The sequence below is a fragment of the Cinclus cinclus genome, chromosome Z (assembly GCF_963662255.1).
Source record: "Cinclus cinclus chromosome Z, bCinCin1.1, whole genome shotgun sequence".
Taxonomy (NCBI): Eukaryota; Metazoa; Chordata; class Aves; order Passeriformes; family Cinclidae; genus Cinclus; species Cinclus cinclus.
Window position 1 is genome coordinate 4071023 of NC_085084.1, and position 136841 is coordinate 4207863.

The window sequence follows — 136841 nt, forward strand, 5'->3', positions numbered from 1 at the left end:
CCCTTCCCGCACACCAGAACTGCTGGTGAGAGACTGGAGGGCTCGGGAGGGCACCAAGAATGGCTGATCCTGCGGCTGGACGCGTTGGAGCTGCCGCCACAACCTCCCCATGGGTGGGGGCCTGCGGATGTGGGAGATGGGCGGGCTGGGAGGTCATTGGGACACCCTGACTGCAAGCCTGGAATGCACTGGGAGGTGGATGGAGCTTGGGTACGGGATCCATCCCTGCCTGGGGGTGGAAAGCAGCTGACAGGACTTGTCCCCTTCACCATCTCCTCTGCTTCTCCCCCAAGTCCCCCCAGCTGGTGCTCTGGCAGAGCGATGCCACCATGTGCCAGGGGATGGAGAAGGCGCTGACCACGCCAGTGATGAAGAAGGAGGAGGCAAAGCTGGTATGTGGCAGCCTTTGGCATAGGATGGAGCCCCACAGTCCCCTCTCGGGGTCTCCAAAGGGGCCCAAGGTCCCTGAGGTGGGGGCTGGTTGGTGAGCAGCACCAGCCCTGCTGCTGGGGGCTCCCAACACCCCAGGCAGCAGCACGGGCTCTCCCCACAGCGTGCGGGGAAGCGCAGCCAGTGCCGGCAGCTCTTCCGCTCGTCCTGGCTGCCCGGCAGTGTCCCCAGGCCCGTCCTGAAGCGGGGACGGCCCTCGCACAGGGGCACCCCTGTCAAGGCTAAGAAGCAGAAGAGGGTGTCTGGCAGTCCTGACCAGGAGGCGTCGGTGCAGTTGGTGGGTGATGGGGAAGGGGAGGAGTGGGACCAGCCTGTCCAGCAGCACTGGGCCACGTCCCTGCTGTTCCAGAGCCTCTGATGTCATCTGGGGCTGTGTGTGTCTCCACAGGGAGTGGGGCTGGAGCCTTCCAGATCCGCCCAGCTTGAGGAGATGGAGAAAGTGCTGGCCAGCGATGAGCAGGAGCTCATTGGGGACTTCTCCATGGTAGAGCCACGAGGATGGGGCAGGGCTGCATTATTGGGAACAGGGACCATCACTGGAGCCCTGCAAGAGCCCAAAGCCAGCTGGTGGCCCTTGGCTGGGGACACAGGGCTGTGACTTCCCCGCATGCAGTCCCTGCACTGGATAAAGAGCCCCATCACTGCTCCTCTGGGTCCATGCCAATGCCACGGCCACATGTATCTGCCCTTTCCCCTCCTGCGGGTGCAGAACTGACCACTGGGAGCTCCTGGGCTGGGGGGACAGGTGCCACCCCCAGGACGTGTCCCTAGGACAGGGATGACCCCGCATCCTCTCTCCTCCAGCCTCACCTCCTGCCGACGGTGGAAGGGAAGGACCCAAGCCTGAAGTACATCTCCCCTGGCACGGTAAGGGGACAGTGACCCTTTGCCAGGCCCCCCAAGGGGCTGCCTGCCTATTCCACCCCCCACCTGCCCCCGTGTGTCCCCCCTTGGTGACTTGTGTCCCCCGCAGCTGGTGGCAGTGCTGACGGGGCACTTCAGCAGCTTCCTCGAGAGCAGCATCGTGGTGGACTGCCGGTACCCCTACGAATACGAGGGGGGCCACATCACGGTCAGAACTCCACGCTCCCCCCGCCCTCTGTGCTCCTGGGACTGGGAGGAACGGGAGGAACCGCCACGAGGGGTTGAGCATAACGCCAGCAAGGGGTTCAGGATCCCCCGGGATTTGTTGAGTACCCGCTGAGAGATGAAGCAAAGATATAGAGCTCCCAGAGAGGAGTAAAGTAGCCTCACCAGAGGTACTCTGAGCCTCCAGAGAGCTTGAGCAGCCCCTCAGGAAGGGTACAGAGCTGCCCAGAGGGACAGAGCAGCCCCAAGGGGAGTGTCAAGACACTCCCTAAAAGGTTGATTCCCAGCTGGAAAGAGGAGTATGACAGTGGGGGAGGCTGTGGGGCAGCGTCCGTGGGTCCCTGCAGAAAATGAAATGGGAGGCAGAGTGGAGAAAGGTGCCTCGTGTGTCCGTCCCCAGGGTGCTGTCAACCTGCCGCTGCAGCGGGATGTGGAGGAATTCCTGCTGGAGCAGCCCAGTGTGGCGCTGGACAGCAGCAAGAGGGTGATCGTCATCTTCCACTGCGAGTTCTCTGTTGAAAGGGGCCCCAAAATGTGAGCGATGCCTCGGTGGGGGGAGGGCACTTTGGGGTCTGCCCGTCCCCCAGGCACGCCTGGATCCCCGCACGGGGCTGATCCCGTGGCCTTTCCCTGAGTCACAGGTGCAAGTTCCTGCGGGAGAGGGATCGGTCCTGCCACGAGTACCCGCAGCTGCAGTACCCTGAGCTCTACGTCTTGAACGGGGGGTACCGCGAGTTCTTCTTCCAGTTCCCGGTGAGTCCCCTCCCGGTGTCCCCTCGCTGGCAGGAGCTGAGGGGGGCGCACGGCAGTGGGGAGGGGCAGTTCTGGCTCTGAGCCCCTTCCCTGCAATGGGGCTGACGGAGCCGTGCGTTGCAGAGCCACTGCGAGCCCCGGGACTATCGGCCCATGGCGCACCCGGCGTTCAAGGAGGAGCTGCGCAAATTCCGCGGGCAGAGCCGGCGCGGCCGGCGGGAGCTCTTGGTCCGCGGGCGGGACCTGTGACCATCCATCCATCCATCCATCCATCCATCCATCCATCCATCCATCCATCCTTCCATCCATCCATGCATCCCACCGGGGAACAACTGTAGGAAGAGTTCCCTTGGCCAGGGATGCGCCTCGGCTTGCTCGTTTGTTAGGATGTGTTTGGGAAGGTATTTAGAGTTAAGATTGGTTTTGCGTTTGTTTATTGTTACAAATGGTTTTGTTTTGTTTTTTGCTATAAGTATTTTTTATTTATGGTCTTCCATATCTTTTGTTTATTGTAAATACTTTATTGTTATTAATATTTTTGTGTTTGTCTGTTGCTAGGATCGTTTGTTAATTACAATGTCTGTTAATAAACTCCTATTGTAGGAGAACAAACCTGGCTCCTGAGCTGTCCCTGCCCACACCAGGGCTCTGCAATAGGAACGGAGGGGTGGGGGGACGGGCAGGCTGGGATGGAGGACTCTGGGGCTCTGGGGACAGGGACAGCTGCTGGCAGAGGACAGGGATAGGGTTTCCCTGGGCTGTGGTGGCTTCCCCGCAGACAAGGTGGGTGGGGAAGAGGCAAGTGTTGGCCCCTTGACTGCTGCTCCTGCAGGGTGGGGCGGCAGCAGTATGGCCCTGGACCCGCATGGGACCTTCTTTCCTGGACATGCTGGGCTTGGCAGGACCCCTGGGAAACTTGGGGCTGCTGTGGGACCCCCGCAACCAGGACACTCTCTTTTCTCAGGAGGTCCCCTGAACTTTGCAGCATTCCCCTCTGAGCTGGGACACTCATTCCTCCCAGCAGGACTCCCAGAAAGTGTGGCAGCCCCCATTTGGGGGTTAGGGTTCATCAAGACACTCAGGAGCATTAATCCCTCATGTTCTGAGACCCTCCTGTAGTGATTAAGCCCCCTGTCCATGGGATCCCCAAGGTATTGACGCCCCTTGTGAGTGTGGCTGTGCTCATCAGGACCCCCAGGCCAGTAACACCTCATCCCTCTGCCTGGGACCCCCAAAGCCATGTCACCCTCATGAGAGGGGGGCGCTTCTGGTCTTTGCAGGACCCCCAGGGCTGTGGCAATAATTTTCTGGGGGACAGAGCTCTGTGGGATCCCCATGGCTGTGGGGTCTGGAAGGGGTGGGTGTCCTTAACACAAGGGTCCCCCATTCTGACCCTGGCAAGTGGCCACCCAGTGCCAAGTGCTTCAGTCATCCTTCCATCCTCCCCTCCACCTTCCCACATTCCTGATCCGCTCCCTAGAGGGGCTTTTCTATGCGCCCCCTTCCCCAGCCAGGTGACAGTGGCCTGGATATTTGTGTTGGGCCTTGCCTTTGCTTTGGTTTGGCCCCGCGAGAGAACCCAAAAAATATCCCCCAAATCCTCCTGGCTCCCCGTTTGTGCCTCCTGGTCCCCACACCCGTGTCCTGCTCCCTCCCAAGCTGCCCATCAATAATCCTATTTTCAAGCTGTTGGAAGGGGCATCTGCACACACACATGGGCCAAGAGGTGTGCCCTCAATTAAAGAAAAGGTTGTGGAGGTCAGCAATAAAGGGGCTGTGGCATACAAGGAAGGCCACTTAACCTGCCCCAAAACTGAGCAGATAAAGCAGAAAACAGCAATGCAAATCACCACTCAGAAGAGCAGAAGAAATGACTCCACAAAATGGCTAAACTGAGGATCTTTGCTAAAATCATCTGCAACTTCATTCTGTGTCAAATCCCCTTTCAGCTCTTCAAATGTTTTAAGGCAGCAGTTGACAATACTTGAACAGCATAAAATGTCACTAGAGTGGCACAGAGCTTTCTCAGAATTCCTGTTCTATATATAAATGTGTGTATATATATATATATATATATATATATATATATACACACAGATAAAAATACATAGAATTTGCTGTTAGCAGGAGGAACTGGTGCTTTTTGCAGGGCTGTGTCAGAGCTGCTGGCTCTCAGCAGTGGAACAGCGCCTTCCAAACACCCGTGAAGTTTGGACTCCAAACACCCGTGGGGCTGGGCTCCTTCGGCACGTTTGATCTCCAAGTGGGAGAAAAGCGAGATTAGTTCCAGACTGTGATTTCCGCCCCCCCCGCCCCCCCCACCCAGGTCTCTACTTAGCTCTCTTAAAATTCCAACACTTCTGGCGCATCCATGAGGAAACTGAGGCAGGCTGGAAGCACAGGGGAAATAAACACTAGGGACTCAAGGGCGTGCTTGCAAGAGCAAAGGAATCAAGCAGCTTTAAGCACAATTAACTGATTTTGGTTACGTTTAATACAGAAATAAGAGTTTTCTGGCTGGTACACAGAGCAGGCCATTCAGCGCCGCCTTTAAAAAAAGAAAGTCCGCTATTAAGAAGGTCCAAGATTTCAAGCTTGCGTTCTTGTGGCTGCATGTGGCAGTCGGGGTTGTGAGGGTGGCATTAGGGCACAAGTTTGTCGCGCTGCAGGAGACACGGGAGGGACCGAGTGTCCCCTGCACTGACAGGGCGCGGCCCCGCCCGTCGTGAGGGCAGCGCTGGCCACGCCCTATTTCTGCTGGACACGCCCCCTTCCGCCTCTGAAACCGCCCCCTCGTCTGCGGCTCCGCCCCCAAGCGCCTCGCGCGCCTCTCTTTGGCCCTCGCGCCCACTGCGACCTCCCATTGGCTGGGGGAGTCGCCTCGTGCGCGCCGCGGCCTCCCATTGGCTGCGGCTGCCGCTGGTGTTGTTATTCCTGTTACTGCTCTAAGCGGGAGCGGCGCGGGTGGCACCTGTCACCTCTGCTCGCCTCCTGTCGCCTCCGGCCACCTTTTATCACTTTTTGTCACCTTTTATCACCTCTTACCGCCTTTTATCAACTCCCGCCTCTCACTGCCATCTCTTTGCACCTCTTACTTCTTGCCGTCTCTTGTCCCCCGTCCCCGGTTACTTGCCGGAGCTCGCTCTCTCGGTCCCTGCCCGGGCCATGTCACTGCGCGGTGGCCGCGGGCTGGCGGCCATCTCCCCTCTGCCCTCCCCGGGCACAGCCGCGCTCACGCCGCTGTCACTGGATAGGGCTGACCCGGCGGTCCCGGACAGGTGACGGGGGTGGCCGGGGTGCCTTTGTCCGGGGCTCGTGCCAAAGGACGCTTTTTGGGATCCCTCCTTCAGCTCCTGCCCCCGCCTCGCCGGGCCAAGAAGGGGCACCCGGGCCACGGACACTGCCCCGTGTCACCGACACTTGTCCGCCCGCAGGTACCAGGACACCCCTCAGAGGGGACGCGGGGCGCTGCCCCTCCCGCGGCTGTGGCACACGCTGTCCCCGGAGCCGCTGGCCTCGGACTGCCCCGGGGACTCGGTGTCCTCGCAGCCCACGGATACAGGTGAGGGACTGCGGCTGCTCCGCCCCACAGCCGTCCCCAACCGCTGCTGGCTCTGGGGTCGTGCCGAAGGTGTGGGAGGGGGGTCCGAGGGGCTCGAGGCTTTTTGGGGAGTGATGGGCAGGAGCCCGTGCCTGCGGTCCCTGGGGCTCGGCCAGGAGCCGCTCCGCTGGGGACCCTGCTCGGGGTGACGCGCAGCATTCCATGCGGGACCGCTGCTCCCGACGGCGCTGCCACCCGCCTGCTGGGGGCCTCCCTGCACGGACCCATCCTGCCCGGTGTCCTGGGCTGCGGCCAGCTCCCCGATCCCCACACCGCGGCTATCCCTGTCCCTTGTTCCCGCAGCACTGGCACCGGACTCCCCCACACAGCAGAGCTCCGCAGCCGTGAGGGAAAAGTGAGTGGCCCCATCCCCGTGTCCCCCGGGGACACCTCCTGGCCCTGGCCCTGGCCCTGGCCCTGCCTCTCCCGAGCAGCAGGGCTCGGTCTAAGCCCGGCTGTGTCCCCCAGTCTGTGTCTGGGAGGTGACAACCTGGGCTGCTTGGGCAGGGATGCGGATGCCATCCCCCCATAAAGCTCATCTCTGCTCTCCCCACAGCTTCCAGAAAATGATCCCGAACTCTGGGAGACGTCTCAAAGAGTAAGTGGAGGGGCTGTGTCCTTGCGGCAGGACACGAATGCTAGGCTGTCCCCGTGCTCAGGCTGTCCCTGTCCCAGACCCAAGAGCCAGGCTGTCCCCGTGCCCCTGCTGGGGTCCCACCCACTCAGGCCATTGGTGTTCGTTCAGTACCTGCCCCAGGTTCCTTTGGGGAGCTGTGGCTGCCCCGGGGAGCTGTTACCCCACCCTGAGGACGTAGAGGACAGAGGTGACAGTGGCAGAGGGCTGGGACACAGCGCTTTCATTCCACCCTTTCCTTTCCCTCCTCTTGCAGCAGGAAGCTCCTTGGCCCGAGGATGCACTCCTTGCCGGTAGGTGCTGGAGGCTGTGCAGGATCCTGCCGAGTCCCGGGACGAGCAGGGACGAGGAAGATGGAGCCAGCAGCGGGGGCAGGGATCCCCCACCTGTGCAGCACCTCTCACCCCCTGGCTGTCCCACAGAAGTGTCAGCTGGAAGCCAGACCGGTCCTGAAGGACATCTCCCAGCTCCAGGTGCGCAGGGACAGAGTGCAGCAGCGCCAGACGGAGCCCGAGGATGAGGGGGCAGCGGGACCTGGGGGTCAGGGAGGGGGCAGAGGGGTGCTGATCCCGTGTCTTCCCCCGCTGCAGGAGGGCTTTGGCCCCAAAAAGCTGCAGAGGCCGGGCCAGCGGGACCGGCTGCCCGCCGGCCATGGGGCTGCCAGGAGGAACCTTCTTGCCAAGAGCCCTTCCCGCACACCAGAACTGCTGGTGAGAGACTGGAGGGCTCGGGAGGGCACCAAGAATGGCTGATCCTGCGGCTGGACGCGTTGGAGCTGCCGCCACAACCTCCCCATGGGTGGGGGCCTGCGGATGTGGGAGATGGGCGGGCTGGGAGGTCATTGGGACACCCTGACTGCAAGCCTGGAATGCACTGGGAGGTGGATGGAGCTTGGGTACGGGATCCATCCCTGCCTGGGGGTGGAAAGCAGCTGACAGGACTTGTCCCCTTCACCATCTCCTCTGCTTCTCCCCCAAGTCCCCCCAGCTGGTGCTCTGGCAGAGCGATGCCACCATGTGCCAGGGGATGGAGAAGGCGCTGACCACGCCAGTGATGAAGAAGGAGGAGGCAAAGCTGGTATGTGGCAGCCTTTGGCATAGGATGGAGCCCCACAGTCCCCTCTCGGGGTCTCCAAAGGGGCCCAAGGTCCCTGAGGTGGGGGCTGGTTGGTGAGCAGCACCAGCCCTGCTGCTGGGGGCTCCCAACACCCCAGGCAGCAGCACGGGCTCTCCCCACAGCGTGCGGGGAAGCGCAGCCAGTGCCGGCAGCTCTTCCGCTCGTCCTGGCTGCCCGGCAGTGTCCCCAGGCCCGTCCTGAAGCGGGGACAGCCCTCGCACAGGGGCACCCCTGTCAAGGCTAAGAAGCAGAAGAGGGTGTCTGGCAGTCCTGACCAGGAGGCGTCGGTGCAGTTGGTGGGTGATGGGGAAGGGGAGGAGTGGGACCAGCCTGTCCAGCAGCACTGGGCCACGTCCCTGCTGTTCCAGAGCCTCTGATGTCATCTGGGGCTGTGTGTGTCTCCACAGGGAGTGGGGCTGGAGCCTTCCAGATCCGCCCAGCTTGAGGAGATGGAGAAAGTGCTGGCCAGCGATGAGCAGGAGCTCATTGGGGACTTCTCCATGGTAGAGCCACGAGGATGGGGCAGGGCTGCATTATTGGGAACAGGGACCATCACTGGAGCCCTGCAAGAGCCCAAAGCTAGCTGGTGGCCCTTGGCTGGGGACACAGGGCTGTGACTGCCCAGCATGCAGTCCCTGCACTGGATAAAGAGCCCCATCACTGCTCCTCTGGGTCCATGCCAATGCCACGGCCACATGTATCTGCCCTTTCCCCTCCTGCGGGTGCAGAACTGACCACTGGGAGCTCCTGGGCTGGGGGGACAGGTGCCACCCCCAGGACGTGTCCCTAGGACAGGGATGACCCCGCATCCTCTCTCCTCCAGCCTCACCTCCTGCCGACGGTGGAAGGGAAGGACCCAAGCCTGAAGTACATCTCCCCTGGCACGGTAAGGGGACAGTGACCCTTTGCCAGGCCCCCCAAGGGGCTGCCTGCCTATTCCACCCCCCACCTGCCCCCGTGTGTCCCCCCTTGGTGACTTGTGTCCCCCGCAGCTGGTGGCAGTGCTGACGGGGCACTTCAGCAGCTTCCTCGAGAGCAGCATCGTGGTGGACTGCCGGTACCCCTACGAATACGAGGGGGGCCACATCACGGTCAGAACTCCACGCTCCCCCCGCCCTCTGTGCTCCTGGGACTGGGAGGAACGGGAGGAACCGCCACGAGGGGTTGAGCATAACGCCAGCAAGGGGTTCAGGATCCCCCGGGATTTGTTGAGTACCCGCTGAGAGATGAAGCAAAGATATAGAGCTCCCAGAGAGGAGTAAAGTAGCCTCACCAGAGGTACTCTGAGCCTCCAGAGAGCTTGAGCAGCCCCTCAGGAAGGGTACAGAGCTGCCCAGAGGGACAGAGCAGCCCCAAGGGGAGTGTCAAGACACTCCCTAAAAGGTTGATTCCCAGCTGGAAAGAGGAGTATGACAGTGGGGGAGGCTGTGGGGCAGCGTCCGTGGGTCCCTGCAGAAAATGAAATGGGAGGCAGAGTGGAGAAAGGTGCCTCGTGTGTCCGTCCCCAGGGTGCTGTCAACCTGCCGCTGCAGCGGGATGTGGAGGAATTCCTGCTGGAGCAGCCCAGTGTGGCGCTGGACAGCAGCAAGAGGGTGATCGTCATCTTCCACTGCGAGTTCTCTGTTGAAAGGGGCCCCAAAATGTGAGCGATGCCTCGGTGGGGGGAGGGCACTTTGGGGTCTGCCCGTCCCCCAGGCACGCCTGGATCCCCGCACGGGGCTGATCCCGTGGCCTTTCCCTGAGTCACAGGTGCAAGTTCCTGCGGGAGAGGGATCGGTCCTGCCACGAGTACCCGCAGCTGCAGTACCCTGAGCTCTACGTCTTGAACGGGGGGTACCGCGAGTTCTTCTTCCAGTTCCCGGTGAGTCCCCTCCCGGTGTCCCCTCGCTGGCAGGAGCTGAGGGGGGCGCACGGCAGTGGGGAGGGGCAGTTCTGGCTCTGAGCCCCTTCCCTGCAATGGGGCTGACGGAGCCGTGCGTTGCAGAGCCACTGCGAGCCCCGGGACTATCGGCCCATGGCGCACCCGGCGTTCAAGGAGGAGCTGCGCAAATTCCGCGGGCAGAGCCGGCGCGGCCGGCGGGAGCTCTTGGTCCGCGGGCGGGACCTGTGACCATCCATCCATCCATCCATCCATCCATCCATCCATCCATCCATCCATCCATCCATCCTTCCATCCATCCATGCATCCCACCGGGGAACAACTGTAGGAAGAGTTCCCTTGGCCAGGGATGCGCCTCGGCTTGCTCGTTTGTTAGGATGTGTTTGGGAAGGTATTTAGAGTTAAGATTGGTTTTGCGTTTGTTTATTGTTACAAATGGTTTTGTTTTGTTTTTTGCTATAAGTATTTTTTATTTATGGTCTTCCATATCTTTTGTTTATTGTAAATACTTTATTGTTATTAATATTTTTGTGTTTGTCTGTTGCTAGGATCGTTTGTTAATTACAATGTCTGTTAATAAACTCCTATTGTAGGAGAACAAACCTGGCTCCTGAGCTGTCCCTGCCCACACCAGGGCTCTGCAATAGGAACGGAGGGGTGGGGGGACGGGCAGGCTGGGATGGAGGACTCTGGGGCTCTGGGGACAGGGACAGCTGCTGGCAGAGGACAGGGATAGGGTTTCCCTGGGCTGTGGTGGCTTCCCCGCAGACAAGGTGGGTGGGGAAGGGGCAAGTGTTGGCCCCTTGGCTGCTGCTCCTGCAGGGTGGGGCGGCAGCAGTATGGCCCTGGACCCGCATGGGACCCTCTTTCCTGGACATGCTGGGCTTGGCAGGACCCCTGGGAAACTTGGGGCTGCTGTGGGACCCCCGCAGCCAGGACACTCTCTTTTCTCAGGAGGTCCCCTGAACTTTGCAGCATTCCCCTCTGAGCTGGGACACTCATTCCTCCCAGCAGGACTCCCAGAAAGTGTGGCAGCCCCCATTTGGGGGTTAGGGTTCATCAAGACACTCAGGAGCATTAATCCCTCATGTTCTGAGACCCTCCTGTAGTGATTAAGCCCCCTGTCCATGGGATCCCCAAGGTATTGACGCCCCTTGTGAGTGTGGCTGTGCTCATCAGGACCCCCAGGCCAGTAACACCTCATCCCTCTGCCTGGGACCCCCAAAGCCATGTCACCCTCATGAGAGGGGGGCGCTTCTGGTCTTTGCAGGACCCCCAGGGCTGTGGCAATAATTTTCTGGGGGACAGAGCTCTGTGGGATCCCCATGGCTGTGGGGTCTGGAAGGGGTGGGTGTCCTTAACACAAGGGTCCCCCATTCTGACCCTGGCAAGTGGCCACCCAGTGCCAAGTGCTTCAGTCATCCTTCCATCCTCCCCTCCACCTTCCCACATTCCTGATCCGCTCCCTAGAGGGGCTTTTCTATGCGCCCCCTTCCCCAGCCAGGTGACAGTGGCCTGGATATTTGTGTTGGGCCTTGCCTTTGCTTTGGTTTGGCCCCGCGAGAGAACCCAAAAAATATCCCCCAAATCCTCCTGGCTCCCCGTTTGTGCCTCCTGGTCCCCACACCCGTGTCCTGCTCCCTCCCAAGCTGCCCATCAATAATCCTATTTTCAAGCTCTTGGAAGGGGCATCTGCACACACACATGGGCCAAGAGGTGTGCCCTCAATTAAAGAAAAGGTTGTGGAGGTCAGCAATAAAGGGGCTGTGGCATACAAGGAAGGCCACTTAACCTGCCCCAAAACTGAGCAGATAAAGCAGAAAACAGCAATGCAAATCACCACTCAGAAGAGCAGAAGAAATGACTACACAAAATGGCTAAACTGAGGATCTTTGCTAAAATCATCTGCAACTTCATTCTGTGTCAAATCCCCTTTCAGCTCTTCAAATGTTTTAAGGCAGCAGTTGACAATACTTGAACAGCATAAAATGTCACTAGAGTGGCACAGAGCTTTCTCAGAATTCCTGTTCTATATATAAATGTGTGTATATATATATATATATACACACACGTAAAAATACATAGAATTTGCTGTTAGCAGGAGGAACTGGTGCTTTTTGCAGGGCTGTGTCAGAGCTGCTGGCTGTCAGCAGTGGAACAGCGCCTTCCAAACACCCGTGAAGTTTGGACTCCAAACACCCGTGGGGCTGGGCTCCTTCGGCACGTTTGATCTCCAAGTGGGAGAAAAGCGAGATTAGTTCCAGACTGTGATTTCCGCCCCCCCCCCCCCACCCAGGTCTCTACTTAGCTCTCTTAAAATTCCAACACTTCTGGCGCATCCATGAGGAAACTGAGGCAGGCTGGAAGCACAGGGGAAATAAACACTAGGGACTCAAGGGCGTGCTTGCAAGAGCAAAGGAATCAGGCAGCCTTAAGCACAATTAACTGATTTTGGTTACGTTTAATACAGAAATAAGAGTTTTCTGGCTGGTACACAGAGCAGGCCATTCACAGCCGCCTTTAAAAAAAGAAAGTCCGCTATTAAGAAGGTCCAAGATTTCAAGCTTGCGTTCTTGTGGCTGCATGTGGCAGTCGGGGTTGTGAGGGTGGCATTAGGGCACAAGTTTGTCGCGCTGCAGGAGACACGGGAGGGACCGAGTGTCCCCTGCACTGACAGGGCGCGGCCCCGCCCGTCGTGAGGGCAGCGCTGGCCACGCCCTATTCCTGCTGGACACGCCCTTTTTCTGCTGGACACGCCCCCTTCCGCCTCTGAAACCGCCCCCTCGTCTGCGGCTCCGCCCCCAAGCGCCTCGCGCGCCTCTCATTGGCCCTCGCGCCCACTGCGACCTCCCATTGGCTGGGGGAGTCGCCTCGTGCGCGCCGCGGCCTCCCATTGGCTGCGGCTGCCGCTGGTGTTGTTATTCCTGTTACTGCTCTAAGCGGGAGCGGCGCGGGTGGCACCTGTCACCTCTGCTCGCCTCCTGTCGCCTCCGGCCACCTTTTATCACTTTTTGTCACCTTTTATCACCTCTTACCGCCTTTTATCAACTCCCGCCTCTCACTGCCATCTCTTTGCACCTCTTACTTCTTGCCGTCTCTTGTCCCCCGTCCCCGGTTACTTGCCGGAGCTCGCTCTCTCGGTCCCTGCCCGGGCCATGTCACTGCGCGGTGGCCGCGGGCTGGCGGCCATCTCCCCTCTGCCCTCCCCGGGCACAGCCGCGCTCACGCCGCTGTCACTGGATAGGGCTGACCCGGCGGTCCCGGACAGGTGACGGGGGTGGCCGGGGTGCCTTTGTCCGGGGCTCGTGCCAAAGGACGCTTTTTGGGATCCCTCCTTCAGCTCCTGCCCCCGCCTCGCCGGGCCAAGAAGGGGCACCCGGGCCACGGACACTGCCCCGTGTCACCGACACTTGTCCGCCCGCAGGTACCAGGACACCCCTCAGAGGGGACGCGGGGCGCTGCCCCTCCCGCGGCTGTGGCACACGCTGTCCCCGGAGCCGCTGGCCTCGGACTGCCCCGGGGACTCGGTGTCCTCGCAGCCCACGGATACAGGTGAGGGACTGCGGCTGCTCCGCCCCACAGCCGTCCCCAACCGCTGCTGGCTCTGGGGTCGTGCCGAAGGTGTGGGAGGGGGGTCCGAGGGGCTCGAGGCTTTTTGGGGAGTGATGGGCAGGAGCCCGTGCCTGCGGTCCCTGGGGCTCGGCCAGGAGCCGCTCCGCTGGGGACCCTGCTCGGGGTGACGCGCAGCATTCCATGCGGGACCGCTGCTCCCGACGGCGCTGCCACCCGCCTGCTGGGGGCCTCCCTGCCCGGACCCATCCTGCCCGCTGTCCTGGGCTGCGGCCAGCTCCCCGATCCCCACACCGCGGCTATCCCTGTCCCTTGTTCCCGCAGCACTGGCACCGGACTCCCCCACACAGCAGAGCTCCGCAGCCGTGAGGGAAAAGTGAGTGGCCCCATCCCCGTGTCCCCCGGGGACACCTCCTGGCCCTGGCCCTGGCCCTGGCCCTGCCTCTCCTGAGCAGCAGGGCTCGGTCTAAGCCCGGCTGTGTCCCCCAGTCTGTGTCTGGGAGGTGACAACCTGGGCTGCTTGGGCAGGGATGCGGATGCCATCCCCCCATAAAGCTCATCTCTGCTCTCCCCACAGCTTCCAGAAAATGATGCCGAACTCTGGGAGACGTCTCAAAGAGTAAGTGGAGGGGCTGTGTCCTTGCGGCAGGACACGAATGCTAGGCTGTCCCCGTGCTCAGGCTGTCCCTGTCCCAGACCCAAGAGCCAGGCTGTCCCCGTGCCCCTGCTGGGGTCCCACCCACTCAGGCCATTGGTGTTCGTTCAGTACCTGCCCCAGGTTCCTTTGGGGAGCTGTGGCTGCCCCGGGGAGCTGTTACCCCACCCTGAGGACGTAGAGGACAGAGGTGACAGTGGCAGAGGGCTGGGACACAGCGCTTTCATTCCACCCTTTCCTTTCCCTCCTCTTGCAGCAGGAAGCTCCTTGGCCCGAGGATGCACTCCTTGCCGGTAGGTGCTGGAGGCTGTGCAGGATCCTGCCGAGTCCCGGGACGAGCAGGGACGAGGAAGATGGAGCCAGCAGCGGGGGCAGGGATCCCCCACCTGTGCAGCACCTCTCACCCCCTGGCTGTCCCACAGAAGTGTCAGCTGGAAGCCAGACCGGTCCTGAAGGACATCTCCCAGCTCCAGGTGCGCAGGGACAGAGTGCAGCAGCGCCAGACGGAGCCCGAGGATGAGGGGGCAGCGGGACCTGGGGGTCAGGGAGGGGGCAGAGGGGTGCTGATCCCGTGTCTTCCCCCGCTGCAGGAGGGCTTTGGCCCCAAAAAGCTGCAGAGGCCAGGCCAGCGGGACCGGCTGCCCGCCGGCCATGGGGCTGCCAGGAGCAACCTTCTTGCCAAGAGCCCTTCCCGCACACCAGAACTGCTGGTGAGAGACTGGAGGGCTCGGGAGGGCACCAAGAATGGCTGATCCTGCGGCTGGACGCGTTGGAGCTGCCGCCACAACCTCCCCATGGGTGGGGGCCTGCGGATGTGGGAGATGGGCGGGCTGGGAGGTCATTGGGACACCCTGACTGCAAGCCTGGAATGCACTGGGAGGTGGATGGAGCTTGGGTACGGGATCCATCCCTGCGTGGGGGTGGAAAGCAGCTGACAGGACTTGTCCCCTTCACCATCTCCTCTGCTTCTCCCCCAAGTCCCCCCAGCTGGTGCTCTGGCAGAGCGATGCCACCATGTGCCAGGGGATGGAGAAGGCGCTGACCACGCCAGTGATGAAGAAGGAGGAGGCAAAGCTGGTATGTGGCAGCCTTTGGCATAGGATGGAGCCCCACAGTCCCCTCTCGGGGTCTCCAAAGGGGCCCAAGGTCCCTGAGGTGGGGGCTGGTTGGTGAGCAGCACCAGCCCTGCTGCTGGGGGCTCCCAACACCCCAGGCAGCAGCACGGGCTCTCCCCACAGCGTGCGGGGAAGCGCAGCCAGTGCCGGCAGCTCTTCCGCTCGTCCTGGCTGCCCGGCAGTGTCCCCAGGCCCGTCCTGAAGCGGGGACGGCCCTCGCACAGGGGCACCCCTGTCAAGGCTAAGAAGCAGAAGAGGGTGTCTGGCAGTCCTGACCAGGAGGCGTCGGTGCAGTTGGTGGGTGATGGGGAAGGGGAGGAGTGGGACCAGCCTGTCCAGCAGCACTGGGCCACGTCCCTGCTGTTCCAGAGCCTCTGATGTCATCTGGGGCTGTGTGTGTCTCCACAGGGAGTGGGGCTGGAGCCTTCCAGATCCGCCCAGCTTGAGGAGATGGAGAAAGTGCTGGCCAGCGATGAGCAGGAGCTCATTGGGGACTTCTCCATGGTAGAGCCACGAGGATGGGGCAGGGCTGCATTATTGGGAACAGGGACCATCACTGGAGCCCTGCAAGAGCCCAAAGCCAGCTGGTGGCCCTTGGCTGGGGACACAGGGCTGTGACTTCCCCGCATGCAGTCCCTGCACTGGATAAAGAGCCCCATCACTGCTCCTCTGGGTCCATGCCAATGCCACGGCCACATGTATCTGCCCTTTCCCCTCCTGCGGGTGCAGAACTGACCACTGGGAGCTCCTGGGCTGGGGGGACAGGTGCCACCCCCAGGACGTGTCCCTAGGACAGGGATGACCCCGCATCCTCTCTCCTCCAGCCTCACCTCCTGCCGACGGTGGAAGGGAAGGACCCAAGCCTGAAGTACATCTCCCCTGGCACGGTAAGGGGACAGTGACCCTTTGCCAGGCCCCCCAAGGGGCTGCCTGCCTATTCCACCCCCCACCTGCCCCCGTGTGTCCCCCCTTGGTGACTTGTGTCCCCCGCAGCTGGTGGCAGTGCTGACGGGGCACTTCAGCAGCTTCCTCGAGAGCAGCATCGTGGTGGACTGCCGGTACCCCTACGAATACGAGGGGGGCCACATCACGGTCAGAACTCCACGCTCCCCCCGCCCTCTGTGCTCCTGGGACTGGGAGGAACGGGAGGAACCGCCACGAGGGGTTGAGCATAACGCCAGCAAGGGGTTCAGGATCCCCCGGGATTTGTTGAGTACCCGCTGAGAGATGAAGCAAAGATATAGAGCTCCCAGAGAGGAGTAAAGTAGCCTCACCAGAGGTACTCTGAGCCTCCAGAGAGCTTGAGCAGCCCCTCAGGAAGGGTACAGAGCTGCCCAGAGGGACAGAGCAGCCCCAAGGGGAGTGTCAAGACACTCCCTAAAAGGTTGATTCCCAGCTGGAAAGAGGAGTATGACAGTGGGGGAGGCTGTGGGGCAGCGTCCGTGGGTCCCTGCAGAAAATGAAATGGGAGGCAGAGTGGAGAAAGGTGCCTCGTGTGTCCGTCCCCAGGGTGCTGTCAACCTGCCGCTGCAGCGGGATGTGGAGGAATTCCTGCTGGAGCAGCCCAGTGTGGCGCTGGACAGCAGCAAGAGGGTGATCGTCATCTTCCACTGCGAGTTCTCTGTTGAAAGGGGCCCCAAAATGTGAGCGATGCCTCGGTGGGGGGAGGGCACTTTGGGGTCTGCCCGTCCCCCAGGCACGCCTGGATCCCCGCACGGGGCTGATCCCGTGGCCTTTCCCTGAGTCACAGGTGCAAGTTCCTGCGGGAGAGGGATCGGTCCTGCCACGAGTACCCGCAGCTGCAGTACCCTGAGCTCTACGTCTTGAACGGGGGGTACCGCGAGTTCTTCTTCCAGTTCCCGGTGAGTCCCCTCCCGGTGTCCCCTCGCTGGCAGGAGCTGAGGGGGGCGCACGGCAGTGGGGAGGGGCAGTTCTGGCTCTGAGCCCCTTCCCTGCAATGGGGCTGACGGAGCCGTGCGTTGCAGAGCCACTGCGAGCCCCGGGACTATCGGCCCATGGCGCACCCGGCGTTCAAGGAGGAGCTGCGCAAATTCCGCGGGCAGAGCCGGCGCGGCCGGCGGGAGCTCTTGGTCCGCGGGCGGGACCTGTGACCATCCATCCATCCATCCATCCATCCATCCATCCATCCATCCATCCATCCTTCCATCCATCCATGCATCCCACCGGGGAACAACTGTAGGAAGAGTTCCCTTGGCCAGGGATGCGCCTCGGCTTGCTCGTTTGTTAGGATGTGTTTGGGAAGGTATTTAGAGTTAAGATTGGTTTTGCGTTTGTTTATTGTTACAAATGGTTTTGTTTTGTTTTTTGCTATAAGTATTTTTTATTTATGGTCTTCCATATCTTTTGTTTATTGTAAATACTTTATTGTTATTAATATTTTTGTGTTTGTCTGTTGCTAGGATCGTTTGTTAATTACAATGTCTGTTAATAAACTCCTATTGTAGGAGAACAAACCTGGCTCCTGAGCTGTCCCTGCCCACACCAGGGCTCTGCAATAGGAACGGAGGGGTGGGGGGACGGGCAGGCTGGGATGGAGGACTCTGGGGCTCTGGGGACAGGGACAGCTGCTGGCAGAGGACAGGGATAGGGTTTCCCTGGGCTGTGGTGGCTTCCCCGCAGACAAGGTGGGTGGGGAAGAGGCAAGTGTTGGCCCCTTGACTGCTGCTCCTGCAGGGTGGGGCGGCAGCAGTATGGCCCTGGACCCGCATGGGACCTTCTTTCCTGGACATGCTGGGCTTGGCAGGACCCCTGGGAAACTTGGGGCTGCTGTGGGACCCCCGCAACCAGGACACTCTCTTTTCTCAGGAGGTCCCCTGAACTTTGCAGCATTCCCCTCTGAGCTGGGACACTCATTCCTCCCAGCAGGACTCCCAGAAAGTGTGGCAGCCCCCATTTGGGGGTTAGGGTTCATCAAGACACTCAGGAGCATTAATCCCTCATGTTCTGAGACCCTCCTGTAGTGATTAAGCCCCCTGTCCATGGGATCCCCAAGGTATTGACGCCCCTTGTGAGTGTGGCTGTGCTCATCAGGACCCCCAGGCCAGTAACACCTCATCCCTCTGCCTGGGACCCCCAAAGCCATGTCACCCTCATGAGAGGGGGGCGCTTCTGGTCTTTGCAGGACCCCCAGGGCTGTGGCAATAATTTTCTGGGGGACAGAGCTCTGTGGGATCCCCATGGCTGTGGGGTCTGGAAGGGGTGGGTGTCCTTAACACAAGGGTCCCCCATTCTGACCCTGGCAAGTGGCCACCCAGTGCCAAGTGCTTCAGTCATCCTTCCATCCTCCCCTCCACCTTCCCACATTCCTGATCCGCTCCCTAGAGGGGCTTTTCTATGCGCCCCCTTCCCCAGCCAGGTGACAGTGGCCTGGATATTTGTGTTGGGCCTTGCCTTTGCTTTGGTTTGGCCCCGCGAGAGAACCCAAAAAATATCCCCCAAATCCTCCTGGCTCCCCGTTTGTGCCTCCTGGTCCCCACACCCGTGTCCTGCTCCCTCCCAAGCTGCCCATCAATAATCCTATTTTCAAGCTGTTGGAAGGGGCATCTGCACACACACATGGGCCAAGAGGTGTGCCCTCAATTAAAGAAAAGGTTGTGGAGGTCAGCAATAAAGGGGCTGTGGCATACAAGGAAGGCCACTTAACCTGCCCCAAAACTGAGCAGATAAAGCAGAAAACAGCAATGCAAATCACCACTCAGAAGAGCAGAAGAAATGACTCCACAAAATGGCTAAACTGAGGATCTTTGCTAAAATCATCTGCAACTTCATTCTGTGTCAAATCCCCTTTCAGCTCTTCAAATGCTTTAAGGCAGCAGTTGACAATACTTGAACAGCATAAAATGTCACTAGAGTGGCACAGAGCTTTCTCAGAATTCCTGTTCTATATATAAATGTGTGTATATATATATATATATATATATATATATATATACACACAGATAAAAATACATAGAATTTGCTGTTAGCAGGAGGAACTGGTGCTTTTTGCAGGGCTGTGTCAGAGCTGCTGGCTCTCAGCAGTGGAACAGCGCCTTCCAAACACCCGTGAAGTTTGGACTCCAAACACCCGTGGGGCTGGGCTCCTTCGGCACGTTTGATCTCCAAGTGGGAGAAAAGCGAGATTAGTTCCAGACTGTGATTTCCGCCCCCCCCGCCCCCCCCACCCAGGTCTCTACTTAGCTCTCTTAAAATTCCAACACTTCTGGCGCATCCATGAGGAAACTGAGGCAGGCTGGAAGCACAGGGGAAATAAACACTAGGGACTCAAGGGCGTGCTTGCAAGAGCAAAGGAATCAAGCAGCTTTAAGCACAATTAACTGATTTTGGTTACGTTTAATACAGAAATAAGAGTTTTCTGGCTGGTACACAGAGCAGGCCATTCAGCGCCGCCTTTAAAAAAAGAAAGTCCGCTATTAAGAAGGTCCAAGATTTCAAGCTTGCGTTCTTGTGGCTGCATGTGGCAGTCGGGGTTGTGAGGGTGGCATTAGGGCACAAGTTTGTCGCGCTGCAGGAGACACGGGAGGGACCGAGTGTCCCCTGCACTGACAGGGCGCGGCCCCGCCCGTCGTGAGGGCAGCGCTGGCCACGCCCTATTTCTGCTGGACACGCCCCCTTCCGCCTCTGAAACCGCCCCCTCGTCTGCGGCTCCGCCCCCAAGCGCCTCGCGCGCCTCTCTTTGGCCCTCGCGCCCACTGCGACCTCCCATTGGCTGGGGGAGTCGCCTCGTGCGCGCCGCGGCCTCCCATTGGCTGCGGCTGCCGCTGGTGTTGTTATTCCTGTTACTGCTCTAAGCGGGAGCGGCGCGGGTGGCACCTGTCACCTCTGCTCGCCTCCTGTCGCCTCCGGCCACCTTTTATCACTTTTTGTCACCTTTTATCACCTCTTACCGCCTTTTATCAACTCCCGCCTCTCACTGCCATCTCTTTGCACCTCTTACTTCTTGCCGTCTCTTGTCCCCCGTCCCCGGTTACTTGCCGGAGCTCGCTCTCTCGGTCCCTGCCCGGGCCATGTCACTGCGCGGTGGCCGCGGGCTGGCGGCCATCTCCCCTCTGCCCTCCCCGGGCACAGCCGCGCTCACGCCGCTGTCACTGGATAGGGCTGACCCGGCGGTCCCGGACAGGTGACGGGGGTGGCCGGGGTGCCTTTGTCCGGGGCTCGTGCCAAAGGACGCTTTTTGGGATCCCTCCTTCAGCTCCTGCCCCCGCCTCGCCGGGCCAAGAAGGGGCACCCGGGCCACGGACACTGCCCCGTGTCACCGACACTTGTCCGCCCGCAGGTACCAGGACACCCCTCAGAGGGGACGCGGGGCGCTGCCCCTCCCGCGGCTGTGGCACACGCTGTCCCCGGAGCCGCTGGCCTCGGACTGCCCCGGGGACTCGGTGTCCTCGCAGCCCACGGATACAGGTGAGGGACTGCGGCTGCTCCGCCCCACAGCCGTCCCCAACCGCTGCTGGCTCTGGGGTCGTGCCGAAGGTGTGGGAGGGGGGTCCGAGGGGCTCGAGGCTTTTTGGGGAGTGATGGGCAGGAGCCCGTGCCTGCGGTCCCTGGGGCTCGGCCAGGAGCCGCTCCGCTGGGGACCCTGCTCGGGGTGACGCGCAGCATTCCATGCGGGACCGCTGCTCCCGACGGCGCTGCCACCCGCCTGCTGGGGGCCTCCCTGCACGGACCCATCCTGCCCGGTGTCCTGGGCTGCGGCCAGCTCCCCGATCCCCACACCGCGGCTATCCCTGTCCCTTGTTCCCGCAGCACTGGCACCGGACTCCCCCACACAGCAGAGCTCCGCAGCCGTGAGGGAAAAGTGAGTGGCCCCATCCCCGTGTCCCCCGGGGACACCTCCTGGCCCTGGCCCTGGCCCTGGCCCTGCCTCTCCCGAGCAGCAGGGCTCGGTCTAAGCCCGGCTGTGTCCCCCAGTCTGTGTCTGGGAGGTGACAACCTGGGCTGCTTGGGCAGGGATGCGGATGCCATCCCCCCATAAAGCTCATCTCTGCTCTCCCCACAGCTTCCAGAAAATGATCCCGAACTCTGGGAGACGTCTCAAAGAGTAAGTGGAGGGGCTGTGTCCTTGCGGCAGGACACGAATGCTAGGCTGTCCCCGTGCTCAGGCTGTCCCTGTCCCAGACCCAAGAGCCAGGCTGTCCCCGTGCCCCTGCTGGGGTCCCACCCACTCAGGCCATTGGTGTTCGTTCAGTACCTGCCCCAGGTTCCTTTGGGGAGCTGTGGCTTCCCCGGGGAGCTGTTACCCCACCCTGAGGACGTAGAGGACAGAGGTGACAGTGGCAGAGGGCTGGGACACAGCGCTTTCATTCCACCCTTTCCTTTCCCTCCTCTTGCAGCAGGAAGCTCCTTGGCCCGAGGATGCACTCCTTGCCGGTAGGTGCTGGAGGCTGTGCAGGATCCTGCCGAGTCCCGGGACGAGCAGGGACGAGGAAGATGGAGCCAGCAGCGGGGGCAGGGATCCCCCACCTGTGCAGCACCTCTCACCCCCTGGCTGTCCCACAGAAGTGTCAGCTGGAAGCCAGACCGGTCCTGAAGGACATCTCCCAGCTCCAGGTGCGCAGGGACAGAGTGCAGCAGCGCCAGACGGAGCCCGAGGATGAGGGGGCAGCGGGACCTGGGGGTCAGGGAGGGGGCAGAGGGGTGCTGATCCCGTGTCTTCCCCCGCTGCAGGAGGGCTTTGGCCCCAAAAAGCTGCAGAGGCCGGGCCAGCGGGACCGGCTGCCCGCCGGCCATGGGGCTGCCAGGAGGAACCTTCTTGCCAAGAGCCCTTCCCGCACACCAGAACTGCTGGTGAGAGACTGGAGGGCTCGGGAGGGCACCAAGAATGGCTGATCCTGCGGCTGGACGCGTTGGAGCTGCCGCCACAACCTCCCCATGGGTGGGGGCCTGCGGATGTGGGAGATGGGCGGGCTGGGAGGTCATTGGGACACCCTGACTGCAAGCCTGGAATGCACTGGGAGGTGGATGGAGCTTGGGTACGGGATCCATCCCTGCCTGGGGGTGGAAAGCAGCTGACAGGACTTGTCCCCTTCACCATCTCCTCTGCTTCTCCCCCAAGTCCCCCCAGCTGGTGCTCTGGCAGAGCGATGCCACCATGTGCCAGGGGATGGAGAAGGCGCTGACCACGCCAGTGATGAAGAAGGAGGAGGCAAAGCTGGTATGTGGCAGCCTTTGGCATAGGATGGAGCCCCACAGTCCCCTCTCGGGGTCTCCAAAGGGGCCCAAGGTCCCTGAGGTGGGGGCTGGTTGGTGAGCAGCACCAGCCCTGCTGCTGGGGGCTCCCAACACCCCAGGCAGCAGCACGGGCTCTCCCCACAGCGTGCGGGGAAGCGCAGCCAGTGCCGGCAGCTCTTCCGCTCGTCCTGGCTGCCCGGCAGTGTCCCCAGGCCCGTCCTGAAGCGGGGACAGCCCTCGCACAGGGGCACCCCTGTCAAGGCTAAGAAGCAGAAGAGGGTGTCTGGCAGTCCTGACCAGGAGGCGTCGGTGCAGTTGGTGGGTGATGGGGAAGGGGAGGAGTGGGACCAGCCTGTCCAGCAGCACTGGGCCACGTCCCTGCTGTTCCAGAGCCTCTGATGTCATCTGGGGCTGTGTGTGTCTCCACAGGGAGTGGGGCTGGAGCCTTCCAGATCCGCCCAGCTTGAGGAGATGGAGAAAGTGCTGGCCAGCGATGAGCAGGAGCTCATTGGGGACTTCTCCATGGTAGAGCCACGAGGATGGGGCAGGGCTGCATTATTGGGAACAGGGACCATCACTGGAGCCCTGCAAGAGCCCAAAGCTAGCTGGTGGCCCTTGGCTGGGGACACAGGGCTGTGACTGCCCAGCATGCAGTCCCTGCACTGGATAAAGAGCCCCATCACTGCTCCTCTGGGTCCATGCCAATGCCACGGCCACATGTATCTGCCCTTTCCCCTCCTGCGGGTGCAGAACTGACCACTGGGAGCTCCTGGGCTGGGGGGACAGGTGCCACCCCCAGGACGTGTCCCTAGGACAGGGATGACCCCGCATCCTCTCTCCTCCAGCCTCACCTCCTGCCGACGGTGGAAGGGAAGGACCCAAGCCTGAAGTACATCTCCCCTGGCACGGTAAGGGGACAGTGACCCTTTGCCAGGCCCCCCAAGGGGCTGCCTGCCTATTCCACCCCCCACCTGCCCCCGTGTGTCCCCCCTTGGTGACTTGTGTCCCCCGCAGCTGGTGGCAGTGCTGACGGGGCACTTCAGCAGCTTCCTCGAGAGCAGCATCGTGGTGGACTGCCGGTACCCCTACGAATACGAGGGGGGCCACATCACGGTCAGAACTCCACGCTCCCCCCGCCCTCTGTGCTCCTGGGACTGGGAGGAACGGGAGGAACCGCCACGAGGGGTTGAGCATAACGCCAGCAAGGGGTTCAGGATCCCCCGGGATTTGTTGAGTACCCGCTGAGAGATGAAGCAAAGATATAGAGCTCCCAGAGAGGAGTAAAGTAGCCTCACCAGAGGTACTCTGAGCCTCCAGAGAGCTTGAGCAGCCCCTCAGGAAGGGTACAGAGCTGCCCAGAGGGACAGAGCAGCCCCAAGGGGAGTGTCAAGACACTCCCTAAAAGGTTGATTCCCAGCTGGAAAGAGGAGTATGACAGTGGGGGAGGCTGTGGGGCAGCGTCCGTGGGTCCCTGCAGAAAATGAAATGGGAGGCAGAGTGGAGAAAGGTGCCTCGTGTGTCCGTCCCCAGGGTGCTGTCAACCTGCCGCTGCAGCGGGATGTGGAGGAATTCCTGCTGGAGCAGCCCAGTGTGGCGCTGGACAGCAGCAAGAGGGTGATCGTCATCTTCCACTGCGAGTTCTCTGTTGAAAGGGGCCCCAAAATGTGAGCGATGCCTCGGTGGGGGGAGGGCACTTTGGGGTCTGCCCGTCCCCCAGGCACGCCTGGATCCCCGCACGGGGCTGATCCCGTGGCCTTTCCCTGAGTCACAGGTGCAAGTTCCTGCGGGAGAGGGATCGGTCCTGCCACGAGTACCCGCAGCTGCAGTACCCTGAGCTCTACGTCTTGAACGGGGGGTACCGCGAGTTCTTCTTCCAGTTCCCGGTGAGTCCCCTCCCGGTGTCCCCTCGCTGGCAGGAGCTGAGGGGGGCGCACGGCAGTGGGGAGGGGCAGTTCTGGCTCTGAGCCCCTTCCCTGCAATGGGGCTGACGGAGCCGTGCGTTGCAGAGCCACTGCGAGCCCCGGGACTATCGGCCCATGGCGCACCCGGCGTTCAAGGAGGAGCTGCGCAAATTCCGCGGGCAGAGCCGGCGCGGCCGGCGGGAGCTCTTGGTCCGCGGGCGGGACCTGTGACCATCCATCCATCCATCCATCCATCCATCCATCCATCCATCCATCCATCCTTCCATCCATCCATGCATCCCACCGGGGAACAACTGTAGGAAGAGTTCCCTTGGCCAGGGATGCGCCTCGGCTTGCTCGTTTGTTAGGATGTGTTTGGGAAGGTATTTAGAGTTAAGATTGGTTTTGCGTTTGTTTATTGTTACAAATGGTTTTGTTTTGTTTTTTGCTATAAGTATTTTTTATTTATGGTCTTCCATATCTTTTGTTTATTGTAAATACTTTATTGTTATTAATGTTTTTGTGTTTGTCTGTTGCTAGGATCGTTTGTTAATTACAATGTCTGTTAATAAACTCCTATTGTAGGAGAACAAACCTGGCTCCTGAGCTGTCCCTGCCCACACCAGGGCTCTGCAATAGGAACGGAGGGGTGGGGGGACGGGCAGGCTGGGATGGAGGACTCTGGGGCTCTGGGGACAGGGACAGCTGCTGGCAGAGGACAGGGATAGGGTTTCCCTGGGCTGTGGTGGCTTCCCCGCAGACAAGGTGGGTGGGGAAGGGGCAAGTGTTGGCCCCTTGGCTGCTGCTCCTGCAGGGTGGGGCGGCAGCAGTATGGCCCTGGACCCGCATGGGACCCTCTTTCCTGGACATGCTGGGCTTGGCAGGACCCCTGGGAAACTTGGGGCTGCTGTGGGACCCCCGCAGCCAGGACACTCTCTTTTCTCAGGAGGTCCCCTGAACTTTGCAGCATTCCCCTCTGAGCTGGGACACTCATTCCTCCCAGCAGGACTCCCAGAAAGTGTGGCAGCCCCCATTTGGGGGTTAGGGTTCATCAAGACACTCAGGAGCATTAATCCCTCATGTTCTGAGACCCTCCTGTAGTGATTAAGCCCCCTGTCCATGGGATCCCCAAGGTATTGACGCCCCTTGTGAGTGTGGCTGTGCTCATCAGGACCCCCAGGCCAGTAACACCTCATCCCTCTGCCTGGGACCCCCAAAGCCATGTCACCCTCATGAGAGGGGGGCGCTTCTGGTCTTTGCAGGACCCCCAGGGCTGTGGCAATAATTTTCTGGGGGACAGAGCTCTGTGGGATCCCCATGGCTGTGGGGTCTGGAAGGGGTGGGTGTCCTTAACACAAGGGTCCCCCATTCTGACCCTGGCAAGTGGCCACCCAGTGCCAAGTGCTTCAGTCATCCTTCCATCCTCCCCTCCACCTTCCCACATTCCTGATCCGCTCCCTAGAGGGGCTTTTCTATGCGCCCCCTTCCCCAGCCAGGTGACAGTGGCCTGGATATTTGTGTTGGGCCTTGCCTTTGCTTTGGTTTGGCCCCGCGAGAGAACCCAAAAAATATCCCCCAAATCCTCCTGGCTCCCCGTTTGTGCCTCCTGGTCCCCACACCCGTGTCCTGCTCCCTCCCAAGCTGCCCATCAATAATCCTATTTTCAAGCTCTTGGAAGGGGCATCTGCACACACACATGGGCCAAGAGGTGTGCCCTCAATTAAAGAAAAGGTTGTGGAGGTCAGCAATAAAGGGGCTGTGGCATACAAGGAAGGCCACTTAACCTGCCCCAAAACTGAGCAGATAAAGCAGAAAACAGCAATGCAAATCACCACTCAGAAGAGCAGAAGAAATGACTACACAAAATGGCTAAACTGAGGATCTTTGCTAAAATCATCTGCAACTTCATTCTGTGTCAAATCCCCTTTCAGCTCTTCAAATGTTTTAAGGCAGCAGTTGACAATACTTGAACAGCATAAAATGTCACTAGAGTGGCACAGAGCTTTCTCAGAATTCCTGTTCTATATATAAATGTGTGTATATATATATATATATACACACACGTAAAAATACATAGAATTTGCTGTTAGCAGGAGGAACTGGTGCTTTTTGCAGGGCTGTGTCAGAGCTGCTGGCTGTCAGCAGTGGAACAGCGCCTTCCAAACACCCGTGAAGTTTGGACTCCAAACACCCGTGGGGCTGGGCTCCTTCGGCACGTTTGATCTCCAAGTGGGAGAAAAGCGAGATTAGTTCCAGACTGTGATTTCCGCCCCCCCCCCCCCCACCCAGGTCTCTACTTAGCTCTCTTAAAATTCCAACACTTCTGGCGCATCCATGAGGAAACTGAGGCAGGCTGGAAGCACAGGGGAAATAAACACTAGGGACTCAAGGGCGTGCTTGCAAGAGCAAAGGAATCAGGCAGCCTTAAGCACAATTAACTGATTTTGGTTACGTTTAATACAGAAATAAGAGTTTTCTGGCTGGTACACAGAGCAGGCCATTCACAGCCGCCTTTAAAAAAAGAAAGTCCGCTATTAAGAAGGTCCAAGATTTCAAGCTTGCGTTCTTGTGGCTGCATGTGGCAGTCGGGGTTGTGAGGGTGGCATTAGGGCACAAGTTTGTCGCGCTGCAGGAGACACGGGAGGGACCGAGTGTCCCCTGCACTGACAGGGCGCGGCCCCGCCCGTCGTGAGGGCAGCGCTGGCCACGCCCTATTCCTGCTGGACACGCCCTTTTTCTGCTGGACACGCCCCCTTCCGCCTCTGAAACCGCCCCCTCGTCTGCGGCTCCGCCCCCAAGCGCCTCGCGCGCCTCTCATTGGCCCTCGCGCCCACTGCGACCTCCCATTGGCTGGGGGAGTCGCCTCGTGCGCGCCGCGGCCTCCCATTGGCTGCGGCTGCCGCTGGTGTTGTTATTCCTGTTACTGCTCTAAGCGGGAGCGGCGCGGGTGGCACCTGTCACCTCTGCTCGCCTCCTGTCGCCTCCGGCCACCTTTTATCACTTTTTGTCACCTTTTATCACCTCTTACCGCCTTTTATCAACTCCCGCCTCTCACTGCCATCTCTTTGCACCTCTTACTTCTTGCCGTCTCTTGTCCCCCGTCCCCGGTTACTTGCCGGAGCTCGCTCTCTCGGTCCCTGCCCGGGCCATGTCACTGCGCGGTGGCCGCGGGCTGGCGGCCATCTCCCCTCTGCCCTCCCCGGGCACAGCCGCGCTCACGCCGCTGTCACTGGATAGGGCTGACCCGGCGGTCCCGGACAGGTGACGGGGGTGGCCGGGGTGCCTTTGTCCGGGGCTCGTGCCAAAGGACGCTTTTTGGGATCCCTCCTTCAGCTCCTGCCCCCGCCTCGCCGGGCCAAGAAGGGGCACCCGGGCCACGGACACTGCCCCGTGTCACCGACACTTGTCCGCCCGCAGGTACCAGGACACCCCTCAGAGGGGACGCGGGGCGCTGCCCCTCCCGCGGCTGTGGCACACGCTGTCCCCGGAGCCGCTGGCCTCGGACTGCCCCGGGGACTCGGTGTCCTCGCAGCCCACGGATACAGGTGAGGGACTGCGGCTGCTCCGCCCCACAGCCGTCCCCAACCGCTGCTGGCTCTGGGGTCGTGCCGAAGGTGTGGGAGGGGGGTCCGAGGGGCTCGAGGCTTTTTGGGGAGTGATGGGCAGGAGCCCGTGCCTGCGGTCCCTGGGGCTCGGCCAGGAGCCGCTCCGCTGGGGACCCTGCTCGGGGTGACGCGCAGCATTCCATGCGGGACCGCTGCTCCCGACGGCGCTGCCACCCGCCTGCTGGGGGCCTCCCTGCCCGGACCCATCCTGCCCGCTGTCCTGGGCTGCGGCCAGCTCCCCGATCCCCACACCGCGGCTATCCCTGTCCCTTGTTCCCGCAGCACTGGCACCGGACTCCCCCACACAGCAGAGCTCCGCAGCCGTGAGGGAAAAGTGAGTGGCCCCATCCCCGTGTCCCCCGGGGACACCTCCTGGCCCTGGCCCTGGCCCTGGCCCTGCCTCTCCTGAGCAGCAGGGCTCGGTCTAAGCCCGGCTGTGTCCCCCAGTCTGTGTCTGGGAGGTGACAACCTGGGCTGCTTGGGCAGGGATGCGGATGCCATCCCCCCATAAAGCTCATCTCTGCTCTCCCCACAGCTTCCAGAAAATGATGCCGAACTCTGGGAGACGTCTCAAAGAGTAAGTGGAGGGGCTGTGTCCTTGCGGCAGGACACGAATGCTAGGCTGTCCCCGTGCTCAGGCTGTCCCTGTCCCAGACCCAAGAGCCAGGCTGTCCCCGTGCCCCTGCTGGGGTCCCACCCACTCAGGCCATTGGTGTTCGTTCAGTACCTGCCCCAGGTTCCTTTGGGGAGCTGTGGCTGCCCCGGGGAGCTGTTACCCCACCCTGAGGACGTAGAGGACAGAGGTGACAGTGGCAGAGGGCTGGGACACAGCGCTTTCATTCCACCCTTTCCTTTCCCTCCTCTTGCAGCAGGAAGCTCCTTGGCCCGAGGATGCACTCCTTGCCGGTAGGTGCTGGAGGCTGTGCAGGATCCTGCCGAGTCCCGGGACGAGCAGGGACGAGGAAGATGGAGCCAGCAGCGGGGGCAGGGATCCCCCACCTGTGCAGCACCTCTCACCCCCTGGCTGTCCCACAGAAGTGTCAGCTGGAAGCCAGACCGGTCCTGAAGGACATCTCCCAGCTCCAGGTGCGCAGGGACAGAGTGCAGCAGCGCCAGACGGAGCCCGAGGATGAGGGGGCAGCGGGACCTGGGGGTCAGGGAGGGGGCAGAGGGGTGCTGATCCCGTGTCTTCCCCCGCTGCAGGAGGGCTTTGGCCCCAAAAAGCTGCAGAGGCCAGGCCAGCGGGACCGGCTGCCCGCCGGCCATGGGGCTGCCAGGAGCAACCTTCTTGCCAAGAGCCCTTCCCGAGCCCTTCCCGCACACCAGAACTGCTGGTGAGAGACTGGAGGGCTCGGGAGGGCACCAAGAATGGCTGATCCTGCGGCTGGACGCGTTGGAGCTGCCGCCACAACCTCCCCATGGGTGGGGGCCTGCGGATGTGGGAGATGGGCGGGCTGGGAGGTCATTGGGACACCCTGACTGCAAGCCTGGAATGCACTGGGAGGTGGATGGAGCTTGGGTACGGGATCCATCCCTGCCTGGGGGTGGAAAGCAGCTGACAGGACTTGTCCCCTTCACCATCTCCTCTGCTTCTCCCCCAAGTCCCCCCAGCTGGTGCTCTGGCAGAGCGATGCCACCATGTGCCAGGGGATGGAGAAGGCGCTGACCACGCCAGTGATGAAGAAGGAGGAGGCAAAGCTGGTATGTGGCAGCCTTTGGCATAGGATGGAGCCCCACAGTCCCCTCTCGGGGTCTCCAAAGGGGCCCAAGGTCCCTGAGGTGGGGGCTGGTTGGTGAGCAGCACCAGCCCTGCTGCTGGGGGCTCCCAACACCCCAGGCAGCAGCACGGGCTCTCCCCACAGCGTGCGGGGAAGCGCAGCCAGTGCCGGCAGCTCTTCCGCTCGTCCTGGCTGCCCGGCAGTGTCCCCAGGCCCGTCCTGAAGCGGGGACGGCCCTCGCACAGGGGCACCCCTGTCAAGGCTAAGAAGCAGAAGAGGGTGTCTGGCAGTCCTGACCAGGAGGCGTCGGTGCAGTTGGTGGGTGATGGGGAAGGGGAGGAGTGGGACCAGCCTGTCCAGCAGCACTGGGCCACGTCCCTGCTGTTCCAGAGCCTCTGATGTCATCTGGGGCTGTGTGTGTCTCCACAGGGAGTGGGGCTGGAGCCTTCCAGATCCGCCCAGCTTGAGGAGATGGAGAAAGTGCTGGCCAGCGATGAGCAGGAGCTCATTGGGGACTTCTCCATGGTAGAGCCACGAGGATGGGGCAGGGCTGCATTATTGGGAACAGGGACCATCACTGGAGCCCTGCAAGAGCCCAAAGCCAGCTGGTGGCCCTTGGCTGGGGACACAGGGCTGTGACTTCCCAGCATGCAGTCCCTGCACTGGATAAAGAGCCCCATCACTGCTCCTCTGGGTCCATGCCAATGCCACGGCCACATGTATCTGCCCTTTCCCCTCCTGCGGGTGCAGAACTGACCACTGGGAGCTCCTGGGCTGGGGGGACAGGTGCCACCCCCAGGACGTGTCCCTAGGACAGGGATGACCCCGCATCCTCTCTCCTCCAGCCTCACCTCCTGCCGACGGTGGAAGGGAAGGACCCAAGCCTGAAGTACATCTCCCCTGGCACGGTAAGGGGACAGTGACCCTTTGCCAGGCCCCCCAAGGGGCTGCCTGCCTATTCCACCCCCCACCTGCCCCCGTGTGTCCCCCCTTGGTGACTTGTTCCCCCCGCAGCTGGTGGCAGTGCTGACGGGGCACTTCAGCAGCTTCCTCGAGAGCAGCATCGTGGTGGACTGCCGGTACCCCTACGAATACGAGGGGGGCCACATCACGGTCAGAACTCCACGCTCCCCCCGCCCTCTGTGCTCCTGGGACTGGGAGGAACGGGAGGAACCGCCACGAGGGGTTGAGCATAACGCCAGCAAGGGGTTCAGGATCGCCCGGGATTTGTTGAGTACCCTCTGAGAGATGAAGCAAAGATATAGAGCTCCCAGAGAGGAGTAAAGCAGCCTCACCAGAGGTACTCTGAGCCTCCAGAGAGCTTGAGCAGCCCCTCAGGAAGGGTACAGAGCTGCCCAGAGGGACAGAGCAGCCCCAAGGGGAGTGTCAAGACACTCCCTAAAAGGTTGATTCCCAGCTGGAAAGAGGAGTATGACAGTGGGGGAGGCTGTGGGGCAGCGTCCGTGGGTCCCTGCAGAAAATGAAATGGGAGGCAGAGTGGAGAAAGGTGCCTCGTGTGTCCGTCCCCAGGGTGCTGTCAACCTGCCGCTGCAGCGGGATGTGGAGGAATTCCTGCTGGAGCAGCCCAGTGTGGCGCTGGACAGCAGCAAGAGGGTGATCGTCATCTTCCACTGCGAGTTCTCTGTTGAAAGGGGCCCCAAAATGTGAGCGATGCCTCGGTGGGGGGAGGGCACTTTGGGGTCTGCCCGTCCCCCAGGCACGCCTGGATCCCCGCACGGGGCTGATCCCGTGGCCTTTCCCTGAGTCACAGGTGCAAGTTCCTGCGGGAGAGGGATCGGTCCTGCCACGAGTACCCGCAGCTGCAGTACCCTGAGCTCTACGTCTTGAACGGGGGGTACCGCGAGTTCTTCTTCCAGTTCCCGGTGAGTCCCCTCCCGGTGTCCCCTCGCTGGCAGGAGCTGAGGGGGGCGCACGGCAGTGGGGAGGGGCAGTTCTGGCTCTGAGCCCCTTCCCTGCAATGGGGCTGACGGAGCCGTGCGTTGCAGAGCCACTGCGAGCCCCGGGACTATCGGCCCATGGCGCACCCGGCGTTCAAGGAGGAGCTGCGCAAATTCCGCGGGCAGAGCCGGCGCGGCCGGCGGGAGCTCTTGGTCCGCGGGCGGGACCTGTGACCATCCATCCATCCATCCATCCATCCATCCATCCATCCTTCCATCCATCCATGCATCCCACCGGGGAACAACTGTAGGAAGAGTTCCCTTGGCCAGGGATGCGCCTCGGCTTGCTCTTGTTTGTTAGGATGTGTTTGGGAAGGTATTTAGAGTTAAGATTGGTTTTGCGTTTGTTTATTGTTACAAATGGTTTTGTTTTGTTTTTTGCTATAAGTATTTTTTATTTATGGTCTTCCATATCTTTTGTTTATTGTAAATACTTTATTGTTATTAATATTTTTGTGTTTGTCTGTTGCTAGGATCGTTTGTTAATTACAATGTCTGTTAATAAACTCCTATTGTAGGAGAACAAACCTGGCTCCTGAGCTGTCCCTGCCCACACCAGGGCTCTGCAATAGGAACGGAGGGGTGGGGGGACGGGCAGGCTGGGATGGAGGACTCTGGGGCTCTGGGGACAGGGACAGCTGCTGGCAGAGGACAGGGATAGGGTTTCCCTGGGCTGTGGTGGCTTCCCCGCAGACAAGGTGGGTGGGGAAGGGGCAAGTGTTGGCCCCTTGGCTGCTGCTCCTGCAGGGTGGGGCGGCAGCAGTATGGCCCTGGACCCGCATGGGACCCTCTTTCCTGGACATGCTGGGCTTGGCAGGACCCCTGGGAAACTTGGGGCTGCTGTGGGACCCCCGCAGCCAGGACACTCTCTTTTCTCAGGAGGTCCCCTGAACTTTGCAGCATTCCCCTCTGAGCTGGGACACTCATTCCTCCCAGCAGGACTCCCAGAAAGTGTGGCAGCCCCCATTTGGGGGTTAGGGTTCATCAAGACACTCAGGAGCATTAATCCCTCATGTTCTGAGACCCTCCTGTAGTGATTAAGCCCCCTGTCCATGGGATCCCCAAGGTATTGACGCCCCTTGTGAGTGTGGCTGTGCTCATCAGGACCCCCAGGCCAGTAACACCTCATCCCTCTGCCTGGGACCCCCAAAGCCATGTCACCCTCATGAGAGGGGGGCGCTTCTGGTCTTTGCAGGACCCCCAGGGCTGTGGCAATAATTTTCTGGGGGACAGAGCTCTGTGGGATCCCCATGGCTGTGGGGTCTGGAAGGGGTGGGTGTCCTTAACACAAGGGTCCCCCATTCTGACCCTGGCAAGTGGCCACCCAGTGCCAAGTGCTTCAGTCATCCTTCCATCCTCCCCTCCACCTTCCCACATTCCTGATCCGCTCCCTAGAGGGGCTTTTCTATGCGCCCCCTTCCCCAGCCAGGTGACAGTGGCCTGGATATTTGTGTTGGGCCTTGCCTTTGCTTTGGTTTGGCCCCGCGAGAGAACCCAAAAAATATCCCCCAAATCCTCCTGGCTCCCCGTTTGTGCCTCCTGGTCCCCACACCCGTGTCCTGCTCCCTCCCAAGCTGCCCATCAATAATCCTATTTTCAAGCTCTTGGAAGGGGCATCTGCACACACACATGGGCCAAGAGGTGTGCCCTCAATTAAAGAAAAGGTTGTGGAGGTCAGCAATAAAGGGGCTGTGGCATACAAGGAAGGCCACTTAACCTGCCCCAAAACTGAGCAGATAAAGCAGAAAACAGCAATGCAAATCACCACTCAGAAGAGCAGAAGAAATGACTACACAAAATGGCTAAACTGAGGATCTTTGCTAAAATCATCTGCAACTTCATTCTGTGTCAAATCCCCTTTCAGCTCTTCAAATGTTTTAAGGCAGCAGTTGACAATACTTGAACAGCATAAAATGTCACTAGAGTGGCACAGAGCTTTCTCAGAATTCCTGTTCTATATATAAATGTGTGTATATATATATATATATACACACACGTAAAAATACATAGAATTTGCTGTTAGCAGGAGGAACTGGTGCTTTTTGCAGGGCTGTGTCAGAGCTGCTGGCTCTCAGCAGTGGAACAGCGCCTTCCAAACACCCGTGAAGTTTGGACTCCAAACACCCGTGGGGCTGGGCTCCTTCGGCACGTTTGATCTCCAAGTGGGAGAAAAGCGAGATTAGTTCCAGACTGTGATTTCCGCCCCCCCCCCCCCCCCCCCCCCCAGGTCTCTACTTAGCTCTCTTAAAATTCCAACACTTCTGGCGCATCCATGAGGAAACTGAGGCAGGCTGGAAGCACAGGGGAAATAAACACTAGGGACTCAAGGGCGTGCTTGCAAGAGCAAAGGAATCAGGCAGCCTTAAGCACAATTAACTGATTTTGGTTACGTTTAATACAGAAATAAGAGTTTTCTGGCTGGTACACAGAGCAGGCCATGCACAGCCGCCTTTAAAAAAAGAAAGTCCGCTATTAAGAAGGTCCAAGATTTCAAGCTTGCGTTCTTGTGGCTGCATGTGGCAGTCGGGGTTGTGAGGGTGGCATTAGGGCACAAGTTTGTCGCGCTGCAGGAGACACGGGAGGGACCGAGTGTCCCCTGCACTGACAGGGCGCGGCCCCGCCCGTCGTGAGGGCAGCGCTGGCCACGCCCTATTCCTGCTGGACACGCCCTTTTTCTGCTGGACACGCCCCCTTCCGCCTCTGAAACCGCCCCCTCGTCTGCGGCTCCGCCCCCAAGCGCCTCGCGCGCCTCTCATTGGCCCTCGCGCCCACTGCGACCTCCCATTGGCTGGGGGAGTCGCCTCGTGCGCGCCGCGGCCTCCCATTGGCTGCGGCTGCCGCTGGTGTTGTTATTCCTGTTACTGCTCTAAGCGGGAGCGGCGCGGGTGGCACCTGTCACCTCTGCTCGCCTCCTGTCGCCTCCGGCCACCTTTTATCACTTTTTGTCACCTTTTATCACCTCTTACCGCCTTTTATCAACTCCCGCCTCTCACTGCCATCTCTTTGCACCTCTTACTTCTTGCCGTCTCTTGTCCCCCGTCCCCGGTTACTTGCCGGAGCTCGCTCTCTCGGTCCCTGCCCGGGCCATGTCACTGCGCGGTGGCCGCGGGCTGGCGGCCATCTCCCCTCTGCCCTCCCCGGGCACAGCCGCGCTCACGCCGCTGTCACTGGATAGGGCTGACCCGGCGGTCCCGGACAGGTGACGGGGGTGGCCGGGGTGCCTTTGTCCGGGGCTCGTGCCAAAGGACGCTTTTTGGGATCCCTCCTTCAGCTCCTGCCCCCGCCTCGCCGGGCCAAGAAGGGGCACCCGGGCCACGGACACTGCCCCGTGTCACCGACACTTGTCCGCCCGCAGGTACCAGGACACCCCTCAGAGGGGACGCGGGGCGCTGCCCCTCCCGCGGCTGTGGCACACGCTGTCCCCGGAGCCGCTGGCCTCGGACTGCCCCGGGGACTCGGTGTCCTCGCAGCCCACGGATACAGGTGAGGGACTGCGGCTGCTCCGCCCCACAGCCGTCCCCAACCGCTGCTGGCTCTGGGGTCGTGCCGAAGGTGTGGGAGGGGGGTCCGAGGGGCTCGAGGCTTTTTGGGGAGTGATGGGCAGGAGCCCGTGCCTGCGGTCCCTGGGGCTCGGCCAGGAGCCGCTCCGCTGGGGACCCTGCTCGGGGTGACGCGCAGCATTCCATGCGGGACCGCTGCTCCCGACGGCGCTGCCACCCGCCTGCTGGGGGCCTCCCTGCACGGACCCATCCTGCCCGGTGTCCTGGGCTGCGGCCAGCTCCCCGATCCCCACACCGCGGCTATCCCTGTCCCTTGTTCCCGCAGCACTGGCACCGGACTCCCCCACACAGCAGAGCTCCGCAGCCGTGAGGGAAAAGTGAGTGGCCCCATCCCCGTGTCCCCCGGGGACACCTCCTGGCCCTGGCCCTGGCCCTGGCCCTGCCTCTCCTGAGCAGCAGGGCTCGGTCTAAGCCCGGCTGTGTCCCCCAGTCTGTGTCTGGGAGGTGACAACCTGGGCTGCTTGGGCAGGGATGCGGATGCCATCCCCCCATAAAGCTCATCTCTGCTCTCCCCACAGCTTCCAGAAAATGATCCCGAACTCTGGGAGACGTCTCAAAGAGTAAGTGGAGGGGCTGTGTCCTTGCGGCAGGACACGAATGCTAGGCTGTCCCCGTGCTCAGGCTGTCCCTGTCCCAGACCCAAGAGCCAGGCTGTCCCCGTGCCCCTGCTGGGGTCCCACCCACTCAGGCCATTGGTGTTCGTTCAGTACCTGCCCCAGGTTCCTTTGGGGAGCTGTGGCTGCCCCGGGGAGCTGTTACCCCACCCTGAGGACGTAGAGGACAGAGGTGACAGTGGCAGAGGGCTGGGACACAGCGCTTTCATTCCACCCTTTCCTTTCCCTCCTCTTGCAGCAGGAAGCTCCTTGGCCCGAGGATGCACTCCTTGCCGGTAGGTGCTGGAGGCTGTGCAGGATCCTGCCGAGTCCCGGGACGAGCAGGGACGAGGAAGATGGAGCCAGCAGCGGGGGCAGGGATCCCGCACCTGTGCAGCACCTCTCACCCCCTGGCTGTCCCACAGAAGTGTCAGCTGGAAGCCAGACCGGTCCTGAAGGTCATCTCCCAGCTCCAGGTGCGCAGGGACAGAGTGCAGCAGCGCCAGACGGAGCCCGAGGATGAGGGGGCAGCGGGACCTGGGGGTCAGGGAGGGGGCAGAGGGGTGCTGATCCCGTGTCTTCCCCCGCTGCAGGAGGGCTTTGGCCCCAAAAAGCTGCAGAGGCCGGGCCAGCGGGACCGGCTGCCCGCCGGCCATGGGGCTGCCAGGAGGAACCTTCTTGCCAAGAGCCCTTCCCGCACACCAGAACTGCTGGTGAGAGACTGGAGGGCTCGGGAGGGCACCAAGAATGGCTGATCCTGCGGCTGGACGCGTTGGAGCTGCCGCCACAACCTCCCCATGGGTGGGGGCCTGCGGATGTGGGAGATGGGCGGGCTGGGAGGTCATTGGGACACCCTGACTGCAAGCCTGGAATGCACTGGGAGGTGGATGGAGCTTGGGTACGGGATCCATCCCTGCGTGGGGGTGGAAAGCAGCTGACAGGACTTGTCCCCTTCACCATCTCCTCTGCTTCTCCCCCAAGTCCCCCCAGCTGGTGCTCTGGCAGAGCGATGCCACCATGTGCCAGGGGATGGAGAAGGCGCTGACCACGCCAGTGATGAAGAAGGAGGAGGCAAAGCTGGTATGTGGCAGCCTTTGGCATAGGATGGAGCCCCACAGTCCCCTCTCGGGGTCTCCAAAGGGGCCCAAGGTCCCTGAGGTGGGGGCTGGTTGGTGAGCAGCACCAGCCCTGCTGCTGGGGGCTCCCAACACCCCAGGCAGCAGCACGGGCTCTCCCCACAGCGTGCGGGGAAGCGCAGCCAGTGCCGGCAGCTCTTCCGCTCGTCCTGGCTGCCCGGCAGTGTCCCCAGGCCCGTCCTGAAGCGGGGACGGCCCTCGCACAGGGGCACCCCTGTCAAGGCTAAGAAGCAGAAGAGGGTGTCTGGCAGTCCTGACCAGGAGGCGTCGGTGCAGTTGGTGGGTGATGGGGAAGGGGAGGAGTGGGACCAGCCTGTCCAGCAGCACTGGGCCACGTCCCTGCTGTTCCAGAGCCTCTGATGTCATCTGGGGCTGTGTGTGTCTCCACAGGGAGTGGGGCTGGAGCCTTCCAGATCCGCCCAGCTTGAGGAGATGGAGAAAGTGCTGGCCAGCGATGAGCAGGAGCTCATTGGGGACTTCTCCATGGTAGAGCCACGAGGATGGGGCAGGGCTGCATTATTGGGAACAGGGACCATCACTGGAGCCCTGCAAGAGCCCAAAGCCAGCTGGTGGCCCTTGGCTGGGGACACAGGGCTGTGACTTCCCAGCATGCAGTCCCTGCACTGGATAAAGAGCCCCATCACTGCTCCTCTGGGTCCATGCCAATGCCACGGCCACATGTATCTGCCCTTTCCCCTCCTGCGGGTGCAGAACTGACCACTGGGAGCTCCTGGGCTGGGGGGACAGGTGCCACCCCCAGGACGTGTCCCTAGGACAGGGATGACCCCGCATCCTCTCTCCTCCAGCCTCACCTCCTGCCGACGGTGGAAGGGAAGGACCCAAGCCTGAAGTACATCTCCCCTGGCACGGTAAGGGGACAGTGACCCTTTGCCAGGCCCCCCAAGGGGCTGCCTGCCTATTCCACCCCCCACCTGCCCCCGTGTGTCCCCCCTTGGTGACTTGTTCCCCCCGCAGCTGGTGGCAGTGCTGACGGGGCACTTCAGCAGCTTCCTCGAGAGCAGCATCGTGGTGGACTGCCGGTACCCCTACGAATACGAGGGGGGCCACATCACGGTCAGAACTCCACGCTCCCCCCGCCCTCTGTGCTCCTGGGACTGGGAGGAACGGGAGGAACCGCCACGAGGGGTTGAGCATAACGCCAGCAAGGGGTTCAGGATCGCCCGGGATTTGTTGAGTACCCTCTGAGAGATGAAGCAAAGATATAGAGCTCCCAGAGAGGAGTAAAGCAGCCTCACCAGAGGTACTCTGAGCCTCCAGAGAGCTTGAGCAGCCCCTCAGGAAGGGTACAGAGCTGCCCAGAGGGACAGAGCAGCCCCAAGGGGAGTGTCAAGACACTCCCTAAAAGGTTGATTCCCAGCTGGAAAGAGGAGTATGACAGTGGGGGAGGCTGTGGGGCAGCGTCCGTGGGTCCCTGCAGAAAATGAAATGGGAGGCAGAGTGGAGAAAGGTGCCTCGTGTGTCCGTCCCCAGGGTGCTGTCAACCTGCCGCTGCAGCGGGATGTGGAGGAATTCCTGCTGGAGCAGCCCAGTGTGGCGCTGGACAGCAGCAAGAGGGTGATCGTCATCTTCCACTGCGAGTTCTCTGTTGAAAGGGGCCCCAAAATGTGAGCGATGCCTCGGTGGGGGGAGGGCACTTTGGGGTCTGCCCGTCCCCCAGGCACGCCTGGATCCCCGCACGGGGCTGATCCCGTGGCCTTTCCCTGAGTCACAGGTGCAAGTTCCTGCGGGAGAGGGATCGGTCCTGCCACGAGTACCCGCAGCTGCAGTACCCTGAGCTCTACGTCTTGAACGGGGGGTACCGCGAGTTCTTCTTCCAGTTCCCGGTGAGTCCCCTCCCGGTGTCCCCTCGCTGGCAGGAGCTGAGGGGGGCGCACGGCAGTGGGGAGGGGCAGTTCTGGCTCTGAGCCCCTTCCCTGCAATGGGGCTGACGGAGCCGTGCGTTGCAGAGCCACTGCGAGCCCCGGGACTATCGGCCCATGGCGCACCCGGCGTTCAAGGAGGAGCTGCGCAAATTCCGCGGGCAGAGCCGGCGCGGCCGGCGGGAGCTCTTGGTCCGCGGGCGGGACCTGTGACCATCCATCCATCCATCCATCCATCCATCCATCCATCCTTCCATCCATCCATGCATCCCACCGGGGAACAACTGTAGGAAGAGTTCCCTTGGCCAGGGATGCGCCTCGGCTTGCTCTTGTTTGTTAGGATGTGTTTGGGAAGGTATTTAGAGTTAAGATTGGTTTTGCGTTTGTTTATTGTTACAAATGGTTTTGTTTTGTTTTTTGCTATAAGTATTTTTTATTTATGGTCTTCCATATCTTTTGTTTATTGTAAATACTTTATTGTTATTAATATTTTTGTGTTTGTCTGTTGCTAGGATCGTTTGTTAATTACAATGTCTGTTAATAAACTCCTATTGTAGGAGAACAAACCTGGCTCCTGAGCTGTCCCTGCCCACACCAGGGCTCTGCAATAGGAACGGAGGGGTGGGGGGACGGGCAGGCTGGGATGGAGGACTCTGGGGCTCTGGGGACAGGGACAGCTGCTGGCAGAGGACAGGGATAGGGTTTCCCTGGGCTGTGGTGGCTTCCCCGCAGACAAGGTGGGTGGGGAAGGGGCAAGTGTTGGCCCCTTGGCTGCTGCTCCTGCAGGGTGGGGCGGCAGCAGTATGGCCCTGGACCCGCATGGGACCCTCTTTCCTGGACATGCTGGGCTTGGCAGGACCCCTGGGAAACTTGGGGCTGCTGTGGGACCCCCGCAGCCAGGACACTCTCTTTTCTCAGGAGGTCCCCTGAACTTTGCAGCATTCCCCTCTGAGCTGGGACACTCATTCCTCCCAGCAGGACTCCCAGAAAGTGTGGCAGCCCCCATTTGGGGGTTAGGGTTCATCAAGACACTCAGGAGCATTAATCCCTCATGTTCTGAGACCCTCCTGTAGTGATTAAGCCCCCTGTCCATGGGATCCCCAAGGTATTGACGCCCCTTGTGAGTGTGGCTGTGCTCATCAGGACCCCCAGGCCAGTAACACCTCATCCCTCTGCCTGGGACCCCCAAAGCCATGTCACCCTCATGAGAGGGGGGCGCTTCTGGTCTTTGCAGGACCCCCAGGGCTGTGGCAATAATTTTCTGGGGGACAGAGCTCTGTGGGATCCCCATGGCTGTGGGGTCTGGAAGGGGTGGGTGTCCTTAACACAAGGGTCCCCCATTCTGACCCTGGCAAGTGGCCACCCAGTGCCAAGTGCTTCAGTCATCCTTCCATCCTCCCCTCCACCTTCCCACATTCCTGATCCGCTCCCTAGAGGGGCTTTTCTATGCGCCCCCTTCCCCAGCCAGGTGACAGTGGCCTGGATATTTGTGTTGGGCCTTGCCTTTGCTTTGGTTTGGCCCCGCGAGAGAACCCAAAAAATATCCCCCAAATCCTCCTGGCTCCCCGTTTGTGCCTCCTGGTCCCCACACCCGTGTCCTGCTCCCTCCCAAGCTGCCCATCAATAATCCTATTTTCAAGCTCTTGGAAGGGGCATCTGCACACACACATGGGCCAAGAGGTGTGCCCTCAATTAAAGAAAAGGTTGTGGAGGTCAGCAATAAAGGGGCTGTGGCATACAAGGAAGGCCACTTAACCTGCCCCAAAACTGAGCAGATAAAGCAGAAAACAGCAATGCAAATCACCACTCAGAAGAGCAGAAGAAATGACTACACAAAATGGCTAAACTGAGGATCTTTGCTAAAATCATCTGCAACTTCATTCTGTGTCAAATCCCCTTTCAGCTCTTCAAATGTTTTAAGGCAGCAGTTGACAATACTTGAACAGCATAAAATGTCACTAGAGTGGCACAGAGCTTTCTCAGAATTCCTGTTCTATATATAAATGTGTGTATATATATATATATATACACACACGTAAAAATACATAGAATTTGCTGTTAGCAGGAGGAACTGGTGCTTTTTGCAGGGCTGTGTCAGAGCTGCTGGCTCTCAGCAGTGGAACAGCGCCTTCCAAACACCCGTGAAGTTTGGACTCCAAACACCCGTGGGGCTGGGCTCCTTCGGCACGTTTGATCTCCAAGTGGGAGAAAAGCGAGATTAGTTCCAGACTGTGATTTCCGCCCCCCCCCCCCCCCCCCCCCCCAGGTCTCTACTTAGCTCTCTTAAAATTCCAACACTTCTGGCGCATCCATGAGGAAACTGAGGCAGGCTGGAAGCACAGGGGAAATAAACACTAGGGACTCAAGGGCGTGCTTGCAAGAGCAAAGGAATCAGGCAGCCTTAAGCACAATTAACTGATTTTGGTTACGTTTAATACAGAAATAAGAGTTTTCTGGCTGGTACACAGAGCAGGCCATGCACAGCCGCCTTTAAAAAAAGAAAGTCCGCTATTAAGAAGGTCCAAGATTTCAAGCTTGCGTTCTTGTGGCTGCATGTGGCAGTCGGGGTTGTGAGGGTGGCATTAGGGCACAAGTTTGTCGCGCTGCAGGAGACACGGGAGGGACCGAGTGTCCCCTGCACTGACAGGGCGCGGCCCCGCCCGTCGTGAGGGCAGCGCTGGCCACGCCCTATTCCTGCTGGACACGCCCTTTTTCTGCTGGACACGCCCCCTTCCGCCTCTGAAACCGCCCCCTCGTCTGCGGCTCCGCCCCCAAGCGCCTCGCGCGCCTCTCATTGGCCCTCGCGCCCACTGCGACCTCCCATTGGCTGGGGGAGTCGCCTCGTGCGCGCCGCGGCCTCCCATTGGCTGCGGCTGCCGCTGGTGTTGTTATTCCTGTTACTGCTCTAAGCGGGAGCGGCGCGGGTGGCACCTGTCACCTCTGCTCGCCTCCTGTCGCCTCCGGCCACCTTTTATCACTTTTTGTCACCTTTTATCACCTCTTACCGCCTTTTATCAACTCCCGCCTCTCACTGCCATCTCTTTGCACCTCTTACTTCTTGCCGTCTCTTGTCCCCCGTCCCCGGTTACTTGCCGGAGCTCGCTCTCTCGGTCCCTGCCCGGGCCATGTCACTGCGCGGTGGCCGCGGGCTGGCGGCCATCTCCCCTCTGCCCTCCCCGGGCACAGCCGCGCTCACGCCGCTGTCACTGGATAGGGCTGACCCGGCGGTCCCGGACAGGTGACGGGGGTGGCCGGGGTGCCTTTGTCCGGGGCTCGTGCCAAAGGACGCTTTTTGGGATCCCTCCTTCAGCTCCTGCCCCCGCCTCGCCGGGCCAAGAAGGGGCACCCGGGCCACGGACACTGCCCCGTGTCACCGACACTTGTCCGCCCGCAGGTACCAGGACACCCCTCAGAGGGGACGCGGGGCGCTGCCCCTCCCGCGGCTGTGGCACACGCTGTCCCCGGAGCCGCTGGCCTCGGACTGCCCCGGGGACTCGGTGTCCTCGCAGCCCACGGATACAGGTGAGGGACTGCGGCTGCTCCGCCCCACAGCCGTCCCCAACCGCTGCTGGCTCTGGGGTCGTGCCGAAGGTGTGGGAGGGGGGTCCGAGGGGCTCGAGGCTTTTTGGGGAGTGATGGGCAGGAGCCCGTGCCTGCGGTCCCTGGGGCTCGGCCAGGAGCCGCTCCGCTGGGGACCCTGCTCGGGGTGACGCGCAGCATTCCATGCGGGACCGCTGCTCCCGACGGCGCTGCCACCCGCCTGCTGGGGGCCTCCCTGCACGGACCCATCCTGCCCGGTGTCCTGGGCTGCGGCCAGCTCCCCGATCCCCACACCGCGGCTATCCCTGTCCCTTGTTCCCGCAGCACTGGCACCGGACTCCCCCACACAGCAGAGCTCCGCAGCCGTGAGGGAAAAGTGAGTGGCCCCATCCCCGTGTCCCCCGGGGACACCTCCTGGCCCTGGCCCTGGCCCTGGCCCTGCCTCTCCTGAGCAGCAGGGCTCGGTCTAAGCCCGGCTGTGTCCCCCAGTCTGTGTCTGGGAGGTGACAACCTGGGCTGCTTGGGCAGGGATGCGGATGCCATCCCCCCATAAAGCTCATCTCTGCTCTCCCCACAGCTTCCAGAAAATGATCCCGAACTCTGGGAGACGTCTCAAAGAGTAAGTGGAGGGGCTGTGTCCTTGCGGCAGGACACGAATGCTAGGCTGTCCCCGTGCTCAGGCTGTCCCTGTCCCAGACCCAAGAGCCAGGCTGTCCCCGTGCCCCTGCTGGGGTCCCACCCACTCAGGCCATTGGTGTTCGTTCAGTACCTGCCCCAGGTTCCTTTGGGGAGCTGTGGCTGCCCCGGGGAGCTGTTACCCCACCCTGAGGACGTAGAGGACAGAGGTGACAGTGGCAGAGGGCTGGGACACAGCGCTTTCATTCCACCCTTTCCTTTCCCTCCTCTTGCAGCAGGAAGCTCCTTGGCCCGAGGATGCACTCCTTGCCGGTAGGTGCTGGAGGCTGTGCAGGATCCTGCCGAGTCCCGGGACGAGCAGGGACGAGGAAGATGGAGCCAGCAGCGGGGGCAGGGATCCCGCACCTGTGCAGCACCTCTCACCCCCTGGCTGTCCCACAGAAGTGTCAGCTGGAAGCCAGACCGGTCCTGAAGGTCATCTCCCAGCTCCAGGTGCGCAGGGACAGAGTGCAGCAGCGCCAGACGGAGCCCGAGGATGAGGGGGCAGCGGGACCTGGGGGTCAGGGAGGGGGCAGAGGGGTGCTGATCCCGTGTCTTCCCCCGCTGCAGGAGGGCTTTGGCCCCAAAAAGCTGCAGAGGCCGGGCCAGCGGGACCGGCTGCCCGCCGGCCATGGGGCTGCCAGGAGGAACCTTCTTGCCAAGAGCCCTTCCCGCACACCAGAACTGCTGGTGAGAGACTGGAGGGCTCGGGAGGGCACCAAGAATGGCTGATCCTGCGGCTGGACGCGTTGGAGCTGCCGCCACAACCTCCCCATGGGTGGGGGCCTGCGGATGTGGGAGATGGGCGGGCTGGGAGGTCATTGGGACACCCTGACTGCAAGCCTGGAATGCACTGGGAGGTGGATGGAGCTTGGGTACGGGATCCATCCCTGCGTGGGGGTGGAAAGCAGCTGACAGGACTTGTCCCCTTCACCATCTCCTCTGCTTCTCCCCCAAGTCCCCCCAGCTGGTGCTCTGGCAGAGCGATGCCACCATGTGCCAGGGGATGGAGAAGGCGCTGACCACGCCAGTGATGAAGAAGGAGGAGGCAAAGCTGGTATGTGGCAGCCTTTGGCATAGGATGGAGCCCCACAGTCCCCTCTCGGGGTCTCCAAAGGGGCCCAAGGTCCCTGAGGTGGGGGCTGGTTGGTGAGCAGCACCAGCCCTGCTGCTGGGGGCTCCCAACACCCCAGGCAGCAGCACGGGCTCTCCCCACAGCGTGCGGGGAAGCGCAGCCAGTGCCGGCAGCTCTTCCGCTCGTCCTGGCTGCCCGGCAGTGTCCCCAGGCCCGTCCTGAAGCGGGGACGGCCCTCGCACAGGGGCACCCCTGTCAAGGCTAAGAAGCAGAAGAGGGTGTCTGGCAGTCCTGACCAGGAGGCGTCGGTGCAGTTGGTGGGTGATGGGGAAGGGGAGGAGTGGGACCAGCCTGTCCAGCAGCACTGGGCCACGTCCCTGCTGTTCCAGAGCCTCTGATGTCATCTGGGGCTGTGTGTGTCTCCACAGGGAGTGGGGCTGGAGCCTTCCAGATCCGCCCAGCTTGAGGAGATGGAGAAAGTGCTGGCCAGCGATGAGCAGGAGCTCATTGGGGACTTCTCCATGGTAGAGCCACGAGGATGGGGCAGGGCTGCATTATTGGGAACAGGGACCATCACTGGAGCCCTGCAAGAGCCCAAAGCCAGCTGGTGGCCCTTGGCTGGGGACACAGGGCTGTGACTTCCCAGCATGCAGTCCCTGCACTGGATAAAGAGCCCCATCACTGCTCCTCTGGGTCCATGCCAATGCCACGGCCACATGTATCTGCCCTTTCCCCTCCTGCGGGTGCAGAACTGACCACTGGGAGCTCCTGGGCTGGGGGGACAGGTGCCACCCCCAGGACGTGTCCCTAGGACAGGGATGACCCCGCATCCTCTCTCCTCCAGCCTCACCTCCTGCCGACGGTGGAAGGGAAGGACCCAAGCCTGAAGTACATCTCCCCTGGCACGGTAAGGGGACAGTGACCCTTTGCCAGGCCCCCCAAGGGGCTGCCTGCCTATTCCACCCCCCACCTGCCCCCGTGTGTCCCCCCTTGGTGACTTGTTCCCCCCGCAGCTGGTGGCAGTGCTGACGGGGCACTTCAGCAGCTTCCTCGAGAGCAGCATCGTGGTGGACTGCCGGTACCCCTACGAATACGAGGGGGGCCACATCACGGTCAGAACTCCACGCTCCCCCCGCCCTCTGTGCTCCTGGGACTGGGAGGAACGGGAGGAACCGCCACGAGGGGTTGAGCATAACGCCAGCAAGGGGTTCAGGATCGCCCGGGATTTGTTGAGTACCCTCTGAGAGATGAAGCAAAGATATAGAGCTCCCAGAGAGGAGTAAAGCAGCCTCACCAGAGGTACTCTGAGCCTCCAGAGAGCTTGAGCAGCCCCTCAGGAAGGGTACAGAGCTGCCCAGAGGGACAGAGCAGCCCCAAGGGGAGTGTCAAGACACTCCCTAAAAGGTTGATTCCCAGCTGGAAAGAGGAGTATGACAGTGGGGGAGGCTGTGGGGCAGCGTCCGTGGGTCCCTGCAGAAAATGAAATGGGAGGCAGAGTGGAGAAAGGTGCCTCGTGTGTCCGTCCCCAGGGTGCTGTCAACCTGCCGCTGCAGCGGGATGTGGAGGAATTCCTGCTGGAGCAGCCCAGTGTGGCGCTGGACAGCAGCAAGAGGGTGATCGTCATCTTCCACTGCGAGTTCTCTGTTGAAAGGGGCCCCAAAATGTGAGCGATGCCTCGGTGGGGGGAGGGCACTTTGGGGTCTGCCCGTCCCCCAGGCACGCCTGGATCCCCGCACGGGGCTGATCCCGTGGCCTTTCCCTGAGTCACAGGTGCAAGTTCCTGCGGGAGAGGGATCGGTCCTGCCACGAGTACCCGCAGCTGCAGTACCCTGAGCTCTACGTCTTGAACGGGGGGTACCGCGAGTTCTTCTTCCAGTTCCCGGTGAGTCCCCTCCCGGTGTCCCCTCGCTGGCAGGAGCTGAGGGGGGCGCACGGCAGTGGGGAGGGGCAGTTCTGGCTCTGAGCCCCTTCCCTGCAATGGGGCTGACGGAGCCGTGCGTTGCAGAGCCACTGCGAGCCCCGGGACTATCGGCCCATGGCGCACCCGGCGTTCAAGGAGGAGCTGCGCAAATTCCGCGGGCAGAGCCGGCGCGGCCGGCGGGAGCTCTTGGTCCGCGGGCGGGACCTGTGACCATCCATCCATCCATCCATCCATCCATCCATCCATCCATCCATCCATCCATCCATCCATCCTTCCATCCATCCATCCTTCCATCCATCCATGCATCCCACCGGGGAACAACTGTAGGAAGAGTTCCCTTGGCCAGGGATGCGCCTCGGCTTGCTCGTTTGTTAGGATGTGTTTGGGAAGGTATTTAGAGTTAAGATTGGTTTTGCGTTTGTTTATTGTTACAAATGGTTTTGTTTTGTTTTTTGCTATAAGTATTTTTTATTTATGGTCTTCCATATCTTTTGTTTATTGTAAATACTTTATTGTTATTAATATTTTTGTGTTTGTCTGTTGCTAGGATGGTTTGTTAATTACAATGTCTGTTAATAAACTCCTATTGTAGGAGAACAAACCTGGCTCCTGAGCTGTCCCTGCCCACTCCAGGGCTCTGCAATAGGAACGGAGGGGTGGGGGGACGGGCAGGCTGGGATGGAGGACTCTGGGGCTCTGGGGACAGGGACAGCTGCTGGCAGAGGACAGGGATAGGGTTTCCCTGGGCTGTGGTGGCTTCCCCGCAGACAAGGTGGGTGGGGAAGGGGCAAGTGTTGGCCCCTTGGCTGCTGCTCCTGCAGGGTGGGGCGGCAGCAGTATGGCCCTGGACCCTCATGGGACCCTCTTTCCTGGACATGCTGGGCTTGGCAGGACCCCTGGGAAACTTGGGGCTGCTGTGGGACCCCCGCAGCCAGGACACTCTCTTTTCTCAGGAGGTCCCCTGAACTTTGCAGCATTCCCCTCTGAGCTGGGACACTCATTCCTCCCAGCAGGACTCCCAGAAAGTGTGGCAGCCCCCATTTGGGGGTTAGGGTTCATCAAGACACTCAGGAGCATTAATCCCTCATGTTCTGAGACCCTCCTGTAGTGATTAAGCCCCCTGTCCATGGGATCCCCAAGGTATTGACGCCCCTTGTGAGTGTGGCTGTGCTCATCAGGACCCCCAGGCCAGTAACACCTCATCCCTCTGCCTGGGACCCCCAAAGCCATGTCACCCTCATGAGAGGGGGGCGCTTCTGGTCTTTGCAGGACCCCCAGGGCTGTGGCAATAATTTTCTGGGGGACAGAGCTCTGTGGGATCCCCATGGCTGTGGGGTCTGGAAGGGGTGGGTGTCCTTAACACAAGGGTCCCCCATTCTGACCCTGGCAAGTGGCCACCCAGTGCCAAGTGCTTCAGTCATCCTTCCATCCTCCCCTCCACCTTCCCACATTCCTGATCCGCTCCCTAGAGGGGCTTTTCTATGCGCCCCCTTCCCCAGCCAGGTGACAGTGGCCTGGATATTTGTGTTGGGCCTTGCCTTTGCTTTGGTTTGGCCCCGCGAGAGAACCCAAAAAATATCCCCCAAATCCTCCTGGCTCCCCGTTTGTGCCTCCTGGTCCCCACACCCGTGTCCTGCTCCCTCCCAAGCTGCCCATCAATAATCCTATTTTCAAGCTCTTGGAAGGGGCATCTGCACACACACATGGGCCAAGAGGTGTGCCCTCAATTAAAGAAAAGGTTGTGGGGGTCAGCAATAAAGGGGCTGTGGCATACAAGGAAGGCCACTTAACCTGCCCCAAAACTGAGCAGATAAAGCAGAAAACAGCAATGCAAATCGCCACTCAGAAGAGCAGAAGAAATGACTCCACAAAATGGCTAAACTGAGGATCTTTGCTAAAATCATCTGCAACTTCATTCTGTGTCAAATCCCCTTTCAGCTCTTCAAATGTTTTAAGGCAGCAGTTGACAATACTTGAACAGCATAAAATGTCACTAGAGTGGCACAGAGCTTTCTCAGAATTCCTGTTCTATATATAAATGTGTGTATATATATATATATATATATATATATATATATACACACAGATAAAAATACATAGAATTTGCTGTTAGCAGGAGGAACTGGTGCTTTTTGCAGGGCTGTGTCAGAGCTGCTGGCTCTCAGCAGTGGAACAGCGCCTTCCAAACACCCGTGAAGTTTGGACTCCAAACACCCGTGGGGCTGGGCTCCTTCGGCACGTTTGATCTCCAAGTGGGAGAAAAGCGAGATTAGTTCCAGACTGTGATTTCCGCCCCCCCCGCCCCCCCCCCCCAGGTCTCTACTTAGCTCTCTTAAAATTCCAACACTTCTGGCGCATCCATGAGGAAACTGAGGCAGGCTGGAAGCACAGGGGAAATAAACACTAGGGACTCAAGGGCGTGCTTGCAAGAGCAAAGGAATCAAGCAGCTTTAAGCACAATTAACTGATTTTGGTTACGTTTAATACAGAAATAAGAGTTTTCTGGCTGGTACACAGAGCAGGCCATTCAGCGCCGCCTTTAAAAAAAGAAAGTCCGCTATTAAGAAGGTCCAAGATTTCAAGCTTGCGTTCTTGTGGCTGCATGTGGCAGTCGGGGTTGTGAGGGTGGCATTAGGGCACAAGTTTGTCGCGCTGCAGGAGACACGGGAGGGACCGAGTGTCCCCTGCACTGACAGGGCGCGGCCCCGCCCGTCGTGAGGGCAGCGCTGGACACGCCCTATTTCTGCTGGACACGCCCCCTTCCGCCTCTGAAACCGCCCCCTCGTCTGCGGCTCCGCCCCCAAGCGCCTCGCGCGCCTCTCTTTGGCCCTCGCGCCCACTGCGACCTCCCATTGGCTGGGGGAGTCGCCTCGTGCGCGCCGCGGCCTCCCATTGGCTGCGGCTGCCGCTGGTGTTGTTATTCCTGTTACTGCTCTAAGCGGGAGCGGCGCGGGTGGCACCTGTCACCTCTGCTCGCCTCCTGTCGCCTCCGGCCACCTTTTATCACTTTTTGTCACCTTTTATCACCTCTTACCGCCTTTTATCAACTCCCGCCTCTCACTGCCATCTCTTTGCACCTCTTACTTCTTGCCGTCTCTTGTCCCCCGTCCCCGGTTACTTGCCGGAGCTCGCTCTCTCGGTCCCTGCCCGGGCCATGTCACTGCGCGGTGGCCGCGGGCTGGCGGCCATCTCCCCTCTGCCCTCCCCGGGCACAGCCGCGCTCACGCCGCTGTCACTGGATAGGGCTGACCCGGCGGTCCCGGACAGGTGACGGGGGTGGCCGGGGTGCCTTTGTCCGGGGCTCGTGCCAAAGGACGCTTTTTGGGATCCCTCCTTCAGCTCCTGCCCCCGCCTCGCCGGGCCAAGAAGGGGCACCCGGGCCACGGACACTGCCCCGTGTCACCGACACTTGTCCGCCCGCAGGTACCAGGACACCCCTCAGAGGGGACGCGGGGCGCTGCCCCTCCCGCGGCTGTGGCACACGCTGTCCCCGGAGCCGCTGGCCTCGGACTGCCCCGGGGACTCGGTGTCCTCGCAGCCCACGGATACAGGTGAGGGACTGCGGCTGCTCCGCCCCACAGCCGTCCCCAACCGCTGCTGGCTCTGGGGTCGTGCCGAAGGTGTGGGAGGGGGGTCCGAGGGGCTCGAGGCTTTTTGGGGAGTGATGGGCAGGAGCCCGTGCCTGCGGTCCCTGGGGCTCGGCCAGGAGCCGCTCCGCTGGGGACCCTGCTCGGGGTGACGCGCAGCATTCCATGCGGGACCGCTGCTCCCGACGGCGCTGCCACCCGCCTGCTGGGGGCCTCCCTGCACGGACCCATCCTGCCCGGTGTCCTGGGCTGCGGCCAGCTCCCCGATCCCCACACCGCGGCTATCCCTGTCCCTTGTTCCCGCAGCACTGGCACCGGACTCCCCCACACAGCAGAGCTCCGCAGCCGTGAGGGAAAAGTGAGTGGCCCCATCCCCGTGTCCCCCGGGGACACCTCCTGGCCCTGGCCCTGGCCCTGGCCCTGCCTCTCCTGAGCAGCAGGGCTCGGTCTAAGCCCGGCTGTGTCCCCCAGTCTGTGTCTGGGAGGTGACAACCTGGGCTGCTTGGGCAGGGATGCGGATGCCATCCCCCCATAAAGCTCATCTCTGCTCTCCCCACAGCTTCCAGAAAATGATGCCGAACTCTGGGAGACGTCTCAAAGAGTAAGTGGAGGGGCTGTGTCCTTGCGGCAGGACACGAATGCTAGGCTGTCCCCGTGCTCAGGCTGTCCCTGTCCCAGACCCAAGAGCCAGGCTGTCCCCGTGCCCCTGCTGGGGTCCCACCCACTCAGGCCATTGGTGTTCGTTCAGTACCTGCCCCAGGTTCCTTTGGGGAGCTGTGGCTGCCCCGGGGAGCTGTTACCCCACCCTGAGGACGTAGAGGACAGAGGTGACAGTGGCAGAGGGCTGGGACACAGCGCTTTCATTCCACCCTTTCCTTTCCCTCCTCTTGCAGCAGGAAGCTCCTTGGCCCGAGGATGCACTCCTTGCCGGTAGGTGCTGGAGGCTGTGCAGGATCCTGCCGAGTCCCGGGACGAGCAGGGACGAGGAAGATGGAGCCAGCAGCGGGGGCAGGGATCCCCCACCTGTGCAGCACCTCTCACCCCCTGGCTGTCCCACAGAAGTGTCAGCTGGAAGCCAGACCGGTCCTGAAGGACATCTCCCAGCTCCAGGTGCGCAGGGACAGAGTGCAGCAGCGCCAGACGGAGCCCGAGGATGAGGGGGCAGCGGGACCTGGGGGTCAGGGAGGGGGCAGAGGGGTGCTGATCCCGTGTCTTCCCCCGCTGCAGGAGGGCTTTGGCCCCAAAAAGCTGCAGAGGCCGGGCCAGCGGGACCGGCTGCCCGCCGGCCATGGGGCTGCCAGGAGCAACCTTCTTGCCAAGAGCCCTTCCCGCACACCAGAACTGCTGGTGAGAGACTGGAGGGCTCGGGAGGGCACCAAGAATGGCTGATCCTGCGGCTGGACGCGTTGGAGCTGCCGCCACAACCTCCCCATGGGTGGGGGCCTGCGGATGTGGGAGATGGGCGGGCTGGGAGGTCATTGGGACACCCTGACTGCAAGCCTGGAATGCACTGGGAGGTGGATGGAGCTTGGGTACGGGATCCATCCCTGCCTGGGGGTGGAAAGCAGCTGACAGGACTTGTCCCCTTCACCATCTCCTCTGCTTCTCCCCCAAGTCCCCCCAGCTGGTGCTCTGGCAGAGCGATGCCACCATGTGCCAGGGGATGGAGAACGGGCTGACCACGCCAGTGATGAAGAAGGAGGAGGCAAAGCTGGTATGTGGCAGCCTTTGGCATAGGATGGAGCCCCACAGTCCCCTCTCGGGGTCTCCAAAGGGGCCCAAGGTCCCTGAGGTGGGGGCTGGTTGGTGAGCAGCACCAGCCCTGCTGCTGGGGGCTCCCAACACCCCAGGCAGCAGCACGGGCTCTCCCCACAGCGTGCGGGGAAGCGCAGCCAGTGCCGGCAGCTCTTCCGCTCGTCCTGGCTGCCCGGCAGTGTCCCCAGGCCCGTCCTGAAGCGGGGACAGCCCTCGCACAGGGGCACCCCTGTCAAGGCTAAGAAGCAGAAGAGGGTGTCTGGCAGTCCTGACCAGGAGGCGTCGGTGCAGTTGGTGGGTGATGGGGAAGGGGAGGAGTGGGACCAGCCTGTCCAGCAGCACTGGGCCACGTCCCTGCTGTTCCAGAGCCTCTGATGTCATCTGGGGCTGTGTGTGTCTCCACAGGGAGTGGGGCTGGAGCCTTCCAGATCCGCCCAGCTTGAGGAGATGGAGAAAGTGCTGGCCAGCGATGAGCAGGAGCTCATTGGGGACTTCTCCATGGTAGAGCCACGAGGATGGGGCAGGGCTGCATTATTGGGAACAGGGACCATCACTGGAGCCCTGCAAGAGCCCAAAGCCAGCTGGTGGCCCTTGGCTGGGGACACAGGGCTGTGACTTCCCCGCATGCAGTCCCTGCACTGGATAAAGAGCCCCATCACTGCTCCTCTGGGTCCATGCCAATGCCACGGCCACATGTATCTGCCCTTTCCCCTCCTGCGGGTGCAGAACTGACCACTGGGAGCTCCTGGGCTGGGGGGACAGGTGCCACCCCCAGGACGTGTCCCTAGGACAGGGATGACCCCGCATCCTCTCTCCTCCAGCCTCACCTCCTGCCGACGGTGGAAGGGAAGGACCCAAGCCTGAAGTACATCTCCCCTGGCACGGTAAGGGGACAGTGACCCTTTGCCAGGCCCCCCAAGGGGCTGCCTGCCTATTCCACCCCCCACCTGCCCCCGTGTGTCCCCCCTTGGTGACTTGTGTCCCCCGCAGCTGGTGGCAGTGCTGACGGGGCACTTCAGCAGCTTCCTCGAGAGCAGCATCGTGGTGGACTGCCGGTACCCCTACGAATACGAGGGGGGCCACATCACGGTCAGAACTCCACGCTCCCCCCGCCCTCTGTGCTCCCGGGACTGGGAGGAACGGGAGGAACCGCCACGAGGGGTTGAGCATAACGCCAGCAAGGGGTTCAGGATCCCCCGGGATTTGTTGAGTACCCGCTGAGAGATGAAGCAAAGATATAGAGCTCCCAGAGAGGAGTAAAGTAGCCTCACCAGAGGTACTCTGAGCCTCCAGAGAGCTTGAGCAGCCCCTCAGGAAGGGTACAGAGCTGCCCAGAGGGACAGAGCAGCCCCAAGGGGAGTGTCAAGACACTCCCTAAAAGGTTGATTCCCAGCTGGAAAGAGGAGTATGACAGTGGGGGAGGCTGTGGGGCAGCGTCCGTGGGTCCCTGCAGAAAATGAAATGGGAGGCAGAGTGGAGAAAGGTGCCTCGTGTGTCCGTCCCCAGGGTGCTGTCAACCTGCCGCTGCAGCGGGATGTGGAGGAATTCCTGCTGGAGCAGCCCAGTGTGGCGCTGGACAGCAGCAAGAGGGTGATCGTCATCTTCCACTGCGAGTTCTCTGTTGAAAGGGGCCCCAAAATGTGAGCGATGCCTCGGTGGGGGGAGGGCACTTTGGGGTCTGCCCGTCCCCCAGGCACGCCTGGATCCCCGCACGGGGCTGATCCCGTGGCCTTTCCCTGAGTCACAGGTGCAAGTTCCTGCGGGAGAGGGATCGGTCCTGCCACGAGTACCCGCAGCTGCAGTACCCTGAGCTCTATGTCTTGAACGGGGGGTACCGCGAGTTCTTCTTCCAGTTCCCGGTGAGTCCCCTCCCGGTGTCCCCTCGCTGGCAGGAGCTGAGGGGGGCGCACGGCAGTGGGGAGGGGCAGTTCTGGCTCTGAGCCCCTTCCCTGCAATGGGGCTGACGGAGCCGTGCGTTGCAGAGCCACTGCGAGCCCCGGGACTATCGGCCCATGGCGCACCCGGCGTTCAAGGAGGAGCTGCGCAAATTCCGCGGGCAGAGCCGGCGCGGCCGGCGGGAGCTCTTGGTCCGCGGGCGGGACCTGTGACCATCCATCCATCCATCCATCCATCCATCCATCCATCCATCCATCCATCCATCCATCCTTCCATCCATCCATGCATCCCACCGGGGAACAACTGTAGGAAGAGTTCCCTTGGCCAGGGATGCGCCTCGGCTTGCTCGTTTGTTAGGATGTGTTTGGGAAGGTATTTAGAGTTAAGATTGGTTTTGCGTTTGTTTATTGTTACAAATGGTTTTGTTTTGTTTTTTGCTATAAGTATTTTTTATTTATGGTCTTCCATATCTTTTGTTTATTGTAAATACTTTATTGTTATTAATATTTTTGTGTTTGTCTGTTGCTAGGATCGTTTGTTAATTACAATGTCTGTTAATAAACTCCTATTGTAGGAGAACAAACCTGGCTCCTGAGCTGTCCCTGCCCACACCAGGGCTCTGCAATAGGAACGGAGGGGTGGGGGGACGGGCAGGCTGGGATGGAGGACTCTGGGGCTCTGGGGACAGGGACAGCTGCTGGCAGAGGACAGGGATAGGGTTTCCCTGGGCTGTGGTGGCTTCCCCGCAGACAAGGTGGGTGGGGAAGAGGCAAGTGTTGGCCCCTTGACTGCTGCTCCTGCAGGGTGGGGCGGCAGCAGTATGGCCCTGGACCCGCATGGGACCTTCTTTCCTGGACATGCTGGGCTTGGCAGGACCCCTGGGAAACTTGGGGCTGCTGTGGGACCCCCGCAACCAGGACACTCTCTTTTCTCAGGAGGTCCCCTGAACTTTGCAGCATTCCCCTCTGAGCTGGGACACTCATTCCTCCCAGCAGGACTCCCAGAAAGTGTGGCAGCCCCCATTTGGGGGTTAGGGTTCATCAAGACACTCAGGAGCATTAATCCCTCATGTTCTGAGACCCTCCTGTAGTGATTAAGCCCCCTGTCCATGGGATCCCCAAGGTATTGACGCCCCTTGTGAGTGTGGCTGTGCTCATCAGGACCCCCAGGCCAGTAACACCTCATCCCTCTGCCTGGGACCCCCAAAGCCATGTCACCCTCATGAGAGGGGGGCGCTTCTGGTCTTTGCAGGACCCCCAGGGCTGTGGCAATAATTTTCTGGGGGACAGAGCTCTGTGGGATCCCCATGGCTGTGGGGTCTGGAAGGGGTGGGTGTCCTTAACACAAGGGTCCCCCATTCTGACCCTGGCAAGTGGCCACCCAGTGCCAAGTGCTTCAGTCATCCTTCCATCCTCCCCTCCACCTTCCCACATTCCTGATCCGCTCCCTAGAGGGGCTTTTCTATGCGCCCCCTTCCCCAGCCAGGTGACAGTGGCCTGGATATTTGTGTTGGGCCTTGCCTTTGCTTTGGTTTGGCCCCGCGAGAGAACCCAAAAAATATCCCCCAAATCCTCCTGGCTCCCCGTTTGTGCCTCCTGGTCCCCACACCCGTGTCCTGCTCCCTCCCAAGCTGCCCATCAATAATCCTATTTTCAAGCTCTTGGAAGGGGCATCTGCACACACACATGGGCCAAGAGGTGTGCCCTCAATTAAAGAAAAGGTTGTGGAGGTCAGCAATAAAGGGGCTGTGGCATACAAGGAAGGCCACTTAACCTGCCCCAAAACTGAGCAGATAAAGCAGAAAACAGCAATGCAAATCACCACTCAGAAGAGCAGAAGAAATGACTCCACAAAATGGCTAAACTGAGGATCTTTGCTAAAATCATCTGCAACTTCATTCTGTGTCAAATCCCCTTTCAGCTCTTCAAATGCTTTAAGGCAGCAGTTGACAATACTTGAACAGCATAAAATGTCACTAGAGTGGCACAGAGCTTTCTCAGAATTCCTGTTCTATATATAAATGTGTGTATATATATATATATATATATATATATATACACACAGATAAAAATACATAGAATTTGCTGTTAGCAGGAGGAACTGGTGCTTTTTGCAGGGCTGTGTCAGAGCTGCTGGCTCTCAGCAGTGGAACAGCGCCTTCCAAACACCCGTGAAGTTTGGACTCCAAACACCCGTGGGGCTGGGCTCCTTCGGCACGTTTGATCTCCAAGTGGGAGAAAAGCGAGATTAGTTCCAGACTGTGATTTCCGCCCCCCCCCCCCCCCCCCCCCCCCAGGTCTCTACTTAGCTCTCTTAAAATTCCAACACTTCTGGCGCATCCATGAGGAAACTGAGGCAGGCTGGAAGCACAGGGGAAATAAACACTAGGGACTCAAGGGCGTGCTTGCAAGAGCAAAGGAATCAAGCAGCTTTAAGCACAATTAACTGATTTTGGTTACGTTTAATACAGAAATAAGAGTTTTCTGGCTGGTACACAGAGCAGGCCATTCAGCGCCGCCTTTAAAAAAAGAAAGTCCGCTATTAAGAAGGTCCAAGATTTCAAGCTTGCGTTCTTGTGGCTGCATGTGGCAGTCGGGGTTGTGAGGGTGGCATTAGGGCACAAGTTTGTCGCGCTGCAGGAGACACGGGAGGGACCGAGTGTCCCCTGCACTGACAGGGCGCGGCCCCGCCCGTCGTGAGGGCAGCGCTGGCCACGCCCTATTCCTGCTGGACACGCCCTTTTTCTGCTGGACACGCCCCCTTCCGCCTCTGAAACCGCCCCCTCGTCTGCGGCTCCGCCCCCAAGCGCCTCGCGCGCCTCTCATTGGCCCTCGCGCCCACTGCGACCTCCCATTGGCTGGGGGAGTCGCCTCGTGCGCGCCGCGGCCTCCCATTGGCTGCGGCTGCCGCTGGTGTTGTTATTCCTGTTACTGCTCTAAGCGGGAGCGGCGCGGGTGGCACCTGTCACCTCTGCTCGCCTCCTGTCGCCTCCGGCCACCTTTTATCACTTTTTGTCACCTTTTATCACCTCTTACCGCCTTTTATCAACTCCCGCCTCTCACTGCCATCTCTTTGCACCTCTTACTTCTTGCCGTCTCTTGTCCCCCGTCCCCGGTTACTTGCCGGAGCTCGCTCTCTCGGTCCCTGCCCGGGCCATGTCACTGCGCGGTGGCCGCGGGCTGGCGGCCATCTCCCCTCTGCCCTCCCCGGGCACAGCCGCGCTCACGCCGCTGTCACTGGATAGGGCTGACCCGGCGGTCCCGGACAGGTGACGGGGGTGGCCGGGGTGCCTTTGTCCGGGGCTCGTGCCAAAGGACGCTTTTTGGGATCCCTCCTTCAGCTCCTGCCCCCGCCTCGCCGGGCCAAGAAGGGGCACCCGGGCCACGGACACTGCCCCGTGTCACCGACACTTGTCCGCCCGCAGGTACCAGGACACCCCTCAGAGGGGACGCGGGGCGCTGCCCCTCCCGCGGCTGTGGCACACGCTGTCCCCGGAGCCGCTGGCCTCGGACTGCCCCGGGGACTCGGTGTCCTCGCAGCCCACGGATACAGGTGAGGGACTGCGGCTGCTCCGCCCCACAGCCGTCCCCAACCGCTGCTGGCTCTGGGGTCGTGCCGAAGGTGTGGGAGGGGGGTCCGAGGGGCTCGAGGCTTTTTGGGGAGTGATGGGCAGGAGCCCGTGCCTGCGGTCCCTGGGGCTCGGCCAGGAGCCGCTCCGCTGGGGACCCTGCTCGGGGTGACGCGCAGCATTCCATGCGGGACCGCTGCTCCCGACGGCGCTGCCACCCGCCTGCTGGGGGCCTCCCTGCACGGACCCATCCTGCCCGGTGTCCTGGGCTGCGGCCAGCTCCCCGATCCCCACACCGCGGCTATCCCTGTCCCTTGTTCCCGCAGCACTGGCACCGGACTCCCCCACACAGCAGAGCTCCGCAGCCGTGAGGGAAAAGTGAGTGGCCCCATCCCCGTGTCCCCCGGGGACACCTCCTGGCCCTGGCCCTGGCCCTGGCCCTGCCTCTCCTGAGCAGCAGGGCTCGGTCTAAGCCCGGCTGTGTCCCCCAGTCTGTGTCTGGGAGGTGACAACCTGGGCTGCTTGGGCAGGGATGCGGATGCCATCCCCCCATAAAGCTCATCTCTGCTCTCCCCACAGCTTCCAGAAAATGATGCCGAACTCTGGGAGACGTCTCAAAGAGTAAGTGGAGGGGCTGTGTCCTTGCGGCAGGACACGAATGCTAGGCTGTCCCCGTGCTCAGGCTGTCCCTGTCCCAGACCCAAGAGCCAGGCTGTCCCCGTGCCCCTGCTGGGGTCCCACCCACTCAGGCCATTGGTGTTCGTTCAGTACCTGCCCCAGGTTCCTTTGGGGAGCTGTGGCTGCCCCGGGGAGCTGTTACCCCACCCTGAGGACGTAGAGGACAGAGGTGACAGTGGCAGAGGGCTGGGACACAGCGCTTTCATTCCACCCTTTCCTTTCCCTCCTCTTGCAGCAGGAAGCTCCTTGGCCCGAGGATGCACTCCTTGCCGGTAGGTGCTGGAGGCTGTGCAGGATCCTGCCGAGTCCCGGGACGAGCAGGGACGAGGAAGATGGAGCCAGCAGCGGGGGCAGGGATCCCCCACCTGTGCAGCACCTCTCACCCCCTGGCTGTCCCACAGAAGTGTCAGCTGGAAGCCAGACCGGTCCTGAAGGACATCTCCCAGCTCCAGGTGCGCAGGGACAGAGTGCAGCAGCGCCAGACGGAGCCCGAGGATGAGGGGGCAGCGGGACCTGGGGGTCAGGGAGGGGGCAGAGGGGTGCTGATCCCGTGTCTTCCCCCGCTGCAGGAGGGCTTTGGCCCCAAAAAGCTGCAGAGGCCGGGCCAGCGGGACCGGCTGCCCGCCGGCCATGGGGCTGCCAGGAGGAACCTTCTTGCCAAGAGCCCTTCCCGCACACCAGAACTGCTGGTGAGAGACTGGAGGGCTCGGGAGGGCACCAAGAATGGCTGATCCTGCGGCTGGACGCGTTGGAGCTGCCGCCACAACCTCCCCATGGGTGGGGGCCTGCGGATGTGGGAGATGGGCGGGCTGGGAGGTCATTGGGACACCCTGACTGCAAGCCTGGAATGCACTGGGAGGTGGATGGAGCTTGGGTACGGGATCCATCCCTGCCTGGGGGTGGAAAGCAGCTGACAGGACTTGTCCCCTTCACCATCTCCTCTGCTTCTCCCCCAAGTCCCCCCAGCTGGTGCTCTGGCAGAGCGATGCCACCATGTGCCAGGGGATGGAGAACGGGCTGACCACGCCAGTGATGAAGAAGGAGGAGGCAAAGCTGGTATGTGGCAGCCTTTGGCATAGGATGGAGCCCCACAGTCCCCTCTCGGGGTCTCCAAAGGGGCCCAAGGTCCCTGAGGTGGGGGCTGGTTGGTGAGCAGCACCAGCCCTGCTGCTGGGGGCTCCCAACACCCCAGGCAGCAGCACGGGCTCTCCCCACAGCGTGCGGGGAAGCGCAGCCAGTGCCGGCAGCTCTTCCGCTCGTCCTGGCTGCCCGGCAGTGTCCCCAGGCCCGTCCTGAAGCGGGGACAGCCCTCGCACAGGGGCACCCCTGTCAAGGCTAAGAAGCAGAAGAGGGTGTCTGGCAGTCCTGACCAGGAGGCGTCGGTGCAGTTGGTGGGTGATGGGGAAGGGGAGGAGTGGGACCAGCCTGTCCAGCAGCACTGGGCCACGTCCCTGCTGTTCCAGAGCCTCTGATGTCATCTGGGGCTGTGTGTGTCTCCACAGGGAGTGGGGCTGGAGCCTTCCAGATCCGCCCAGCTTGAGGAGATGGAGAAAGTGCTGGCCAGCGATGAGCAGGAGCTCATTGGGGACTTCTCCATGGTAGAGCCACGAGGATGGGGCAGGGCTGCATTATTGGGAACAGGGACCATCACTGGAGCCCTGCAAGAGCCCAAAGCCAGCTGGTGGCCCTTGGCTGGGGACACAGGGCTGTGACTTCCCCGCATGCAGTCCCTGCACTGGATAAAGAGCCCCATCACTGCTCCTCTGGGTCCATGCCAATGCCACGGCCACATGTATCTGCCCTTTCCCCTCCTGCGGGTGCAGAACTGACCACTGGGAGCTCCTGGGCTGGGGGGACAGGTGCCACCCCCAGGACGTGTCCCTAGGACAGGGATGACCCCGCATCCTCTCTCCTCCAGCCTCACCTCCTGCCGACGGTGGAAGGGAAGGACCCAAGCCTGAAGTACATCTCCCCTGGCACGGTAAGGGGACAGTGACCCTTTGCCAGGCCCCCCAAGGGGCTGCCTGCCTATTCCACCCCCCACCTGCCCCCGTGTGTCCCCCCTTGGTGACTTGTGTCCCCCGCAGCTGGTGGCAGTGCTGACGGGGCACTTCAGCAGCTTCCTCGAGAGCAGCATCGTGGTGGACTGCCGGTACCCCTACGAATACGAGGGGGGCCACATCACGGTCAGAACTCCACGCTCCCCCCGCCCTCTGTGCTCCCGGGACTGGGAGGAACGGGAGGAACCGCCACGAGGGGTTGAGCATAACGCCAGCAAGGGGTTCAGGATCCCCCGGGATTTGTTGAGTACCCGCTGAGAGATGAAGCAAAGATATAGAGCTCCCAGAGAGGAGTAAAGTAGCCTCACCAGAGGTACTCTGAGCCTCCAGAGAGCTTGAGCAGCCCCTCAGGAAGGGTACAGAGCTGCCCAGAGGGACAGAGCAGCCCCAAGGGGAGTGTCAAGACACTCCCTAAAAGGTTGATTCCCAGCTGGAAAGAGGAGTATGACAGTGGGGGAGGCTGTGGGGCAGCGTCCGTGGGTCCCTGCAGAAAATGAAATGGGAGGCAGAGTGGAGAAAGGTGCCTCGTGTGTCCGTCCCCAGGGTGCTGTCAACCTGCCGCTGCAGCGGGATGTGGAGGAATTCCTGCTGGAGCAGCCCAGTGTGGCGCTGGACAGCAGCAAGAGGGTGATCGTCATCTTCCACTGCGAGTTCTCTGTTGAAAGGGGCCCCAAAATGTGAGCGATGCCTCGGTGGGGGGAGGGCACTTTGGGGTCTGCCCGTCCCCCAGGCACGCCTGGATCCCCGCACGGGGCTGATCCCGTGGCCTTTCCCTGAGTCACAGGTGCAAGTTCCTGCGGGAGAGGGATCGGTCCTGCCACGAGTACCCGCAGCTGCAGTACCCTGAGCTCTACGTCTTGAACGGGGGGTACCGCGAGTTCTTCTTCCAGTTCCCGGTGAGTCCCCTCCCGGTGTCCCCTCGCTGGCAGGAGCTGAGGGGGGCGCACGGCAGTGGGGAGGGGCAGTTCTGGCTCTGAGCCCCTTCCCTGCAATGGGGCTGACGGAGCCGTGCGTTGCAGAGCCACTGCGAGCCCCGGGACTATCGGCCCATGGCGCACCCGGCGTTCAAGGAGGAGCTGCGCAAATTCCGCGGGCAGAGCCGGCGCGGCCGGCGGGAGCTCTTGGTCCGCGGGCGGGACCTGTGACCATCCATCCATCCATCCATCCATCCATCCATCCATCCATCCATCCATCCATCCATCCTTCCATCCATCCATGCATCCCACCGGGGAACAACTGTAGGAAGAGTTCCCTTGGCCAGGGATGCGCCTCGGCTTGCTCGTTTGTTAGGATGTGTTTGGGAAGGTATTTAGAGTTAAGATTGGTTTTGCGTTTGTTTATTGTTACAAATGGTTTTGTTTTGTTTTTTGCTATAAGTATTTTTTATTTATGGTCTTCCATATCTTTTGTTTATTGTAAATACTTTATTGTTATTAATATTTTTGTGTTTGTCTGTTGCTAGGATCGTTTGTTAATTACAATGTCTGTTAATAAACTCCTATTGTAGGAGAACAAACCTGGCTCCTGAGCTGTCCCTGCCCACACCAGGGCTCTGCAATAGGAACGGAGGGGTGGGGGGACGGGCAGGCTGGGATGGAGGACTCTGGGGCTCTGGGGACAGGGACAGCTGCTGGCAGAGGACAGGGATAGGGTTTCCCTGGGCTGTGGTGGCTTCCCCGCAGACAAGGTGGGTGGGGAAGAGGCAAGTGTTGGCCCCTTGACTGCTGCTCCTGCAGGGTGGGGCGGCAGCAGTATGGCCCTGGACCCGCATGGGACCTTCTTTCCTGGACATGCTGGGCTTGGCAGGACCCCTGGGAAACTTGGGGCTGCTGTGGGACCCCCGCAACCAGGACACTCTCTTTTCTCAGGAGGTCCCCTGAACTTTGCAGCATTCCCCTCTGAGCTGGGACACTCATTCCTCCCAGCAGGACTCCCAGAAAGTGTGGCAGCCCCCATTTGGGGGTTAGGGTTCATCAAGACACTCAGGAGCATTAATCCCTCATGTTCTGAGACCCTCCTGTAGTGATTAAGCCCCCTGTCCATGGGATCCCCAAGGTATTGACGCCCCTTGTGAGTGTGGCTGTGCTCATCAGGACCCCCAGGCCAGTAACACCTCATCCCTCTGCCTGGGACCCCCAAAGCCATGTCACCCTCATGAGAGGGGGGCGCTTCTGGTCTTTGCAGGACCCCCAGGGCTGTGGCAATAATTTTCTGGGGGACAGAGCTCTGTGGGATCCCCATGGCTGTGGGGTCTGGAAGGGGTGGGTGTCCTTAACACAAGGGTCCCCCATTCTGACCCTGGCAAGTGGCCACCCAGTGCCAAGTGCTTCAGTCATCCTTCCATCCTCCCCTCCACCTTCCCACATTCCTGATCCGCTCCCTAGAGGGGCTTTTCTATGCGCCCCCTTCCCCAGGCAGGTGACAGTGGCCTGGATATTTGTGTTGGGCCTTGCCTTTGCTTTGGTTTGGCCCCGCGAGAGAACCCAAAAAATATCCCCCAAATCCTCCTGGCTCCCCGTTTGTGCCTCCTGGTCCCCACACCCGTGTCCTGCTCCCTCCCAAGCTGCCCATCAATAATCCTATTTTCAAGCTCTTGGAAGGGGCATCTGCACACACACATGGGCCAAGAGGTGTGCCCTCAATTAAAGAAAAGGTTGTGGAGGTCAGCAATAAAGGGGCTGTGGCATACAAGGAAGGCCACTTAACCTGCCCCAAAACTGAGCAGATAAAGCAGAAAACAGCAATGCAAATCACCACTCAGAAGAGCAGAAGAAATGACTCCACAAAATGGCTAAACTGAGGATCTTTGCTAAAATCATCTGCAACTTCATTCTGTGTCAAATCCCCTTTCAGCTCTTCAAATGCTTTAAGGCAGCAGTTGACAAGACTTGAACAGCATAAAATGTCACTAGAGTGGCACAGAGCTTTCTCAGAATTCCTGTTCTATATATAAATGTGTGTATATATATATATATATATATATATATATACACACAGATAAAAATACATAGAATTTGCTGTTAGCAGGAGGAACTGGTGCTTTTTGCAGGGCTGTGTCAGAGCTGCTGGCTCTCAGCAGTGGAACAGCGCCTTCCAAACACCCGTGAAGTTTGGACTCCAAACACCCGTGGGGCTGGGCTCCTTCGGCACGTTTGATCTCCAAGTGGGAGAAAAGCGAGATTAGTTCCAGACTGTGATTTCCGCCCCCCCCCCCCCCCCCCCCCCCCCAGGTCTCTACTTAGCTCTCTTAAAATTCCAACACTTCTGGCGCATCCATGAGGAAACTGAGGCAGGCTGGAAGCACAGGGGAAATAAACACTAGGGACTCAAGGGCGTGCTTGCAAGAGCAAAGGAATCAAGCAGCTTTAAGCACAATTAACTGATTTTGGTTACGTTTAATACAGAAATAAGAGTTTTCTGGCTGGTACACAGAGCAGGCCATTCAGCGCCGCCTTTAAAAAAAGAAAGTCCGCTATTAAGAAGGTCCAAGATTTCAAGCTTGCGTTCTTGTGGCTGCATGTGGCAGTCGGGGTTGTGAGGGTGGCATTAGGGCACAAGTTTGTCGCGCTGCAGGAGACACGGGAGGGACCGAGTGTCCCCTGCACTGACAGGGCGCGGCCCCGCCCGTCGTGAGGGCAGCGCTGGCCACGCCCTATTCCTGCTGGACACGCCCTTTTTCTGCTGGACACGCCCCCTTCCGCCTCTGAAACCGCCCCCTCGTCTGCGGCTCCGCCCCCAAGCGCCTCGCGCGCCTCTCATTGGCCCTCGCGCCCACTGCGACCTCCCATTGGCTGGGGGAGTCGCCTCGTGCGCGCCGCGGCCTCCCATTGGCTGCGGCTGCCGCTGGTGTTGTTATTCCTGTTACTGCTCTAAGCGGGAGCGGCGCGGGTGGCACCTGTCACCTCTGCTCGCCTCCTGTCGCCTCCGGCCACCTTTTATCACTTTTTGTCACCTTTTATCACCTCTTACCGCCTTTTATCAACTCCCGCCTCTCACTGCCATCTCTTTGCACCTCTTACTTCTTGCCGTCTCTTGTCCCCCGTCCCCGGTTACTTGCCGGAGCTCGCTCTCTCGGTCCCTGCCCGGGCCATGTCACTGCGCGGTGGCCGCGGGCTGGCGGCCATCTCCCCTCTGCCCTCCCCGGGCACAGCCGCGCTCACGCCGCTGTCACTGGATAGGGCTGACCCGGCGGTCCCGGACAGGTGACGGGGGTGGCCGGGGTGCCTTTGTCCGGGGCTCGTGCCAAAGGACGCTTTTTGGGATCCCTCCTTCAGCTCCTGCCCCCGCCTCGCCGGGCCAAGAAGGGGCACCCGGGCCACGGACACTGCCCCGTGTCACCGACACTTGTCCGCCCGCAGGTACCAGGACACCCCTCAGAGGGGACGCGGGGCGCTGCCCCTCCCGCGGCTGTGGCACACGCTGTCCCCGGAGCCGCTGGCCTCGGACTGCCCCGGGGACTCGGTGTCCTCGCAGCCCACGGATACAGGTGAGGGACTGCGGCTGCTCCGCCCCACAGCCGTCCCCAACCGCTGCTGGCTCTGGGGTCGTGCCGAAGGTGTGGGAGGGGGGTCCGAGGGGCTCGAGGCTTTTTGGGGAGTGATGGGCAGGAGCCCGTGCCTGCGGTCCCTGGGGCTCGGCCAGGAGCCGCTCCGCTGGGGACCCTGCTCGGGGTGACGCGCAGCATTCCATGCGGGACCGCTGCTCCCGACGGCGCTGCCACCCGCCTGCTGGGGGCCTCCCTGCACGGACCCATCCTGCCCGGTGTCCTGGGCTGCGGCCAGCTCCCCGATCCCCACACCGCGGCTATCCCTGTCCCTTGTTCCCGCAGCACTGGCACCGGACTCCCCCACACAGCAGAGCTCCGCAGCCGTGAGGGAAAAGTGAGTGGCCCCATCCCCGTGTCCCCCGGGGACACCTCCTGGCCCTGGCCCTGGCCCTGGCCCTGCCTCTCCTGAGCAGCAGGGCTCGGTCTAAGCCCGGCTGTGTCCCCCAGTCTGTGTCTGGGAGGTGACAACCTGGGCTGCTTGGGCAGGGATGCGGATGCCATCCCCCCATAAAGCTCATCTCTGCTCTCCCCACAGCTTCCAGAAAATGATGCCGAACTCTGGGAGACGTCTCAAAGAGTAAGTGGAGGGGCTGTGTCCTTGCGGCAGGACACGAATGCTAGGCTGTCCCCGTGCTCAGGCTGTCCCTGTCCCAGACCCAAGAGCCAGGCTGTCCCCGTGCCCCTGCTGGGGTCCCACCCACTCAGGCCATTGGTGTTCGTTCAGTACCTGCCCCAGGTTCCTTTGGGGAGCTGTGGCTGCCCCGGGGAGCTGTTACCCCACCCTGAGGACGTAGAGGACAGAGGTGACAGTGGCAGAGGGCTGGGACACAGCGCTTTCATTCCACCCTTTCCTTTCCCTCCTCTTGCAGCAGGAAGCTCCTTGGCCCGAGGATGCACTCCTTGCCGGTAGGTGCTGGAGGCTGTGCAGGATCCTGCCGAGTCCCGGGACGAGCAGGGACGAGGAAGATGGAGCCAGCAGCGGGGGCAGGGATCCCCCACCTGTGCAGCACCTCTCACCCCCTGGCTGTCCCACAGAAGTGTCAGCTGGAAGCCAGACCGGTCCTGAAGGACATCTCCCAGCTCCAGGTGCGCAGGGACAGAGTGCAGCAGCGCCAGACGGAGCCCGAGGATGAGGGGGCAGCGGGACCTGGGGGTCAGGGAGGGGGCAGAGGGGTGCTGATCCCGTGTCTTCCCCCGCTGCAGGAGGGCTTTGGCCCCAAAAAGCTGCAGAGGCCGGGCCAGCGGGACCGGCTGCCCGCCGGCCATGGGGCTGCCAGGAGCAACCTTCTTGCCAAGAGCCCTTCCCGCACACCAGAACTGCTGGTGAGAGACTGGAGGGCTCGGGAGGGCACCAAGAATGGCTGATCCTGCGGCTGGACGCGTTGGAGCTGCCGCCACAACCTCCCCATGGGTGGGGGCCTGCGGATGTGGGAGATGGGCGGGCTGGGAGGTCATTGGGACACCCTGACTGCAAGCCTGGAATGCACTGGGAGGTGGATGGAGCTTGGGTACGGGATCCATCCCTGCCTGGGGGTGGAAAGCAGCTGACAGGACTTGTCCCCTTCACCATCTCCTCTGCTTCTCCCCCAAGTCCCCCCAGCTGGTGCTCTGGCAGAGCGATGCCACCATGTGCCAGGGGATGGAGAACGGGCTGACCACGCCAGTGATGAAGAAGGAGGAGGCAAAGCTGGTATGTGGCAGCCTTTGGCATAGGATGGAGCCCCACAGTCCCCTCTCGGGGTCTCCAAAGGGGCCCAAGGTCCCTGAGGTGGGGGCTGGTTGGTGAGCAGCACCAGCCCTGCTGCTGGGGGCTCCCAACACCCCAGGCAGCAGCACGGGCTCTCCCCACAGCGTGCGGGGAAGCGCAGCCAGTGCCGGCAGCTCTTCCGCTCGTCCTGGCTGCCCGGCAGTGTCCCCAGGCCCGTCCTGAAGCGGGGACAGCCCTCGCACAGGGGCACCCCTGTCAAGGCTAAGAAGCAGAAGAGGGTGTCTGGCAGTCCTGACCAGGAGGCGTCGGTGCAGTTGGTGGGTGATGGGGAAGGGGAGGAGTGGGACCAGCCTGTCCAGCAGCACTGGGCCACGTCCCTGCTGTTCCAGAGCCTCTGATGTCATCTGGGGCTGTGTGTGTCTCCACAGGGAGTGGGGCTGGAGCCTTCCAGATCCGCCCAGCTTGAGGAGATGGAGAAAGTGCTGGCCAGCGATGAGCAGGAGCTCATTGGGGACTTCTCCATGGTAGAGCCACGAGGATGGGGCAGGGCTGCATTATTGGGAACAGGGACCATCACTGGAGCCCTGCAAGAGCCCAAAGCCAGCTGGTGGCCCTTGGCTGGGGACACAGGGCTGTGACTTCCCCGCATGCAGTCCCTGCACTGGATAAAGAGCCCCATCACTGCTCCTCTGGGTCCATGCCAATGCCACGGCCACATGTATCTGCCCTTTCCCCTCCTGCGGGTGCAGAACTGACCACTGGGAGCTCCTGGGCTGGGGGGACAGGTGCCACCCCCAGGACGTGTCCCTAGGACAGGGATGACCCCGCATCCTCTCTCCTCCAGCCTCACCTCCTGCCGACGGTGGAAGGGAAGGACCCAAGCCTGAAGTACATCTCCCCTGGCACGGTAAGGGGACAGTGACCCTTTGCCAGGCCCCCCAAGGGGCTGCCTGCCTATTCCACCCCCCACCTGCCCCCGTGTGTCCCCCCTTGGTGACTTGTGTCCCCCGCAGCTGGTGGCAGTGCTGACGGGGCACTTCAGCAGCTTCCTCGAGAGCAGCATCGTGGTGGACTGCCGGTACCCCTACGAATACGAGGGGGGCCACATCACGGTCAGAACTCCACGCTCCCCCCGCCCTCTGTGCTCCCGGGACTGGGAGGAACGGGAGGAACCGCCACGAGGGGTTGAGCATAACGCCAGCAAGGGGTTCAGGATCCCCCGGGATTTGTTGAGTACCCGCTGAGAGATGAAGCAAAGATATAGAGCTCCCAGAGAGGAGTAAAGTAGCCTCACCAGAGGTACTCTGAGCCTCCAGAGAGCTTGAGCAGCCCCTCAGGAAGGGTACAGAGCTGCCCAGAGGGACAGAGCAGCCCCAAGGGGAGTGTCAAGACACTCCCTAAAAGGTTGATTCCCAGCTGGAAAGAGGAGTATGACAGTGGGGGAGGCTGTGGGGCAGCGTCCGTGGGTCCCTGCAGAAAATGAAATGGGAGGCAGAGTGGAGAAAGGTGCCTCGTGTGTCCGTCCCCAGGGTGCTGTCAACCTGCCGCTGCAGCGGGATGTGGAGGAATTCCTGCTGGAGCAGCCCAGTGTGGCGCTGGACAGCAGCAAGAGGGTGATCGTCATCTTCCACTGCGAGTTCTCTGTTGAAAGGGGCCCCAAAATGTGAGCGATGCCTCGGTGGGGGGAGGGCACTTTGGGGTCTGCCCGTCCCCCAGGCACGCCTGGATCCCCGCACGGGGCTGATCCCGTGGCCTTTCCCTGAGTCACAGGTGCAAGTTCCTGCGGGAGAGGGATCGGTCCTGCCACGAGTACCCGCAGCTGCAGTACCCTGAGCTCTACGTCTTGAACGGGGGGTACCGCGAGTTCTTCTTCCAGTTCCCGGTGAGTCCCCTCCCGGTGTCCCCTCGCTGGCAGGAGCTGAGGGGGGCGCACGGCAGTGGGGAGGGGCAGTTCTGGCTCTGAGCCCCTTCCCTGCAATGGGGCTGACGGAGCCGTGCGTTGCAGAGCCACTGCGAGCCCCGGGACTATCGGCCCATGGCGCACCCGGCGTTCAAGGAGGAGCTGCGCAAATTCCGCGGGCAGAGCCGGCGCGGCCGGCGGGAGCTCTTGGTCCGCGGGCGGGACCTGTGACCATCCATCCATCCATCCATCCATCCATCCATCCATCCATCCATCCATCCTTCCATCCATCCATGCATCCCACCGGGGAACAACTGTAGGAAGAGTTCCCTTGGCCAGGGATGCGCCTCGGCTTGCTCGTTTGTTAGGATGTGTTTGGGAAGGTATTTAGAGTTAAGATTGGTTTTGCGTTTGTTTATTGTTACAAATGGTTTTGTTTTGTTTTTTGCTATAAGTATTTTTTATTTATGGTCTTCCATATCTTTTGTTTATTGTAAATACTTTATTGTTATTAATATTTTTGTGTTTGTCTGTTGCTAGGATCGTTTGTTAATTACAATGTCTGTTAATAAACTCCTATTGTAGGAGAACAAACCTGGCTCCTGAGCTGTCCCTGCCCACACCAGGGCTCTGCAATAGGAACGGAGGGGTGGGGGGACGGGCAGGCTGGGATGGAGGACTCTGGGGCTCTGGGGACAGGGACAGCTGCTGGCAGAGGACAGGGATAGGGTTTCCCTGGGCTGTGGTGGCTTCCCCGCAGACAAGGTGGGTGGGGAAGAGGCAAGTGTTGGCCCCTTGACTGCTGCTCCTGCAGGGTGGGGCGGCAGCAGTATGGCCCTGGACCCGCATGGGACCTTCTTTCCTGGACATGCTGGGCTTGGCAGGACCCCTGGGAAACTTGGGGCTGCTGTGGGACCCCCGCAGCCAGGACACTCTCTTTTCTCAGGAGGTCCCCTGAACTTTGCAGCATTCCCCTCTGAGCTGGGACACTCATTCCTCCCAGCAGGACTCCCAGAAAGTGTGGCAGCCCCCATTTGGGGGTTAGGGTTCATCAAGACACTCAGGAGCATTAATCCCTCATGTTCTGAGACCCTCCTGTAGTGATTAAGCCCCCTGTCCATGGGATCCCCAAGGTATTGACGCCCCTTGTGAGTGTGGCTGTGCTCATCAGGACCCCCAGGCCAGTAACACCTCATCCCTCTGCCTGGGACCCCCAAAGCCATGTCACCCTCATGAGAGGGGGGCGCTTCTGGTCTTTGCAGGACCCCCAGGGCTGTGGCAATAATTTTCTGGGGGACAGAGCTCTGTGGGATCCCCATGGCTGTGGGGTCTGGAAGGGGTGGGTGTCCTTAACACAAGGGTCCCCCATTCTGACCCTGGCAAGTGGCCACCCAGTGCCAAGTGCTTCAGTCATCCTTCCATCCTCCCCTCCACCTTCCCACATTCCTGATCCGCTCCCTAGAGGGGCTTTTCTATGCGCCCCCTTCCCCAGCCAGGTGACAGTGGCCTGGATATTTGTGTTGGGCCTTGCCTTTGCTTTGGTTTGGCCCCGCGAGAGAACCCAAAAAATATCCCCCAAATCCTCCTGGCTCCCCGTTTGTGCCTCCTGGTCCCCACACCCGTGTCCTGCTCCCTCCCAAGCTGCCCATCAATAATCCTATTTTCAAGCTCTTGGAAGGGGCATCTGCACACACACATGGGCCAAGAGGTGTGCCCTCAATTAAAGAAAAGGTTGTGGAGGTCAGCAATAAAGGGGCTGTGGCATACAAGGAAGGCCACTTAACCTGCCCCAAAACTGAGCAGATAAAGCAGAAAACAGCAATGCAAATCACCACTCAGAAGAGCAGAAGAAATGACTCCACAAAATGGCTAAACTGAGGATCTTTGCTAAAATCATCTGCAACTTCATTCTGTGTCAAATCCCCTTTCAGCTCTTCAAATGCTTTAAGGCAGCAGTTGACAATACTTGAACAGCATAAAATGTCACTAGAGTGGCACAGAGCTTTCTCAGAATTCCTGTTCTATATATAAATGTGTGTATATATATATATATATATATATATATATACACACAGATAAAAATACATAGAATTTGCTGTTAGCAGGAGGAACTGGTGCTTTTTGCAGGGCTGTGTCAGAGCTGCTGGCTCTCAGCAGTGGAACAGCGCCTTCCAAACACCCGTGAAGTTTGGACTCCAAACACCCGTGGGGCTGGGCTCCTTCGGCACGTTTGATCTCCAAGTGGGAGAAAAGCGAGATTAGTTCCAGACTGTGATTTCCGCCCCCCCCCCCCCCCCCCCCCCCCAGGTCTCTACTTAGCTCTCTTAAAATTCCAACACTTCTGGCGCATCCATGAGGAAACTGAGGCAGGCTGGAAGCACAGGGGAAATAAACACTAGGGACTCAAGGGCGTGCTTGCAAGAGCAAAGGAATCAAGCAGCTTTAAGCACAATTAACTGATTTTGGTTACGTTTAATACAGAAATAAGAGTTTTCTGGCTGGTACACAGAGCAGGCCATTCAGCGCCGCCTTTAAAAAAAGAAAGTCCGCTATTAAGAAGGTCCAAGATTTCAAGCTTGCGTTCTTGTGGCTGCATGTGGCAGTCGGGGTTGTGAGGGTGGCATTAGGGCACAAGTTTGTCGCGCTGCAGGAGACACGGGAGGGACCGAGTGTCCCCTGCACTGACAGGGCGCGGCCCCGCCCGTCGTGAGGGCAGCGCTGGCCACGCCCTATTTCTGCTGGACACGCCCCCTTCCGCCTCTGAAACCGCCCCCTCGTCTGCGGCTCCGCCCCCAAGCGCCTCGCGCGCCTCTCTTTGGCCCTCGCGCCCACTGCGACCTCCCATTGGCTGGGGGAGTCGCCTCGTGCGCGCCGCGGCCTCCCATTGGCTGCGGCTGCCGCTGGTGTTGTTATTCCTGTTACTGCTCTAAGCGGGAGCGGCGCGGGTGGCACCTGTCACCTCTGCTCGCCTCCTGTCGCCTCCGGCCACCTTTTATCACTTTTTGTCACCTTTTATCACCTCTTACCGCCTTTTATCAACTCCCGCCTCTCACTGCCATCTCTTTGCACCTCTTACTTCTTGCCGTCTCTTGTCCCCCGTCCCCGGTTACTTGCCGGAGCTCGCTCTCTCGGTCCCTGCCCGGGCCATGTCACTGCGCGGTGGCCGCGGGCTGGCGGCCATCTCCCCTCTGCCCTCCCCGGGCACAGCCGCGCTCACGCCGCTGTCACTGGATAGGGCTGACCCGGCGGTCCCGGACAGGTGACGGGGGTGGCCGGGGTGCCTTTGTCCGGGGCTCGTGCCAAAGGACGCTTTTTGGGATCCCTCCTTCAGCTCCTGCCCCCGCCTCGCCGGGCCAAGAAGGGGCACCCGGGCCACGGACACTGCCCCGTGTCACCGACACTTGTCCGCCCGCAGGTACCAGGACACCCCTCAGAGGGGACGCGGGGCGCTGCCCCTCCCGCGGCTGTGGCACACGCTGTCCCCGGAGCCGCTGGCCTCGGACTGCCCCGGGGACTCGGTGTCCTCGCAGCCCACGGATACAGGTGAGGGACTGCGGCTGCTCCGCCCCACAGCCGTCCCCAACCGCTGCTGGCTCTGGGGTCGTGCCGAAGGTGTGGGAGGGGGGTCCGAGGGGCTCGAGGCTTTTTGGGGAGTGATGGGCAGGAGCCCGTGCCTGCGGTCCCTGGGGCTCGGCCAGGAGCCGCTCCGCTGGGGACCCTGCTCGGGGTGACGCGCAGCATTCCATGCGGGACCGCTGCTCCCGACGGCGCTGCCACCCGCCTGCTGGGGGCCTCCCTGCACGGACCCATCCTGCCCGGTGTCCTGGGCTGCGGCCAGCTCCCCGATCCCCACACCGCGGCTATCCCTGTCCCTTGTTCCCGCAGCACTGGCACCGGACTCCCCCACACAGCAGAGCTCCGCAGCCGTGAGGGAAAAGTGAGTGGCCCCATCCCCGTGTCCCCCGGGGACACCTCCTGGCCCTGGCCCTGGCCCTGGCCCTGCCTCTCCTGAGCAGCAGGGCTCGGTCTAAGCCCGGCTGTGTCCCCCAGTCTGTGTCTGGGAGGTGACAACCTGGGCTGCTTGGGCAGGGATGCGGATGCCATCCCCCCATAAAGCTCATCTCTGCTCTCCCCACAGCTTCCAGAAAATGATGCCGAACTCTGGGAGACGTCTCAAAGAGTAAGTGGAGGGGCTGTGTCCTTGCGGCAGGACACGAATGCTAGGCTGTCCCCGTGCTCAGGCTGTCCCTGTCCCAGACCCAAGAGCCAGGCTGTCCCCGTGCCCCTGCTGGGGTCCCACCCACTCAGGCCATTGGTGTTCGTTCAGTACCTGCCCCAGGTTCCTTTGGGGAGCTGTGGCTGCCCCGGGGAGCTGTTACCCCACCCTGAGGACGTAGAGGACAGAGGTGACAGTGGCAGAGGGCTGGGACACAGCGCTTTCATTCCACCCTTTCCTTTCCCTCCTCTTGCAGCAGGAAGCTCCTTGGCCCGAGGATGCACTCCTTGCCGGTAGGTGCTGGAGGCTGTGCAGGATCCTGCCGAGTCCCGGGACGAGCAGGGACGAGGAAGATGGAGCCAGCAGCGGGGGCAGGGATCCCCCACCTGTGCAGCACCTCTCACCCCCTGGCTGTCCCACAGAAGTGTCAGCTGGAAGCCAGACCGGTCCTGAAGGACATCTCCCAGCTCCAGGTGCGCAGGGACAGAGTGCAGCAGCGCCAGACGGAGCCCGAGGATGAGGGGGCAGCGGGACCTGGGGGTCAGGGAGGGGGCAGAGGGGTGCTGATCCCGTGTCTTCCCCCGCTGCAGGAGGGCTTTGGCCCCAAAAAGCTGCAGAGGCCGGGCCAGCGGGACCGGCTGCCCGCCGGCCATGGGGCTGCCAGGAGGAACCTTCTTGCCAAGAGCCCTTCCCGCACACCAGAACTGCTGGTGAGAGACTGGAGGGCTCGGGAGGGCACCAAGAATGGCTGATCCTGCGGCTGGACGCGTTGGAGCTGCCGCCACAACCTCCCCATGGGTGGGGGCCTGCGGATGTGGGAGATGGGCGGGCTGGGAGGTCATTGGGACACCCTGACTGCAAGCCTGGAATGCACTGGGAGGTGGATGGAGCTTGGGTACGGGATCCATCCCTGCCTGGGGGTGGAAAGCAGCTGACAGGACTTGTCCCCTTCACCATCTCCTCTGCTTCTCCCCCAAGTCCCCCCAGCTGGTGCTCTGGCAGAGCGATGCCACCATGTGCCAGGGGATGGAGAACGGGCTGACCACGCCAGTGATGAAGAAGGAGGAGGCAAAGCTGGTATGTGGCAGCCTTTGGCATAGGATGGAGCCCCACAGTCCCCTCTCGGGGTCTCCAAAGGGGCCCAAGGTCCCTGAGGTGGGGGCTGGTTGGTGAGCAGCACCAGCCCTGCTGCTGGGGGCTCCCAACACCCCAGGCAGCAGCACGGGCTCTCCCCACAGCGTGCGGGGAAGCGCAGCCAGTGCCGGCAGCTCTTCCGCTCGTCCTGGCTGCCCGGCAGTGTCCCCAGGCCCGTCCTGAAGCGGGGACAGCCCTCGCACAGGGGCACCCCTGTCAAGGCTAAGAAGCAGAAGAGGGTGTCTGGCAGTCCTGACCAGGAGGCGTCGGTGCAGTTGGTGGGTGATGGGGAAGGGGAGGAGTGGGACCAGCCTGTCCAGCAGCACTGGGCCACGTCCCTGCTGTTCCAGAGCTTCTGATGTCATCTGGGGCTGTGTGTGTCTCCACAGGGAGTGGGGCTGGAGCCTTCCAGATCCGCCGAGCTTGAGGAGATGGAGAAAGTGCTGGCCAGCGATGAGCAGGAGCTCATTGGGGACTTCTCCATGGTAGAGCCACGAGGATGGGGCAGGGCTGCATTATTGGGAACAGGGACCATCACTGGAGCCCTGCAAGAGCCCAAAGCCAGCTGGTGGCCCTTGGCTGGGGACACAGGGCTGTGACTTCCCCGCATGCAGTCCCTGCACTGGATAAAGAGCCCCATCACTGCTCCTCTGGGTCCATGCCAATGCCACGGCCACATGTATCTGCCCTTTCCCCTCCTGCGGGTGCAGAACTGACCACTGGGAGCTCCTGGGCTGGGGGGACAGGTGCCACCCCCAGGACGTGTCCCTAGGACAGGGATGACCCCGCATCCTCTCTCCTCCAGCCTCACCTCCTGCCGACGGTGGAAGGGAAGGACCCAAGCCTGAAGTACATCTCCCCTGGCACGGTAAGGGGACAGTGACCCTTTGCCAGGCCCCCCAAGGGGCTGCCTGCCTATTCCACCCCCCACCTGCCCCCGTGTGTCCCCCCTTGGTGACTTGTGTCCCCCGCAGCTGGTGGCAGTGCTGACGGGGCACTTCAGCAGCTTCCTCGAGAGCAGCATCGTGGTGGACTGCCGGTACCCCTACGAATACGAGGGGGGCCACATCACGGTCAGAACTCCACGCTCCCCCCGCCCTCTGTGCTCCTGGGACTGGGAGGAACGGGAGGAACCGCCACGAGGGGTTGAGCATAACGCCAGCAAGGGGTTCAGGATCCCCCGGGATTTGTTGAGTACCCGCTGAGAGATGAAGCAAAGATATAGAGCTCCCAGAGAGGAGTAAAGTAGCCTCACCAGAGGTACTCTGAGCCTCCAGAGAGCTTGAGCAGCCCCTCAGGAAGGGTACAGAGCTGCCCAGAGGGACAGAGCAGCCCCAAGGGGAGTGTCAAGACACTCCCTAAAAGGTTGATTCCCAGCTGGAAAGAGGAGTATGACAGTGGGGGAGGCTGTGGGGCAGCGTCCGTGGGTCCCTGCAGAAAATGAAATGGGAGGCAGAGTGGAGAAAGGTGCCTCGTGTGTCCGTCCCCAGGGTGCTGTCAACCTGCCGCTGCAGCGGGATGTGGAGGAATTCCTGCTGGAGCAGCCCAGTGTGGCGCTGGACAGCAGCAAGAGGGTGATCGTCATCTTCCACTGCGAGTTCTCTGTTGAAAGGGGCCCCAAAATGTGAGCGATGCCTCGGTGGGGGGAGGGCACTTTGGGGTCTGCCCGTCCCCCAGGCACGCCTGGATCCCCGCACGGGGCTGATCCCGTGGCCTTTCCCTGAGTCACAGGTGCAAGTTCCTGCGGGAGAGGGATCGGTCCTGCCACGAGTACCCGCAGCTGCAGTACCCTGAGCTCTACGTCTTGAACGGGGGGTACCGCGAGTTCTTCTTCCAGTTCCCGGTGAGTCCCCTCCCGGTGTCCCCTCGCTGGCAGGAGCTGAGGGGGGCGCACGGCAGTGGGGAGGGGCAGTTCTGGCTCTGAGCCCCTTCCCTGCAATGGGGCTGACGGAGCCGTGCGTTGCAGAGCCACTGCGAGCCCCGGGACTATCGGCCCATGGCGCACCCGGCGTTCAAGGAGGAGCTGCGCAAATTCCGCGGGCAGAGCCGGCGCGGCCGGCGGGAGCTCTTGGTCCGCGGGCGGGACCTGTGACCATCCATCCATCCATCCATCCATCCATCCATCCATCCATCCATCCATCCTTCCATCCATCCATGCATCCCACCGGGGAACAACTGTAGGAAGAGTTCCCTTGGCCAGGGATGCGCCTCGGCTTGCTCTTGTTTGTTAGGATGTGTTTGGGAAGGTATTTAGAGTTAAGATTGGTTTTGCGTTTGTTTATTGTTACAAATGGTTTTGTTTTGTTTTTTGCTATAAGTATTTTTTATTTATGGTCTTCCATATTTTTTGTTTATTGTAAATACTTTATTGTTATTAATATTTTTGTGTTTGTCTGTTGCTAGGATCGTTTGTTAATTACAATGTCTGTTAATAAACTCCTATTGTAGGAGAACAAACCTGGCTCCTGAGCTGTCCCTGCCCACACCAGGGCTCTGCAATAGGAACGGAGGGGTGGGGGGACGGGCAGGCTGGGATGGAGGACTCTGGGGCTCTGGGGACAGGGACAGCTGCTGGCAGAGGACAGGGATAGGGTTTCCCTGGGCTGTGGTGGCTTCCCCGCAGACAAGGTGGGTGGGGAAGGGGCAAGTGTTGGCCCCTTGGCTGCTGCTCCTGCAGGGTGGGGCGGCAGCAGTATGGCCCTGGACCCTCATGGGACCCTCTTTCCTGGACATGCTGGGCTTGGCAGGACCCCTGGGAAACTTGGGGCTGCTGTGGGACCCCCGCAGCCAGGACACTCTCTTTTCTCAGGAGGTCCCCTGAACTTTGCAGCATTCCCCTCTGAGCTGGGACACTCATTCCTCCCAGCAGGACTCCCAGAAAGTGTGGCAGCCCCCATTTGGGGGTTAGGGTTCATCAAGACACTCAGGAGCATTAATCCCTCATGTTCTGAGACCCTCCTGTAGTGATTAAGCCCCCTGTCCATGGGATCCCCAAGGTATTGACGCCCCTTGTGAGTGTGGCTGTGCTCATCAGGACCCCCAGGCCAGTAACACCTCATCCCTCTGCCTGGGACCCCCAAAGCCATGTCACCCTCATGAGAGGGGGGCGCTTCTGGTCTTTGCAGGACCCCCAGGGCTGTGGCAATAATTTTCTGGGGGACAGAGCTCTGTGGGATCCCCATGGCTGTGGGGTCTGGAAGGGGTGGGTGTCCTTAACACAAGGGTCCCCCATTCTGACCCTGGCAAGTGGCCACCCAGTGCCAAGTGCTTCAGTCATCCTTCCATCCTCCCCTCCACCTTCCCACATTCCTGATCCGCTCCCTAGAGGGGCTTTTCTATGCGCCCCCTTCCCCAGCCAGGTGACAGTGGCCTGGATATTTGTGTTGGGCCTTGCCTTTGCTTTGGTTTGGCCCCGCGAGAGAACCCAAAAAATATCCCCCAAATCCTCCTGGCTCCCCGTTTGTGCCTCCTGGTCCCCACACCCGTGTCCTGCTCCCTCCCAAGCTGCCCATCAATAATCCTATTTTCAAGCTGTTGGAAGGGGCATCTGCACACACACATGGGCCAAGAGGTGTGCCCTCAATTAAAGAAAAGGTTGTGGAGGTCAGCAATAAAGGGGCTGTGGCATACAAGGAAGGCCACTTAACCTGCCCCAAAACTGAGCAGATAAAGCAGAAAACAGCAATGCAAATCACCACTCAGAAGAGCAGAAGAAATGACTCCACAAAATGGCTAAACTGAGGATCTTTGCTAAAATCATCTGCAACTTCATTCTGTGTCAAATCCCCTTTCAGCTCTTCAAATGCTTTAAGGCAGCAGTTGACAATACTTGAACAGCATAAAATGTCACTAGAGTGGCACAGAGCTTTCTCAGAATTCCTGTTCTATATATAAATGTGTGTATATATATATATATATATATATATATATATACACACAGATAAAAATACATAGAATTTGCTGTTAGCAGGAGGAACTGGTGCTTTTTGCAGGGCTGTGTCAGAGCTGCTGGCTCTCAGCAGTGGAACAGCGCCTTCCAAACACCCGTGAAGTTTGGACTCCAAACACCCGTGGGGCTGGGCTCCTTCGGCACGTTTGATCTCCAAGTGGGAGAAAAGCGAGATTAGTTCCAGACTGTGATTTCCGCCCCCCCCGCCCCCCCCCCCCAGGTCTCTACTTAGCTCTCTTAAAATTCCAACACTTCTGGCGCATCCATGAGGAAACTGAGGCAGGCTGGAAGCACAGGGGAAATAAACACTAGGGACTCAAGGGCGTGCTTGCAAGAGCAAAGGAATCAAGCAGCTTTAAGCACAATTAACTGATTTTGGTTACGTTTAATACAGAAGTAAGAGTTTTCTGGCTGGTACACAGAGCAGGCCATTCACAGCCGCCTTTAAAAAAAGAAAGTCCGCTATTAAGAAGGTCCAAGATTTCAAGCTTGCGTTCTTGTGGCTGCATGTGGCAGTCGGGGTTGTGAGGGTGGCATTAGGGCACAAGTTTGTCGCGCTGCAGGAGACACGGGAGGGACCGAGTGTCCCCTGCACTGACAGGGCGCGGCCCCGCCCGTCGTGAGGGCAGCGCTGGCCACGCCCTATTTCTGCTGGACACGCCCCCTTCCGCCTCTGAAACCGCCCCCTCGTCTGCGGCTCCGCCCCCAAGCGCCTCGCGCGCCTCTCTTTGGCCCTCGCGCCCACTGCGACCTCCCATTGGCTGGGGGAGTCGCCTCGTGCGCGCCGCGGCCTCCCATTGGCTGCGGCTGCCGCTGGTGTTGTTATTCCTGTTACTGCTCTAAGCGGGAGCGGCGCGGGTGGCACCTGTCACCTCTGCTCGCCTCCTGTCGCCTCCGGCCACCTTTTATCACTTTTTGTCACCTTTTATCACCTCTTATCGCCTTTTATCAACTCCCGCCTCTCACTGCCATCTCTTTGCACCTCTTACTTCTTGCCGTCTCTTGTCCCCCGTCCCCGGTTACTTGCCGGAGCTCGCTCTCTCGGTCCCTGCCCGGGCCATGTCACTGCGCGGTGGCCGCGGGCTGGCGGCCATCTCCCCTCTGCCCTCCCCGGGCACAGCCGCGCTCACGCCGCTGTCACTGGATAGGGCTGACCCGGCGGTCCCGGACAGGTGACGGGGGTGGCCGGGGTGCCTTTGTCCGGGGCTCGTGCCAAAGGACGCTTTTTGGGATCCCTCCTTCAGCTCCTGCCCCCGCCTCGCCGGGCCAAGAAGGGGCACCCGGGCCACGGACACTGCCCCGTGTCACCGACACTTGTCCGCCCGCAGGTACCAGGACACCCCTCAGAGGGGACGCGGGGCGCTGCCCCTCCCGCGGCTGTGGCACACGCTGTCCCCGGAGCCGCTGGCCTCGGACTGCCCCGGGGACTCGGTGTCCTCGCAGCCCACGGATACAGGTGAGGGACTGCGGCTGCTCCGCCCCACAGCCGTCCCCAACCGCTGCTGGCTCTGGGGTCGTGCCGAAGGTGTGGGAGGGGGGTCCGAGGGGCTCGAGGCTTTTTGGGGAGTGATGGGCAGGAGCCCGTGCCTGCGGTCCCTGGGGCTCGGCCAGGAGCCGCTCCGCTGGGGACCCTGCTCGGGGTGACGCGCAGCATTCCATGCGGGACCGCTGCTCCCGACGGCGCTGCCACCCGCCTGCTGGGGGCCTCCCTGCACGGACCCATCCTGCCCGGTGTCCTGGGCTGCGGCCAGCTCCCCGATCCCCACACCGCGGCTATCCCTGTCCCTTGTTCCCGCAGCACTGGCACCGGACTCCCCCACACAGCAGAGCTCCGCAGCCGTGAGGGAAAAGTGAGTGGCCCCATCCCCGTGTCCCCCGGGGACACCTCCTGGCCCTGGCCCTGGCCCTGGCCCTGCCTCTCCTGAGCAGCAGGGCTCGGTCTAAGCCCGGCTGTGTCCCCCAGTCTGTGTCTGGGAGGTGACAACCTGGGCTGCTTGGGCAGGGATGCGGATGCCATCCCCCCATAAAGCTCATCTCTGCTCTCCCCACAGCTTCCAGAAAATGATGCCGAACTCTGGGAGACGTCTCAAAGAGTAAGTGGAGGGGCTGTGTCCTTGCGGCAGGACACGAATGCTAGGCTGTCCCCGTGCTCAGGCTGTCCCTGTCCCAGACCCAAGAGCCAGGCTGTCCCCGTGCCCCTCCTGGGGTCCCACTCAGGCCATTGGTGTTCGTTCAGTACCTGCCCCAGGTTCCTTTGGGGAGCTGTGGCTGCCCCGGGGAGCTGTTACCCCACCCTGAGGACGTAGGGGACAGAGGTGACAGTGGCAGAGGGCTGGGACACAGCGCTTTCATTCCACCCTTTCCTTTCCCTCCTCTTGCAGCAGGAAGCTCCTTGGCCCGAGGATGCACTCCTTGCCGGTAGGTGCTGGAGGCTGTGCAGGATCCTGCCGAGTCCCGGGACGAGCAGGGACGAGGAAGATGGAGCCAGCAGCGGGGGCAGGGATCCCCCACCTGTGCAGCACCTCTCACCCCCTGGCTGTCCCACAGAAGTGTCAGCTGGAAGCCAGACCGGTCCTGAAGGACATCTCCCAGCTCCAGGTGCGCAGGGACAGAGTGCAGCAGCGCCAGACGGAGCCCGAGGATGAGGGGGCAGCGGGACCTGGGGGTCAGGGAGGGGGCAGAGGGGTGCTGATCCCGTGTCTTCCCCCGCTGCAGGAGGGCTTTGGCCCCAAAAAGCTGCAGAGGCCGGGCCAGCGGGACCGGCTGCCCGCCGGCCATGGGGCTGCCAGGAGCAACCTTCTTGCCAAGAGCCCTTCCCGCACACCAGAACTGCTGGTGAGAGACTGGAGGGCTCGGGAGGGCACCAAGAATGGCTGATCCTGCGGCTGGACGCGTTGGAGCTGCCGCCACAACCTCCCCATGGGTGGGGGCCTGCGGATGTGGGAGATGGGCGGGCTGGGAGGTCATTGGGACACCCTGACTGCAAGCCTGGAATGCACTGGGAGGTGGATGGAGCTTGGGTACGGGATCCATCCCTGCCTGGGGGTGGAAAGCAGCTGACAGGACTTGTCCCCTTCACCATCTCCTCTGCTTCTCCCCCAAGTCCCCCCAGCTGGTGCTCTGGCAGAGCGATGCCACCATGTGCCAGGGGATGGAGAACGGGCTGACCACGCCAGTGATGAAGAAGGAGGAGGCAAAGCTGGTATGTGGCAGCCTTTGGCATAGGATGGAGCCCCACAGTCCCCTCTCGGGGTCTCCAAAGGGGCCCAAGGTCCCTGAGGTGGGGGCTGGTTGGTGAGCAGCACCAGCCCTGCTGCTGGGGGCTCCCAACACCCCAGGCAGCAGCACGGGCTCTCCCCACAGCGTGCGGGGAAGCGCAGCCAGTGCCGGCAGCTCTTCCGCTCGTCCTGGCTGCCCGGCAGTGTCCCCAGGCCCGTCCTGAAGCGGGGACAGCCCTCGCACAGGGGCACCCCTGTCAAGGCTAAGAAGCAGAAGAGGGTGTCTGGCAGTCCTGACCAGGAGGCGTCGGTGCAGTTGGTGGGTGATGGGGAAGGGGAGGAGTGGGACCAGCCTGTCCAGCAGCACTGGGCCACGTCCCTGCTGTTCCAGAGCCTCTGATGTCATCTGGGGCTGTGTGTGTCTCCACAGGGAGTGGGGCTGGAGCCTTCCAGATCCGCCGAGCTTGAGGAGATGGAGAAAGTGCTGGCCAGCGATGAGCAGGAGCTCATTGGGGACTTCTCCATGGTAGAGCCACGAGGATGGGGCAGGGCTGCATTATTGGGAACAGGGACCATCACTGGAGCCCTGCAAGAGCCCAAAGCCAGCTGGTGGCCCTTGGCTGGGGACACAGGGCTGTGACTTCCCCGCATGCAGTCCCTGCACTGGATAAAGAGCCCCATCACTGCTCCTCTGGGTCCATGCCAATGCCACGGCCACATGTATCTGCCCTTTCCCCTCCTGCGGGTGCAGAACTGACCACTGGGAGCTCCTGGGCTGGGGGGACAGGTGCCACCCCCAGGACGTGTCCCTAGGACAGGGATGACCCCGCATCCTCTCTCCTCCAGCCTCACCTCCTGCCGACGGTGGAAGGGAAGGACCCAAGCCTGAAGTACATCTCCCCTGGCACGGTAAGGGGACAGTGACCCTTTGCCAGGCCCCCCAAGGGGCTGCCTGCCTATTCCACCCCCCACCTGCCCCCGTGTGTCCCCCCTTGGTGACTTGTGTCCCCCGCAGCTGGTGGCAGTGCTGACGGGGCACTTCAGCAGCTTCCTCGAGAGCAGCATCGTGGTGGACTGCCGGTACCCCTACGAATACGAGGGGGGCCACATCACGGTCAGAACTCCACGCTCCCCCCGCCCTCTGTGCTCCTGGGACTGGGAGGAACGGGAGGAACCGCCACGAGGGGTTGAGCATAACGCCAGCAAGGGGTTCAGGATCCCCCGGGATTTGTTGAGTACCCGCTGAGAGATGAAGCAAAGATATAGAGCTCCCAGAGAGGAGTAAAGTAGCCTCACCAGAGGTACTCTGAGCCTCCAGAGAGCTTGAGCAGCCCCTCAGGAAGGGTACAGAGCTGCCCAGAGGGACAGAGCAGCCCCAAGGGGAGTGTCAAGACACTCCCTAAAAGGTTGATTCCCAGCTGGAAAGAGGAGTATGACAGTGGGGGAGGCTGTGGGGCAGCGTCCGTGGGTCCCTGCAGAAAATGAAATGGGAGGCAGAGTGGAGAAAGGTGCCTCGTGTGTCCGTCCCCAGGGTGCTGTCAACCTGCCGCTGCAGCGGGATGTGGAGGAATTCCTGCTGGAGCAGCCCAGTGTGGCGCTGGACAGCAGCAAGAGGGTGATCGTCATCTTCCACTGCGAGTTCTCTGTTGAAAGGGGCCCCAAAATGTGAGCGATGCCTCGGTGGGGGGAGGGCACTTTGGGGTCTGCCCGTCCCCCAGGCACGCCTGGATCCCCGCACGGGGCTGATCCCGTGGCCTTTCCCTGAGTCACAGGTGCAAGTTCCTGCGGGAGAGGGATCGGTCCTGCCACGAGTACCCGCAGCTGCAGTACCCTGAGCTCTACGTCTTGAACGGGGGGTACCGCGAGTTCTTCTTCCAGTTCCCGGTGAGTCCCCTCCCGGTGTCCCCTCGCTGGCAGGAGCTGAGGGGGGCGCACGGCAGTGGGGAGGGGCAGTTCTGGCTCTGAGCCCCTTCCCTGCAATGGGGCTGACGGAGCCGTGCGTTGCAGAGCCACTGCGAGCCCCGGGACTATCGGCCCATGGCGCACCCGGCGTTCAAGGAGGAGCTGCGCAAATTCCGCGGGCAGAGCCGGCGCGGCCGGCGGGAGCTCTTGGTCCGCGGGCGGGACCTGTGACCATCCATCCATCCATCCATCCATCCATCCATCCATCCATCCATCCATCCATCCATCCATCCTTCCATCCATCCATGCATCCCACCGGGGAACAACTGTAGGAAGAGTTCCCTTGGCCAGGGATGCGCCTCGGCTTGCTCGTTTGTTAGGATGTGTTTGGGAAGGTATTTAGAGTTAAGATTGGTTTTGCGTTTGTTTATTGTTACAAATGGTTTTGTTTTGTTTTTTGCTATAAGTATTTTTTATTTATGGTCTTCCATATCTTTTGTTTATTGTAAATACTTTATTGTTATTAATATTTTTGTGTTTGTCTGTTGCTAGGATCGTTTGTTAATTACAATGTCTGTTAATAAACTCCTATTGTAGGAGAACAAACCTGGCTCCTGAGCTGTCCCTGCCCACACCAGGGCTCTGCAATAGGAACGGAGGGGTGGGGGGACGGGCAGGCTGGGATGGAGGACTCTGGGGCTCTGGGGACAGGGACAGCTGCTGGCAGAGGACAGGGATAGGGTTTCCCTGGGCTGTGGTGGCTTCCCCGCAGACAAGGTGGGTGGGGAAGAGGCAAGTGTTGGCCCCTTGACTGCTGCTCCTGCAGGGTGGGGCGGCAGCAGTATGGCCCTGGACCCGCATGGGACCTTCTTTCCTGGACATGCTGGGCTTGGCAGGACCCCTGGGAAACTTGGGGCTGCTGTGGGACCCCCGCAACCAGGACACTCTCTTTTCTCAGGAGGTCCCCTGAACTTTGCAGCATTCCCCTCTGAGCTGGGACACTCATTCCTCCCAGCAGGACTCCCAGAAAGTGTGGCAGCCCCCATTTGGGGGTTAGGGTTCATCAAGACACTCAGGAGCATTAATCCCTCATGTTCTGAGACCCTCCTGTAGTGATTAAGCCCCCTGTCCATGGGATCCCCAAGGTATTGACGCCCCTTGTGAGTGTGGCTGTGCTCATCAGGACCCCCAGGCCAGTAACACCTCATCCCTCTGCCTGGGACCCCCAAAGCCATGTCACCCTCATGAGAGGGGGGCGCTTCTGGTCTTTGCAGGACCCCCAGGGCTGTGGCAATAATTTTCTGGGGGACAGAGCTCTGTGGGATCCCCATGGCTGTGGGGTCTGGAAGGGGTGGGTGTCCTTAACACAAGGGTCCCCCATTCTGACCCTGGCAAGTGGCCACCCAGTGCCAAGTGCTTCAGTCATCCTTCCATCCTCCCCTCCACCTTCCCACATTCCTGATCCGCTCCCTAGAGGGGCTTTTCTATGCGCCCCCTTCCCCAGCCAGGTGACAGTGGCCTGGATATTTGTGTTGGGCCTTGCCTTTGCTTTGGTTTGGCCCCGCGAGAGAACCCAAAAAATATCCCCCAAATCCTCCTGGCTCCCCGTTTGTGCCTCCTGGTCCCCACACCCGTGTCCTGCTCCCTCCCAAGCTGCCCATCAATAATCCTATTTTCAAGCTGTTGGAAGGGGCATCTGCACACACACATGGGCCAAGAGGTGTGCCCTCAATTAAAGAAAAGGTTGTGGAGGTCAGCAATAAAGGGGCTGTGGCATACAAGGAAGGCCACTTAACCTGCCCCAAAACTGAGCAGATAAAGCAGAAAACAGCAATGCAAATCACCACTCAGAAGAGCAGAAGAAATGACTCCACAAAATGGCTAAACTGAGGATCTTTGCTAAAATCATCTGCAACTTCATTCTGTGTCAAATCCCCTTTCAGCTCTTCAAATGCTTTAAGGCAGCAGTTGACAATACTTGAACAGCATAAAATGTCACTAGAGTGGCACAGAGCTTTCTCAGAATTCCTGTTCTATATATAAATGTGTGTATATATATATATATATATATATATATATATATACACACAGATAAAAATACATAGAATTTGCTGTTAGCAGGAGGAACTGGTGCTTTTTGCAGGGCTGTGTCAGAGCTGCTGGCTCTCAGCAGTGGAACAGCGCCTTCCAAACACCCGTGAAGTTTGGACTCCAAACACCCGTGGGGCTGGGCTCCTTCGGCACGTTTGATCTCCAAGTGGGAGAAAAGCGAGATTAGTTCCAGACTGTGATTTCCGCCTCCCCCGCCCCCCCCCCCCCAGGTCTCTACTTAGCTCTCTTAAAATTCCAACACTTCTGGCGCATCCATGAGGAAACTGAGGCAGGCTGGAAGCACAGGGGAAATAAACACTAGGGACTCAAGGGCGTGCTTGCAAGAGCAAAGGAATCAAGCAGCTTTAAGCACAATTAACTGATTTTGGTTACGTTTAATACAGAAATAAGAGTTTTCTGGCTGGTACACAGAGCAGGCCATTCAGCGCCGCCTTTAAAAAAAGAAAGTCCGCTATTAAGAAGGTCCAAGATTTCAAGCTTGCGTTCTTGTGGCTGCATGTGGCAGTCGGGGTTGTGAGGGTGGCATTAGGGCACAAGTTTGTCGCGCTGCAGGAGACACGGGAGGGACCGAGTGTCCCCTGCACTGACAGGGCGCGGCCCCGCCCGTCGTGAGGGCAGCGCTGGCCACGCCCTATTTCTGCTGGACACGCCCCCTTCCGCCTCTGAAACCGCCCCCTCGTCTGCGGCTCCGCCCCCAAGCGCCTCGCGCGCCTCTCATTGGCCCTCGCGCCCACTGCGACCTCCCATTGGCTGGGGGAGTCGCCTCGTGCGCGCCGCGGCCTCCCATTGGCTGCGGCTGCCGCTGGTGTTGTTATTCCTGTTACTGCTCTAAGCGGGAGCGGCGCGGGTGGCACCTGTCACCTCTGCTCGCCTCCTGTCGCCTCCGGCCACCTTTTATCACTTTTTGTCACCTTTTATCACCTCTTACCGCCTTTTATCAACTCCCGCCTCTCACTGCCATCTCTTTGCACCTCTTACTTCTTGCCGTCTCTTGTCCCCCGTCCCCGGTTACTTGCCGGAGCTCGCTCTCTCGGTCCCTGCCCGGGCCATGTCACTGCGCGGTGGCCGCGGGCTGGCGGCCATCTCCCCTCTGCCCTCCCCGGGCACAGCCGCGCTCACGCCGCTGTCACTGGATAGGGCTGACCCGGCGGTCCCGGACAGGTGACGGGGGTGGCCGGGGTGCCTTTGTCCGGGGCTCGTGCCAAAGGACGCTTTTTGGGATCCCTCCTTCAGCTCCTGCCCCCGCCTCGCCGGGCCAAGAAGGGGCACCCGGGCCACGGACACTGCCCCGTGTCACCGACACTTGTCCGCCCGCAGGTACCAGGACACCCCTCAGAGGGGACGCGGGGCGCTGCCCCTCCCGCGGCTGTGGCACACGCTGTCCCCGGAGCCGCTGGCCTCGGACTGCCCCGGGGACTCGGTGTCCTCGCAGCCCACGGATACAGGTGAGGGACTGCGGCTGCTCCGCCCCACAGCCGTCCCCAACCGCTGCTGGCTCTGGGGTCGTGCCGAAGGTGTGGGAGGGGGGTCCGAGGGGCTCGAGGCTTTTTGGGGAGTGATGGGCAGGAGCCCGTGCCTGCGGTCCCTGGGGCTCGGCCAGGAGCCGCTCCGCTGGGGACCCTGCTCGGGGTGACGCGCAGCATTCCATGCGGGACCGCTGCTCCCGACGGCGCTGCCACCCGCCTGCTGGGGGCCTCCCTGCACGGACCCATCCTGCCCGGTGTCCTGGGCTGCGGCCAGCTCCCCGATCCCCACACCGCGGCTATCCCTGTCCCTTGTTCCCGCAGCACTGGCACCGGACTCCCCCACACAGCAGAGCTCCGCAGCCGTGAGGGAAAAGTGAGTGGCCCCATCCCCGTGTCCCCCGGGGACACCTCCTGGCCCTGGCCCTGGCCCTGGCCCTGCCTCTCCTGAGCAGCAGGGCTCGGTCTAAGCCCGGCTGTGTCCCCCAGTCTGTGTCTGGGAGGTGACAACCTGGGCTGCTTGGGCAGGGATGCGGATGCCATCCCCCCATAAAGCTCATCTCTGCTCTCCCCACAGCTTCCAGAAAATGATGCCGAACTCTGGGAGACGTCTCAAAGAGTAAGTGGAGGGGCTGTGTCCTTGCGGCAGGACACGAATGCTAGGCTGTCCCCGTGCTCAGGCTGTCCCTGTCCCAGACCCAAGAGCCAGGCTGTCCCCGTGCCCCTGCTGGGGTCCCACCCACTCAGGCCATTGGTGTTCGTTCAGTACCTGCCCCAGGTTCCTTTGGGGAGCTGTGGCTGCCCCGGGGAGCTGTTACCCCACCCTGAGGACGTAGAGGACAGAGGTGACAGTGGCAGAGGGCTGGGACACAGCGCTTTCATTCCACCCTTTCCTTTCCCTCCTCTTGCAGCAGGAAGCTCCTTGGCCCGAGGATGCACTCCTTGCCGGTAGGTGCTGGAGGCTGTGCAGGATCCTGCCGAGTCCCGGGACGAGCAGGGACGAGGAAGATGGAGCCAGCAGCGGGGGCAGGGATCCCCCACCTGTGCAGCACCTCTCACCCCCTGGCTGTCCCACAGAAGTGTCAGCTGGAAGCCAGACCGGTCCTGAAGGACATCTCCCAGCTCCAGGTGCGCAGGGACAGAGTGCAGCAGCGCCAGACGGAGCCCGAGGATGAGGGGGCAGCGGGACCTGGGGGTCAGGGAGGGGGCAGAGGGGTGCTGATCCCGTGTCTTCCCCCGCTGCAGGAGGGCTTTGGCCCCAAAAAGCTGCAGAGGCCAGGCCAGCGGGACCGGCTGCCCGCCGGCCATGGGGCTGCCAGGAGCAACCTTCTTGCCAAGAGCCCTTCCCGCACACCAGAACTGCTGGTGAGAGACTGGAGGGCTCGGGAGGGCACCAAGAATGGCTGATCCTGCGGCTGGACGCGTTGGAGCTGCCGCCACAACCTCCCCATGGGTGGGGGCCTGCGGATGTGGGAGATGGGCGGGCTGGGAGGTCATTGGGACACCCTGACTGCAAGCCTGGAATGCACTGGGAGGTGGATGGAGCTTGGGTACGGGATCCATCCCTGCCTGGGGGTGGAAAGCAGCTGACAGGACTTGTCCCCTTCACCATCTCCTCTGCTTCTCCCCCAAGTCCCCCCAGCTGGTGCTCTGGCAGAGCGATGCCACCATGTGCCAGGGGATGGAGAACGGGCTGACCACGCCAGTGATGAAGAAGGAGGAGGCAAAGCTGGTATGTGGCAGCCTTTGGCATAGGATGGAGCCCCACAGTCCCCTCTCGGGGTCTCCAAAGGGGCCCAAGGTCCCTGAGGTGGGGGCTGGTTGGTGAGCAGCACCAGCCCTGCTGCTGGGGGCTCCCAACACCCCAGGCAGCAGCACGGGCTCTCCCCACAGCGTGCGGGGAAGCGCAGCCAGTGCCGGCAGCTCTTCCGCTCGTCCTGGCTGCCCGGCAGTGTCCCCAGGCCCGTCCTGAAGCGGGGACAGCCCTCGCACAGGGGCACCCCTGTCAAGGCTAAGAAGCAGAAGAGGGTGTCTGGCAGTCCTGACCAGGAGGCGTCGGTGCAGTTGGTGGGTGATGGGGAAGGGGAGGAGTGGGACCAGCCTGTCCAGCAGCACTGGGCCACGTCCCTGCTGTTCCAGAGCTTCTGATGTCATCTGGGGCTGTGTGTGTCTCCACAGGGAGTGGGGCTGGAGCCTTCCAGATCCGCCGAGCTTGAGGAGATGGAGAAAGTGCTGGCCAGCGATGAGCAGGAGCTCATTGGGGACTTCTCCATGGTAGAGCCACGAGGATGGGGCAGGGCTGCATTATTGGGAACAGGGACCATCACTGGAGCCCTGCAAGAGCCCAAAGCCAGCTGGTGGCCCTTGGCTGGGGACACAGGGCTGTGACTTCCCCGCATGCAGTCCCTGCACTGGATAAAGAGCCCCATCACTGCTCCTCTGGGTCCATGCCAATGCCACGGCCACATGTATCTGCCCTTTCCCCTCCTGCGGGTGCAGAACTGACCACTGGGAGCTCCTGGGCTGGGGGGACAGGTGCCACCCCCAGGACGTGTCCCTAGGACAGGGATGACCCCGCATCCTCTCTCCTCCAGCCTCACCTCCTGCCGACGGTGGAAGGGAAGGACCCAAGCCTGAAGTACATCTCCCCTGGCACGGTAAGGGGACAGTGACCCTTTGCCAGGCCCCCCAAGGGGCTGCCTGCCTATTCCACCCCCCACCTGCCCCCGTGTGTCCCCCCTTGGTGACTTGTGTCCCCCGCAGCTGGTGGCAGTGCTGACGGGGCACTTCAGCAGCTTCCTCGAGAGCAGCATCGTGGTGGACTGCCGGTACCCCTACGAATACGAGGGGGGCCACATCACGGTCAGAACTCCACGCTCCCCCCGCCCTCTGTGCTCCTGGGACTGGGAGGAACGGGAGGAACCGCCACGAGGGGTTGAGCATAACGCCAGCAAGGGGTTCAGGATCCCCCGGGATTTGTTGAGTACCCGCTGAGAGATGAAGCAAAGATATAGAGCTCCCAGAGAGGAGTAAAGTAGCCTCACCAGAGGTACTCTGAGCCTCCAGAGAGCTTGAGCAGCCCCTCAGGAAGGGTACAGAGCTGCCCAGAGGGACAGAGCAGCCCCAAGGGGAGTGTCAAGACACTCCCTAAAAGGTTGATTCCCAGCTGGAAAGAGGAGTATGACAGTGGGGGAGGCTGTGGGGCAGCGTCCGTGGGTCCCTGCAGAAAATGAAATGGGAGGCAGAGTGGAGAAAGGTGCCTCGTGTGTCCGTCCCCAGGGTGCTGTCAACCTGCCGCTGCAGCGGGATGTGGAGGAATTCCTGCTGGAGCAGCCCAGTGTGGCGCTGGACAGCAGCAAGAGGGTGATCGTCATCTTCCACTGCGAGTTCTCTGTTGAAAGGGGCCCCAAAATGTGAGCGATGCCTCGGTGGGGGGAGGGCACTTTGGGGTCTGCCCGTCCCCCAGGCACGCCTGGATCCCCGCACGGGGCTGATCCCGTGGCCTTTCCCTGAGTCACAGGTGCAAGTTCCTGCGGGAGAGGGATCGGTCCTGCCACGAGTACCCGCAGCTGCAGTACCCTGAGCTCTACGTCTTGAACGGGGGGTACCGCGAGTTCTTCTTCCAGTTCCCGGTGAGTCCCCTCCCGGTGTCCCCTCGCTGGCAGGAGCTGAGGGGGGCGCACGGCAGTGGGGAGGGGCAGTTCTGGCTCTGAGCCCCTTCCCTGCAATGGGGCTGACGGAGCCGTGCGTTGCAGAGCCACTGCGAGCCCCGGGACTATCGGCCCATGGCGCACCCGGCGTTCAAGGAGGAGCTGCGCAAATTCCGCGGGCAGAGCCGGCGCGGCCGGCGGGAGCTCTTGGTCCGCGGGCGGGACCTGTGACCATCCATCCATCCATCCATCCATCCATCCATCCATCCATCCATCCATCCATCCTTCCATCCATCCATGCATCCCACCGGGGAACAACTGTAGGAAGAGTTCCCTTGGCCAGGGATGCGCCTCGGCTTGCTCTTGTTTGTTAGGATGTGTTTGGGAAGGTATTTAGAGTTAAGATTGGTTTTGCGTTTGTTTATTGTTACAAATGGTTTTGTTTTGTTTTTTGCTATAAGTATTTTTTATTTATGGTCTTCCATATTTTTTGTTTATTGTAAATAGTTTATTGTTATTAATATTTTTGTGTTTGTCTGTTGCTAGGATCGTTTGTTAATTACAATGTCTGTTAATAAACTCCTATTGTAGGAGAACAAACCTGGCTCCTGAGCTGTCCCTGCCCACACCAGGGCTCTGCAATAGGAACGGAGGGGTGGGGGGACGGGCAGGCTGGGATGGAGGACTCTGGGGCTCTGGGGACAGGGACAGCTGCTGGCAGAGGACAGGGATAGGGTTTCCCTGGGCTGTGGTGGCTTCCCCGCAGACAAGGTGGGTGGGGAAGGGGCAAGTGTTGGCCCCTTGGCTGCTGCTCCTGCAGGGTGGGGCGGCAGCAGTATGGCCCTGGACCCTCATGGGACCCTCTTTCCTGGACATGCTGGGCTTGGCAGGACCCCTGGGAAACTTGGGGCTGCTGTGGGACCCCCGCAGCCAGGACACTCTCTTTTCTCAGGAGGTCCCCTGAACTTTGCAGCATTCCCCTCTGAGCTGGGACACTCATTCCTCCCAGCAGGACTCCCAGAAAGTGTGGCAGCCCCCATTTGGGGGTTAGGGTTCATCAAGACACTCAGGAGCATTAATCCCTCATGTTCTGAGACCCTCCTGTAGTGATTAAGCCCCCTGTCCATGGGATCCCCAAGGTATTGACGCCCCTTGTGAGTGTGGCTGTGCTCATCAGGACCCCCAGGCCAGTAACACCTCATCCCTCTGCCTGGGACCCCCAAAGCCATGTCACCCTCATGAGAGGGGGGCGCTTCTGGTCTTTGCAGGACCCCCAGGGCTGTGGCAATAATTTTCTGGGGGACAGAGCTCTGTGGGATCCCCATGGCTGTGGGGTCTGGAAGGGGTGGGTGTCCTTAACACAAGGGTCCCCCATTCTGACCCTGGCAAGTGGCCACCCAGTGCCAAGTGCTTCAGTCATCCTTCCATCCTCCCCTCCACCTTCCCACATTCCTGATCCGCTCCCTAGAGGGGCTTTTCTATGCGCCCCCTTCCCCAGCCAGGTGACAGTGGCCTGGATATTTGTGTTGGGCCTTGCCTTTGCTTTGGTTTGGCCCCGCGAGAGAACCCAAAAAATATCCCCCAAATCCTCCTGGCTCCCCGTTTGTGCCTCCTGGTCCCCACACCCGTGTCCTGCTCCCTCCCAAGCTGCCCATCAATAATCCTATTTTCAAGCTGTTGGAAGGGGCATCTGCACACACACATGGGCCAAGAGGTGTGCCCTCAATTAAAGAAAAGGTTGTGGAGGTCAGCAATAAAGGGGCTGTGGCATACAAGGAAGGCCACTTAACCTGCCCCAAAACTGAGCAGATAAAGCAGAAAACAGCAATGCAAATCACCACTCAGAAGAGCAGAAGAAATGACTCCACAAAATGGCTAAACTGAGGATCTTTGCTAAAATCATCTGCAACTTCATTCTGTGTCAAATCCCCTTTCAGCTCTTCAAATGCTTTAAGGCAGCAGTTGACAATACTTGAACAGCATAAAATGTCACTAGAGTGGCACAGAGCTTTCTCAGAATTCCTGTTCTATATATAAATGTGTGTATATATATATATATATATATATATATATACACACAGATAAAAATACATAGAATTTGCTGTTAGCAGGAGGAACTGGTGCTTTTTGCAGGGCTGTGTCAGAGCTGCTGGCTCTCAGCAGTGGAACAGCGCCTTCCAAACACCCGTGAAGTTTGGACTCCAAACACCCGTGGGGCTGGGCTCCTTCGGCACGTTTGATCTCCAAGTGGGAGAAAAGCGAGATTAGTTCCAGACTGTGATTTCCGCCCCCCCCGCCCCCCCCCCCCCAGGTCTCTACTTAGCTCTCTTAAAATTCCAACACTTCTGGCGCATCCATGAGGAAACTGAGGCAGGCTGGAAGCACAGGGGAAATAAACACTAGGGACTCAAGGGCGTGCTTGCAAGAGCAAAGGAATCAAGCAGCTTGAAGCACAATTAACTGATTTTGGTTACGTTTAATACAGAAGTAAGAGTTTTCTGGCTGGTACACAGAGCAGGCCATGCACAGCCGCCTTTAAAAAAAGAAAGTCCGCTATTAAGAAGGTCCAAGATTTCAAGCTTGCGTTCTTGTGGCTGCATGTGGCAGTCGGGGTTGTGAGGGTGGCATTAGGGCACAAGTTTGTCGCGCTGCAGGAGACACGGGAGGGACCGAGTGTCCCCTGCACTGACAGGGCACGGCCCCGCCCGTCGTGAGGGCAGCGCTGGCCACGCCCTATTTCTGCTGGACACGCCCCCTTCCGCCTCTGAAACCGCCCCCTCGTCTGCGGCTCCGCCCCCAAGCGCCTCGCGCGCCTCTCTTTGGCCCTCGCGCCCACTGCGACCTCCCATTGGCTGGGGGAGTCGCCTCGTGCGCGCCGCGGCCTCCCATTGGCTGCGGCTGCCGCTGGTGTTGTTATTCCTGTTACTGCTCTAAGCGGGAGCGGCGCGGGTGGCACCTGTCACCTCTGCTCGCCTCCTGTCGCCTCCGGCCACCTTTTATCACTTTTTGTCACCTTTTATCACCTCTTATCGCCTTTTATCAACTCCCGCCTCTCACTGCCATCTCTTTGCACCTCTTACTTCTTGCCGTCTCTTGTCCCCCGTCCCCGGTTACTTGCCGGAGCTCGCTCTCTCGGTCCCTGCCCGGGCCATGTCACTGCGCGGTGGCCGCGGGCTGGCGGCCATCTCCCCTCTGCCCTCCCCGGGCACAGCCGCGCTCACGCCGCTGTCACTGGATAGGGCTGACCCGGCGGTCCCGGACAGGTGACGGGGGTGGCCGGGGTGCCTTTGTCCGGGGCTCGTGCCAAAGGACGCTTTTTGGGATCCCTCCTTCAGCTCCTGCCCCCGCCTCGCCGTGCCAAGAAGGGGCACCCGGGCCACGGACACTGCCCCGTGTCACCGACACTTGTCCGCCCGCAGGTACCAGGACACCCCTCAGAGGGGACGCGGGGCGCTGCCCCTCCCGCGGCTGTGGCACACGCTGTCCCCGGAGCCGCTGGCCTCGGACTGTCCCGGGGACTCGGTGTCCTCGCAGCCCACGGATCCAGGTGAGGGACTGCGGCTGCTCCGCCCCACAGCCGTCCCCAACCGCTGCTGGCTCTGGGGTCGTGCCGAAGGTGTGGGAGGGGGGTCCGAGGGGCTCGAGGCTTTTTGGGGAGTGATGGGCAGGAGCCCGTGCCTGCGGTCCCTGGGGCTCGGCCAGGAGCCACTCCGCTGGGGACCCTGCTCGGGGTGACGCGCAGCATTCCATGCGGGACCGCTGCTCCCGACGGCGCTGCCGCCCGCCTGCTGGGGGCCTCCCTGCACGGACCCATCCTGCCCGGTGTCCTGGGCTGCGGCCAGCTCCCCGATCCCCACACCGCGGCTATCCCTGTCCCTTGTTCCCGCAGCACTGGCACCGGACTCCCCCACACAGCAGAGCTCCGCAGCCGTGAGGGAAAAGTGAGTGGCCCCATCCCCGTGTCCCCCGGGGACACCTCCTGGCCCTGGCCCTGGCCCTGGCCCTGCCTCTCCTGAGCAGCAGGGCTCGGTCTAAGCCCGGCTGTGTCCCCCAGTCTGTGTCTGGGAGGTGACAACCTGGGCTGCTTGGGCAGGGATGCGGATGCCATCCCCCCATAAAGCTCATCTCTGCTCTCCCCACAGCTTCCAGAAAATGATGCCGAACTCTGGGAGACGTCTCAAAGAGTAAGTGGAGGGGCTGTGTCCTTGCGGCAGGACACGAATGCTAGGCTGTCCCCGTGCTCAGGCTGTCCCTGTCCCAGACCCAAGAGCCAGGCTGTCCCCGTGCCCCTCCTGGGGTCCCACTCAGGCCATTGGTGTTCGTTCAGTACCTGCCCCAGGTTCCTTTGGGGAGCTGTGGCTGCCCCGGGGAGCTGTTACCCCACCCTGAGGACGTAGGGGACAGAGGTGACAGTGGCAGAGGGCTGGGACACAGCGCTTTCATTCCACCCTTTCCTTTCCCTCCTCTTGCAGCAGGAAGCTCCTTGGCCCGAGGATGCACTCCTTGCCGGTAGGTGCTGGAGGCTGTGCAGGATCCTGCCGAGTCCCGGGACGAGCAGGGACGAGGAAGATGGAGCCAGCAGCGGGGGCAGGGATCCCCCACCTGTGCAGCACCTCTCACCCCCTGGCTGTCCCACAGAAGTGTCAGCTGGAAGCCAGACCGGTCCTGAAGGACATCTCCCAGCTCCAGGTGCGCAGGGACAGAGTGCAGCAGCGCCAGACGGAGCCCGAGGATGAGGGGGCAGCGGGACCTGGGGGTCAGGGAGGGGGCAGAGGGGTGCTGATCCCGTGTCTTCCCCCGCTGCAGGAGGGCTTTGGCCCCAAAAAGCTGCAGAGGCCGGGCCAGCGGGACCGGCTGCCCGCCGGCCATGGGGCTGCCAGGAGGAACCTTCTTGCCAAGAGCCCTTCCCGCACACCAGAACTGCTGGTGAGAGACTGGAGGGCTCGGGAGGGCACCAAGAATGGCTGATCCTGCGGCTGGACGCGTTGGAGCTGCCGCCACAACCTCCCCATGGGTGGGGGCCTGCGGATGTGGGAGATGGGCGGGCTGGGAGGTCATTGGGACACCCTGACTGCAAGCCTGGAATGCACTGGGAGGTGGATGGAGCTTGGGTACGGGATCCATCCCTGCCTGGGGGTGGAAAGCAGCTGACAGGACTTGTCCCCTTCACCATCTCCTCTGCTTCTCCCCCAAGTCCCCCCAGCTGGTGCTCTGGCAGAGCGATGCCACCATGTGCCAGGGGATGGAGAACGGGCTGACCACGCCAGTGATGAAGAAGGAGGAGGCAAAGCTGGTATGTGGCAGCCTTTGGCATAGGATGGAGCCCCACAGTCCCCTCTCGGGGTCTCCAAAGGGGCCCAAGGTCCCTGAGGTGGGGGCTGGTTGGTGAGCAGCACCAGCCCTGCTGCTGGGGGCTCCCAACACCCCAGGCAGCAGCACGGGCTCTCCCCACAGCGTGCGGGGAAGCGCAGCCAGTGCCGGCAGCTCTTCCGCTCGTCCTGGCTGCCCGGCAGTGTCCCCAGGCCCGTCCTGAAGCGGGGACAGCCCTCGCACAGGGGCACCCCTGTCAAGGCTAAGAAGCAGAAGAGGGTGTCTGGCAGTCCTGACCAGGAGGCGTCGGTGCAGTTGGTGGGTGATGGGGAAGGGGAGGAGTGGGACCAGCCTGTCCAGCAGCACTGGGCCACGTCCCTGCTGTTCCAGAGCCTCTGATGTCATCTGGGGCTGTGTGTGTCTCCACAGGGAGTGGGGCTGGAGCCTTCCAGATCCGCCGAGCTTGAGGAGATGGAGAAAGTGCTGGCCAGCGATGAGCAGGAGCTCATTGGGGACTTCTCCATGGTAGAGCCACGAGGATGGGGCAGGGCTGCATTATTGGGAACAGGGACCATCACTGGAGCCCTGCAAGAGCCCAAAGCCAGCTGGTGGCCCTTGGCTGGGGACACAGGGCTGTGACTTCCCCGCATGCAGTCCCTGCACTGGATAAAGAGCCCCATCACTGCTCCTCTGGGTCCATGCCAATGCCACGGCCACATGTATCTGCCCTTTCCCCTCCTGCGGGTGCAGAACTGACCACTGGGAGCTCCTGGGCTGGGGGGACAGGTGCCACCCCCAGGACGTGTCCCTAGGACAGGGATGACCCCGCATCCTCTCTCCTCCAGCCTCACCTCCTGCCGACGGTGGAAGGGAAGGACCCAAGCCTGAAGTACATCTCCCCTGGCACGGTAAGGGGACAGTGACCCTTTGCCAGGCCCCCCAAGGGGCTGCCTGCCTATTCCACCCCCCACCTGCCCCCGTGTGTCCCCCCTTGGTGACTTGTGTCCCCCGCAGCTGGTGGCAGTGCTGACGGGGCACTTCAGCAGCTTCCTCGAGAGCAGCATCGTGGTGGACTGCCGGTACCCCTACGAATACGAGGGGGGCCACATCACGGTCAGAACTCCACGCTCCCCCCACCCTCTGTGCTCCTGGGACTGGGAGGAACGGGAGGAACCGCCACGAGGGGTTGAGCATAACGCCAGCAAGGGGTTCAGGATCCCCCGGGATTTGTTGAGTACCCGCTGAGAGATGAAGCAAAGATATAGAGCTCCCAGAGAGGAGTAAAGTAGCCTCACCAGAGGTACTCTGAGCCTCCAGAGAGCTTGAGCAGCCCCTCAGGAAGGGTACAGAGCTGCCCAGAGGGACAGAGCAGCCCCAAGGGGAGTGTCAAGACACTCCCTAAAAGGTTGATTCCCAGCTGGAAAGAGGAGTATGACAGTGGGGGAGGCTGTGGGGCAGCGTCCGTGGGTCCCTGCAGAAAATGAAATGGGAGGCAGAGTGGAGAAAGGTGCCTCGTGTGTCCGTCCCCAGGGTGCTGTCAACCTGCCGCTGCAGCGGGATGTGGAGGAATTCCTGCTGGAGCAGCCCAGTGTGGCGCTGGACAGCAGCAAGAGGGTGATCGTCATCTTCCACTGCGAGTTCTCTGTTGAAAGGGGCCCCAAAATGTGAGCGATGCCTCGGTGGGGGGAGGGCACTTTGGGGTCTGCCCGTCCCCCAGGCACGCCTGGATCCCCGCACGGGGCTGATCCCGTGGCCTTTCCCTGAGTCACAGGTGCAAGTTCCTGCGGGAGAGGGATCGGTCCTGCCACGAGTACCCGCAGCTGCAGTACCCTGAGCTCTACGTCTTGAACGGGGGGTACCGCGAGTTCTTCTTCCAGTTCCCGGTGAGTCCCCTCCCGGTGTCCCCTCGCTGGCAGGAGCTGAGGGGGGCGCACGGCAGTGGGGAGGGGCAGTTCTAGCTCTGAGCCCCTTCCCTGCAATGGGGCTGACGGAGCCGTGCGTTGCAGAGCCACTGCGAGCCCCGGGACTATCGGCCCATGGCGCACCCGGCGTTCAAGGAGGAGCTGCGCAAATTCCGCGGGCAGAGCCGGCGCGGCCGGCGGGAGCTCTTGGTCCGCGGGCGGGACCTGTGACCATCCATCCATCCATCCATCCATCCATCCATCCATCCATCCATCCATCCATCCTTCCATCCATCCATGCATCCCACCGGGGAACAACTGTAGGAAGAGTTCCCTTGGCCAGGGATGCGCCTCGGCTTGCTCGTTTGTTAGGATGTGTTTGGGAAGGTATTTAGAGTTAAGATTGGTTTTGCGTTTGTTTATTGTTACAAATGGTTTTGTTTTGTTTTTTGCTATAAGTATTTTTTATTTATGGTCTTCCATATCTTTTGTTTATTGTAAATACTTTATTGTTATTAATATTTTTGTGTTTGTCTGTTGCTAGGATCGTTTGTTAATTACAATGTCTGTTAATAAACTCCTATTGTAGGAGAACAAACCTGGCTTCTGAGCTGTCCCTGCCCACACCAGGGCTCTGCAATAGGAACGGAGGGGTGGGGGGACGGGCAGGCTGGGATGGAGGACTCTGGGGCTCTGGGGACAGGGACAGCTGCTGGCAGAGGACAGGGATAGGGTTTCCCTGGGCTGTGGTGGCTTCCCCGCAGACAAGGTGGGTGGGGAAGGGGCAAGTGTTGGCCCCTTGGCTGCTGCTCCTGCAGGGTGGGGCGGCAGCAGTATGGCCCTGGACCCTCATGGGACCCTCTTTCCTGGACATGCTGGGCTTGGCAGGACCCCTGGGAAACTTGGGGCTGCTGTGGGACCCCCGCAGCCAGGACACTCTCTTTTCTCAGGAGGTCCCCTGAACTTTGCAGCATTCCCCTCTGAGCTGGGACACTCATTCCTCCCAGCAGGACTCCCAGAAAGTGTGGCAGCCCCCATTTGGGGGTTAGGGTTCATCAAGACACTCAGGAGCATTAATCCCTCATGTTCTGAGACCCTCCTGTAGTGATTAAGCCCCCTGTCCATGGGATCCCCAAGGTATTGACGCCCCTTGTGAGTGTGGCTGTGCTCATCAGGACCCCCAGGCCAGTAACACCTCATCCCTCTGCCTGGGACCCCCAAAGCCATGTCACCCTCATGAGAGGGGGGCGCTTCTGGTCTTTGCAGGACCCCCAGGGCTGTGGCAATAATTTTCTGGGGGACAGAGCTCTGTGGGATCCCCATGGCTGTGGGGTCTGGAAGGGGTGGGTGTCCTTAACACAAGGGTCCCCCATTCTGACCCTGGCAAGTGGCCACCCAGTGCCAAGTGCTTCAGTCATCCTTCCATCCTCCCCTCCACCTTCCCACATTCCTGATCCGCTCCCTAGAGGGGCTTTTCTATGCGCCCCCTTCCCCAGCCAGGTGACAGTGGCCTGGATATTTGTGTTGGGCCTTGCCTTTGCTTTGGTTTGGCCCCGCGAGAGAACCCAAAAAATATCCCCCAAATCCTCCTGGCTCCCCGTTTGTGCCTCCTGGTCCCCACACCCGTGTCCTGCTCCCTCCCAAGCTGCCCATCAATAATCCTATTTTCAAGCTGTTGGAAGGGGCATCTGCACACACACATGGGCCAAGAGGTGTGCCCTCAATTAAAGAAAAGGTTGTGGAGGTCAGCAATAAAGGGGCTGTGGCATACAAGGAAGGCCACTTAACCTGCCCCAAAACTGAGCAGATAAAGCAGAAAACAGCAATGCAAATCACCACTCAGAAGAGCAGAAGAAATGACTCCACAAAATGGCTAAACTGAGGATCTTTGCTAAAATCATCTGCAACTTCATTCTGTGTCAAATCCCCTTTCAGCTCTTCAAATGCTTTAAGGCAGCAGTTGACAATACTTGAACAGCATAAAATGTCACTAGAGTGGCACAGAGCTTTCTCAGAATTCCTGTTCTATATATAAATGTGTGTATATATATATATATATATATATATATACACACAGATAAAAATACATAGAATTTGCTGTTAGCAGGAGGAACTGGTGCTTTTTGCAGGGCTGTGTCAGAGCTGCTGGCTCTCAGCAGTGGAACAGCGCCTTCCAAACACCCGTGAAGTTTGGACTCCAAACACCCGTGGGGCTGGGCTCCTTCGGCACGTTTGATCTCCAAGTGGGAGAAAAGCGAGATTAGTTCCAGACTGTGATTTCCGCCCCCCCCCCCCCCCCCCCCCCAGGTCTCTACTTAGCTCTCTTAAAATTCCAACACTTCTGGCGCATCCATGAGGAAACTGAGGCAGGCTGGAAGCACAGGGGAAATAAACACTAGGGACTCAAGGGCGTGCTTGCAAGAGCAAAGGAATCAAGCAGCTTGAAGCACAATTAACTGATTTTGGTTACGTTTAATACAGAAGTAAGAGTTTTCTGGCTGGTACACAGAGCAGGCCATGCACAGCCGCCTTTAAAAAAAGAAAGTCCGCTATTAAGAAGGTCCAAGATTTCAAGCTTGCGTTCTTGTGGCTGCATGTGGCAGTCGGGGTTGTGAGGGTGGCATTAGGGCACAAGTTTGTCGCGCTGCAGGAGACACGGGAGGGACCGAGTGTCCCCTGCACTGACAGGGCACAGCCCCGCCCGTCGTGAGGGCAGCGCTGGCCACGCCCTATTTCTGCTGGACACGCCCCCTTCCGCCTCTGAAACCGCCCCCTCGTCTGCGGCTCCGCCCCCAAGCGCCTCGCGCGCCTCTCTTTGGCCCTCGCGCCCACTGCGACCTCCCATTGGCTGGGGGAGTCGCCTCGTGCGCGCCGCGGCCTCCCATTGGCTGCGGCTGCCGCTGGTGTTGTTATTCCTGTTACTGCTCTAAGCGGGAGCGGCGCGGGTGGCACCTGTCACCTCTGCTCGCCTCCTGTCGCCTCCGGCCACCTTTTATCACTTTTTGTCACCTTTTATCACCTCTTATCGCCTTTTATCAACTCCCGCCTCTCACTGCCATCTCTTTGCACCTCTTACTTCTTGCCGTCTCTTGTCCCCCGTCCCCGGTTACTTGCCGGAGCTCGCTCTCTCGGTCCCTGCCCGGGCCATGTCACTGCGCGGTGGCCGCGGGCTGGCGGCCATCTCCCCTCTGCCCTCCCCGGGCACAGCCGCGCTCACGCCGCTGTCACTGGATAGGGCTGACCCGGCGGTCCCGGACAGGTGACGGGGGTGGCCGGGGTGCCTTTGTCCGGGGCTCGTGCCAAAGGACGCTTTTTGGGATCCCTCCTTCAGCTCCTGCCCCCGCCTCGCCGGGCCAAGAAGGGGCACCCGGGCCACGGACACTGCCCCGTGTCACCGACACTTGTCCGCCCGCAGGTACCAGGACACCCCTCAGAGGGGACGCGGGGCGCTGCCCCTCCCGCGGCTGTGGCACACGCTGTCCCCGGAGCCGCTGGCCTCGGACTGCCCCGGGGACTCGGTGTCCTCGCAGCCCACGGATCCAGGTGAGGGACTGCGGCTGCTCCGCCCCACAGCCGTCCCCAACCGCTGCTGGCTCTGGGGTCGTGCCGAAGGTGTGGGAGGGGGGTCCGAGGGGCTCGAGGCTTTTTGGGGAGTGATGGGCAGGAGCCCGTGCCTGCGGTCCCTGGGGCTCGGCCAGGAGCCACTCCGCTGGGGACCCTGCTCGGGGTGACGCGCAGCATTCCATGCGGGACCGCTGCTCCCGACGGCGCTGCCGCCCGCCTGCTGGGGGCCTCCCTGCACGGACCCATCCTGCCCGGTGTCCTGGGCTGCGGCCAGCTCCCCGATCCCCACACCGCGGCTATCCCTGTCCCTTGTTCCCGCAGCACTGGCACCGGACTCCCCCACACAGCAGAGCTCCGCAGCCGTGAGGGAAAAGTGAGTGGCCCCATCCCCGTGTCCCCCGGGGACACCTCCTGGCCCTGGCCCTGGCCCTGGCCCTGCCTCTCCTGAGCAGCAGGGCTCGGTCTAAGCCCGGCTGTGTCCCCCAGTCTGTGTCTGGGAGGTGACAACCTGGGCTGCTTGGGCAGGGATGCGGATGCCATCCCCCCATAAAGCTCATCTCTGCTCTCCCCACAGCTTCCAGAAAATGATGCCGAACTCTGGGAGACGTCTCAAAGAGTAAGTGGAGGGGCTGTGTCCTTGCGGCAGGACACGAATGCTAGGCTGTCCCCGTGCTCAGGCTGTCCCTGTCCCAGACCCAAGAGCCAGGCTGTCCCCGTGCCCCTCCTGGGGTCCCACTCAGGCCATTGGTGTTCGTTCAGTACCTGCCCCAGGTTCCTTTGGGGAGCTGTGGCTGCCCCGGGGAGCTGTTACCCCACCCTGAGGACGTAGGGGACAGAGGTGACAGTGGCAGAGGGCTGGGACACAGCGCTTTCATTCCACCCTTTCCTTTCCCTCCTCTTGCAGCAGGAAGCTCCTTGGCCCGAGGATGCACTCCTTGCCGGTAGGTGCTGGAGGCTGTGCAGGATCCTGCCGAGTCCCGGGACGAGCAGGGACGAGGAAGATGGAGCCAGCAGCGGGGGCAGGGATCCCCCACCTGTGCAGCACCTCTCACCCCCTGGCTGTCCCACAGAAGTGTCAGCTGGAAGCCAGACCGGTCCTGAAGGACATCTCCCAGCTCCAGGTGCGCAGGGACAGAGTGCAGCAGCGCCAGACGGAGCCCGAGGATGAGGGGGCAGCGGGACCTGGGGGTCAGGGAGGGGGCAGAGGGGTGCTGATCCCGTGTCTTCCCCCGCTGCAGGAGGGCTTTGGCCCCAAAAAGCTGCAGAGGCCGGGCCAGCGGGACCGGCTGCCCGCCGGCCATGGGGCTGCCAGGAGGAACCTTCTTGCCAAGAGCCCTTCCCGCACACCAGAACTGCTGGTGAGAGACTGGAGGGCTCGGGAGGGCACCAAGAATGGCTGATCCTGCGGCTGGACGCGTTGGAGCTGCCGCCACAACCTCCCCATGGGTGGGGGCCTGCGGATGTGGGAGATGGGCGGGCTGGGAGGTCATTGGGACACCCTGACTGCAAGCCTGGAATGCACTGGGAGGTGGATGGAGCTTGGGTACGGGATCCATCCCTGCCTGGGGGTGGAAAGCAGCTGACAGGACTTGTCCCCTTCACCATCTCCTCTGCTTCTCCCCCAAGTCCCCCCAGCTGGTGCTCTGGCAGAGCGATGCCACCATGTGCCAGGGGATGGAGAACGGGCTGACCACGCCAGTGATGAAGAAGGAGGAGGCAAAGCTGGTATGTGGCAGCCTTTGGCATAGGATGGAGCCCCACAGTCCCCTCTCGGGGTCTCCAAAGGGGCCCAAGGTCCCTGAGGTGGGGGCTGGTTGGTGAGCAGCACCAGCCCTGCTGCTGGGGGCTCCCAACACCCCAGGCAGCAGCACGGGCTCTCCCCACAGCGTGCGGGGAAGCGCAGCCAGTGCCGGCAGCTCTTCCGCTCGTCCTGGCTGCCCGGCAGTGTCCCCAGGCCCGTCCTGAAGCGGGGACAGCCCTCGCACAGGGGCACCCCTGTCAAGGCTAAGAAGCAGAAGAGGGTGTCTGGCAGTCCTGACCAGGAGGCGTCGGTGCAGTTGGTGGGTGATGGGGAAGGGGAGGAGTGGGACCAGCCTGTCCAGCAGCACTGGGCCACGTCCCTGCTGTTCCAGAGCCTCTGATGTCATCTGGGGCTGTGTGTGTCTCCACAGGGAGTGGGGCTGGAGCCTTCCAGATCCGCCCAGCTTGAGGAGATGGAGAAAGTGCTGGCCAGCGATGAGCAGGAGCTCATTGGGGACTTCTCCATGGTAGAGCCACGAGGATGGGGCAGGGCTGCATTATTGGGAACAGGGACCATCACTGGAGCCCTGCAAGAGCCCAAAGCCAGCTGGTGGCCCTTGGCTGGGGACACAGGGCTGTGACTTCCCCGCATGCAGTCCCTGCACTGGATAAAGAGCCCCATCACTGCTCCTCTGGGTCCATGCCAATGCCACGGCCACATGTATCTGCCCTTTCCCCTCCTGCGGGTGCAGAACTGACCACTGGGAGCTCCTGGGCTGGGGGGACAGGTGCCACCCCCAGGACGTGTCCCTAGGACAGGGATGACCCCGCATCCTCTCTCCTCCAGCCTCACCTCCTGCCGACGGTGGAAGGGAAGGACCCAAGCCTGAAGTACATCTCCCCTGGCACGGTAAGGGGACAGTGACCCTTTGCCAGGCCCCCCAAGGGGCTGCCTGCCTATTCCACCCCCCACCTGCCCCCGTGTGTCCCCCCTTGGTGACTTGTGTCCCCCGCAGCTGGTGGCAGTGCTGACGGGGCACTTCAGCAGCTTCCTCGAGAGCAGCATCGTGGTGGACTGCCGGTACCCCTACGAATACGAGGGGGGCCACATCACGGTCAGAACTCCACGCTCCCCCCGCCCTCTGTGCTCCTGGGACTGGGAGGAACGGGAGGAACCGCCACGAGGGGTTGAGCATAACGCCAGCAAGGGGTTCAGGATCCCCCGGGATTTGTTGAGTACCCGCTGAGAGATGAAGCAAAGATATAGAGCTCCCAGAGAGGAGTAAAGTAGCCTCACCAGAGGTACTCTGAGCCTCCAGAGAGCTTGAGCAGCCCCTCAGGAAGGGTACAGAGCTGCCCAGAGGGACAGAGCAGCCCCAAGGGGAGTGTCAAGACACTCCCTAAAAGGTTGATTCCCAGCTGGAAAGAGGAGTATGACAGTGGGGGAGGCTGTGGGGCAGCGTCCGTGGGTCCCTGCAGAAAATGAAATGGGAGGCAGAGTGGAGAAAGGTGCCTCGTGTGTCCGTCCCCAGGGTGCTGTCAACCTGCCGCTGCAGCGGGATGTGGAGGAATTCCTGCTGGAGCAGCCCAGTGTGGCGCTGGACAGCAGCAAGAGGGTGATCGTCATCTTCCACTGCGAGTTCTCTGTTGAAAGGGGCCCCAAAATGTGAGCGATGCCTCGGTGGGGGGAGGGCACTTTGGGGTCTGCCCGTCCCCCAGGCACGCCTGGATCCCCGCACGGGGCTGATCCCGTGGCCTTTCCCTGAGTCACAGGTGCAAGTTCCTGCGGGAGAGGGATCGGTCCTGCCACGAGTACCCGCAGCTGCAGTACCCTGAGCTCTACGTCTTGAACGGGGGGTACCGCGAGTTCTTCTTCCAGTTCCCGGTGAGTCCCCTCCCGGTGTCCCCTCGCTGGCAGGAGCTGAGGGGGGCGCACGGCAGTGGGGAGGGGCAGTTCTGGCTCTGAGCCCCTTCCCTGCAATGGGGCTGACGGAGCCGTGCGTTGCAGAGCCACTGCGAGCCCCGGGACTATCGGCCCATGGCGCACCCGGCGTTCAAGGAGGAGCTGCGCAAATTCCGCGGGCAGAGCCGGCGCGGCCGGCGGGAGCTCTTGGTCCGCGGGCGGGACCTGTGACCATCCATCCATCCATCCATCCATCCATCCATCCATCCATCCATCCATCCATCCATCCTTCCATCCATCCATGCATCCCACCGGGGAACAACTGTAGGAAGAGTTCCCTTGGCCAGGGATGCGCCTCGGCTTGCTCGTTTGTTAGGATGTGTTTGGGAAGGTATTTAGAGTTAAGATTGGTTTTGCGTTTGTTTATTGTTACAAATGGTTTTGTTTTGTTTTTTGCTATAAGTATTTTTTATTTATGGTCTTCCATATCTTTTGTTTATTGTAAATACTTTATTGTTATTAATATTTTTGTGTTTGTCTGTTGCTAGGATCGTTTGTTAATTACAATGTCTGTTAATAAACTCCTATTGTAGGAGAACAAACCTGGCTCCTGAGCTGTCCCTGCCCACACCAGGGCTCTGCAATAGGAACGGAGGGGTGGGGGGACGGGCAGGCTGGGATGGAGGACTCTGGGGCTCTGGGGACAGGGACAGCTGCTGGCAGAGGACAGGGATAGGGTTTCCCTGGGCTGTGGTGGCTTCCCCGCAGACAAGGTGGGTGGGGAAGGGGCAAGTGTTGGCCCCTTGGCTGCTGCTCCTGCAGGGTGGGGCGGCAGCAGTATGGCCCTGGACCCTCATGGGACCCTCTTTCCTGGACATGCTGGGCTTGGCAGGACCCCTGGGAAACTTGGGGCTGCTGTGGGACCCCCGCAGCCAGGACACTCTCTTTTCTCAGGAGGTCCCCTGAACTTTGCAGCATTCCCCTCTGAGCTGGGACACTCATTCCTCCCAGCAGGACTCCCAGAAAGTGTGGCAGCCCCCATTTGGGGGTTAGGGTTCATCAAGACACTCAGGAGCATTAATCCCTCATGTTCTGAGACCCTCCTGTAGTGATTAAGCCCCCTGTCCATGGGATCCCCAAGGTATTGACGCCCCTTGTGAGTGTGGCTGTGCTCATCAGGACCCCCAGGCCAGTAACACCTCATCCCTCTGCCTGGGACCCCCAAAGCCATGTCACCCTCATGAGAGGGGGGCGCTTCTGGTCTTTGCAGGACCCCCAGGGCTGTGGCAATAATTTTCTGGGGGACAGAGCTCTGTGGGATCCCCATGGCTGTGGGGTCTGGAAGGGGTGGGTGTCCTTAACACAAGGGTCCCCCATTCTGACCCTGGCAAGTGGCCACCCAGTGCCAAGTGCTTCAGTCATCCTTCCATCCTCCCCTCCACCTTCCCACATTCCTGATCCGCTCCCTAGAGGGGCTTTTCTATGCGCCCCCTTCCCCAGCCAGGTGACAGTGGCCTGGATATTTGTGTTGGGCCTTGCCTTTGCTTTGGTTTGGCCCCGCGAGAGAACCCAAAAAATATCCCCCAAATCCTCCTGGCTCCCCGTTTGTGCCTCCTGGTCCCCACACCCGTGTCCTGCTCCCTCCCAAGCTGCCCATCAATAATCCTATTTTCAAGCTCTTGGAAGGGGCATCTGCACACACACATGGGCCAAGAGGTGTGCCCTCAATTAAAGAAAAGGTTGTGGAGGTCAGCAATAAAGGGGCTGTGGCATACAAGGAAGGCCACTTAACCTGCCCCAAAACTGAGCAGATAAAGCAGAAAACAGCAATGCAAATCACCACTCAGAAGAGCAGAAGAAATGACTCCACAAAATGGCTAAACTGAGGATCTTTGCTAAAATCATCTGCAACTTCATTCTGTGTCAAATCCCCTTTCAGCTCTTCAAATGCTTTAAGGCAGCAGTTGACAATACTTGAACAGCATAAAATGTCACTAGAGTGGCACAGAGCTTTCTCAGAATTCCTGTTCTATATATAAATGTGTGTATATATATATATATATATATATATATATATACACACAGATAAAAATACATAGAATTTGCTGTTAGCAGGAGGAACTGGTGCTTTTTGCAGGGCTGTGTCAGAGCTGCTGGCTCTCAGCAGTGGAACAGCGCCTTCCAAACACCCGTGAAGTTTGGACTCCAAACACCCGTGGGGCTGGGCTCCTTCGGCACGTTTGATCTCCAAGTGGGAGAAAAGCGAGATTAGTTCCAGACTGTGATTTCCGCCCCCCCCGCCCCCCCCCCCCAGGTCTCTACTTAGCTCTCTTAAAATTCCAACACTTCTGGCGCATCCATGAGGAAACTGAGGCAGGCTGGAAGCACAGGGGAAATAAACACTAGGGACTCAAGGGCGTGCTTGCAAGAGCAAAGGAATCAAGCAGCTTTAAGCACAATTAACTGATTTTGGTTACGTTTAATACAGAAATAAGAGTTTTCTGGCTGGTACACAGAGCAGGCCATTCAGCGCCGCCTTTAAAAAAAGAAAGTCCGCTATTAAGAAGGTCCAAGATTTCAAGCTTGCGTTCTTGTGGCTGCATGTGGCAGTCGGGGTTGTGAGGGTGGCATTAGGGCACAAGTTTGTCGCGCTGCAGGAGACACGGGAGGGACCGAGTGTCCCCTGCACTGACAGGGCGCGGCCCCGCCCGTCGTGAGGGCAGCGCTGGCCACGCCCTATTTCTGCTGGACACGCCCCCTTCCGCCTCTGAAACCGCCCCCTCGTCTGCGGCTCCGCCCCCAAGCGCCTCGCGCGCCTCTCTTTGGCCCTCGCGCCCACTGCGACCTCCCATTGGCTGGGGGAGTCGCCTCGTGCGCGCCGCGGCCTCCCATTGGCTGCGGCTGCCGCTGGTGTTGTTATTCCTGTTACTGCTCTAAGCGGGAGCGGCGCGGGTGGCACCTGTCACCTCTGCTCGCCTCCTGTCGCCTCCGGCCACCTTTTATCACTTTTTGTCACCTTTTATCACCTCTTACCGCCTTTTATCAACTCCCGCCTCTCACTGCCATCTCTTTGCACCTCTTACTTCTTGCCGTCTCTTGTCCCCCGTCCCCGGTTACTTGCCGGAGCTCGCTCTCTCGGTCCCTGCCCGGGCCATGTCACTGCGCGGTGGCCGCGGGCTGGCGGCCATCTCCCCTCTGCCCTCCCCGGGCACAGCCGCGCTCACGCCGCTGTCACTGGATAGGGCTGACCCGGCGGTCCCGGACAGGTGACGGGGGTGGCCGGGGTGCCTTTGTCCGGGGCTCGTGCCAAAGGACGCTTTTTGGGATCCCTCCTTCAGCTCCTGCCCCCGCCTCGCCGGGCCAAGAAGGGGCACCCGGGCCACGGACACTGCCCCGTGTCACCGACACTTGTCCGCCCGCAGGTACCAGGACACCCCTCAGAGGGGACGCGGGGCGCTGCCCCTCCCGCGGCTGTGGCACACGCTGTCCCCGGAGCCGCTGGCCTCGGACTGCCCCGGGGACTCGGTGTCCTCGCAGCCCACGGATACAGGTGAGGGACTGCGGCTGCTCCGCCCCACAGCCGTCCCCAACCGCTGCTGGCTCTGGGGTCGTGCCGAAGGTGTGGGAGGGGGGTCCGAGGGGCTCGAGGCTTTTTGGGGAGTGATGGGCAGGAGCCCGTGCCTGCGGTCCCTGGGGCTCGGCCAGGAGCCGCTCCGCTGGGGACCCTGCTCGGGGTGACGCGCAGCATTCCATGCGGGACCGCTGCTCCCGACGGCGCTGCCACCCGCCTGCTGGGGGCCTCCCTGCACGGACCCATCCTGCCCGGTGTCCTGGGCTGCGGCCAGCTCCCCGATCCCCACACCGCGGCTATCCCTGTCCCTTGTTCCCGCAGCACTGGCACCGGACTCCCCCACACAGCAGAGCTCCGCAGCCGTGAGGGAAAAGTGAGTGGCCCCATCCCCGTGTCCCCCGGGGACACCTCCTGGCCCTGGCCCTGGCCCTGGCCCTGCCTCTCCTGAGCAGCAGGGCTCGGTCTAAGCCCGGCTGTGTCCCCCAGTCTGTGTCTGGGAGGTGACAACCTGGGCTGCTTGGGCAGGGATGCGGATGCCATCCCCCCATAAAGCTCATCTCTGCTCTCCCCACAGCTTCCAGAAAATGATGCCGAACTCTGGGAGACGTCTCAAAGAGTAAGTGGAGGGGCTGTGTCCTTGCGGCAGGACACGAATGCTAGGCTGTCCCCGTGCTCAGGCTGTCCCTGTCCCAGACCCAAGAGCCAGGCTGTCCCCGTGCCCCTGCTGGGGTCCCACCCACTCAGGCCATTGGTGTTCGTTCAGTACCTGCCCCAGGTTCCTTTGGGGAGCTGTGGCTGCCCCGGGGAGCTGTTACCCCACCCTGAGGACGTAGAGGACAGAGGTGACAGTGGCAGAGGGCTGGGACACAGCGCTTTCATTCCACCCTTTCCTTTCCCTCCTCTTGCAGCAGGAAGCTCCTTGGCCCGAGGATGCACTCCTTGCCGGTAGGTGCTGGAGGCTGTGCAGGATCCTGCCGAGTCCCGGGACGAGCAGGGACGAGGAAGATGGAGCCAGCAGCGGGGGCAGGGATCCCCCACCTGTGCAGCACCTCTCACCCCCTGGCTGTCCCACAGAAGTGTCAGCTGGAAGCCAGACCGGTCCTGAAGGACATCTCCCAGCTCCAGGTGCGCAGGGACAGAGTGCAGCAGCGCCAGACGGAGCCCGAGGATGAGGGGGCAGCGGGACCTGGGGGTCAGGGAGGGGGCAGAGGGGTGCTGATCCCGTGTCTTCCCCCGCTGCAGGAGGGCTTTGGCCCCAAAAAGCTGCAGAGGCCGGGCCAGCAGGACCGGCTGCCCGCCGGCCATGGGGCTGCCAGGAGCAACCTTCTTGCCAAGAGCCCTTCCCGCACACCAGAACTGCTGGTGAGAGACTGGAGGGCTCGGGAGGGCACCAAGAATGGCTGATCCTGCGGCTGGACGCGTTGGAGCTGCCGCCACAACCTCCCCATGGGTGGGGGCCTGCGGATGTGGGAGATGGGCGGGCTGGGAGGTCATTGGGACACCCTGACTGCAAGCCTGGAATGCACTGGGAGGTGGATGGAGCTTGGGTACGGGATCCATCCCTGCCTGGGGGTGGAAAGCAGCTGACAGGACTTGTCCCCTTCACCATCTCCTCTGCTTCTCCCCCAAGTCCCCCCAGCTGGTGCTCTGGCAGAGCGATGCCACCATGTGCCAGGGGATGGAGAACGGGCTGACCATGCCAGTGATGAAGAAGGAGGAGGCAAAGCTGGTATGTGGCAGCCTTTGGCATAGGATGGAGCCCCACAGTCCCCTCTCGGGGTCTCCAAAGGGGCCCAAGGTCCCTGAGGTGGGGGCTGGTTGGTGAGCAGCACCAGCCCTGCTGCTGGGGGCTCCCAACACCCCAGGCAGCAGCACGGGCTCTCCCCACAGCGTGCGGGGAAGCGCAGCCAGTGCCGGCAGCTCTTCCGCTCGTCCTGGCTGCCCGGCAGTGTCCCCAGGCCCGTCCTGAAGCGGGGACAGCCCTCGCACAGGGGCACCCCTGTCAAGGCTAAGAAGCAGAAGAGGGTGTCTGGCAGTCCTGACCAGGAGGCGTCGGTGCTGTTGGTGGGTGATGGGGAAGGGGAGGAGTGGGACCAGCCTGTCCAGCAGCACTGGGCCACGTCCCTGCTGTTCCAGAGCTTCTGATGTCATCTGGGGCTGTGTGTGTCTCCACAGGGAGTGGGGCTGGAGCCTTCCAGATCCGCCGAGCTTGAGGAGATGGAGAAAGTGCTGGCCAGCGATGAGCAGGAGCTCATTGGGGACTTCTCCATGGTAGAGCCACGAGGATGGGGCAGGGCTGCATTATTGGGAACAGGGACCATCACTGGAGCCCTGCAAGAGCCCAAAGCCAGCTGGTGGCCCTTGGCTGGGGACACAGGGCTGTGACTTCCCCGCATGCAGTCCCTGCACTGGATAAAGAGCCCCATCACTGCTCCTCTGGGTCCATGCCAATGCCACGGCCACATGTATCTGCCCTTTCCCCTCCTGCGGGTGCAGAACTGACCACTGGGAGCTCCTGGGCTGGGGGGACAGGTGCCACCCCCAGGACGTGTCCCTAGGACAGGGATGACCCCGCATCCTCTCTCCTCCAGCCTCACCTCCTGCCGACGGTGGAAGGGAAGGACCCAAGCCTGAAGTACATCTCCCCTGGCACGGTAAGGGGACAGTGACCCTTTGCCAGGCCCCCCAAGGGGCTGCCTGCCTATTCCACCCCCCACCTGCCCCCGTGTGTCCCCCCTTGGTGACTTGTGTCCCCCGCAGCTGGTGGCAGTGCTGACGGGGCACTTCAGCAGCTTCCTCGAGAGCAGCATCGTGGTGGACTGCCGGTACCCCTACGAATACGAGGGGGGCCACATCACGGTCAGAACTCCACGCTCCCCCCGCCCTCTGTGCTCCTGGGACTGGGAGGAACGGGAGGAACCGCCACGAGGGGTTGAGCATAACGCCAGCAAGGGGTTCAGGATCCCCCGGGATTTGTTGAGTACCCGCTGAGAGATGAAGCAAAGATATAGAGCTCCCAGAGAGGAGTAAAGTAGCCTCACCAGAGGTACTCTGAGCCTCCAGAGAGCTTGAGCAGCCCCTCAGGAAGGGTACAGAGCTGCCCAGAGGGACAGAGCAGCCCCAAGGGGAGTGTCAAGACACTCCCTAAAAGGTTGATTCCCAGCTGGAAAGAGGAGTATGACAGTGGGGGAGGCTGTGGGGCAGCGTCCGTGGGTCCCTGCAGAAAATGAAATGGGAGGCAGAGTGGAGAAAGGTGCCTCGTGTGTCCGTCCCCAGGGTGCTGTCAACCTGCCGCTGCAGCGGGATGTGGAGGAATTCCTGCTGGAGCAGCCCAGTGTGGCGCTGGACAGCAGCAAGAGGGTGATCGTCATCTTCCACTGCGAGTTCTCTGTTGAAAGGGGCCCCAAAATGTGAGCGATGCCTCGGTGGGGGGAGGGCACTTTGGGGTCTGCCCGTCCCCCAGGCACGCCTGGATCCCCGCACGGGGCTGATCCCGTGGCCTTTCCCTGAGTCACAGGTGCAAGTTCCTGCGGGAGAGGGATCGGTCCTGCCACGAGTACCCGCAGCTGCAGTACCCTGAGCTCTACGTCTTGAACGGGGGGTACCGCGAGTTCTTCTTCCAGTTCCCGGTGAGTCCCCTCCCGGTGTCCCCTCGCTGGCAGGAGCTGAGGGGGGCGCACGGCAGTGGGGAGGGGCAGTTCTGGCTCTGAGCCCCTTCCCTGCAATGGGGCTGACGGAGCCGTGCGTTGCAGAGCCACTGCGAGCCCCGGGACTATCGGCCCATGGCGCACCCGGCGTTCAAGGAGGAGCTGCGCAAATTCCACGGGCAGAGCCGGCGCGGCCGGCGGGAGCTCTTGGTCCGCGGGCGGGACCTGTGACCATCCATCCATCCATCCATCCATCCATCCATCCATCCATCCATCCATCCATCCATCCTTCCATCCATCCATGCATCCCACCGGGGAACAACTGTAGGAAGAGTTCCCTTGGCCAGGGATGCGCCTCGGCTTGCTCTTGTTTGTTAGGATGTGTTTGGGAAGGTATTTAGAGTTAAGATTGGTTTTGCGTTTGTTTATTGTTACAAATGGTTTTGTTTTGTTTTTTGCTATAAGTATTTTTTATTTATGGTCTTCCATATCTTTTGTTTATTGTAAATACTTTATTGTTATTAATATTTTTGTGTTTGTCTGTTGCTAGGATCGTTTGTTAATTACAATGTCTGTTAATAAACTCCTATTGTAGGAGAACAAACCTGGCTCCTGAGCTGTCCCTGCCCACACCAGGGCTCTGCAATAGGAACGGAGGGGTGGGGGGACGGGCAGGCTGGGATGGAGGACTCTGGGGCTCTGGGGACAGGGACAGCTGCTGGCAGAGGACAGGGATAGGGTTTCCCTGGGCTGTGGTGGCTTCCCCGCAGACAAGGTGGGTGGGGAAGGGGCAAGTGTTGGCCCCTTGGCTGCTGCTCCTGCAGGGTGGGGCGGCAGCAGTATGGCCCTGGACCCTCATGGGACCCTCTTTCCTGGACATGCTGGGCTTGGCAGGACCCCTGGGAAACTTGGGGCTGCTGTGGGACCCCCGCAGCCAGGACACTCTCTTTTCTCAGGAGGTCCCCTGAACTTTGCAGCATTTCCCTCTGAGCTGGGACACTCATTCCTCCCAGCAGGACTCCCAGAAAGTGTGGCAGCCCCCATTTGGGGGTTAGGGTTCATCAAGACACTCAGGAGCATTAATCCCTCATGTTCTGAGACCCTCCTGTAGTGATTAAGCCCCCTGTCCATGGGATCCCCAAGGTATTGACGCCCCTTGTGAGTGTGGCTGTGCTCATCAGGACCCCCAGGCCAGTAACACCTCATCCCTCTGCCTGGGACCCCCAAAGCCATGTCACCCTCATGAGAGGGGGGCGCTTCTGGTCTTTGCAGGACCCCCAGGGCTGTGGCAATAATTTTCTGGGGGACAGAGCTCTGTGGGATCCCCATGGCTATGGGGTCTGGAAGGGGTGGGTGTCCTTAACACAAGGGTCCCCCATTCTGACCCTGGCAAGTGGCCACCCAGTGCCAAGTGCTTCAGTCATCCTTCCATCCTCCCCTCCACCTTCCCACATTCCTGATCCGCTCCCTAGAGGGGCTTTTCTATGCGCCCCCTTCCCCAGCCAGGTGACAGTGGCCTGGATATTTGTGTTGGGCCTTGCCTTTGCTTTGGTTTGGCCCCGCGAGAGAACCCAAAAAATATCCCCCAAATCCTCCTGGCTCCCCGTTTGTGCCTCCTGGTCCCCACACCCGTGTCCTGCTCCCTCCCAAGCTGCCCATCAATAATCCTATTTTCAAGCTGTTGGAAGGGGCATCTGCACACACACATGGGCCAAGAGGTGTGCCCTCAATTAAAGAAAAGGTTGTGGAGGTCAGCAATAAAGGGGCTGTGGCATACAAGGAAGGCCACTTAACCTGCCCCAAAACTGAGCAGATAAAGCAGAAAACAGCAATGCAAATCGCCACTCAGAAGAGCAGAAGAAATGACTACACAAAATGGCTAAACTGAGGATCTTTGCTAAAATCATCTGCAACTTCATTCTGTGTCAAATCCCCTTTCAGCTCTTCAAATGTTTTAAGGCAGCAGTTGACAAGACTTGAACAGCATAAAATGTCACTAGAGTGGCACAGAGCTTTCTCAGAATTCCTGTTCTATATATAAATGTGTGTATATATATATATATATACACACACGTAAAAATACATAGAATTTGCTGTTAGCAGGAGGAACTGGTGCTTTTTGCAGGGCTGTGTCAGAGCTGCTGGCTCTCAGCAGTGGAACAGCGCCTTCCAAACACCCGTGAAGTTTGGACTCCAAACACCCGTGGGGCTGGGCTCCTTCGGCACGTTTGATCTCCAAGTGGGAGAAAAGCGAGATTAGTTCCAGACTGTGATTTCCGCACCCCCCCGTCCCCCCCCCAGATCTCTACTTAGCTCTCTTAAAATTCCAACACTTCTGGCGCATCCATGAGGAAACTGAGGCAGGCTGGAAGCACAGGGGAAATAAACACTAGGGACTCAAGGGCGTGCTTGCAAGAGCAAAGGAATCAAGCAGCTTGAAGCACAATTAACTGATTTTGGTTACGTTTAATACAGAAGTAAGAGTTTTCTGGCTGGTACACAGAGCAGGCCATTCACAGCCGCCTTTAAAAAAAGAAAGTCCGCTATTAAGAAGGTCCAAGATTTCAAGCTTGCGTTCTTGTGGCTGCATGTGGCAGTCGGGGTTGTGAGGGTGGCATTAGGGCACAAGTTTGTCGCGCTGCAGGAGACACGGGAGGGACCGAGTGTCCCCTGCACTGACAGGGCGCGGCCCCGCCCGTCGTGAGGGCAGCGCTGGACACGCCCTTTTTCTGCTGGACACGCCCTTTTCCTGCTGGACACGCCCCCTTCCGCCTCTGAAACCGCCCCCTCGTCTGCGGCTCCGCCCCCAAGCGCCTCGCGCGCCTCTCTTTGGCCCTCGCGCCCACTGCGACCTCCCATTGGCTGGGGGAGTCGCCTCGTGCGCGCCGCGGCCTCCCATTGGCTGCGGCTGCCGCTGGTGTTGTTATTCCTGTTACTGCTCTAAGCGGGAGCGGCGCGGGTGGCACCTGTCACCTCTGCTCGCCTCCTGTCGCCTCCGGCCACCTTTTATCACTTTTTGTCACCTTTTATCGCCTCTTATCGCCTTTTATCAACTCCCGCCTCTCACTGCCATCTCTTTGCACCTCTTACTTCTTGCCGTCTCTTGTCCCCCGTCCCCGGTTACTTGCCGGAGCTCGCTCTCTGGGTCCCTGCCCGGGTCATGTCACTGCGCGGTGGCCGCGGGCTGGCGGCCATCTCCCCTCTGCCCTCCCCGGGCACAGCCGCGCTCACGCCGCTGTCACTGGATAGGGCTGACCCGGCGGTCCCGGACAGGTGACGGGGGTGGCCGGGGTGCCTTTGTCCGGGGCTCGTGCCAAAGGACGCTTTTTGGGATCCCTCCTTTAGCTCCTGCCCCCGCCTCGCCGGGGCAAGAAGGGGCACCCGGGCCACGGACACTGCCCCGTGTCACCGACACTTGTCCGCCCGCAGGTACCAGGACACCCCTCAGAGGGGACGCGGGGCGCTGCCCCTCCCGCGGCTGTGGCACACGCTGTCCCCGGAGCCGCTGGCCTCGGACTGCCCCGGGGACTCGGTGTCCTCGCAGCCCACGGATCCAGGTGAGGGACTGCGGCTGCTCCGCCCCACAGCCGTCCCCAACCGCTGCTGGCTCTGGGGTCGTGCCGAAGGTGTGGGAGGGGGGTCCGAGGGGCTCGAGGCTTTTTGGGGAGTGATGGGCAGGAGCCCGTGCCTGCGGTCCCTGGGGCTCAGCCAGGAGCCGCTCCGCTGGGGACCCTGCTCGGGGTGACGCGCAGCATTCCATGCGGGACCGCTGCTCCCGACGGCGCTGCCACCCGCCTGCTGGGGGCCTCCCTGCCCGGACCCATCCTGCCCGCTGTCCTGGGCTGCGGCCAGCTCCCCGATCCCCACACCGCGGCTATCCCTGTCCCTTGTTCCCGCAGCACTGGCACCGGACTCCCCCACACAGCAGAGCTCCGCAGCCGTGAGGGAAAAGTGAGTGGCCCCATCCCCGTGTCCCCCCGGGGACACCTCCTGGCCCTGGCCCTGGCCCTGGCCCTGGCCCTGGCCCTGGCCCTGCCTCTCCCGAGCAGCAGGGCTCGGTCTAAGCCCGGCTGTGTCCCCCAGTCTGTGTCTGGGAGGTGACAACCTGGGCTGCTTGGGCAGGGATGCGGATGCCATCCCCCCATAAAGCTCATCTCTGCTCTCCCCACAGCTTCCAGAAAATGATGCCGAACTCTGGGAGACGTCTCAAAGAGTAAGTGGAGGGGCTGTGTCCTTGCGGCAGGACACGAATGCTAGGCTGTCCCCGTGCTCAGGCTGTCCCTGTCCCAGACCCAAGAGCCAGGCTGTCCCCGTGCCCCTCCTGGGGTCCCACCCACTCAGGCCATTGGTGTTCGTTCAGTACCTGCCCCAGGTTCCTTTGGGGAGCTGTGGCTGCCCCGGGGAGCTGTTACCCCACCCTGAGGACGTAGGGGACAGAGGTGACAGTGGCAGAGGGGTGGGACACAGCGCTTTCATTCCATCCTTTCCTTTCCCTCCTCTTGCAGCAGGAAGCTCCTTGGCCAGAGGATGCACTCCTTGCCGGTAGGTGCTGGAGGCTGTGCAGGATCCTGCCGAGTCCCCGGACGAGCAGGGACGAGGAAGATGGAGCCAGCAGCGGGGGCAGGGATCCCGCACCTGTGCAGCACCTCTCACCCCCTGGCTGTCCCACAGAAGTGTCAGCTGGAAGCCAGACCGGTCCTGAAGGACATCTCCCAGCTCCAGGTGCGCAGGGACAGAGTGCAGCAGCGCCAGACGGAGCCCGAGGATGAGGGGGCAGCGGGACCTGGGGGTCAGGGAGGGGGCAGAGGGGTGCTGATCCCGTGTCTTCCCCCGCTGCAGGAGGGCTTTGGCCCCAAAAAGCTGCAGAGGCCGGGCCGGCGGGACCGGCTGCCCGCCGGCCATGGGGCTGCCAGGAGGAACCTTCTTGCCAAGAGCCCTTCCCGCACACCAGAACTGCTGGTGAGAGACTGGAGGGCTCGGGAGGGCACCAAGAATGGCTGATCCTGCGGCTGGACGCGTTGGAGCTGCCGCCACAACCTCCCCATGGGTGGGGGCCTGCGGATGTGGGAGATGGGCGGGCTGGGAGGTCATTGGGACACCCTGACTGCAAGCCTGGAATGCACTGGGAGGTGGATGGAGCTTGGGTACGGGATCCATCCCTGCCTGGGGGTGGAAAGCAGCTGACAGGACTTGTCCCCTTCACCATCTCCTCTGCTTCTCCCCCAAGTCCCCCCAGCTGGTGCTCTGGCAGAGCGATGCCACCATGTGCCAGGGGATGGAGAACGGGCTGACCACGCCAGTGATGAAGAAGGAGGAGGCAAAGCTGGTATGTGGCAGCCTTTGGCATAGGATGGAGCCCCACAGTCCCCTCTCGGGGTCTCCAAAGGGGCCCAAGGTCCCTGAGGTGGGGGCTGGTTGGTGAGCAGCACCAGCCCTGCTGCTGGGGGCTCCCAACACCCCAGGCAGCAGCACGGGCTCTCCCCACAGCGTGCGGGGAAGCGCAGCCAGTGCCGGCAGCTCTTCCGCTCGTCCTGGCTGCCCGGCAGTGTCCCCAGGCCCGTCCTGAAGCGGGGACAGCCCTCGCACAGGGGCACCCCTGTCAAGGCTAAGAAGCAGAAGAGGGTGTCTGGCAGTCCTGACCAGGAGGCGTCGGTGCAGTTGGTGGGTGATGGGGAAGGGGAGGAGTGGGACCAGCCTGTCCAGCAGCACTGGGCCACGTCCCTGCTGTTCCAGAGCCTCTGATGTCATCTGGGGCTGTGTGTGTCTCCACAGGGAGTGGGGCTGGAGCCTTCCAGATCCGCCGAGCTTGAGGAGATGGAGAAAGTGCTGGCCAGCGATGAGCAGGAGCTCATTGGGGACTTCTCCATGGTAGAGCCACGAGGATGGGGCAGGGCTGCATTATTGGGAACAGGGACCATCACTGGAGCCCTGCAAGAGCCCAAAGCCAGCTGGTGGCCCTTGGCTGGGGACACAGGGCTGTGACTGCCCAGCATGCAGTCCCTGCACTGGATAAAGAGCCCCATCACTGCTCCTCTGGGTCCATGCCAATGCCACGGCCACATGTATCTGCCCTTTCCCCTCCTGCGGGTGCAGAACTGACCACTGGGAGCTCCTGGGCTGGGGGGACAGGTGCCACCCCCAGGACGTGTCCCTAGGACAGGGATGACCCCGCATCCTCTCTCCTCCAGCCTCACCTCCTGCCGACGGTGGAAGGGAAGGACCCAAGCCTGAAGTACATCTCCCCTGGCACGGTAAGGGGACAGTGACCCTTTGCCAGGCCCCCCAAGGGGCTGCCTGCCTATTCCACCCCCCACCTGCCCCCGTGTGTCCCCCCTTGGTGACTTGTTCCCCCCGCAGCTGGTGGCAGTGCTGACGGGGCACTTCAGCAGCTTCCTCGAGAGCAGCATCGTGGTGGACTGCCGGTACCCCTACGAATACGAGGGGGGCCACATCACGGTCAGAACTCCACGCTCCCCCCGCCCTCTGTGCTCCTGGGACTGGGAGGAACGGGAGGAACCGCCACGAGGGGTTGAGCATAACGCCAGCAAGGGGTTCAGGATCGCCCGGGATTTGTTGAGTACCCTCTGAGAGATGAAGCAAAGATATAGAGCTCCCAGAGAGGAGTAAAGCAGCCTCACCAGAGGTACTCTGAGCCTCCAGAGAGCTTGAGCAGCCCCTCAGGAAGGGTACAGAGCTGCCCAGAGGGACAGAGCAGCCCCAAGGGGAGTGTCAAGACACTCCCTAAAAGGTTGATTCCCAGCTGGAAAGAGGAGTATGACAGTGGGGGAGGCTGTGGGGCAGCGTCCGTGGGTCCCTGCAGAAAATGAAATGGGAGGCAGAGTGGAGAAAGGTGCCTCGTGTGTCCGTCCCCAGGGTGCTGTCAACCTGCCGCTGCAGCGGGATGTGGAGGAATTCCTGCTGGAGCAGCCCAGTGTGGCGCTGGACAGCAGCAAGAGGGTGATCGTCATCTTCCACTGCGAGTTCTCTGTTGAAAGGGGCCCCAAAATGTGAGCGATGCCTCGGTGGGGGGAGGGCACTTTGGGGTCTGCCCGTCCCCCAGGCACGCCTGGATCCCCGCACGGGGCTGATCCCGTGGCCTTTCCCTGAGTCACAGGTGCAAGTTCCTGCGGGAGAGGGATCGGTCCTGCCACGAGTACCCGCAGCTGCAGTACCCTGAGCTCTACGTCTTGAACGGGGGGTACCGCGAGTTCTTCTTCCAGTTCCCGGTGAGTCCCCTCCCGGTGTCCCCTCGCTGGCAGGAGCTGAGGGGGGTGCACGGCAGTGGGGAGGGGCAGTTCTGGCTCTGAGCCCCTTCCCTGCAATGGGGCTGACGGAGCCGTGCGTTGCAGAGCCACTGCGAGCCCCGGGACTATCGGCCCATGGCGCACCCGGCGTTCAAGGAGGAGCTGCGCAAATTCCGCGGGCAGAGCCGGCGCGGCCGGCGGGAGCTCTTGGTCCGCGGGCGGGACCTTTGACCATCTATCCGTCCATCCATCCATCCATCCATCCATCCATCCATGCATCCCACCGGGGAACAACTGTAGGAAGAGTTCCCTTGGCCAGGGATGCGCCTCGGCTTGCTCTTGTTTGTTAGGATGTGTTTGGGAAGGTATTTAGAGTTAAGATTGGTTTTGCGTTTGTTTATTGTTACAAATGGTTTTGTTTTGTTTTTTGCTATAAGTATTTTTTATTTATGGTCTTCCATATTTTTTGTTTATTGTAAATACTTTATTGTTATTAATATTTTTGTGTTTGTCTGTTGCGAGGATCTTTTGTTAATTACAATGTCTGTTAATAAACTCCTATTGTAGGAGAACAAACCTGGCTCCTGAGCTGTCCCTGCCCACACCAGGGCTCTGCAATAGGAACGGAGGGGTGGGGGGACGGGCAGGCTGGGATGGAGGACTCTGGGGCTCTGGGGACAGGGACAGCTGCTGGCAGAGGACAGGGATAGGGTTTCCCTGGGCTGTGGTGGCTTCCCCACAGACAAGGTGGGTGGGGAAGGGGCAAGTGTTGGCCCCTTGGCTGCTGCTCCTGCAGGGTGGGGCGGCAGCAGTATGGCCCTGGACCCGCATGGGACCCTCTTTCCTGGACATGCTGGGCTTGTGTTGAGGGTTAGTTCTTTCTTTTTTTTCCCTCTGTGGAATTTTCCCCATTGTCATGCTAAGATACCTGTTGACTGGGCCCTGGTGACAAGGGGGAGGGGACGGGAGGGAAGAGTGAAACCCCGCGAGATTCAAACAGCCAGAAGAGGAAGCGGAAGGCTGGGTCTCGGCCCATTTCCCCCGCAGAGTTCGGACGAGAAGGACGATCGCCGCCGGTGTCCCATCCCCGCGTCGGGAAACCACCATCGGACCCTGCCCGGCTGTCTTCTCGCTGTGAACTACCACCATCCAGCACTCTACTGAGCACCGGGACCGACACCGTGAGCGGAGAGCTCTCTCTCTCCATCTCTCTCTCCCCCTGGGACAGCTCTGCCATCACCCCCAGCCCTCCTGCGGCTCTGCGGGACCTGCCCGCCCCCAGCACCGGGAACTGCAGCTCAGGGAAAAGGTGCCTGCAGCCAAAAAACACTGGGACTGAGTTACTGTTCTGTTTGTGGGTAATTTCATAGCTCTTGTTGTTCTTGTTTGTCTTGTTAAATATACTAGTAAAGAACTGTTATTCCTACCCCCATATCTTTGCCTGAGAGCTCTCTTAATTCCAAAATTATAATAATCGGAAGAATCACATTTTCTTTCAGTCCAAGGGGAAGCTTCTGCTTTCCTTGGCAAACAGCTGTCCTTCAAACCAGGACAGATTTTGGCCACCCAACGTGGGGCCCGAGGGCATTGAGAGAAAAGGGTGAAAAAGGAATAACAGTTCTTGAGTTACCTCAGTTTTGTGTTAGGTGGCATCATGTTGTCCAGCTTACCGTGGTTTGGGCTCCATGTGGCCACAGCTTTATCTCTCCCATTTGCAATCCCTTACTTGAACATGGGTCCTATAACTCAGGCTGCTGTAACTATTATCCAGTTCCTTTTGTGGGCTGATAACGTGAGAAATTCATGGATTTTTAACTTCCTCTGGAAGGTGGGCACATGGATTCGGAGCTATCACACTCTAACTGTATGTTTTTGGGGCTACTTTAATAATGGTACATACTGTGAGGATATGACACCAGGGAAAATTTTGTCCCAACCCCTTACACAGTTTTTTGGGTCTGCTCCACCAGCTTTTGAAGGGTTCAAATCTCTTCTAAGCAGTAATGATATCATACAGTGGCTGACATTGCTAATAGGCCTTGTAAACCTGTTCTATTTAACATTCCGAGATGAGGGGAGATTGACTTGGATGACAACCCTGATACGTCCCCCAAGGAATAGGGATCCTGCCCCAGAGCCTGGCTCTGCCCCAGAGACTAAGGACTCTGCCCCAGAGCCTGCCCCTGCCCCAGAGACTAAGGATTCTGCCCCAGAGACTAAAGATTCTGCCCCAGAGGTTAAGGATGTTGCCCCTGAGCCTGACTCTGCCCCAGAGCTCACCTCAGAAAGGAACCATCCAGAGTGGGTGGGGTTTCTAGTGAAGGAGATGGGCCAAATGCTGAAGGAGTACCTTTCCCCAGCTCTTGAGAAACTCTCCCTCTGCCTTAAAGAGGGAGAACCTGATGGTGCAGCAGTGGAACCCACAAATGTTACATCTCTCCAGGCTCCAGCTGAACTGCAAGGGCACTCACAGCCAGCAGCAGTTGCCCCCGTGGAAACTAGAAAGTCTAAGGTGAAAACAAAGCACCTAGATAATAATGATCAGAAAGCAGGGCCCTCACAACCAGCAGGGGAGCCAGAGGTTGAGATCGTCACAGAGTCCCTGTCATACGAGAGTCTCCGTACTCTGCGTAAAGATGTTGTACGAAGGGGCCGTGAGGCTTTTACAACGTGGTTACTGCGGGTCTGGGACCTTATGGGTACAGGTGTGCAGCTGGATGGTACTGAGGCAAGGAATTTGGGACCCCTAACCCAGGACTCAGGTGTGGATCACATATTCGTAAGGGAACGAGGCCCCCTTTCCCTCTGGGAGCGGCTTTTAATGAGTGTAAGAGAGAGGTTTGTCCATAGAGAGAGAATGCAGGAGCACCACCATAGAATGCTCTGGAAAACCGCTGAGGAGGGGATCCAACAGCTGAGAGAAGTAGCAATACTGGAAGTACTCTTTGGGAGGGGTGGACAACATGACAATGACCCCGACAAGGTCAGGTGCACAGGGCAGATGTTGTGGAATCTGGCACACCTGGGGCCATCTCAATACACCACATTCATTGCAGCCATTAATGCTGACACCAACCACGAGACAGTGGGTTCTGTTGCCGATAAGCTCAGAAATTTTGAGAGTATAATGAATGGCCCAATGCAGGCTCAGGTCTCTGCCGTGATTAGGGAACTCAGAGAGGAGTTCAAGGAGGAGATAAGAGGGGTGAGGGAGGAGATGAGGAAGGTCAATGCAGCACCAGTGCGAGTCACAGATCCCAGAGTTAAAGCCCAACGTCCCCCAGCTAGGGAGAGAGGATACACCCCACGAGCTGACCTGTGGTTCTTTCTGCGTGACCATGGGGAAGACATGAGGAGGTGGGATGGGAAACCCACTTCTGCCCTGGCAGCACGGGTGCATCAACTCAAGGAGGGAAACACTAACCAAAGGAGCTCCACTAAAGTGAAGGTAGCCTCAACTTCCCATAACCAAGGTGGAGGGTATTACAAAAGGGAGGATGATTTGTCAGATCCCCTTGAGGGAACCTCCAACATGTATGCCCAGGAAGGAAATAATAACCAGTGCTAGAGGGGCCCTGCCTCTAGCCAGGGAGAGGCACGGGAAAACCGGGTCTTTTGGACGGTGTGGATCCCATGGCCTGGCACATCAGAGCCACAAAAACATAGGGCATTAGTTGACACTGGTTCACAGGTCACCCTAATACCATCAGAACATGTTGGGGAAGAGCCTGTTTCTATTGCTGGGGTGACAGGGGGATCACAGGAATTGACTTTGCTGGAGGCTGAGGTGAGCCTGACTGGGAAAGAGTGGCAGAAGCATCCAATTGTGACTGGCCCAGAGGCACCGTGTATTCTAGGCATAGACTTCCTGAGGAATGGCTATTACAAAGACCCAAAAGGACTCAGGTGGGCTTTTGGAATAGCTGCTGTAGAGGCAGAAAACATTAAGCAATTGAACACCTTGCTTGGACTGTCAGAGAACCCATCTGTAGTGGGACTCCTGAAGGTGAAGGAGCAGCAAGTGCCAATTGCCACCTCCACAGTGCACCACCGGCAGTACAGGACAAATTGAGATGCCGTGATCCCCATCCACAAGATGATCCGTGAACTGGAGGGCCAAGGGGTGGTCAGCAGAACCCACTCACCCTTCAACAGCCCCATCTGGCCTGTGCGCAAGTCTGATGGAGAATGGAGATTGACTGTGGACTACCGTGCATTGAATGAAGTGACTCCACCGCTGAGCGCTGCCGTGCCGGACATGCTGGAACTCCAGTACGAGCTGGAGTCCAAGGCAGCAAAGTGGTACGCCACCATTGACATTGCCAATGCATTTTTCTCCATTCCTCTGGCAGCAGAGTGCAGGCCTCAGTTTGCTTTCACCTGGAGGGGCGTGCAGTGCACCTGGAACCGACTGCCCCAGGGGTGGAAACACAGCCCCACCATCTGCCATGGACTGATCCAGGCTGCACTGGAAAAGGGTGAAGCTCCAGAACATCTGCAATACATTGATGACATCATTGTGTGGGGGAACACGGCAATGGAAGTATTTGAGAAAGGAGAAAAGATCATCCAGATTCTGCTGGGAGCCGGTTTTGCCATCAAGAGGAGCAAAGTCAAAGGTCCTGCCTGAGAGATCCAGTTCCTGGGAGTAAAGTGGCAAGACGGGCGGCGCCAAATCCCCACTGAGGTCATCAATAAGATCACCACGATGTCTCCACCAACCAACAAGAAGGAAACACAAGCTTTCCTAGGTGCCATAGGCTTTTGGAGAATGCACATTCCTGAGTACAGCCAGATCGTCAGCCCTCTCTACCTGGTCACCCGGAAGAAGAACGAATTCCACTGGGGCCCTGAGCAGCAGCAAGCCTTTGCCCAGATCAAGCAGGAGATGGCTCATGCTGTAGCCCTCGGCCCAGTCAGGACGGGACCAGAAGTGAAGAATGTGCTCTACTCTGCAGCCGGGAACAAGGGCTTGTCCTGGAGCCTTTGGCAGAAGGTACCTGGTGAGACCCGAGGCCGACCTCTGGGATTCTGGAGCCGAAGTTACAGAGGGTCTGAAGCCAACTACACCCCAACAGAGAAGGAGATCTTGGCTGCTTATGAAGGAGTTCAAGCTGCCTCAGAAGTGATTGGCACAGAAGCACAGCTCCTCCTGGCACCCCGACTACCAGTGCTGGGGTGGATGTTTAAAGGGAAGGTCCCCTCTACCCACCGCGCCACCGATGCCACATGGAGCAAGTGGATTGCCCTCATCACACAGCGCGCCCGTATCGGAAACCCAAATCGCCCTGGGATTTTGGAAATAATTACAAACTGGCCAGAAGGTGAAAATTTTGGTCTTGCCGATGAAGAGGAGCAAGAACAAGAGACCCGGGCTGATGAAGCCCCGCCATACAACCAACTGGCAGCAGATGAAACTCGCTACGCTCTTTTCACTGACGGTTCCTGTCGCATCGTGGGGATGAACCGGAAGTGGAAAGCAGCCGTATGGAGCCCCACACGACAGGTTGCACAAGCTACTGAAGGAGAAGGTGGATCAAGTCAACTTGCTGAACTCAAAGCCGTTCAGCTGGCCCTGGACATTGCTGAAAGAGAGAAGTGGCCAAAGCTTTACCTTTCCACTGATTCATGGATGGTAGCCAATGCTCTGTGGGGCTGGCTGGAAAGATGGAAAAAAGCTAACTGGCAACGTAGGGGAAAACCAATCTGGGCTGCCGATGAGTGGAAAGACATTGCCAGTCGGGTAGAGAAGCTACCCGTAAAGGTCCGTCATGTAGATGCCCATGTCCCCAAGAGTCGGGCTAATGAGGAGCACCAACACAATGAGCAAGTAGATCAGGCTGCAAGGATAGAGGTGTCACAGATAGACTTAGACTGGCAACACAAGGGAGAGTTGTTCCTGGCTCGATGGGCCCACGATGCCTCAGGTCACCAAGGCAGAGATGCTACCTATAAGTGGGCACGAGACCGAGGGGTGGATCTCACCATGGACAGTATTTCCCAGGTTATCCATGACTGTGAGACGTGTGCTGCCATCAAGCAAGCCAAGCGATTGAAGCCTCTCTGGTATGGGGGGCGGTGGTCCAAATATAAGTATGGGGAGGCCTGGCAGATTGACTACATCACACTGCCTCAGACACGCCAAGGCAAGCGCTACGTGCTGACCATGGTAGAAGCCACCACTGGATGGTTGGAGACCTACCCTGTGCCTCATGCCACTGCCCACAACACCATCCTGGGCCTGGAAAAACAAGTCCTTTGGAGACATGGTACCCCTGAGAGAATTGAGTCAGACAATGGGACTCATTTCAAGAACAGCCTCCTAAGCACCTGGGCCAGAGAACACGGCATCGAGTGGGTGTACCACATTCCTTATCACGCACCAGGGGCTGGGAAAGTGGAACAGTGCAATGGGCTGCTTAAAACCACCTTGAAGGCACTGGGTGGGGGGGACTTTCAAAAACTGGGAGATTAATCTACCAAAGGCCACATGGTTAGTGAACACCCAAGGTTCCACTAATCGAGCAGGCCCTGCCCAGTCTGAGCCCTTGAGAACACCAGATGGGGACAAGGTTCCAGTGGTGCATATGAGAGGTATGCTAGGAAAAACTGTTTGGGTGAACCCTGCCTCCAGCAAAGACAATCCAATTCGGGGGGTGGTTTTTGCTCAAGGGCCAGGGTGTACCTGGTGGATCATGCAAAAGGGATGGAAAGACCAGATGCATCCCCCAAGGAGACCTTGTTTTAGGGTGAACTACCTACAATACTGTGCCTGTATCTGTAACTGTATGGATGTCTATAATTTGAAGATTTTTAATTTGATTTGTCATGATGGTAGGGGAAAATTCGGGCTGGATAATGTTGAGGGTTAGTTCTTTCTTTTTTTCCCCTCTGTGGAATTTTCCCCATTGTCATGCTAAGATACCTGTTGACTGGGCCCTGGTGACAAGGGGGAGGGGACGGGAGGGAAGAGTGAAACCCCGCGAGATTCAAACAGCCAGAAGAGGAAGCGGAAGGCTGGGTCTCGGCCCATTTCACCCGCGGAGTTCGGACGAGAAGGACGATCGCCGCCGGAGTCCCATCCCTGCGTCGGGAAACCACCATCGGACCCTGCCCGGCTGTCTTCTCGCTGTGAACTACCACCATCCAGCACTCTACTGAGCACCGGGACCGACACCGTGAGCGGAGAGCTCTCTCTCTCCATCTCTCTCTCCCCCTGGGACAGCTCTGCCATCACCCCCAGCCCTCCTGCGGCTCTGCGGGACCTGCCCGTCCCCAGCACCGGGAACTGCAGCTCAGGGAAAAGGTGCCTGCAGCCAAAAAACACTGGGACTGAGTTACTGTTCTGTTTGTGGGTAATTTCATAGCTCTTGTTGTTCTTGTTTGTCTTGTTAGATATACTAGTAAAGAACTGTTATTCCTACCCCCATATCTTTGCCTGAGAGCTCTCTTAATTCCAAAATTATAATAATCGGAAGAATCACATTTTCTTTCAGTCCAAGGGGAAGCTTCTGCTTTCCTGGGCAAACACCTGTCCTTGAAACCAGGACAGCTTGGCAGGACCCCTGGGAAACTTGGGGCTGCTGTGGGACCCCCGCAGCCAGGACACTCTCTTTTCTCAGGAGGTCTCCTGAACTTTGCAGCATTCCCCTCTGAGCTGGGACACTCATTCCTCCCAGCAGGACTCCCAGAAAGTGTGGCAGCCCCCATTTGGGGGTTAGGGTTCATCAAGACACTCAGGAGCATTAATCCCTCATGTTCTGAGACCCTCCTGTAGTGATTAAGCCCCCATGTCTATGGGATCCCCAAGGTATTGACGCCCCTTGTGAGTGTGGCTGTGCTCATCAGGACCCCCAGGCCAGTAACACCTCATCCCTCTGCCTGGGACCCCCAAAGCCATGTCACCCTCATGAGAGGGGGGCGCTTCTGGTCTTTGCAGGACCCCCAGGGCTGTGGCAATAATTTTCTGGGGGACAGAGCTCTGTGGGATCCCCATGGCTGTGGGGTCTGGAAGGGGTGGGTGTCCTTAACACAAGGGTCCCCCATTCTGACCCTGGCAAGTGGCCACCCAGTGCCAAGTGCTTCAGTCATCCTTCCATCCTCCCCTCCACCTTCCCACATTCCTGATCCGCTCCCTAGAGGGGCTTTTCTATGCGCCCCCTTCCCCAGCCAGGTGACAGCGGCCTGGATATTTGTGTTGGGCCTTGCCTTTGCTTTGGTTTGGCCCCGCGAGAGAACCCAAAAAATATCCCCCAAATCCTCCTGGCTCCCCATTTGTGCCTCCTGGTCCCCACACCCGTGTCCTGCTCCCTCCCAAGCTGCCCATCAATAATCCTATTTTCAAGCTCTTGGAAGGGGCATCTGCACACACACATGGGCCAAGAGGTGTGTGCCCTCAATTAAAGAAAAGGTTGTGGAGGTCAGCAATAAAGGGGCTGTGGCATACAAGGAAGGCCACTTAACCTGCCCCAAAACTGAGCAGATAAAGCAGAAAACAGCAATGCAAATCGCCACTCAGAAGAGCAGAAGAAATGACTCCACAAAATGGCTAAACTGAGGATCTTTGCTAAAATCATCTGCAACTTCATTCTGTGTCAAATCCCCTTTCAGCTCTTCAAATGTTTTAAGGCAGCAGTTGACAAGACTTGAACAGCATAAAATGTCACTAGAGTGGCACAGAGCTTTCTCAGAATTCCTGTTCTATATATAAATGTGTGTGTATCTATATATATACACACATAAAAATACATAGAATTTGCTGTTAGCAGGAGGAACTGGTGCTTTTTGCAGGGCTGTGTCAGAGCTGCTGGCTCTCAGCAGTGGAACAGCGCTTTCCAAACACCCGTGAAGTTTGGACTCCAAACACCCGTGGGGCTGGGCTCCTTCGGCACGTTTGATCTCCAAGTGGGAGAAAAGCGAGATTAGTTCCAGACTGTGATTTCCGCACCCCCCCCCCCCCCCCCCAGGTCTCTACTTAGCTCTCTTAAAATTCCAACACTTCTGGCGCATCCATGAGGAAACTGAGGCAGGCTGGAAGCACAGGGGAAATAAACACTAGGGACTCAAGGGCGTGCTTGCAAGAGCAAAGGAATCAAGCAGCTTTAAGCACAATTAACTGATTTTGGTTACGTTTAATACAGAAGTAAGAGTTTTCTGGCTGGTACACAGAGCAGGCCATTCACAGCCGCCTTTAAAAAAAGAAAGTCCGCTATTAAGAAGGTCCAAGATTTCAAGCTTGCGTTCTTGTGGCTGCATGTGGCAGTCGGGGTTGTGAGGGTGGCATTAGGGCACAAGTTTGTCGCGCTGCAGGAGACACGGGAGGGACCGAGTGTCCCCTGCACTGACAGGGCGCGGCCCCGCCCGTCGTGAGGGCAGCGCTGGACACGCCCCTTTTTCGGCTGGACACGCCCCCTTTCGCCTCTGAAACCGCCCCCTCGTCTGCGGCTCCGCCCCCAAGCGCCTCGCGCGCCTCTCTTTGGCCCTCGCGCCCACCGCGACCTCCCATTGGCTGGGGGAGTCGCCTCGTGCGCGCCGCGGCCTCCCATTGGCTGCGGCTGCCGCTGGTGTTGTTATTCCTGTTACTGCTCTAAGCGGGAGCGGCGCGGGTGGCACCTGTCACCTCTGCTCGCCTCCTGTCGCCTCCGGCCTCCTTTTATCACTTTTTGTCACCTTTTATCGCCTCTTATCGCTTTTTATCAACTCCCGCCTCTCACTGCCATCTCTTTGCACCTCTTACTTCTTGCCGTCTCTTGTCCCCCGTCCCCGGTTACTTGCCGGAGCTCGCTCTCTCGGTCCCTGCCCGGGCCATGTCACTGCGCGGTGGCCGCGGGCTGGCGGCCATCTCCCCTCTGCCCTCCCCGGGCACAGCCGCGCTCACGCCGCTGTCACTGGATAGGGCTGACCCGGCGGTCCCGGACAGGTGACGGGGGTGGCCGGGGTGCCTTTGTCCGGGGCTCGTGCCAAAGGACGCTTTTTGGGATCCCTCCTTCAGCTCCTGCCCCCGCCTCGCCGGGCCAAGAAGGGGCACCCGGGCCACGGACACTGCCCCGTGTCACCGACACTTGTCCGCCCGCAGGTACCAGGACACCCCTCAGAGGGGACGCGGGGCGCTGCCCCTCCCGCGGCTGTGGCACACGCTGTCCCCGGAGCCGCTGGCCTCGGACTGCCCCGGGGACTCGGTGTCCTCGCAGCCCACGGATCCAGGTGAGGGACTGCGGCTGCTCTGCCCCACAGCCGTCCCCAACCGCTGCTGGCTCTGGGGTCGTGCCGAAGGTGTGGGAGGGGGGTCCGAGGGGCTCGAGGCTTTTTGGGGAGTGATGGGCAGGAGCCCGTGCCTGTGGTCCCTGGGGCTCAGCCAGGAGCCGCTCCGCTGGGGACCCTGCTCGGGGTGACGCGCAGCATTCCATGCGGGACCGCTGCTCCCGACGGCGCTGCCACCCGCCTGCTGGGGGCCTCCCTGCCCGGACCCATCCTGCCCGCTGTCCTGGGCTGCGGCCAGCTCCCCGATCCCCACACCGCGGCTATCCCTGTCCCTTGTTCCCGCAGCACTGGCACCGGACTCCCCCACACAGCAGAGCTCCGCAGCCGTGAGGGAAAAGTGAGTGGCCCCATCCCCGTGTCCCCCCGGGGACACCTCCTGACCCTGGCCCTGGCCCTGGCCCTGGCCCTGGCCCTGCCTCTCCCGAGCAGCAGGGCTCGGTCTAAGCCCAGCTGTGTCCCCCAGTCTGTGTCTGGGAGGTGACAACCTGGGCTGCTTGGGCAGGGATGCGGATGCCATCCCCCCATAAAGCTCATCTCTGCTCTCCCCACAGCTTCCAGAAAATGATGCCGAACTCTGGGAGACGTCTCAAAGAGTAAGTGGAGGGGCTGTGTCCTTGCGGCAGGACACGAATGCTAGGCTGTCCCCGTGCTCAGGCTGTCCCTGTCCCAGACCCAAGAGCCAGGCTGTCCCCGTGCCCCTCCTGGGGTCCTACTTAGGACATTGGTGTTCGTTCAGTACCTGCCCCAGGTTCCTTTGGGGAGCTGTGGCTGCCCCGGGGAGCTGTTACCCCACCCTGAGGACGTAGGGGACAGAGGTGACAGTGGCAGAGGGGTGGGACACAGCGCTTTCATTCCACCCTTTCCTTTCCTTTCCCTCCTCTTGCAGCAGGAAGCTCCTTGGCCAGAGGATGCACTCCTTGCCGGTAGGTGCTGGAGGCTGTGCAGGATCCTGCCGAGTCCCCGGACGAGCAGGGACGAGGAAGATGGAGCCAGCAGCGGGGGCAGGGATCCCGCACCTGTGCAGCACCTCTCACCCCCTGGCTGTCCCACAGAAGTGTCAGCTGGAAGCCAGACCGGTCCTGAAGGACATCTCCCAGCTCCAGGTGCGCAGGGACAGAGTGCAGCAGCGCCAGACGGAGCCCGAGGATGAGGGGGCAGCGGGGCCTGGGGGTCAGGGAGGGGGCAGAGGGGTGCTGATCCCGTGTCTTCCCCCGCTGCAGGAGGGCTTTGGCCCCAAAAAGCTGCAGAGGCCAGGCCAGCGGGACCGGCTGCCCGCCGGCCATGGGGCTGCCAGGAGCAACCTTCTTGCCAAGAGCCCTTCCCGCACACCAGAACTGCTGGTGAGAGACTGGAGGGCTCGGGAGGGCACCAAGAATGGCTGATCCTGCGGCTGGACGCGTTGGAGCTGCTGCCACAACCTCCCCATGGGTGGGGGCCTGCGGATGTGGGAGATGGGCGGGCTGGGAGGTCATTGGGACACCCTGACTGCAAGCCTGGAATGCACTGGGAGGTGGATGGAGCTTGGGTACGGGATCCATCCCTGCCTGGGGGTGGAAAGCAGCTGACAGGACTTGTCCCCTTCACCATCTCCTCTGCTTCTCCCCCAAGTCCCCCCAGCTGGTGCTCTGGCAGAGCGATGCCACCATGTGCCAGGGGATGGAGAACGGGCTGACCACGCCAGTGATGAAGAAGGAGGAGGCAAAGCTGGTATGTGGCAGCCTTTGGCATAGGATGGAGCCCCACAGTCCCCTCTCGGGGTCTCCAAAGGGGCCCAAGGTCCCTGAGGTGGGGGCTGGTTGGTGAGCAGCACCAGCCCTGCTGCTGGGGGCTCCCAACACCCCAGGCAGCAGCACGGGCTCTCCCCACAGCGTGCGGGGAAGCGCAGCCAGTGCCGGCAGCTCTTCCGCTCGTCCTGGCTGCCCGGCAGCGTCCCCAGGCCCGTCCTGAAGCGGGGACAGCCCTCGCACAGGGGCACCCCTGTCAAGGCTAAGAAGCAGAAGAGGGTGTCTGGCAGTCCTGACCAGGAGGCGTCGGTGCAGTTGGTGGGTGATGGGGAAGGGGAGGAGTGGGACCAGCCTGTCCAGCAGCACTGGGCCACGTCCCTGCTGTTCCAGAGCCTCTGATGTCATCTGGGGCTGTGTGTGTCTCCACAGGGCGTGGGGCTGGAGCCTTCCAGATCCGCCCAGATTGTGGAGATGGAGAAAGTGCTGGCCAGCGATGAGCAGGAGCTCATTGGGGACTTCTCCATGGTAGAGCCACGAGGATGGGGCAGGGCTGCATTATTGGGAACAGGGACCATCACTGGAGCCCTGCAAGAGCCCAAAGCCAGCTGGTGGCCCTTGGCTGGGGACACAGGGCTGTGACTGCCCAGCATGCAGTCCCTGCACTGGATAAAGAGCCCCATCACTGCTCCTCTGGGTCCATGCCAATGCCACGGCCACATGTATCTGCCCTTTCCCCTCCTGTGGGTGCAGAACTGACCACTGGGAGCTCCTGGGCTGGGGGGACAGGTGCCACCCCCAGGACGTGTCCCTAGGACAGGGATGACCCCGCATCCTCTCTCCTCCAGCCTCACCTCCTGCCGACGGTGGAAGGGAAGGACCCAAGCCTGAAGTACATCTCCCCTGGCACGGTAAGGGGACAGTGACCCTTTGCCAGGCCCCCCAAGGGGCTGCCTGCCTATTCCACCCCCCACCTGCCCCCGTGTGTCCCCCCTTGGTGACTTGTTCCCCCCGCAGCTGGTGGCAGTGCTGACGGGGCACTTCAGCAGCTTCCTCGAGAGCAGCATCGTGGTGGACTGCCGGTACCCCTACGAATACGAGGGGGGCCACATCACGGTCAGAACTCCACGCTCCCCCCGCCCTCTGTGCTCCTGGGACTGGGAGGAACGGGAGGAACCGCCACGAGGGGTTGAGCATAACGCCAGCAAGGGGTTCAGGATCGCCCGGGATTTGTTGAGTACCCTCTGAGAGATGAAGCAAAGATATAGAGCTCCCAGAGAGGAGTAAAGCAGCCTCACCAGAGGTACTCTGAGCCTCCAGAGAGCTTGAGCAGCCCCTCAGGAAGGGTACAGAGCTGCCCAGAGGGACAGAGCAGCCCCAAGGGGAGTGTCAAGACACTCCCTAAAAGGTTGATTCCCAGCTGGAAAGAGGAGTATGACAGTGGGGGAGGCTGTGGGGCAGCGTCCGTGGGTCCCTGCAGAAAATGAAATGGGAGGCAGAGTGGAGAAAGGTGCCTCGTGTGTCCGTCCCCAGGGTGCTGTCAACCTGCCGCTGCAGCGGGATGTGGAGGAATTCCTGCTGGAGCAGCCCAGTGTGGCGCTGGACAGCAGCAAGAGGGTGATCGTCATCTTCCACTGCGAGTTCTCTGTTGAAAGGGGCCCCAAAATGTGAGCGATGCCTCGGTGGGGGGAGGGCACTTTGGGGTCTGCCCGTCCCCCAGGCACGCCTGGATCCCCGCACGGGGCTGATCCCGTGGCCTTTCCCTGAGTCACAGGTGCAAGTTCCTGCGCGAGAGGGATCGGTCCTGCCACGAGTACCCGCAGCTGCAGTACCCTGAGCTCTACGTCTTGAACGGGGGGTACCGCGAGTTCTTCTTCCAGTTCCCGGTGAGTCCCCTCCCGGTGTCCCCTCGCTGGCAGGAGCTGAGGGGGGCGCACGGCAGTGGGGAGGGGCAGTTCTGGCTCTGAGCCCCTTCCCTGCAATGGGGCTGACGGAGCCGTGCGATGCAGAGCCACTGCGAGCCCCGGGACTATCGGCCCATGGCGCACCCGGCGTTCAAGGAGGAGCTGCGCAAATTCCGCGGGCAGAGCCGGCGCGGCCGGCGGGAGCTCTTGGTCCGCGGGCGGGACCTGTGACCATCCATCCATCCATCCATCCATCCATCCATCCATCCATGCATCCCACCGGGGAACAACTGTAGGAAGAGTTCCCTTGGCCAGGGATGCGCCTCGGCTTGCTCTTGTTTGTTAGGATGTGTTTGGGAAGGTATTTAGAGTTAAGATTGGTTTTGCATTTGTTTATTGTTACAAATGGTTTTGTTTTGTTTTTTGCTATAAGTATTTTTTATTTATGGTCTTCCATATTTTTGTTTACTGTAAACACTTTATTGTTATTAATATTTTTGTGTTTGTCTGTTGCTAGGATGGTTTGTTAATTACAATGTCTGTTAATAAACTCCTATTGTAGGAGAACAAACCTGGCTCCTGAGCTGTCCCTGCCCACACCAGGGCTCTGCAATAGGAACGGAGGGGTGGGGGGACGGGCAGGCTGGGATGGAGGACTCTGGGGCTCTGGGGACAGGGACAGCTGCTGGCAGAGGACAGGGATAGGGTTTCCCTGGGCTGTGGTGGCTTCCCCACAGACAAGGTGGGTGGGGAAGGGGCAAGTGTTGGCCCCTTGGCTGCTGCTCCTGCAGGGTGGGGCGGCAGCAGTATGGCCCTGGACCTGCATGGGACCCTCTTTCCTGGACATGCTGGGCTTGGCAGGACCCCTGGGAAACTTGGGGCTGCTGTGGGACCCCCGCAGCCAGGACACTCTCTTTTCTCAGGAGGTCTCCTGAATTTGCAGCATTCCCCTCTGAGCTGGGACACTCGTTCCTCCCAGCAGGACTCCCAGAAAGTGTGGCAGCCCCCATTTGGGGGTTAGGGTTCATCAAGACACTCAGGAGCATTAATCCCTCATGTTCTGAGACCCTCCTGTAGTGATTAAGCCCCCATGTCCATGGGATCCCCAAGGTATTGACGCCCCTTGTGAGTGTGGCTGTGCTCATCAGGACCCCCAGGCCAGTAACACCTCATCCCTCTGCCTGGGACCCCCAAAGCCATGTCACCCTCATGAGAGGGGGGCGCTTCTGGTCTTTGCAGGACCCCCAGGGCTGTGGCAATAATTTTCTGGGGGACAGAGCTCTGTGGGATCCCCATGGCTGTGGGGTCTGGAAGGGGTGGGTGTCCTTAACACAAGGGTCCCCCATTCTGACCCTGGCAAGTGGCCACCCAGTGCCAAGTGCTTCAGTCATCCTTCCATCCTCCCCTCCACCTTCCCACATTCCTGATCCGCTCCCTACAGGGGCTTTTCTATGCGCCCCCTTCCCCAGCCAGGTGACAGCGGCCTGGATATTTGTGTTGGGCCTTGCCTTTGCTTTGGTTTGGCCCTGCGAGAGAACCCAAAAAATATCCCCCAAATCCTCCTGGCTCCCCATTTGTGCCTCCTGGTCCCCACACCCGTGTCCTGCTCCCTCCCAAGCTGCCCATCAATAATCCTATTTTCAAGCTCTTGGAAGGGGCATCTGCACACACACATGGGCCAAGAGGTGTGCCCTCAATTAAAGAAAAGGTTGTGGAGGTCAGCAATAAAGGGGCTGTGGCATACAAGGAAGGCCACTTAACCTGCCCCAAAACTGAGCAGATAAAGCAGAAAACAGCAATGCAAATCGCCACTCAGAAGAGCAGAAGAAATGACTACACAAAATGGCTAAACTGAGAATCTTTGCTAAAATCATCTGCAACTTCATTCTGTGTCAAATCCCCTTTCAGCTCTTCAAATGTTTTAAGGCAGCAGTTGACAAGACTTGAACAGCATAAAATGTCACTAGAGTGGCACAGAGCTTTCTCAGAATTCCTGTTCTATATATAAATGTGTGTGTATCTATATATATACACACATAAAAATACATAGAATTTGCTGTTAGCAGGAGGAACTGGTGCTTTTTGCAGGGCTGTGTCAGAGCTGCTGGCTCTCAGCAGTGGAACAGCGCTTTCCAAACACCCGTGAAGTTTGGACTCCAAACACCCGTGGGGCTGGGCTCCTTCGGCACGTTTGATCTCCAAGTGGGAGAAAAGCGAGATTAGTTCCAGACTGTGATTTCCGCACCCCCCCCCCCACCCAGGTCTCTACTTAGCTCTCTTAAAATTCCAACACTTCTGGCGCATCCATGAGGAAACTGAGGCAGGCTGGAAGCACAGGGGAAATAAACACTAGGGACTCAAGGGCGTGCTTGCAAGAGCAAAGGAATCAAGCAGCTTTAAGCACAATTAACTGATTTTGGTTACGTTTAATACAGAAATAAGAGTTTTCTGGCTGGTACACAGAGCAGGCCATTCAGAGCCGCCTTTAAAAAAAGAAAGTCCGCTATTAAGAAGGTCCAAGATTTCAAGCTTGCGTTCTTGTGGCTGCATGTGGCAGTCGGGGTTGTGAGGGTGGCATTAGGGCACAAGTTTGTCGCGCTGCAGGAGACACGGGAGGGACCGAGTGTCCCCTGCACTGACAGGGCGCGGCCCCGCCCGTCGTGAGGGCAGCGCTGGCCACGCCCTTTTTCTGCTGGACACGCCCCCTTTCGCCTCTGAAACCGCCCCCTCGTCTGCGGCTCCGCCCCCAAGCGCCTCGCGCGCCTCTCTTTGGCCCTCGCACCCACTGCGACCTCCCATTGGCTGGGGGAGTCGCCTCGTGCGCGCCGCGGCCTCCCATTGGCTGCGGCTGCCGCTGGTGTTGTTATTCCTGTTACTGCTCTAAGCGGGAGCGGCGCGGGTGGCACCTGTCACCTCTGCTCGCCTCCTGTCGCCTCCGGCCACCTTTTATCACTTTTTGTCACCTTTTATCGCCTCTTATCGCCTTTTATCAACTCCCGCCTCTCACTGCCATCTCTTTGCACCTCTTACTTCTTGCCGTCTCTTGTCCCCCGTCCCCGGTTACTTGCCGGAGCTCGCTCTCTCGGTCCCTGCCCGGGCCATGTCACTGCGCGGTGGCCGCGGGCTGGCGGCCATCTCCCCTCTGCCCTCCCCGGGCACAGCCGCGCTCACGCCGCTGTCACTGGATAGGGCTGACCCGGCGGTCCCGGACAGGTGACGGGGGTGGCCGGGGTGCCTTTGTCCGGGGCTCGTGCCAAAGGACGCTTTTTGGGATCCCTCCTTCAGCTCCTGCCCCCGCCTCGCCGGGGCAAGAAGGGGCACCCGGGCCACGGACACTGCCCCGTGTCACCGACACTTGTCCGCCCGCAGGTACCAGGACACCCCTCAGAGGGGACGCGGGGCGCTGCCCCTCCCGCGGCTGTGGCACACGCTGTCCCCGGAGCCGCTGGCCTCGGACTGCCCCGGGGACTCGGTGTCCTCGCAGCCCACGGATCCAGGTGAGGGACTGCGGCTGCTCCGCCCCACAGCCGTCCCCAACCGCTGCTGGCTCTGGGGTCGTGCCGAAGGTGTGGGAGGGGGGTCCGAGGGGCTCGAGGCTTTTTGGGGAGTGATGGGCAGGAGCCCGTGCCTGCGGTCCCTGGGGCTCAGCCAGGAGCCGCTCCGCTGGGGACCCTGCTCGGGGTGACGCGCAGCATTCCATGCGGGACCGCTGCTCCCGACGGCGCTGCCGCCCGCCTGCTGGGGGCCTCCCTGCACGGACCCATCCTGCCCGCTGTCCTGGGCTGCGGCCAGCTCCCCGATCCCCACACCGCGGCTATCCCTGTCCCTTGTTCCCGCAGCACTGGCACCGGACTCCCCCACACAGCAGAGCTCCGCAGCCGTGAGGGAAAAGTGAGTGGCCCCATCCCCGTGTCCCCCCGGGGACACCTCCTGGCCCTGGCCCTGGCCCTGGCCCTGGCCCTGCCTCTCCCGAGCAGCAGGGCTCGGTCTAAGCCCGGCTGTGTCCCCCAGTCTGTGTCTGGGAGGTGACAACCTGGGCTGCTTGGGCAGGGATGCGGATGCCATCCCCCCATAAAGCTCATCTCTGCTCTCCCCACAGCTTCCAGAAAATGATGCCGAACTCTGGGAGACGTCTCAAAGAGTAAGTGGAGGGGCTGTGTCCTTGCGGCAGGACACGAATGCTAGGCTGTCCCCGTTCTCAGGCTGTCCCTGTCCCAGACCCAAGAGCCAGGCTGTCCCCGTGCCCCTGCTGGGGTCCCACCCACTCAGGCCATTGGTGTTCGTTCAGTACCTGCCCCAGGTTCCTTTGGGGAGCTGTGGCTGCCCCGGGGAGCTGTTACCCCACCCTGAGGACGTAGGGGACAGAGGTGACAGTGGCAGAGGGGTGGGACACAGCGCTTTCATTCCATCCTTTCCTTTCCCTCCTCTTGCAGCAGGAAGCTCCTTGGCCAGAGGATGCACTCCTTGCCGGTAGGTGCTGGAGGCTGTGCAGGATCCTGCCGAGTCCCCGGACGAGCAGGGACGAGGAAGATGGAGCCAGCAGCGGGGGCAGGGATCCCGCACCTGTGCAGCACCTCTCACCCCCTGGCTGTCCCACAGAAGTGTCAGCTGGAAGCCAGACCGGTCCTGAAGGACATCTCCCAGCTCCAGGTGCGCAGGGACAGAGTGCAGCAGCGCCAGACGGAGCCCGAGGATGAGGGGGCAGCGGGACCTGGGGGTCAGGGAGGGGGCAGAGGGGTGCTGATCCCGTGTCTTCCCCCGCTGCAGGAGGGCTTTGGCCCCAAAAAGCTGCAGAGGCCGGGCCAGCGGGACCGGCTGCCCGCCGGCCATGGGGCTGCCAGGAGGAACCTTCTTGCCAAGAGCCCTTCCCGCACACCAGAACTGCTGGTGAGAGACTGGAGGGCTCGGGAGGGCACCAAGAATGGCTGATCCTGCGGCTGGACGCGTTGGAGCTGCCGCCACAACCTCCCCATGGGTGGGGGCCTGCGGATGTGGGAGATGGGCGGGCTGGGAGGTCATTGGGACACCCTGACTGCAAGCCTGGAATGCACTGGGAGGTGGATGGAGCTTGGGTACGGGATCCATCCCTGCGTGGGGGTGGAAAGCAGCTGACAGGACT

General features: G+C 60.6%; 3 protein-coding genes and 14 pseudogenes across 3 annotated transcripts; all 17 read left to right on the forward strand.

Annotated features, from left to right (window-relative positions):
* The first annotated feature begins 329 nt into the window (after window positions 1-329).
* LOC134056690 (M-phase inducer phosphatase 2-like) lies at window positions 330-2541 on the forward strand. The gene is made up of 8 exons (XM_062513553.1): window positions 330-392; window positions 554-763; window positions 839-934; window positions 1255-1317; window positions 1424-1522; window positions 1940-2073; window positions 2181-2292; window positions 2416-2541. Exons 1-8 carry the CDS (start codon window positions 330-332, stop codon window positions 2539-2541), a joined length of 903 nt encoding a protein of 300 aa, XP_062369537.1.
* A 2916-nt stretch (window positions 2542-5457) lies between these two features.
* LOC134056807 (M-phase inducer phosphatase 2-like) lies at window positions 5458-9753 on the forward strand (annotated as a pseudogene).
* Window positions 9754-12677: 2924 nt separating this feature from the next.
* On the forward strand, window positions 12678-16973 carry LOC134057027 (M-phase inducer phosphatase 2-like; annotated as a pseudogene).
* A 2916-nt stretch (window positions 16974-19889) lies between these two features.
* LOC134056806 (M-phase inducer phosphatase 2-like) lies at window positions 19890-24185 on the forward strand (annotated as a pseudogene).
* A 2917-nt stretch (window positions 24186-27102) lies between these two features.
* LOC134056691 (M-phase inducer phosphatase 2-like) lies at window positions 27103-31409 on the forward strand. Its single transcript, XM_062513554.1, has 12 exons — window positions 27103-27215; window positions 27372-27683; window positions 28095-28136; window positions 28429-28465; window positions 28763-28893; window positions 29397-29595; window positions 29707-29802; window positions 30123-30185; window positions 30292-30390; window positions 30808-30941; window positions 31049-31160; window positions 31284-31409. Exons 1-12 carry the CDS (start codon window positions 27103-27105, stop codon window positions 31407-31409), a joined length of 1464 nt encoding a protein of 487 aa, XP_062369538.1.
* A 2912-nt stretch (window positions 31410-34321) lies between these two features.
* Window positions 34322-38617, forward strand: LOC134057026 (M-phase inducer phosphatase 2-like; annotated as a pseudogene).
* A 2912-nt stretch (window positions 38618-41529) lies between these two features.
* Window positions 41530-45825, forward strand: LOC134057025 (M-phase inducer phosphatase 2-like; annotated as a pseudogene).
* A 2944-nt stretch (window positions 45826-48769) lies between these two features.
* Window positions 48770-53065, forward strand: LOC134056805 (M-phase inducer phosphatase 2-like; annotated as a pseudogene).
* Window positions 53066-56008: 2943 nt separating this feature from the next.
* LOC134056804 (M-phase inducer phosphatase 2-like) lies at window positions 56009-60304 on the forward strand (annotated as a pseudogene).
* A 10155-nt stretch (window positions 60305-70459) lies between these two features.
* LOC134056802 (M-phase inducer phosphatase 2-like) lies at window positions 70460-74755 on the forward strand (annotated as a pseudogene).
* Window positions 74756-77671: 2916 nt separating this feature from the next.
* On the forward strand, window positions 77672-81963 carry LOC134056800 (M-phase inducer phosphatase 2-like; annotated as a pseudogene).
* A 2929-nt stretch (window positions 81964-84892) lies between these two features.
* Window positions 84893-89188, forward strand: LOC134056801 (M-phase inducer phosphatase 2-like; annotated as a pseudogene).
* Window positions 89189-99314: 10126 nt separating this feature from the next.
* LOC134056799 (M-phase inducer phosphatase 2-like) lies at window positions 99315-103606 on the forward strand (annotated as a pseudogene).
* Window positions 103607-106528: 2922 nt separating this feature from the next.
* Window positions 106529-110824, forward strand: LOC134056798 (M-phase inducer phosphatase 2-like; annotated as a pseudogene).
* A 5032-nt stretch (window positions 110825-115856) lies between these two features.
* Window positions 115857-118068, forward strand: LOC134056693 (M-phase inducer phosphatase 2-like). The gene is made up of 7 exons (XM_062513555.1): window positions 115857-115910; window positions 116081-116254; window positions 116366-116416; window positions 116951-117049; window positions 117467-117600; window positions 117708-117812; window positions 117930-118068. Exons 1-7 carry the CDS (start codon window positions 115857-115859, stop codon window positions 118066-118068), a joined length of 756 nt encoding a protein of 251 aa, XP_062369539.1.
* Window positions 118069-127643: 9575 nt separating this feature from the next.
* Window positions 127644-131953, forward strand: LOC134056864 (M-phase inducer phosphatase 2-like; annotated as a pseudogene).
* Window positions 131954-134822: 2869 nt separating this feature from the next.
* LOC134056863 (M-phase inducer phosphatase 2-like) overlaps window positions 134823-136841 on the forward strand; it is a 4303-nt pseudogene continuing 2284 nt past the window's right edge.

Excerpts from the sequence above, each read along its gene's own strand:
- LOC134056690 (XM_062513553.1), top strand. The coding sequence starts at position 330 with ATGTGCCAGGGGATGGAGAAGGCGCTGACCACGCCAGTGATGAAGAAG. Across the intron at positions 1,318-1,423 it reads AGTACATCTCCCCTGGCACG|CTGGTGGCAGTGCTGACGGG; the intron begins GTAAGGGGACAG and ends TGTCCCCCGCAG. Across the intron at positions 1,523-1,939 it reads ACGAGGGGGGCCACATCACG|GGTGCTGTCAACCTGCCGCT; the intron begins GTCAGAACTCCA and ends GTCCGTCCCCAG.
- LOC134056691 (XM_062513554.1), top strand. The coding sequence starts at position 27,103 with ATGTCACTGCGCGGTGGCCGCGGGCTGGCGGCCATCTCCCCTCTGCCC. Across the intron at positions 28,894-29,396 it reads CCCGCACACCAGAACTGCTG|GCAGCAGCACGGGCTCTCCC; the intron begins GTGAGAGACTGG and ends CCAACACCCCAG. Across the intron at positions 31,161-31,283 it reads AGTTCTTCTTCCAGTTCCCG|AGCCACTGCGAGCCCCGGGA; the intron begins GTGAGTCCCCTC and ends CGTGCGTTGCAG.
- LOC134056693 (XM_062513555.1), top strand. The coding sequence starts at position 115,857 with ATGTGCCAGGGGATGGAGAACGGGCTGACCACGCCAGTGATGAAGAAG. Across the intron at positions 117,050-117,466 it reads ACGAGGGGGGCCACATCACG|GGTGCTGTCAACCTGCCGCT; the intron begins GTCAGAACTCCA and ends GTCCGTCCCCAG. Across the intron at positions 117,601-117,707 it reads GTTGAAAGGGGCCCCAAAAT|GTGCAAGTTCCTGCGGGAGA; the intron begins GTGAGCGATGCC and ends CCTGAGTCACAG.